The sequence below is a fragment of the Benincasa hispida genome, chromosome 2 (assembly GCF_027475165.1).
Source record: "Benincasa hispida cultivar pf3 chromosome 2, pf3_genome.v1.1, whole genome shotgun sequence".
Taxonomy (NCBI): Eukaryota; Viridiplantae; Streptophyta; class Magnoliopsida; order Cucurbitales; family Cucurbitaceae; genus Benincasa; species Benincasa hispida.
In genome coordinates this window covers 25,432,420-25,576,598 of record NC_143479.1, presented here as the reverse complement: position 1 = coordinate 25,576,598, position 144,179 = coordinate 25,432,420, and the positions used below count along the sequence as shown (strand labels likewise).

Here is a 144,179-nt window from a genome sequence, read left to right as displayed (position 1 = left end):
GTGGGCTTTGTAGGATTTGGAGAGGGTAGGAGGATTTTTCAGATCGTGTAGACAATCGAGTAAGTAGGATATGGTTTGTGTCTAACGTATAGATAGTGTACTCGATCGTTTAGAAGCTAAGTAATTATTGTATAGAAACCTTGTTACACAATCGTGTATGCTCTCAAGCTATCATATAACTTTTGCTTATGATCGCACGATTCACAAATTCGTAATGATCGCCTATCATAAAAATGAAAACAATTTTCATTTTAACCATCAGTTACCATAACTGATCACAACTTCCCACTAAGTTGGTTATGAGAGAAAAAATCGTAACTAATTATCATATAATTGATTTAATTACAAATATAATCAATATATTCATAACCTATAGTTTTAATATCACATCTCATGCAATATATAAACCATAGATATTTTTTCCCCTTATAGCATTTAATAATAATTCCTCCAATTAACGTATCTAATACACCAAGTCAATTATATCTCATATAATTGATACAATGTAATTATATCATATATAATCAAATTTCCTCTTGTTAACTTAAACATTTCAAACTATTCCAAACTAATCCAAAAATTGATTATTAATATGAATCCATTGAGCTACCAAGGGAACCTTATAGACCTATAGCTTGAAGCTCCAAAGGTACGTGAATAACTGATTAAACTCTTTAATCACGATATCCATCGTCCGTTAACTGTCGGGCATTCACTAAAGACCGACAACTGCACTATTCGCACTACAGATATATTTTTGTGTCCATTGGATATAACATATCAACAGTACTATGACTCTTCACAAATCGCTCGTAAGTACAATTGGGCCAATTTATCGTTTTGCCCATGTAATTATATCTAACTCTTTAAGTACAACTGATTCCTCTAATGAACAATATATCATAGTCCTACTATGATCAGCAAATCCTTCTCGTGCCAAGAAAAGGTGTGGCGCCACATTGTTCAAGTCCTAAAATCAGCCCTTAAGGGAGCAATTTATCTACTTACCCCTAAATTGAGGAATGAGTGAATTCCGTCTTGTGTAGCTGAGTTCCTAGCTTCTCAATTAGAAGAATCCCCAAAGTGGTAGGTTTGAGTCAGCGATTTGGCCACTCGCACCCATACAAACCAAATGACCGCCCTCATAGGCAGGAGTTCACAACTCATTCTAGATTAAGGTCATGTTACCTATGGTCATTCTAGTGAGATGAAAGTCTCTGTCATGAATGATGTTATATAATGAGACTAAACATTTTGTGGTCCGGTCTTATGCAGACTCTTTTGTATATAGCATCCCCACTCGCATGTCAGATACATGAATAGTCAGGATCATACAATTTGTAGTACATTACAACACTTGTAACATCTACAAAGCAGGCCACACTCGCAATGTCAATAGGAGGTTTCCCTTCTTTATCCATTTACTACGGACCATTTAGGTTATCATTTAAAGCACGATCCACTTGTATGTCATCGCATACATGCTTAAGTTACAACGATAACCATAGATCTTATTTTATTGGTTTGTGGATAAATGCAACAAAATATCTCATATAGCAAAGACTGTAGTGAAGAAAATATCATATATTATTACATCACAAAATGTTTGTTCATATACATGTCTACAAACTATTGGACCCAGCGAGATTTAGGGCATCAACCCCAACAGATCAGTGATATAACTTAGGTAAATATCGACAATATCAATGATATTAGTGATATTGGTGATACGACTTAGGTAAATATCAATGATGTAACTTACGTAGATATCAATGATATTCGTGTATCAACGATATCAGTAATAAAAGTTCGGTAGATATATGTGATATTCGTATATCAGTGATATCAACAATAAAACTTAGGTAGATAGTTTTCTCTCAAGGTTGATGATTGTTGATAGTTGCTGATGATGAAATATTCATATGATCAATCCTCACCACAAAAAGAAAAACCAATGTGAGATGAAGCATTAGTAATGAATGTTCTTTGAACCTCGTCAACTTAAGCGATAACCACTAATAGCTAATCAAAGTTGATAGTCACTAATAGTCCATTAATGATAACAATTAATATAATTTAAGTGTTAATCTTTTAAAATTAGTAGTCGATCGAAATCTATTGATGAATGTGTGATAACTTTTATTACTTTCCATCATCGATAACTTTAAGTATTAATCTTTTAGTTAACAGTTTTCTCTCAAATTTGATAACTACTTATAAAAACATTGGTGATGACCATGATAGAAGAATATCACCGATAGTCATTGAAAACCTTAAGTTCATTTCAAAATTCATACCAATTCAAGAAAGTTAATCCTCAGTAGATACTGGTAGAAAGTACAGTGATAGTCCATGATAGAAGCTATCAATGATCACTGATGATAAAAGTTATCAACGATAGTCGTGCGAAAACCAATGAGCGAAAAACATTGGACTTTTTAGTCTTTTCCAATATTTGAACTATTTTTGTACTATATTTACAATCTTTGTCTTGTTTGATATATATATTATTATTTTGGGTTTGATTGTCATTTATACACCAAACCATATTTTTAATATAAGTTCAGAATATAAACGGATATAAATATATAAAAATTTCGTTCCATTTAAAATAAAGTATTTAGAATTTAAATTAAAGTACAGACATTAAAAAAATGGCCGTTTTCGGTGGTAGCCCGACGATACAAACTGCGCGTATTGAAGTTGAATTCAAACAATCATTTTTATTTATTCCTGATATCAAATATATAATTCACTAATAATTTATTTAATAATCATTATAATTTGATGTGGACCTAGAATTAAGAATATATATATGAAATTACCAGCTTAGTTTATGAAAGAAATAACTCTATGTTGGTGTAGATTTGGTTCAACTTTAAAAATGTCTTATTAAATTAAATTTAATATCGTGTATTTTAGATTTCTGGATATTGAACTAAGATTCAATTTTATATTTAATAATCTTTTAAAATTTTAATTTTGTGTCAATAAATCATCAACTTATTAAACATTTTTTAATTGACAAATTTTATAAATCTATTTTAACGCAAAATGTAAAGTTACGTTTGGTAATTTCTTAGTCCCCATTTGATAACTATTTGATATTTGATTTTTGTTTTTTTAAATAAACATATTTTATCCATATTTATTATAATGATTTGTACAATGATTAAATTTTTAGCCAAATTTTAGAAACAAAAACAACTTTTTGAAAGCTACAATTTTTTAGTTATCAAATTTTGGCCTTATTTTTCAAGCTACTGATGAAAAATAGATAACAAAGGAAAAAATTTAGAGAAAGTAGTGTCCTTTAAAAAATAAAAAAAAATCCCAAACGGAGCCTTGGTTTTTTGTTTTTGAAAATTAAGTCTACCTTCACCCAATTTCTTACAATAATTTGTATTTTGAAGTATAATGATTGAATTTTTAGCCCAATTAAAAAAAAGTTTTCAAAAATTACTGTTTTTTAGTTTTCAAAATTTGGCTTCGTTTTTTAAACCTTCGTAAAAAGTAGAAAACAAATTTGAAGGTGATAGAATTATTTATAGGCTTAATTTTAAAAAACAAAAACAAAACTAAGACTCTGTTTGGTAACTAATTCGTTTTTTATTTTTAATTTTTAAAATTAAGCTTATTTTCTTATTTACATTTTTATTAAGTACAATGATTAAATTCTTGGTCTAATTCCGAAATCCAAAAATAATTTTTTAAAAGTTACTTTTTTTTAGTTTTCAAATTTTGACTTAGTTTTTTTAAATCAATGGTAAAAAGTAGACTACTAAAGAAGAAATTTGGAAAGTAATGTATATAGATTTAATTTTAAAAAATAATATAAAAATCTAAATGGTTATCAAATAAGACTTAAATGCTTATCAAACGAAGTCTTAATGATTCTAATACAAAATTGTGGATAAACATTTTCAATATTAGAATGGAGAATTGAAAATTAATTATAATTTAACTAGAAATATATTTTCGAAACGATGGGAAAACAAATACTATATAAAACAAAGCTTTGGGAAATGAGTCGTCTTTAGAAATTCAAATTTCGGATGGAGTATTTTTGTTTTAACCGATTGAATTATAATTAAATTAATACTACTTTATTTTTTTTTTAAAGAAAAAATCGATTTATTTTTATTTTTTTCCCGTGGTGTGAGAAAATAGTAAAACAGCGTTCAAAATTCAAAAAACTCAAAAAGATTCAATTCGAGGGAGAAAAGCAACGGTGGAGCGTGATTCTGACCTTAAATCCAACGGTCAAAAAAATAGCGTCAGTTGAAAGCCAGTAGAGCTTAGCCTATAAACCCTCGTTCTCAAAACTCTCGAACCATTTTTAACCTAAATTGCCGATTTCTTCCTCTTGCTTCGCATTTCCAATTCATTCGACGCATTCCAATGGTGAGTACTCTCTTTTACGCTCTCTTCTTGATCCTGTTTCCTGATTATTTGTTGATTCTATTTTGTGGTGAATTTCGTAGGCTTTGCCGGACCAGAAGACTGTTGATTATCCGAGTTTCAAGCTTGTGATTGTTGGTGATGGTGGCACTGGTATGTTCTTTTTTCTGATTTTTCTTTGAGTACAATAATCACTTGCGATCGCTGTATCATATCTTCTGCTCATAGCAATATAGCATTTCGGATGCAAAATGGTCTTTGCTTGCTAGTAGTACTGTAGTAGTTTAAGCTCGGATTGAGAAGAAAACAGCTTAAACCTTGAAACTATGTTATATGACGTATGATTTGAACAATGATTGACGGGAGATTGGATTCTTGTTCTGAGAAGAAAACTTGTTTTATGGTTTATTAGGGTTTTAATTTTTCGTCAGCACTCGATATTCAAAGGGTGCTAATTCTTTTAAGAGAATGTTTGATCCACAGTAACTTCTATCTTGTTGGCTGCGATAATTTAAACATGAAATCCATCCATTTTCTGTTGGTTACTATAAAAACTTGAAAATTCATGACATTGCCTTGCATATGAGTATTTTCAAACGGCTACAACAAAAGAAGAAAGAAAGAAAGAAAAGAGATTCACAAATTTTTAGAATATTGGATTTCTATTGTTTGTATTGCTTCAGTTTAAAGGCTGATTCCTCTAATACTTGACAAGACTTCAAATTCCGAGTATGACTGAACTGAATCATTTATGTTATGTTGCTCAGGAAAAACAACTTTTGTGAAAAGACATCTCACAGGGGAGTTCGAAAAGAAATATGAACGTAAGTAAGCATTTTTGCTATTTTTTCTTTCTCCATCTTATGGTTTATTAATTGTTAGGGTTTTATATAAAATAAACAAACAACTTATAAGTATGAATTTGTCCTTCTGTTGTTTCTTATGAACTTAGCAACAATTGGTGTGGAAGTGCACCCTCTGGACTTCTTCACAAACTGTGGAAAAATTAGATTTTACTGTTGGGACACTGCTGGGCAGGAGAAGTTTGGTGGTTTACGGGATGGCTACTAGTAAGTTAAAGAATTTGATCCTTTATTCTTTCGGATGTATTTTTATGCTCTCAAGAGCCAAGATTAGATATTCCCGGTTATACTTTGTTGCACTTGCACATTTCCCTCATTTCTGTGGGGAGTGTTTTTCGAAAATCATTTTCCCTGTTAAGTATGCATTAACTGTTTATTCCTAAACATGATTTGAAACTTGTCCCATATTCTCTTGTACGTTTATTTGTTCTGATAGATTATTTTATCTTTACTACCTTTTTGGGTCTGCGTTGAAATTTTGTGACGGCTTGGTATTATTTTTGTGATGGACTTTCATTTCTGTTCTGATTTCAATTTCCTCCCGCTGAAATTCCTTATTCTGTGTCTTAATCCATGACTGCAGCATCCATGGGCAATGTGCAATCATCATGTTTGATGTTACTGCCAGATTGACATATAAAAATGTTCCCACATGGCACCGTGATCTTTGCAGGTAATCTAAGATTTGTTTGTAGGAAACAAAACAGTTGTATTGAATATGATTGAATTGTTGTAATGTCAGGGCACTCTTCTGGAAGCTGCTTACCATCTGATTACTTATTAACCTGCAGGGTGTGTGAGAATATTCCCATTGTTCTTTGTGGAAACAAGGTTGATGTGAAAAACAGGCAGGTTAAGGCCAAGCAAGTCACATTTCACAGGAAGAAGAACCTTCAGTACTATGAAATATCTGCAAAGAGTAACTACAACTTTGAAAAACCATTCCTGTACTTAGCCAGAAAGTTAGCCGGGTAAATCCAGTTCCTGGTTTACTTGTATTACTTTTTTTTTTATGTGGAAACTTTCATGATAACGTCTTCCTTTTCTTATGGTGATCCAGGGATCCTAACATTCATTTCGTGGAGTCTCCAGCTCTTGCTCCTCCTGAAGTACACATTGACTTGGCTGCCCAGCAACAGTGAGACATTCTCATCCTGAAGTCTTTACTAATGAAACCATTCACATTCTTCGGAGTAATCTATACTTGTTTTCTGCAGGCATGAAGCTGAATTGGTAGCAGCTGCCAGTCAACCACTTCCCGATGATGACGACGATGCTTTTGACTAAAAATGGTCAATCATCTGGTGACAATGCCCTTTGCACATCTATTTTGAGTGAGATTTTTTTTTCTCCTTGCTAGGATTAACAGAAGGGCATAGGTGGGGCAGAGTATGGGCGAGGATTGGAACTTGAATTTTGAAAATGTTAGTTTTCTTCCCTCTAAATGAAAGAAATTTGATGTGGTGTAGATGGTGGGTTCTCTGTTGGTGAGATTCTCTATCGATTATAATAGAGCCACATGGCTTTCGATGAAAGTTTCATTATGCAGAATTTTTCTATGGAGTGTTTTACTTTTTGATTTGTGTTCATTGTTCTCTTATTTCCGTTGGACTTGATGGAATCCCATTATGGTGGTAACATCGTGTTCTCAAGAATAAGAATAGGATGTCAAAAGCAGACGATGAATTAGTAAGGTTTATTTTTGGGGGTCATTTATGCTTCTATACTTTCTGGATATTCTTCGACGAGTAAATTTAAAGTAACACTACAGAATCAGAATTTTATTAATATAAGCGATGAAATTCATTTTGTTGTTTTATGTCGAAATGGATTGAAACCAACATCAACCATCAAAACATTTACTTGAAGATTAAGTTTAAGTTTGACATATATTTCAATTTTCATTTCATTTTGTTTTATTTTTTTGGAGAATTAAGTTAATAAATAGCAATTTGTTCCTTTATTTCGATTATCCCATTTGATTTTTGAAGAGTTCTCTCTGACTTTGAGTTGAGTGGAGAGAAATGGCCAAAAGTTTCATAAGAGCTTGTAAGTGAACTCATTTTGTGTGTATCAACTACTTATGGACTTTTATTTCACAAAATATCGAGGTTTTATTTGTTTTTGGTTATCGTGATATAAACATTTCTTGACTTTGAAAATTCTTAAATTTTTATATTGTTAAAAGTGCCATGTGCTTGTGCTAAAATACTAGTTAATTTAATTAAATCTCCTACCCATTATCTTCTTGTTATCCTCGTAATAAAAATTGGGGCAAATATTGATTTATATCTTAAATTTTAGAAGTTGTTTCAATTAAAGTAACAAACTTATAGTTCAAGCAAAATTAGTTCAACTATATAACTAACGTGCACTCTCTCCGTGAAGGTTGTATATTGTGTAAATTTAAATCTTTAACTTTCATAGGTAAATCGATTGATACATCTATAAAATTTAATGGCATGAATTGACCTATGTCCTAAGTTTCTTATGAGCTAGATAATAGAACATGTTCTTTTAAAGAGAATTTAGAAATACCTTTCCTACTAAGTTTTGGAGGGAAAACATTTAAATTTCATTAATAGTCTCCATCTTTCCAAAAAAAAGTTTAAAAAAATATCTTTGCTGAAAAACATTTTTTTTTCTTCTTAGTCCTCTCTTTACAAATTTTTTCACGTATTTTTAGACTAGAGTAAATATTGAGTAACTAAAATAAATATTGAGTAGCTAGAATAAATATCGAGTATCTAAAGTGAATATCGAGTAATGAACATCGAACCATCACGGGTGCTTTTGAAGGTGGTTATAGTAATGAAATAAGTAGGCTTTTGTATAAAATTTATTATAAGCTTTTTTTTTCCCGTCGTCTTAGCCACTTTACATTTGGTTAAGGTTTTATAGTCCCAAGAATTAAAGATGCCTATGAATAATAAACCAGAAAACAAGATTGTTGGAAATCAAAGACGGATTATTATCTAGATTTGATATGAACAAATTATTTTTATATTTAATTTATAAAATTAAGTATGACAACTCTACAAAATTGTATAGGTTAATCGATAAACAATAAATTTAATTCAAAGTTTTGAGAAAAATAATTATTTAACAATCAAATAATAATATTAATTAAATTATTATTTACACATTTGTAAAATGGGTAACTTATAACTAAAGTTACTTGATTAATGAATAATTATAAAATATTAAATTAAACCAAATTTACCATCCAATTAATTAATTTACATTAGCTAATTTTGAGAAATTTTTTTAAATGGTAAAACCGTTGTAAATATTTTCAAATATAGAAAAAAAAAAACTTTTCCTATAAGCTAAGAAAACTTTGTCATTTTGCTCTATTTACAAATAAGTTACCCATTTTGCTATATATGAAAACAACCACAATTTTAAATAATTAATTGCAAGTTAATTTATTATTTTTAAGTCAATATTCTAAAATAATCTTAAATAATATAATTTAATTTTCACTCGTAGGAGAACCATGTCAATTGCAAGAGAAAATAAAATAAAATAAAATGATGAAAAAAGGAAGATGAATAATAGAAAGAAGAATAAAATAAATGTTGAGAAAAAAGTTGAAAGAAAAAACATGTAGAAAACACCAAAGAAACAAGAAAAATGATTAAAATTTTGAAATAATAAATAATAAAAGAAAGATAAAAGAAAATTAATGAATAGAAAAATAGTAAATAGAAAATAAAAGAGGGAGGAAAAAGGAACGGAAAACTGTAGAGAGAGGCAATTATAAAAAACAAAGAAAAAGAAAAAGAAAAAGTGGGAAGGTTTAATTAAAAACTCACTCATAGTCATTACCATGGATAAATTGAAAAAATTTAAAAATTTAGAAAAACCAGCAAGATTGTCCAAATTAGAGGTCAACATAAAGGTACTGAAAATTGATTCGATCAATCAGAATCAATCAAGTTGAGGTTAGTTGGTCGAGACAAGGACTCGATCGATTTTTCAGTATTCATATAAAGAAAAAGGTGGAAAGATATTTTCAAATTTTTTTTTTTCCAAAAAATAAGTATAACAAGTCTTTTTAAATATAAAAAAATATTTACACTTTATACCAAAAAGTTTCAAAAGTACAAACATTTTTGAAATCTTTTGCTATAAAGTATAAATATTTTTCGATTTTTCTATTTATAAAAATTTTCCTATAACCCACCCCAAGCCCATTGCCTTAGTATTGATTTATTGATTTATTTTTTTCTTTTTTATGTTGTCTAAATTCCAGGCCCACTACACGATTGTTTTTAAATTTTTTTATAAAAAATGATTGATTTAACACAAAAAAAAAAAGAGGACCGACCAAACCCTCGATCAAAATCCACGCATTTTTTGGGTTGATTTTCGGTGCTAGTTTTCTACCAAGACCAACCCGACCAATTGATGCACACTCCTCCCAATTTAACCCCCCCCCCCCGCCAAAAAAAAAAAAAGAAAGAAAAAAAAAAAACTCCAAATTTATATCCATAACCCTCCCTCGTAACTTCCTTCACCACCCATTGATCATAATTAAAAACCACAATAATCCTTACATGCCACTAACAAACACTAATCGAGAGAGCACGAAGAAAGTGGTGGTGGGGGGACTCTGTTTCAAACTCGGACTTTGTTCGCACTTTGCAGCAAAAGATAGACCCCGAAGATGAAAAAACAAGGAAAACGAACACAAATCAAACGGTGGAACAACAAGATAGAGAAAAATTCTTCATAATGAACTTTCAATCGGAGGCCATGCGGCTCTCTATTAATGATAGAGAATCTCACCAACAGAAACCAACCATCTACACCACAATTCTCTTTCATCCCGGGGGAAAACTAACATTTTCATAGTTCAAGTTTCAATCCTCAGCCACACCCTGCCCACCTAATTCCCTTCTGTTAATCCTAGCAAGGAAAAAATTATCTTACTCGGGGATAACAGTAGAAAATGGATATGCATAAAGCATCATCACCAGACGATTGACCATTTTCACTCGAAAGCATCGTCGTCATCGTCTGGAAGAGGTTGGCTGGCTGCTGCTGCCAATTCAGCTTCATGCCTGCAGAAATAAGCAACATATGGATATGGATTACTCATAATAATGTGAATGGTTTCATAAGTAATGACTGAGGATGATAGAGTCTCACTGTTGCTGGGCAACCAAGTCAATGTGTACTTCAGGAGGAGCAAGAGCTGGAGACTCCATGAAATGAATGTTAGGATCCCTGGATCGCCATACAAAAAGGAAGTCTGTTGTCATGAAAGTTCCCACATTAAATATAAAAAGTAATACAAGAAAACCGGAAACTGGATTTACCCAGTTAACTTTCTGGCCAAGTATAGGAATGGTTTTTCAAAGTTGTAGTTACTCTTTGCAGATATTTCATAGTACTGTAGGTTCTTCTTCCTGTGGAATGTGACTTTCTTGGCCTTAACCTGCCTGTTTTTCACATCGACCTTGTTTCCACAAAGAACAATTGGAATATTCTCACACACCCTGCAAGGTATTAAGTCTCCAAATGGTAAGCAACTTCAAGAAGTGTGCACTGACAATACAACAATTCATTCATATACGATCGTTTCATACAAACAAATGTTAGATTACCTGCAAAGATCACGGTGCCACGTAGGAACATTTTTATATGTTAATCTGGCAATAACGTCAAACATGATGATGGCACATTGCCCATGAATGCTGCAATCATGGATTAAAACACAAAATAAGGAACTTCATCGGTAGGAGAAAATTGAAATCAGAACAGAAATGAAAGTCCAAAAAAATAATACCAAAATAAAATAGTCTATCAGACCAAATAAATGTACAAGAGAATATAGAAAATTCAACAATGTTGCTAAAGGAATAGGTCATAATTAGTTTTGTAAGTTTCAGCTCATGTTCAGGATAAACAGTAAAGGCATACTTATGGGGGGAAACACACTCCCCACAGAAATGAGGAAAATGTGCAAGTGCAACAAAGTATAACCGGGAATATCGAAACTTGGGAGCATATAAATTCATCCAAAAGGATAAAAGACCTAATTCTATGACTTACTAGTAGCCATCCCGTAAACCACCAAATTTCTTCTGCCCAGCAGTAAAATCTATTTTTTCCACAGTTTGTGAAGAAGTCCAATGGGTGCACCTCCACGCCAATGGTTGCTAAAAGTTCAAGGAAACATAACACACACATAATTATACGTTGTTTGTTTATTTGAAATAAAATCCTAACAATGAATAAACCATAAAATGGGGAAAAAAATTGTAATAATTCTTACGTTCGTATTTCTTTTCGAACTCCCCTGTGAGATGTCTTTTCACAAAAGTTGTTTTTCCTGAGCAACAAAAACGTAATCAATTCAGTTATACTTGTAATTTTAAGTCTTATCGAGTATAATATGAATCCATCTTGACGAAGAAAGATCCTTCGAACTGAAGCAATACAAACAATCTACATCTACCTGGAATAACCAAACCCAATATCCTAATTCATGAACCTCTTTTCATTCGTTCTTCCTTTCTTATTACCGTTTTAGCATCCTCAACTACGAGGCAATGTCATGAATTTTCAAGTTTTTATAGAGAACCAACAAACAGTGATGAAGAGGGGAGGAATTTCATGTTCAAATGACCTCGGCCAAAAAGATAAAGAAGTTCAAGTGGATTATATACGAAGTTTTCTTTAATACCTTTGAACCAAAATTTAAAACTCTAATAAACCATAAGATATGATACAGCTATTCCCAAAGCAAAATCAGAAAAAGAACATACCAGTGCCACCATCACCAACAATCACAAGCTTGAAACTCGGATAATCAACAGTCTTCTGGTCCGGCAAAGCCTACGAAATTCACCACAAAATAGAATCAACAAATACTCAAAAAAGTAAGCACATCAAGAAATTAGAGTGGAAAAGAGAGTACCCACCATTGGTATGCGTCGAATTGGAAATGCAAAGCGAGAAGGAATTGAATCGGCGATTTAGGTTAAAAAGTGTTGAGATTTGAGGACAAGGGTTTATACGGTAAGCACCACGAAGTTTTCTTTCTCCTTTTCTCCTTCAAATTTATTTATTTATTAATATTTCAAAATTTAGTAATTTATTCGTTTAAATACTTTTTTTTTTTGTCCGGATATCAAATCACTATACACCGCAACATCGATCTATGGGGTGATCTTAAGTCTAACATAGAATTTGGTTCGTCGTGGATTACATGTAGGATGTGAGCAACAATGTTATTGATTCTTGGACAAAAAGATAAACCTGAGACAATGGCTCATCGATGAAAGATCCAATAATGTCATCAACAAATGCTTAGACTTCATTGTTAAAACAGTCTTAACCTTCAAGTAAGTTTCAAAGAATCATCCAATTTGTTTCGAGTTTCAAGTTTTCAACTCGTAAAGGATAAATCTCTGCTTCTTCAAATGAAATAATACAGTCTAGGAGAGCAGTAGATTCAGCAAACTCAATAGTAATGATGAACTTTAGAGATTCGATTCCCCACCCTAAACAACAACAATAAATATTTAATCATTTATAAATAATCAATTAAACAAATTTATCAAAATTAGATGTCATTTTTTATTATTTTATGATGTAGACTTTGTATTTTATAAAAACATTGAGTCTCTAATTAGTTTATTAGTTTATTGTGCAAAAAATCTAATTAAATTTTAACACACATCTTTAAAATATGGACTAAATTGTTACAAATTTCAAAGTACAAAAACGAAATGGTCACATAGTAAAGTTTAAGGACGAAATTGTTACAAAATTGAAAGTTGAATGACTAAATCATTATAATCCAAGGTTTATGAACTGAATTGCTACTTTTACAAAAGTTTAGGGACTAAAAATTATTTTTAACCTAAATAAATATGATAAATGATTTCAACCATTGCAATTAATTTCATGCAATGAAATATGATAACAAAAATTGATTACAAAAAGGAGAGGGATAAAGAATTGACACTGTGGTTTTATAATGATTCAGTACAATTGGACCTACATCCACTTTCCAAACTCCTATTGGATACTTCACTATAAGCTTTTAACTCATTCCATGGTTTAGAGTCGAACATGAGTTCTATTTTCGGGAGCAAGAACAAAGCAAAAACAAACATGATCCTTTCCACAGTTGATGATCAAATTGTTACACCCCACTTTCCACTGGGATAAAGAACAACTCTCATAATGAATTGAAGAAAATTAAAGAACAATCTTACAACTCTCAGTAGAGTGGATTTACAAATTTAAAGATTCAACAAATCAATTCTACCCTACAATAAATCTCTCTTGAGAAATAGATGAAAAGAAAAAAAAAATTGAAATTTGAAGAAAACAATACCGAAGACTTTGTGTTTTTCAGGAGGACTGAAAATTATAAAAACTGTTTTCCCCCCTATTTGAGGTAAATCATATGCAATACCAAACACCAAATCACACTACCTCATTATGGATAACAAGGAAAATACAATCTGAAAATCAACTTTCCATACCAACGAACAACTCTAAGAAGAAACTTAAGAGGTCAAGGAATGGGTCTTTTTATTCTCCTCACGAGGGATAAAACCAAGAGTAGAGGTATTAACGTAATTGTCCACAAAATAAATCTCTTCGATAAAAAAGACGAAGGGTTTAAAAAGAGAGAGAAATGAAAACTCTAAAATAAATATAAAATAATATATTGTTTTAGATAAGGTACAACCCAACGCTTAAATAGCATACTTTTCATTTTTTAATTTAAAAATTTTACCGTCAATCGTCGAATATATTATATATTATTTTTAATTCATTTTCTTTTTAAATCCAATCAAACTTCACTAAATGTCACTTCTCAATTCATACACGTCACCTTTTAAATGAGTCCAATTTTTGTTTTGTTATCGTCTAGGAAATACTGTTGCACACAGCTTCGCTCGAGTTGCAGCCGGGGTTAGGGATGAGCCAACTCGAAATGATTTTCATTCTGCAACTCGAAATGATTTTCATTCAACCATCTAAATTATAGAATATGCATACTTTATGCTCAAAAGACATTTAATAAAACTCTAGTTTATTTCAACCAAAGGATAAACAACATATTCCAAACTTTAATACTCTTTTGCTCAAATTTTGTCAAGAAAAGTAACAAGGACAAAAGCAAGTATCTCATTGACCGAAAAACCAAATAAATATGTCATATAGATAAATGCCAAGTCGGTAGACATTCAATCACTTTAAGAAATAATATAATTCAAGAAATCAAATCTAAACTTTTCAAAACCATTTAAGAGGTATACTTTTCATAAAAATATCAAAAGTATAGTTAATATTTCATATAGTCTAATACTCTTAAAAAGAATACAGTATATTTACCTCTTCTCATGGAAACATCACTTGAGATCTCTGAGTCGCGGTATTTCAGTATTGTGCACCAGTTTCTTAAAGGTTGCGGTTGGTAATGATTTTGTAAATAAGTCTGCTAGTTTATCTTACGAACAAATTTGTTGTACAGTAATGTCCTTATTTTCTTCAAAATCATGAGTTTAGAAAAACTTTGGTGAAATATGCATTGTTATGTCTCCTTTAATATACATCATTTGATTTGGGATACGCATGTTGTGTTGTCTTCATATAATATTGTTGGAAGATTTTTACTAGAAGACAAATCACATGTTCCACGAATGTGCTGAGTCATTGATCTTGGCTATACATATTCTCAACTAACCTCGTGAATTGCAAGAATTCCAGCATGATTTGAGGAAGTAGCCGGTCATGATATAAAAATTCTTCTCAATGTACTAAGTAACCTGTTTAAGATCTAGCTTGTATGGGTTAGATAACTAACTTTCGTCTTCACAATCAACTGGATCATAACTAGATTTATTATAATCAAATAAAGCAATGTAAACTATTTCTCAAATAAAACATACTATATGTTTAACTCTACTCCAATATCTTCATTTTGGAGGAATATCATCTATATGTAACAAAATTACTGAAAAATACTACAAAGTGCAGTGTATGAACTAGTCAAGCTATATAAGTACACTTATTATCGATTTTTATGATTATTCGGGACCTAACATCCTTCATCATATTTCTGAAATCAGATGACACATCCTTTACACATCAAGTTAATGAACCACCATAGGAGTATTCACTGATGTGCGTAATCCACGAAAGATCTTTAATGTATAAATTGATCCAATTTCATTTGCTCTATGTTTTATTTGCAAGATAGAGAAAAATTTATCATCTCAATTTCTTTCTTCATAAATTATATTGTCTTTGAAATCTCTTCAGGAGTTTCTGCTAAAATTATCAACATATAGTAAATCTCAAATTGTGATTTATTTATAAAAGGACATGGACAAATAAGGTTATTTTTGTACCCTCATACCAACAAATATTGAATAAGATGATTATATCACGGTCGTCAATATATTTTATGAGAATCTCTATGATATATAAATAATTCTCTAATATTTGAATTATAAGGTTATGGTACCTTTAATAATTCAGGAATTTTCATAAATAAATATCATTATTAAGATATTCATATGGTATGATTGCATCCATGAGACATATATTCAACTTTTCATATATAATTAAATAAATTGAATATCTCATGGTATTTATATCGACCATTAGAGAATATGATTTATCATAGTTAATATCAGTCTATTGCGATAATTATTGTGAGATCTATTTTGCTTTATATCTTGTGACTTCGCTCCATTTATTTTACAAATACTCCACTTGTATTTCACATGTTTGACATTCTCTAATGTATGGACAACTATTTCTCACGATTTGAAATATGAGTTTATTTATATTGAATTGTTTCTTTTCACGTAAGTCAATCATTTATATGTCAATATTTTTCATACTTCAATCCTTTTTATGTCAATATTTTTTATACTCACTTTCATAAATAATATCGTAAGTAACATTGTATACAAAAATGTTCTAAACTTATATGGTTTCATAAATTATCGGGATCTCATTATTATCCCCATTTACTTCAATATCCTTATGAGTACTCATATATAGGATTTTTTTCTAGAACATCCATATTCTTAATTGAGTCATTTATCGACTATTTTTCTCGAGGATTTTTATCTTTGGACCGAATGGTCTATCACGTTTCTGGCGTGTCCCAAACTCATTAGTGACAAACTGCTACATTTAATGGAGCATTTGCAGTTGGTATATGTGACTTAGTCACTTTTTAAACATTTATAAATGCATCTGATAGCTGATTTGTTATATTTGCAAATGAATTATTTTATGAACTTCAGGTTTGCATTGATTTGTACGGGGATCTAAATGAGACAATAACGATGCATTACATGTAATTTCTTTTTCCAACTTTTTAATTCTTCCATCTAATATTGAAAATTTTGTCCATTAAAATGACAATTATTAGCAGTAAATACATCACCCATAAGGGGTTTAAGTTATTTAACAATTGACGAGGAATCATATCCAACACATATTTCTAACATCCTTTGAGGACTCATCTTAGTACGTAGTGGCGGAGTAATTGAAACATATATTGCATAACAACAAATTCTCGGATGAGAAATATCTGGCTCATGACTATAAGCTACTTGTAATGACGAATACTTATAATAAACTACTGGTCTAATGCGTACAAGTGACATCGCATGCAAAATAACATATCCCTATACAGATGTAAGAAGCTTAGCTCTCGACATTCCTATTGCAGGAGCATATCCAAAATGTAGAAAAATGTATTGTCTAACATATTGATTTAAAATTGTTTTCTGATTATCACATTTTTATGGCATTCACGTGTATTTTGACATCAAGCATCTATGACAAATAATCATTACAATTAATATCAATCACTACAAATTCTAATTTTATAATATTTTCATAGTAATATTATTACGAAATATTATATTTAGATTATAAATTTAACATATATCAAATACGTAAAACAATATTTAATTTATTAATTATAACGAAGAGAGAAAAATCAACAACATCTAAAACCTACCTTTAGTGAGGAAAACTATAGAGCTCGTGCTGATAATGTGTCGTGAACTTGAGGAGTATAATGGAAACACGGATACCAATAAAATAAATAAATACTAAGATAAGTTAAACATAATATATAAATATATAAAATGAATAAACAAAATAAAATAAATGGATTCTTCCAATTTCTCCATTTTTTTTTGGATTTTGCCAAACGTGTGAATTCCAAAACTCACAAAATATCATTATTTATAGATAACTTGGTGAGTAGGGGTGTACATGGGTTGGGTTGAGGGCGTTTTTAGGATCAACCGAAAATTCGGGTTGGTTGGCTCAATCCAAATAACCCAAATAAAGTCTCCAACCCAACCCAACCCAATCCTTAAAATTTGGGTTGGGTTGGGTTGTCGGATTATAATTTTTTTTTTTAAAAAAATTAAAAATATGTAAATTTATATACAACACATGACATATAACTAAAATTTAATAAAATTCAAATGTTAAATACCAAATATTTATAATATGTGTTGCAAACTTTCAACAAAGACAAAGGTCATAACAATTTTTTAAAAAAGATAAATATATATTATAAATATGTATAAAATTCAGGTTGGATTGAGTCAACCCAATTTTTTAGCTTCTTGACAAGTAGGAAGTGGATTATATGAATAATAATAATATGTAATATTGAGACACATAGACTACTTTAAAAAATAAGGATACGAGACATGAATATGAACATTAGATGAATGAGCATCTATTATCTCAATATTTATAATATAAATTGATTTATTTTTATTTTCTCGGCGGGGTGAGAAAATAGTAAAAATGCGCCCCAAAATTTAAAAAACTCACGAGATTCAATTCGACGGAGAAAATCAACGGTGGAGCGTAATCCGACTTCAAATCCAACGGTCAAAAAGATAGCGTCAGTTGAAAGCCAGTAGAGCTCAGCCTATAAACCCTCGTTCTCAACTCTCAAACCATTTTTAACCTAAATCGCCGATTTCTTCTTCTTGCTTCGCATTTCCAATTCGACGCATTCCAATGGTGGGTACTCTCGTTTACTCTCTCTTCCCGACCCCCTCATTTTTCTTAGTATTTCTTGACTCTATTTCCTTGTGAATTTTGTAGGCTTTACCAGACCAGAAAACTGTTGATTATCCGAGTTTCAAGCTTGTGATTGTTGGTGATGGCGGCACTGGTATGTTATTTTTTCTCAGTTTTATTTTGAGAATAATAATCACTTGCCATCGCTGTATCATTTCTTATTGTCATAGCAATATATTATGGTCTTTGTTAGCTAGTAGTACTAGTTTGACCTTGGAATGAGAATACTAGGGCTTAAACTTTGAAACTATGCTAATGCAGTACGATTTGAACAAAGATCGATGGGGTATTGGATTCTTGATCTGAGAAGAAAATTTGTTTACGATGTTGTAGGGTTTTAATTTTTGGTCAGCTCTCGATAGTCGTAAGGCATCCAAGATTAGTTCTTTTAATAGCATGTATAATCCACAGTAACTTCTTTATCTTCTTTACTGCAATATTGTCCGTGAATCGTTGATTATCTATAAAAACTAGAAAATTCATGACATTGCTTTGTAAATGAGGATTTTGAAACGGTTACAACAAGGGAAGAAAGAAAGAAAAGAGCTTCACGAATTTTTAGAACATTAGATTTCAATTGTTGTATTGCTTCATTTTAGAGGCTCTTTCTTGGTCGAGATGGATTCATCTAATTTCTTACTAAGACTTGAAAGTACGAGTATGACTGAATTATTATGTTATGTTGCTCAGGAAAAACAACTTTTGTGAAAAGACATCTCACAGGGGAGTTTGAAAAGAAATACGAACGTAAGCATTTTTGCAATTTTTTCTTTCCATTTTTTTAGTTTATTCATTGTTAGGGTTTTGCTTAAAATAAACAAACAACTTATAAGTATGAATTTGCCGTTCTATTGTTTTTTTATGAACTTAGCAACAATTGGCGTGGAAGTGCACCCTTTGGACTTCTTCACAAACTGTGGAAAAATTAGATTTTACTGCTGGGACACTGCTGGGCAGGAGAAGTTCGGTGGTTTACGGGATGGCTACTAGTAAGTTACAGAATTGGATCTTTTATTCTTTTGGATGTAACTTTGTGCTCCCAAGTTTCGGCATTCCTGGTTATACTTTGTTACACATTTTCACCGCCTTTACTATTTATCCTGAACATGAACTGAAACTTACAAAATTAATTGTAACTTATTCCTCTAGCAACATTGTTGAATTTTCTATATTCTCTTCATTTATTTATTTTATCTTTACGAACTTCTTGGATCTGCTTTGAGATCTTGTTATGTCTTGGTATTATTTCTGTGATGGACTTTCATTTCTGTTAATCTCTGTTCTGATTTCAATTTCCCCTACTGATGAATTTCCTTATTTCGTCTTAATCCATGATTGCAGCATCCATGGGCAATGCGCTATCATCATGTTTGATGTTACTGCCAGATTGACATACAAAAATGTTCCTACATGGCATCGTGATCTTTGCAGGTAATCTAACATTTATTTGTAGGAAACAAAACATTTGTATATGAATGAATTGTTGCAATGTCTGGGTACTCTTCTTGAAGCTGCTTACAATCTGACGAATTGTTATTAACCTGCAGGGTGTGTGAGAATATCCCAATTGTTCTATGTGGAAACAAGGTCGATGTGAAAAACAGGCAGGTTAAGGCCAAGCAAGTCACATTCCACAGGAAGAAGAACCTACAGTACTATGAAATATCTGCCAAGAGTAACTACAACTTTGAAAAACCATTCCTGTACTTGGCCAGGAAGTTAGCTGGGTAAATCCAGTTGCCTGTTAGCTTTATACCGTTATCTTTAGAATGTGTGTTCGTTCATGACACATCGTTTCTTTTTCTCTTGGTGGCTACATCTCAGGGATGCCAACATTCATTTTGTGGAGTCTCCTGCCCTTGCTCCTCCAGAAGTACACATTGACTTGGCTGCCCAGCAACAGTAAGACTTTCTTTATCTCAATTCATAACCAATGAACCATTGACATTCTTTTAAGTAATTCAAATACTCATCTCGCTGGTATCCTGCAGGCATGAAGCTGAGTTGGCAGCAGCTGCCAGTCAACCTCTGCCAGATGACGACGACGATGCATTTGAGTAGAGACGTGGTTTGAACACCTGGTGATTTTCTTTATCAGATATCTTTATTTTCTCCTTTTCCTCCGAGTGATCTTGTTGCTAGGATTGTGACAGGAGGGAATAGGTGGGCTGGATTTGGATGTGGGTATTGGTAGAGATTTGAATTTTGAAAACGTCAAAGTTTTCCCGGAACAAACAGAATTTGGGTGTCAATGATTGGTTTTTTTGAGTGAGTTGTGTATTGATTAATGTAACTGTGTGGATTAGATGATACTATTTGAGATGAGTTGATTCTCCTTTCTTCAACCTTTCTTGGGATTTCTTCTGTTCTGTTGACATCTTCTATGCTGCACAACTATATTAAATTAGTGCCTATTCTTACGTATCAATTGAAACTTGGAAATTAGTCTTTGTTATAATTAGAAATTTCTATTGCATTCTGATTATTGTTTTAGAACGATTTTTTAAATTTTCGTTTTAGGATATTTATGTAACAATCATTTGGAATAAAGGTTGACGTTGAAGTTCCAAAAATTTAAATGCTTCCCCGATATTTGAATTATAATAGATGTGACAGGTATTTTTCTTTTACGATACAATTCGATATTTGATTATTATAATCTAATAGTTAAAATTTTGACGAGAATAAAATAGAGTTTGATGATCAAATGGCAAACTTTTCCAAGTTAAATTTATACTTTTTCAATCATCATTTGTTATGATCAATCAAATGGCTATATGATTAATGTTTTTCTTCTCTAATTGTAGTCCAGATAAAAAATTCTAGCTTTTATAAATTGAAATTAAAGGGACAAGCATTGATCTAAAATAGTGTATTATAATGTTTTTAATAGGACAGGTTAGCAACTGGTGGAGTGTCCAACTCATGTCCTGGAAATATGATATGATTGAAACAAAATATAATAATCTTCAAGATCTAATAATAATTTTTGGTTCTTATATGTTTGAAGTATATTATTCAATATGTTCACTGTTATTATTATTGTGTTATATTCTTGGACATTCCATTTTCTTGTTGTTTCTAATTTTAGAAGCAAAGTTAAGATGGACGTTTATGTTTTATGGCAAAAGCAATTTACGTATTTGTGGATTGTGAATGGATAATGATAACTCTAATTCATTTGAGCTATGTAGCCTTAAAAATATTTGTTCTTTCAGTTTAGAAAACGTAGTACGCAGTGTCATATTTTATAGCACATTGAGTGAATTTAAGTAAAAGCAAGATAAACATGTGTGTTTAGCCCCGATTTGTGAAATGGCTAATAAAGGTAAGCAAAGTCAAATTTTGAAATAAATGCAGCAAACTGTCGAAGTTGAGCTACAATTGCACCCACAGTTACAATAGATGATAGAAGGAAAAACAGATGGGAAGTGCAGGAATCGAGTTGATGATGCGGTAGCCTTGTAAGTATATTATACATTTACGAAAAATCTACCTTACTCTCTGTTGAACTGATAAGGAATGATTGGAAGACACCCTAGTCCTAGAAAGTCTATAAAATGTGGTCGCGATTCCTTCAATTCATCAAGATTCGATCCCCTTAAAAGAAACTCTCGAAAATACTTCTTTAGAACACTTCTTGTATTCTTTCAAGTTTCATTTGATATGGGTTCAAGTTAATAATCATTGTGTTCCTCCTTTTTTACATTGAGCTCTTGGATTCAAATGTGTGAATACTTTAAGAAAGGAATGATAGCCCCATTGCGTTCTAACTACTTGCTCAACACTTAGTTTTTTTTTTCCTTTTTTCTTTTATTGATTTAATATTTATTGTTAATCTAAACTGGCCACTTAGGTAAGCATACCAATGCCAAATTTGATGATTGGAAGAGTATGATAATATATGTTTGTCACAGAAAGCGATATAGGAGAAAAATGCTGGGCATAAGATTTCGTTTATACTTGGGAAATGTGACATTACCTATAGGATTATTAGAATTGCATGCTCGTTTATCTAAGTTTGAAATTAGTTATAGCAATGTGTTTAATTGCTTAGGCTTCTAAAGGTACCTCAAAGAGGAATGAATAAGTGTTGAGATTTATATAAGTATCGATTAGGATAGATTGTCGACGCAACTTGATTGGATATGACTTAACCCTCCATGCTTGAGAAATAAAGATGTGGGTGCATCTGGGTTACATGGTGTCCGATTCTTGTTGAACATGACAAATTGTAAACCTAAGGTGATCGCACAATTCTCTCTAAAGGACGAAACTGTTTTGAATCCCTTCTGTCTCGTATTATCTTTTACAGAATTTCTCTTAATGTTATTCTTCATCTTTGTAGCCCAATTTAACCTTTATCTTTTCTTTTTCAAAGCAAACCCCAAATCTAATCATTTTATCTCATTTACATTTTGGTCACAAATTTTGAGTAGGTCTTTATTTGCTTGATTGAAAGTACTTTGTTCCCTTGAAACTCGATAATTAAACTTCGTCCATTTTATGCTACTTGTCGGTAGTGTATATTTGCACCAGGAGATTACTAATATCAATGTGTCCATCAAATTAAATTATAGACATTTAATTACAATTAGAAAAAAAAATAAATTAAAAACTCAGATTTTGTTCTTTGTTCTTTGTTCATTTTGATCCAAGTCTTCTTAAAAAATAACCGTTTTGATCGTTGCTTAAAAGATCTAACATGAATTTTAGGGCAAATATCAATTTAATCTTAAACTAATAATAAAATTAATGTAAATCCTGATATTTCACAAGTATATAAATAATATTAATGTAAACCCTGATATTTCATAAGTATATAAATTAAACTTGAATTTTCATAAGTGTATCAAATTATACCTTTCTTTAGATTTAGTTGTGAAATATATAATGTAAACCATTTAGTTTTTCCAATTAAACTTATAAATTGTCATAAGTGAATCGATTTAGAACATTTATTAAGATTATATTTGAAAACAAATTCTTATACGTGTGTAGGTTTCTACAAATGTTGATTTAACAAAATTGATGGTTATAACTTGAATGGACAATTTTCAAATAAATCTCAATTGAGAGTTTAATTTATTCGTCTATATAAGTTTAGAAATTTAATGGATAGAATTACAAGTCTCATACGATGTTTATCCAAGTAAACCAGAGTTTAAATTAATACACTTATGAAAAGTAGAGTTTAAATTGATACAATTATTAGTTTAGAGTTTGAATCTGTACAACCCCAAGCTTAGGGTTTAAATTGATACAATAGGGTTTAAGTTGATTCAACTAAAAAAATTTCAGGGATATAAATTGCTATTTGTTCTAAATTTTATTCATAATAAAAGCGTTACATTAAAATAGTAAATGTGACATGCTAAAATATCGATAGAAAAAATAGATAAAAAGAAAATTAATGAATAAAAACAAATATTTTAAAAGTACAAAAACAAAAAATAAACTAAGAGTTAATAACACATAAGACCCTAATAAAGGCCATATATTATATTTATGTCAATTTTTTTCATTATTTATAAGAATGTCTAAGTGGGCGTTTTAGTTACACAGAAATTATGATCTAATTACTTTTTTGTCCTCAACGTTACACATATTTTAAAAAAGAAAAGTCAAAGTGAAAGGATACGCGAGTACCCGTTGCGGAAGTGATCACATCCTAATTCTAATTTTACAAACATACAAAAAAATATAAAAGATGGAAACAAGATACACAAGATATATTAAGCATATATTTGTGTAGAAATTAAATAGGAAAAAGAGATTTAAAAGTTACATATCCTTCAAGACTAATCTATTTTCAATTCTTCTTAGGAACTCGAACACAACAAATACTTTGATCGTAAAAACACAACAATCAATCAAACACTATTACGCGGAAACCTTGTTATTCTCAGGGTAGAAAATCGATGAGAGTTATGGGCTTGAACATTAATTTGGAGAAATGATTGGATAAATTTTTTTTTAGAGAATAAGACATCATAAGGACCCAAAAGCTACACTCCAGGTGTATTTATAAGTGGGCAAGAGGAAGATGAAAGAACAAATTCATTTTTTATTGTGTCAAGAGCTTGTGGGGAGCTATAAGGAGGGCAGAGGGAAGTCGCGTTGTGTGTTGAAGGTAGACCTTCAGAAGGCGTATGATTCGGTAAATAGGGATTTTCTGTTTGGTGTGTTGTTGGCTATAAGTACACCCCTTCAGTTTGTTAGTTGGGTGAGGGCTTGTGTTACTTCGCCTAAGTTCTCTGTGATGATTAATGGTTCCCTTGAAGGGTTTTTTCTTGGTAGGAAAGGGTTAAGGCAGGGGGATCCGTTGTTTCATTTTTTTTTGTGATGGTGATGGAGGTCGTCTAGGTTGTTAAATAAACCTCATATGTGGTTTAGGTTCCATGATCGGTGTGAGCGTGTGGGCCTGACTCATTTAGTTTTTGCAGATGATTTGATGATTTTTTGTGCAAATTCTTTGGAGTTTGTGAGGCAGGTCCTGACATATTTTATAGGGCTGTCTGGGTTAGTTGCAAATGTTGGGAAGAGTTCCATGTTTGTTGTGGGTGTGGAGTCTGGAGAGGTAGAGGAACTAGTTGCGTTTATGGGTTTCTCTCTTGGTTCGTTGCTTTTTAGGTATCTGGGTTTACCTTTATTGGCGGGTCGATTGAGGGCTGTGGATTGTGCGCCTTTGATACAGAGGATTACAGCTTGTATTAGAAGCTAGGCAGCGGCACAGCGCGGTCCCTCTCCTTTGCTGGGAGGTTGCGGCTTGTTAGGTCTGTTTTACAGTCCTTTCAGGTGTTTTGGTGTAGCATCTTCGTGTTGCTTGCATGTGTAACTCATGAGGTTGATCGTCTGTTACGTAGTTATTTATAGAAGGGTAGTGTGGTGAGTCGGGGTGGTGCACGGGTAGCGTGGGATGGGGTGTGGTTGTCGTTAGGAGAGGGAGGGTTGGGTGTGAAGCATGTGGCCTTTTGGAACCAAATTGCTATTATGAAGCTGCTTTGGCTTCTCTTAATTAAATCGGGATCATTATGGGTGGCGTGGGTGGAGGTGTATGTTTTGTGTGGGTAGTCTTTGTGGGTTGTTCGGAGTGAGATTGAGAGGTCTTGGTGCTTGAGAGTTATCTTGCGAAGTAGAGATAGATTCAAGCATCTGGTTCGTTTGATGATCAGCGATGGACGATCTTGTTTTGTTTGGTGGGATCCTTGGCTGTCGGGGGACGCAATTTTGGATTTATACGGGTCTACGGTGGTTTATGATGTAGAGAGTAGTTTGGAGGCGCGGTTGTCGGAGTTCATGGATGGTGATGGAGGTTTGAGGTGACTTACAATGTCTTGGGAATTGCTTGAGATATGGGGTCTTATTCAGGCAGTGGGGCCTAGAGTGATAGAGGAGAATTATTGGGTTTAGGTGCTGGATGCTAGTGGTTGATTTTTTATCACTAGTACGTGGGAGAGTTTGCGTCATCGTTGTCCTAGGGTGTCTTGGGCTGGTATTTTGTGGGTGGGGGGATGATATTTGCGTCACTCCTTCTTTGCGTGGTTAGCTATGAAGGACAGGTTGGGAATGCGGGATTGATTGAAGATTTGAGGTGTATTGTCAGAGGGGGGTGTCTTCTGTGTGGGGGAGGTGTAGAGTCACGGGATCATTTATTTTTTGAGTGTGGGTTTGGGAGAGAGGTGTGATCTGGTGTATTGCGTCAGTTGGGTTCGTTACATCGGGTGGTGGGTTGGGATGTAGAATTGAGTTGGTTGTGCCGAGTGGGGTCGGCGACTTCATGGCAGGAGCGTAATCGTTGACTTCATGGAGGTAGACCGAGGTTGATGTCTGCTCTGGTTCACCTTATAGTGTCTACGGTTCGTGCTCGTGCTGCTTCTTGGCGGGTTGATCTTCTTGGTCTTATCTAGTGTGTTTACTGATGTTTTTTCTTTTTGAACTTTACGTTGTTCTTTGTTTTGTTGTTATCCCTAGTTTGTGGGGTTTTGGGTTCTTTTCTTTAGCTTTCTCCCTGGTGGTTTGCGAGTTTGCGTTTATGTGTTGGTTTTGTTCTGGTCTTATTTTGTTGGCTTTGTTTTGGTTTTGTTGTCCTGTCTCTGGTTGTACTTTGTTGCTTTGATGCCTTGATCTTGGGCTGTGGGATCCCCTTATTGTATAATAATATCACCTATTCTAAAAAAAAAGAACAAATTCATTCATTTTCTACATGTCAATTAATGGGAGAATACGAAGAGAAAAGGTTATTTAAAACCAATTCTCTAATTAAAAAATATTTAATTTAAAAAACTAATAATTCTTTAATTAATAAATATATATAAATTAACATATTTATTCATCTTCTATATGCCAAATAATGAAAGAATATGAAGAGAAAATGTTATTTAAAACAAAATTTCTAATTAAAAAAAATTTAATTAAACAAAAAACTATTTTTTCTTTAATTAATATATATATATATATATATATATATATACATAAATTAACTAGGAGTGTTCAAAAAACCCGATGACCTGAAAAAACCGATCAATCCAACCCAATCTATGCGGTTTGGGTTGGGTTATCGACTCATTTGGGTTGGGTTGGGTTCAAATAAATGAAAATTTTATGGGTTGGGTTGGTTCATGGGTTCACCTAATATAACCCAAACCCACCCAAATTTATTATTAACTTTAAAATATATTCTTTTATTACTTATAATACAATTATTTTTATATATATTGATTTTAATTTTATTTAATTCCAATATTTTTTAAATAATTTATTCTTCAACAACTCTTAAAAGTAGTTTCTCTACACTTTAGAAAGAAAATTTTCACTATATAAATTGAAATTGAGTTGTTAATCTTAATTCAATATATGAAAATAATTAAATTAGATTTTTACATATTTATGTTTTACTTCTTTTTATAATAAAATTTTAAATAAATAACCCGATTAACTCGTACCAACCCAACCAAAATATTTCATGGTTGAGTTGGGTTGGGTTCATTTTTTAATAAGAGTTATTTAGGTTGAAAAAATTTATAACCCGAACAATTGGATTGGGTCTAACAATTCTTTCAACCCAACCCAACCCATGAACACCCCTAAAATTAACTAATTTAATATATATATATATTCTCATTTAATAAACAATATTTAATATGGATTAAATTCATATTAATATTTGACTCATATTCAAATAACTATTTTTCTCTCAAATAAATCTTTATATTATAATATATCATCTACATTATATTATATCTCATACAATTAATTCCCTTTATTAATTTGAACAATTCAAATTAATCCAAATTAATTCGATTCTTACTTATCCCAAATTAGCTAACTTGGGGACCTTATAGATCTACAGTAGCTCTAATGGTACTTGATGAATAAATCAAACTTTTTGATTAAATTAATAAACTTCCATTAACTGTCGATCACTCTACTAAAGATGATAACTGCACTTTTCGCACTATAGATATATTTCCGTGTCCATTGGATATAACCAATCAACAATGTATCGACTTTTCAGAAATTGCTCGTAAGTACAACTAGGTTAAAATTATCGTTTTGCCCCTATAGTTACATCTAACTCTTTAAGTACCACTAACCCCTTTAATGAACAATACGTTATAGTCCAACTATAACCTAACCCCTCTCGGACTAAGAAAGTGTGTGACGCCACATTGTTCAAGGTTCGAAATTAGCCCTCAAGGGAGCAATTTCTCTACTTTTTCTAACTATAGAGAATGAGTGAATTCTTTCTTGTGTAGCTATGTTCCCAGCTCTTCAATCAGACGAATACCCAAAATGATAGGCATACTGAGTCAATGAAACCGACACTCTCACCCATGCAAATCAACTGATCGCTTTCATAGGCAGGAGTTCATAATTCATTCAGGATTCACGCCAAGTCACTTATAGTCATCATGGTGAAATGTAAGTCTCTTCTAACAACGGTATTATATAGAGAGACTATTCATTTCATGGTCCGATCTTATACAAACTCTTTATATAAAATACCTCTACTCACATGTCTTCACATGGATGATTAGGTCAGATAATTTATAGCACTTTACAACAATTGTAACAACTAAAAGGCAGATCATATTCGTAATGTCACCAGGATAAGGTACCAAATCTTATCCATCTACTACAGGCCGTTTAAGTTATCACTTAAACATGATCCAACTATATGTTTATACATACATGTTAAGTTTCATAAGATAACTTTGGATCTTAGTTTATTGGTTTTTGTGGGTTAATGCAACTAAATGTCAAATAAAATACCTCTTATTTTATTAGATAAATTAAGTATTTGTACAAACCAATTACAAACTACAAGACCCACGAGATTTAGGACATCAACCTCAACAATTTCCCATTTGTCCTAAAGCTAGTGGGGTGTATAGAATGAAAGAACAAATAAGTACAATGTACACAAAAAACAAGAAACTAGGTATATAATACACACCTAGTAATATCTCCCACTTGTCCTAGACTAAATGAGGCATGTATCGTAGACCTAGACTTTCCAGGTGACCCTCAAACACCTTAGCCATCAAGGCCTTTGTAAACGGATCAAGAATATTGTGTGTCGAAGCTATCTGCGTGATGATCACGTCCCCTCAATGTACAATATCTCGAATCAAATGATACTTGCGCTTAATGTGTTTTCCACGCTTGTGGCTCTTGGGCTCTTTGGAATTATCCACAACACCAATATTATCACAATAAAGGGTGATAGGTTTTGACATGTCTAGAACTACTTCCGGTTGAGTCAAGAAATTCATCAGCCAAACAACCTTCTTGGCCGCTACACAAGCCGCTACATATTCTACCTCTATGGTGAAGTCAGTAATGCACCCCTACTTGGTGCTTCGCTAGAATATAGATATATTTCTGTGTCCATTGGATATAACTAATCAATAGTGCATCGACTCTTCACAAATTTCTCGTAAGTACAACTAGACAAAAATTACTGTTTTTTCCCCTGTCGTTACATCTAACTCCTTAAATACCACTGATTCCTCTAATGAACAATAAGTTACAGTCTAACTATAACCAAACCTCTCTTGAGATTATAGGTAAGGTAATAGGTTATCATTCAACAAATTGCCTGATTGCTAACCTTGATTTGGCAGGTCTGTTTCTTTTATTTCTTTTCAAATTAAGTTATATGAACCCTAATTGAATGTAATTTTGTACTAAGAATTTTGTATTTAAGACATGGAAATGTTCAATGTATCGTGTTGTTTCTCTCTTTTATAACTTTAATATTTATATAATGTATGTGTTTTCATGTTTTTTTTTTCTTTTGGGTTTTAGGTTTTTTCAAGGAATCTTACTTCTCATGACCATGAAGCTTTCATGTTCCATAAATTGAAGCATTTAAGGTTGAGTTGTTATATGAGTTGTTTATGTTCATGTACCATGCCCAATGAATTCAGTTACTATATTCTTTTCCCTTAGTTATTTGGTTACCATTGCCTTTTCTATTTGTTACAATTACTAATTTTCTCTTCACTTTGATAAGGTTAGTTGTTAGAATACATAAGTTTATTTTCCATTGAGTTTATGTTCATGAGTTTTGTTACTTCATTATCATGTACTTAGTTTACATATAGTTTAATGCCTCTATATTAACGTTTAACTCCCTCTTATTTAGCTAGTGAAAACACCCCCTAACAATTAACATACCAAAGTTTCTTAAAAGTAAGTTCTTACCATTTTTTGATACACTAGTGAAATTTATTTGTATCTAACAAAATTTTAATATTGCCATGTAACCCTTGTTGGCTTTATTCAAGTTTTATATAACTACAAGGAAGAGCTTTAGTAAATGTCACTATAGGTGTTAAACTCTTCTTGTAAACATGTATAAATAGAAGAGAGGAAACTTAAGAGAGTGAAAATTTGTATTTGAGAGTTTATAGCTTTACCTTTGAGTTCAATCAATAAGAATGTTCTCTATAAAAGCGTGGTTGAATTTAGCTATTGAAATCATTCATGGTGTTAAATGCATGGGAATTTGTGTGTGGCTTAGTTGATGATGAATTGCTGCTAATTTTTATGAAGTGGATTGTTGTCAATTATGATGGAATTCTAGAATGATTAAGTTCAATTTCTTGTGGCCTCTAACTTTTGGATTTTATTATTTCAATATTGATTTGAGTTATTAAGAAAACTAATTGTAGTTCGAAGTGGGTAATTGATTAATAATCTTTGAATTTATTAACTTATTGACAATTTCATACAAAAAGAAAAATGAAAGTACTTGATCCAAAATTTCAAGGATGTACCGACTAATTACATTTAATAGGAAAGATATAAGAAAACATCAAATGTATTGTGTAGCAATTGATAATCAAATAGAAAATTTTTATGTTTACTTTATGTAACAATTGGTTATAGTTGGTAATTAAATAAGAAAACAACAACTTTATGTGCCTTTGATATTAAAGTGATGTATGAGATGCAAATACTTTTATTAAAGTGTTTTTTTATATAGTTGTTAGGTTGATATATGTGGTATGAGTGTCGATATTTGAAGATATGAGTTGAACATTGGTATTACTTCGTTATTTTGGAGATATGGAATAACTAGCTTGTCCATATGAGATTGATAGCTGTAGCTTTTGGAATTGTTCATACGCGAGGGGAGGGGGGTTGATTGTAGATTTTGGAAATGTGTTATGAGGTTTGACAATAATGTTGAAATTCATTCTTTTCTGAATTATTCATTTGAGTTGATTGATGCTTCAATTGTTCATATATATGTGTTGTTTGTTTATTTGGTTAATAAATGATTATCCTCTTCAATTAAATTACATCATTGTTGGACTTTGAAACATGAGCCATTATAGGTAATTTTCTAATCGTAGGAGAGTTTCTTGGAGGCACGATTTAGACTTAAAGTCATTGGTTCTGATACTCTTCTCTTTTGTTTGTAGATTTCAAGGGCTTGAGAATAATATCTGATGAGGGTTTGACTTTGGAGTTACCTAAGAGTGTTGTAGTGCTTGAAAAAGGGTGAAGTCTCTCTTTCTTATTATTACATATGCTCTGTATTTTATGATTAAGAATCATAACTCGTTTTTTTGTTATTAAGTATATTGTGTCTAAATGAGTTTTATTCACATGTTGGGTGAGATAGTTTGTAACTTTTGTATTATTCATGAGGTTGTTAGTGTTGTAACATTGAAGGTATCAATATAGAATTGTAATTTTGGAATTATTCATATAAGTGTTAGTTTTGTAACGTTGTAGACATCAAATTGTGAATATATATTATCTGTTTATATGATTGATAAGATTGAAAATGTGTGTGTTGTTTATTTAGTTGATGAATATTGTTTGTCTTATATATATCAATGTGATTGTTGGATCTCAAAACAGGAGCAATTATATAGGTAATTTCTAAGTGTACAATTTTATTATAAAAAATAAATACACACAACTTGACAAGCAAAACGTATTTCTAAAAACTGTCAAGTTATGAAAATCTTGATTCATAATAAATGTCAAGGACTTAGATACTTGACACTTAAAATAAGTCAACATATCTCATATACTTGACAATTATAACATATTAAGTAAATTACAGCTTGACACTTTTAGCCAGTAAAAAAATTTCTCTTATTCTTGAGACGTGATTACTTGACGTTTTTATAAACATCAAGCAATATAGTTTTTATAGTAGTTTTTAATTAATAAACATACATAAATTAACAAATTCATTCATATCCCATATGCCAATTAATAAAAGAATATAAAGAGAAAAGGTTATTTGAAATCAATTCTCTAATTGAACAAATATTTAATTAAACAAAAAAACTAACTTTTCTTTAATTAATATATATACACATAAATATATATATACATAACTTTTATGTATATATATATTAATTAATATATATATACATAAATTAACTAATTTATATATATATAAACAAAACACAATCATTCATTTAATCAACAATATTTAATATGGATCAAATTCATATTAATATTTGAATCATATTTAAATAATTACTTTTTTCTCAAATAAATCTTTATATTATAATGTATCATATACATTATATTAATCTCATAATTATATCTTATATAATCATTTCCCTTCATTAATTTGAACAATTCAAATTAATCCAAATTAATTCGATTCTCACTTATCCAAAATGAACTAACGAGAGGACCTTATAGACCTATAGTTTGAAGCTCCAATGGTACTTGATTAATTAATCGAACTCTTTGATTAAACTAATCAACTTCCATTAATTTTCGGTCACTCCACTAAAGACGACAACGAAACTCTTGGCACTACAGATATATTTCTGTGTCCATTGGATATAACCAATTAACAGTGCGTCGATCCTTCACAAATTGTTTGTAAGTACAACTAAGCCAAAATTATCGTTTTGTCCATGTAGTTACATCTAACTCCTTAAGTACCACTTATCCCTCTAATGAACAATAAGTAATAGTCCAACTATAACCTAATCCCTCTCAAGCCAAAAGAGGGTGTGACGCCACATTGTTCAAGCCTCGTAATCAGCCCTTAAAAGAGCAATTTCTCTACTTTCTCTAACTATAGAGAATGAGTGAATTCCTTCTTGTGTAGTTGTGTTCTCAACTCTCTAATAAAATGAATCCCAAAATGAAAAGCATATTGGGTTAGTAAAACCGTCTACTCCCACTCATGCAAATCAAAGGATTGCCTTCATAGGCAAGAGTTCACAACTCATTCAGGATTCAGGTCAAGTCACGTATGGTCATCCTGAAATGTAAGTCTCTTCTAACAACGATGTTATAACTATTCATTTCGTGATCCGATTTTATACAAACTCTTTATATATAATACCCCTGCTCACATGTCTTCACATGAATGATCATGATTATATCATTTATAGTACTTTACAATAATTATAACAACTAGAAAGTAGGTTGTATTTGATGTCACCAGGACAGGGTACCTAGCCTTATCTATCTACTACAGATCGTTTAGATTATCACTCAAACATAATCCACTTGTATGTCTATGCATACATGTTTAAGTTTCAAAAGATAAGTTTGGATCTTAGTTTATTGGTTTTTGTGGGTTAATACAACTAAATGTCAAATAAAACATCTCTTATTTTATTAGATAAATAAAGTGTTTGTACAAAACAATTACAAACTACAAGACCTACAAGATTTAGGGCATGAACCCCCAACACAAAGATGCTTTGATTCACGTGCAATTTTTAATTAAACCAAAATTTCAAATCTTTCAATTAAACCAAATTCAAATCCCATGATTTTCTCCATCTTTCTTCTCTGTTTTTTCCCCCCATTTTCTCATATCTTCTCCAAACAACAAACCGGATCCAAGCTTGCTCCAATTTCACTACACACTAGGGATGGCAAAAAATCTGTGGGGGTGGGTCCCCACGGGTCGGGTTGAAAAATCCCTGATTTGAGCGGGGATAGAGATCAAATCAGGGACTCTTTTTGGGTCTCGATCGAGGGCGGGGAGGGGGGACCCTGATCCCCAACCCTACCCTGAAATTTATATTTTTCTAATTATACCCAACCCATATCTATTTTATCCAATATTTATTTGACCCACTTTTATTTTATACTTATTTAACCCATAACTAAAGCCCAAAACTTAATACATTGGTTGTGGTATAGGACATTTTAATTTATTTTACTTCCAACTTGTATTTGAACTTTATTTAATATGTGAACTTGTAGAATTTGACTTGTGGATTTGTGAATTTGTAGAATTTGTAGAATTGGACTTATGGATTTGTGAGCTTGTGAATTTGTAGAATTTGACACGTAGATTTGTGAGTTTGGAAATTTATAGATTTTGTTTATTTTTATTTCATGAATTTGTGTATATTAAATTTAGTTTATTTTTTATGACTCAATTTTTTTTTTTTTTTAAAAAAAATGAAACATATGAGATTTAAAAGAAAAAGATATAACAATTTAAACGAAGAATCTCTAAAGGAATTAACAGGGAAATCCTCGCGGAGATTAATAGGAAAAACAGGAAATGGTTCCTCGCGGGAACCTGTTTCCCCAACGAGGATCCCCCCTCCCCTACCCGCCTTCAAATGGTGGGGATGGAGGTAAATTCTCCCCGCGGGGAAGGGAAACCCTCCCTCGCCCCGCCTCGACCTCGTTGCCAACCCTACTGCATGTTCTGCCTTCCACTACACGTTGTTACCCAGATTTACCTGTCGCAGCTCTCTAGCTCATGTACGGCCAAGATCCAGCCGCTGCCTTCTTCAATCCACCCTGCCACCATCAACGCCACCCCCTACCCAACTCAGATATTCTTTATTCCCAAGACATCTTTAAAATCTTGAACCCAACGACACCTTATAATTTTGAAAATGAATTGAATTTTTAAATATCTCATAAACTAAACGTTAGAACTATAAAGTAAATTTAAAATTGGGGCCAAACTTGTGTGGGTGCTCCAACTTGGGCCAAATAGCCCAATGTATCAGCAGGAACTCCAAGTTCTACCACTCAAAGTTAAAATCATTTCATTCATGTCAATTTCTTCTCCCTCTCACGCATTATTTGTTTAATTGAGAATATACTTACCAATTAAACTATTCTTAAGTTGACATAAAAATAAGAGGATGACAATTGCACTGATACATGCAACACTGTCTCTTAGTCGACTTTAGTTGTTGTCAGTTGTCTCTATCGATGTCGGTCTCACTCAACTAAACATACCTCTCATGGACTAAACCTTCCCTCCTCATAACTTTTCATTTCCCTACGAAAGAATCCCACAATTATATTCCATGTTTTCCTTTTGTTTTCCTTATAACAAAACTCAAAGTCACAAAAAAAAAAAATAAAAAAAAATAAAAAAAAATGGGGGATTTAAATAAAACGACAGTGTCCATTTCAAGAGCATGTGAGAAGTGGCATCGGAGGCCGCCGGCATGACCGATATGTAGGCAGAGTTTTTAAACCACACTGTCCATTGCTCTAATTGTGGCCTATGGGGGTGCGGCGGGACCTGCTCTGTGTTGCTTAAAATCACCAACAAAACACACCATAACATCCAACTGCTTTTTCACTGTCGGTGGGTTGTTCACTGGGCCCAATTTACCTGACCCATTACCCTCTATAACCATCTTCCCTTTAAGTTTTATAGGTTCTGATATCATATTACGCAATAACTTAATGATTGGATCGACGAGAAGAATACAAAAATAAGAAGTTTCTGAAATCAACGACGGGTAAAAGGATTTCAAGGGTTACAAATATTTTTGATTAACCAACGAGATTTATTTTTAAAAAGTATAAATAAACATGAAAAATAGGTTAATTACAAAAACCACATTTGAAGTATAATGATAGTTGCAAATATACCCTTAAATTTTTAATTTTAAAATTGATTAAAATTGGACGTTTAAATTTATATAATTGTATAAATGGTAACACTTGTATAAGTTTATGAGTTCAAATTTTATCATTTGTAATGTTATGGGTCCATTTTTAACAATTATTGTAAGCTTGAGGGTCCAATTTTAACACTTGTAAAAGTTTAGGGGCCCAATTTTACAATTGAAAGTTTAATAGCATAATTGTATTTACCACCATACTTGAAAGGTGGTCTTTGCAATTTACCAAAGAAAAATAATAATTGAAATAGATTTTATCTCATTATTTTTTAAAATTTCAAATTAAGAAAATTTTGAGAAAATTTAAATTTTAAGTTCCAAAGGATATGAGTGGTTGGTCATTCACTTTTCAAATTATACTTTTTTAGTCTTCAAAATTTTATAATAGGTGCATTTGATCTCTAAGTTTTTAAAATATAATTTTATAATCTTGCCGAAATTTTAAACATGGGTTTAAAAGGTCATTACAATAATGTTTTAATTATTATTATTTTTTTAAAAATAGTACTTCATATACTTTTTAAACATATTCTTAAAAATTTAATAAAAAAATGTATATATTTTAAAAAACTTGAGGAATAAAAGAGTACTTTGAAAAACTTAAAGGCCAACCACATCTATTCTTTAAAGCTCGTACTAAAAAGATAGTTTTCCTTAAAAAATTCGTCAAAATTGAAACCAAGAGAATGAAATACCTCTACCCATAAATCTTCTAGAAACTTTGAGGAATTATTATTATTATTATTTTGCTATTATTCAAAATGAAAACTTAGAAAATGCAACTCGATCCAATTTTCTTAAGATAATTGCAAAGTTCCTTCATCTTTGTAGGATCCTCATCATGGTACTTCTTTAACTTCATCACCAACTTGAATTGATTTTTTTTTTTCACTGAATAACTATTGAGAATTCCATCTCAAAACTAAATAACAATTTAAAAGAGTAAAACCCATATATCATTTTCAATATGAGATATGTTATGGGTAGATTTATTGAGATGGGCCAATCCGACAATTTAGAGAGATAGAAGACCTATAGTCTCATAATGAGTTTAAGACACACGAGGAGAGCCTTAGAGAAGCCTAAACATGAGGAGCCTAGGAGCGCCTGAGCTTAGAGAAGTCTAAGTATAAGGAGCTTTAGCCTAGAAGAGCCTATGCAAGCATAAGGAGTTTGAGCCTTAGAGAAACCTAGACATAAGGAGCATAAGCCTAGGAAGGAAGCTCTAAAGGAGTCTCGAAGAGCCATAAGCATAGGCGTGATGAACTTAGGAGAGCCTAGAGATGAAGAGTATGAGCCTAGAGGAGCCTAGGAGGGTGGACTTGAGCTTAAAGAAGCCTAGACTACGTATTAGGAGAGTATAAGCCTAAAGAAGCCTAGGCTAGGTATAAAGAGAGCATAAACCTTAAACACTTTAGGAGAGCTTAGAGGGACCCATAGGGAGAGCCTTGTGGAGTTTAGAGGAACTAGGAGAGCTTAATGAGACCTATGGAAAGAGTCTAATGGAGCTTTGAGGACTCATGGGAAGAGCCTAAAGAGAGCTTAGAAGACCAACGAGGAAAGTTTAATGGAGCTCAGAGGATCCATGGGAAGCTTAGAGAACCTATAAGAGAGTCTAGTGGAGCTCGGAAAACCCATGGGAAGAACCTAGGAGAGCTTAGAGGATCTATGGGGAGTTTAGAGAGAGCTTAGAGGACCCATGGAGAGAGCCTAGTAGAGCTTAGAGAACCCATGAAAAGAGCGTAGGAGAGCTTAGAGAACCTACGAGAGACCGTGAAGCTGTTAGGTTTGAAACCACCCAAATACAACTAACAGATCATAAAGGAGATGACGAGTTTGAAATATCTCCTTTATGACTTGTTCGTTGAGAATCTAAGTGGGTGGTACACTTAAGCATTGGTTTCAGTGATGGTGTAACCGCCCAACGAGTATTAGCTCAACAGTTCCAAAAATTTATGAGTGGCAATCATGAACCCGAGTGATAGTTATGCTTGACTATTCTATATAAGTGCCAAAGCCATTGGTCGAAAGTATGCCTAAAACACCCTACTATTTTCTATTGTCAAGTTACTCACAAATCCAAGATTGACTTGAGCATTAGAGTTTGTACGGCTTGACACCATACTTGTGCTCAATCTCATTTATCTTACACGCACTTGGACTATTTTTTCGATAATACAAATCCACGGTGGATCCATTTTTTGGCATCAAAAGGATCTCAATATCGGTCTCTATCTCCATTTTTCTAGTTTCCCTCCTGTTTATGCAAAATTGATATTTGAAGTGATATATCTTCCCATCTCTTCTGTCAAACAGACAAACTCCCACCTTCTTGATAGAAACTAAACCCACAATCTGTTTGTTCCTCCATTTAATATGGAAAACCAAACCAAAACAAAAGGGATGTCAAATTTCCCCACAAGTTCTTTAATTTAAACCATAATTATTAATGGAGGGAAAAAAGAAAAAGAAAAAGAAAGAGTGGGGAATAGTTAGTAATTAAAAGACTAGGACTTTACATAATAACATTAAAACCCAAATGAATGAATATAGAAGGGAAACCAAATAACAATAGAATATGCAGGGCTGTATTTCATGTAAAACTACAAACAGGACATGTTCTGTCTCTAAGCATTATACTACAAGAAGCATTCAATTTGGAAGGCACCTGTTTTTGTCTCCCCCATTTTTCCCTTTATTTCTTTTTGGGTGTTTTTTTTTCCTTAGGAAATATCTATTTTTTTCTCCAAAATCAAAAATTAAAAAAAAATCTTCCTATTCCATTCAATTATCAATGACTTTGAAGGAAGATGATGATGATTATCTGGATTCTCATGCTTAAGAAAATAAAATAAAATAAAAAAGGTAAAAAGAGTACTTTTTCTTCTTTTCAGGTCTAAAACATGAAATTGGAAGGCTTTTGCCATTGTCCTGTTTTTTCCAACTTTGTACACAAACCAAGAGGATGAGATTATTATGTTTTGTTTTGTTTTGTTTATTTTCTGTTTCAAAACCTTCTCATTTTTCTAATGTCAACTCAATTCAATTTTGTGTTTGTTTTTAGCTTAAAATACAAGTTTGGTTATTGTACTTGGAGAATCATTTGGTTTTGGCGTCTCTATTTTGAGATGTCTTAAAATGTTTTACTATCCATAAATCTTAAATTTAGTTATCCAAAGTTATTTTTTATTAAAATTGGTTAAATAATAATATTATGTTATTAAAAATTTAGAGGGAAACACCAAACTCAAATTTTTTTTGGAGAAAAACTCAAATATGATCCTAAAAATTTATTAGATAATATATAATTAAATCTACCTTCACTAATTAGCTTAAGTTTTTTTGGTCAATTGATGATTTATTATGGTATCAGAGCATGTGGACCAAGAAGATTGTGTGTTTAAGTCCCTGTAATGTTGTTTTCTCAAATTGATGAATTTAAGAAACTTGATTAAGTGTTGCAATTTTTGTCCTAAATTTTTTCTTCGATAATTCACTCATTAATTTCAACCAAATGAAGCATTGCACAAAAATACACAAATTAACCAATAAATTTAAATTTCACAAAAAAAAAAAGAAGATCTTTAATGCTTTTTTCCTCTTAAATTATATTGATTTCATAGTATATATGTATTTTATAATTTATGAAACACATCAGAAAAAAGACCATTTTTCAACGATATTTGAATCATGGCTTATTAGAGAGTTAAAATTATAACACTTTTTAAAGTTTAAAATTTAAATTTCAATATTTATCTACATACAATTTGATGAAATTAAAAAGTTTATGGTTAAACATCGATACAAATTGACCGATTTATAGGTCAAAAATTCGTTCTTTTCTTTCACTTTTAAAGAAAACTAACAACAATAATTATATTTAAGATTTATCGAAAACTACATAAATTAATAGAGATTAAAATAAAGTATAGTTACCAGAATGACACTTTATGATTATTGTTTTAGGGTGGCAAAGGAGAGTGAGCGAGTAAAAAGTACAAATAATTAAGATAGACATAAATAATTTAAAAGGAATAATTCCATACGCTTATAGGAAAAAAAAAATTAGCACCATCTTCTGCTTCCTTTTCTTTCTCTCATACATTTTATTTCTCCAATGAAATTGATAAGAAACTATTTTCATGTATTTTTCATACCATAATATTACACAATCACTAATAATTTGATATGAAAATTACATTAAAAAAGGCCCCTTTTTTATGTTAAAGATTTAAAAAATGAATATTATTTATGGAGAAAGTTGAAAAAAGGAGAACCAGTGATGATGTTCATAGATGACAGTGAAAGCCTGAAATTGAGAGAGAGAGATTTTAACTGAAAAAGTGAAAAGAGAGAAAGGCTCCAATTGCAATGAAAGATGGTTGTAGGAATAGTACAAATTAATGCATTTGTTTTTTCTCTGTTTTTTTATTTCTAATAATTTAAGGGGAAAAAAAAAACATTATCATTGTCAGAGTTTGTTATATTTGGTACAAGAAGACAAGTTGTTTATTCATTCTTATATACATATTTTCTCTCCATCTCATTTTTTTCCCCTTTTTCTTTATTAAATTTTCTTTTTTTTTTTGTCAAATAATTGGAGCAAAAAGGGCTAAATGAAAGTAAAAGGATGGTTCCACGTCTCTCTCGGGAAAAAAAAATACGATTTAAGTCGTTAAATTTTGAATCTAGTTTCTGATACAATTTTACTTTTGAAATTATAGTTTATTTCAATTTGATCTATAGATTTCAATATTTACATTTTTAACCTCAATTTTTCATTAAATACTCATTTTTCATCTTTAATTTTAATGTCTATTAATTAATTTAAAATAATATAATTAATTTAAGTTTCACTATTTTTCATTACTATTAAAATTTGAGTTTATACTTATTTTAAATTAACAGTTATTGATGTCAAGAATGTGTGTATTCAATAAAAAAAAAATTAAAGTTAAAAGTGTAAATCTTAAAATTTAGGAGCCGAATTGTAACAAACCCTAAATATCAATTGTAAAATGATAATATTTTGAAATTTAGTGACTAAAACGAAACCAAACTTAAAAACACATTTTAAAATCTATAAACCAAATAGAAACTAAACTCAAAATCTAAGAAAAAAATATATATTTTTCTTATAATATCCTCCAAGCGAAGGTAATTTTTTTTTTTTTAAAAAAAAAATCACATGCTACAATCTTTTTCTTGTGAAGATTTGGTATGCTATTTCGAGCTTTGTAAAAAGTCTTGCTTGTTGCTAAATAAAAAATTAGAAAGGTTGAAATTGTCCTTAATCACTCTCAATCACAACATCATTCGGATTTTACTTTTATTAATAAAGATGGATCTTCGGGAAACATCTCAACTTATAAAATGATATTTATATGTCATTTCAATTACTTATTCTTTTTCTTTTTTTTATTTTAAACCCATCAAATTTTGATGAAGAGAATTATAAGATAATTAATGCATAATTAATGTTTAATTAGTTAATTTTCATATTTTTTTTCTAAGATTATAAACAACTAATTTAAGATTGAAATAGGAAACTTTTGATTATCCATTTCAATATTGAATTTTATGTTTAAAGTCTTTTTTATCTTTAAAGGATAGACTTTCTTTACTTGACCATAAATTTGACCTAATTATCTTTCGGTGTATCAAATTTTCAGTTCAGTTTTTCAAAACCTTTTAGTTTACCTTTTAAGATTTCATAAAGATATAAATTATCTAACTTTATTTTTTGGGTTTGAATAATTTTACATTTGTATATTTTAAATAATTTAGATTTTTTTTGGTTGAAGCCAGATTTTAGATTTCATTTTGGTGTAATTTTTTAAAATTACATCATTTTTTTAAAAAAAAAATTTGTTATGAGGGAGTATTTTTGTCAATTAAACTATTTTAAAATTTCTTTCTTTTATGCATTTGGTTATTTATACCAACAACCTCAAAAAATCCGATCACTCTAACCCAATTTATATAGTTTGGGTTAGGTTGTTAACTTATTTGGGTTAGATTGAGTTGGGTTCAAATAAATGAAAATTGTATGAATTGAATTGGTTCATCGGTTCACCTCAAATAACCAAAACAACCCGAACTTATTATTAATTATATTATGATACAATTATATATACATAAATTTGTTTTAATTTTATTTAATAATCATTATTTTTTGGACAATATATTCTCCAAAAACTCTTAAAAATGTTTTTTTAACCATTTAGAAAAACAATTTTCGTTAATATAAATTAAAATTGAATTGTTAATTTTAATTCAATATATGAAAATAATTAAATAAAATTTTCATATTAAATTTTCTTATTTTTAGAATAAAAATTTTAATGAATAACTAGAATAATCCAAACCAACTGTTAATGCTACATAGTTTTGGTTAAGTTTGGTTCATTATTTAATAAAAGTTGTTTAGGTTGAATAAATTTACAATCCGAACAATTGATGGGTCCAGAAGGTACTTCAACTCAATCCAATCTAACCCAACCTACGAACACCCCATGAACTAATAGTTTTCCAAACTATTATTCTCATTTAGCTATTTTGTCCAATTTACTCTGTCAACCATTGTTATTTTTTTGAGTTTAATATACCTTAAAAGTGTAATTAACAATTACATGAATTTCTGTTTAAAATGTTATTTATATCATATGTTAGCTTTAATTTAGGAAGTTAATATGACGATGATGTTATAAATTGACTACAATCTTGATTAATATTGACTCATTAAATAGATTATTTGGAAAATAAAAAGGGATAAACATTAAAGACAATATTTAGGGCTAAATATTTGTTTTAATTTGCTCTTTGTAGGTCTGCCACCTTTTCGAAACACAATTAAAAGAGGAATAGCTTTTTTTAAAAAAAATTAATTTATTATTATTTTAAATTTAATTAATGCAAATCTTTTTGGCCCACTTGCTTTTCTAGCTCCTTCATGCCTACCTTAGCTTAGATTAGCTTCCCCACAATTAATTACTTAATTAATTCTTTAATCTTTCATAATTAATTATTCGAAAATCTTTGTTATCTTTTTTAATCCCTCGTGCTTTCTAAAGCTAAAAAAAAAAGCCACCAACAACAATTTACTCTATCTTTGATTTGACCAAATAATGACATTGTCTTAGAGTAAGATTATGTTGTATTATTCTCTTAACTAAAATTTTGCTTTTTGTTCAGGTAGGGACAACGACATTTCAAATATTTTTAAAATGATATGATATTGTCAACTTTGAACATAAATCTTTAAGATTTTGATTTTAATTTCAACTAAAATATCTTATACTATTAGAGATAATTGTCTTCACTTATATACCACATTGATTTTCCTTTTATCATGCTCCCATCAAACGAGGACAACTAAAACCTCCTCTCAAATAGTCACCCATCCATGTTTATTCTCGAGCAATCACTTTTAACCAGTCAACTCATTTTTGTCATATCTCACTACCTGTCCGATTAGCTCAGCCACAGATCATTATGACTACGTCATCAAGACACACCAACACGACTAAGTGCAAGGGGCATGAGTCTGATACCACTTGTCATGGATAACAATCCTCCAAATATCTCAATAATGATATGGCATTGTTCACTTTGGACATAAGTCCTCATCTCAAATTTACTTTTGGTTTCATCTAAAAGGCCCACATCATTGGAGATACTTGTGTACACTTAATTATATATATACCATGAATATTTTCCTAACCAATATGGAACTTTGGTCACACTCCAACAACTCAAAATTCTCTTTTTAATAGTGTCATTTTTATTATTAAAAGTTTATTTGGATATTTACATTTTGATATCTCCAAAATCTAACAAACCAATAATAATTAAAAAAAATCATAAATGATAATTGAATTAGAAACTTTCGTGAATCATGATACTTATTTTAAGCAACAACTAGTTCATATATTTGATGTTTTACCATTGAGACATTATATCATGTATTATTATTTTGGTTAAGATAATTCTTTGAAATAGACCCAATATAATAGTATTAGTTTATCTTGTGAAAATTCGAACTTTTGACTTTTTAAAAAAAGTAAGATTATCTTAATTATTAAATTAATGATTATGTTGACAAATACATAGGTTTTAACTATAAAAAGAATAGGTATCGGTTTATATACTCATCACTATACAATTATATAAGTAAAAAAAAAAAAAAAAAAATTATGTTGATCAATTACACAAAGATTAATATTGATTAAATTTAAAAATTAATTCGAATAATTGTGACTTTTTATGACGAGGATTCAAACCTTCCACCTTTATTCTCAAACTACACATAATGAAGCAACATAGATTGTAATTGATTTATGATGAATTTGATCATTAAATTCTTTTATTATTATTATTTACATCATACCACAAAATTATTTTGGAAAATAGGACAATAATTTTTTTAAATATATATGTGTATATATATTTGTAGAATAATAATTGTTTGGAAAAAGAAAAAAAAACAATGATTGGGGATAGAAGGGTAGTTCAGTAATAAGAAGAAAGAGAACAAGGATCTGCTGCACCTGCCAAACCATTGAGTTGATGTAACTAAACACTTTCTGATTTCGACCTCCACACTCAATCATTAGATGACACGTGTCTTGACATGATTTGACATGGGCTCTTTCACTTCTTATTATTTCTACCATTATTTCCAAAATATATTTTTAAAAAACAAAAATCATATATAATATATCATAATTTCTCTAATCTTATCCCCTTTACCATTATTTTTTTTTTATAAAAAATGTGTATAATATTATTATTTGGATGATTAATTTTGATCATTTTACTACATTAGGAAGGGATATAAATATGAGGTAGTTTTCTTTTGACTTGTGAATTTTAATTTAGATTTTATAATGGGGAAAAATCTGAAAAAGTAGATGACAAAGAAATTTGGGCAAAAAACGACAATAAAAAATCATATCATTTAAAAGTTTACTTGCATATTTTTTTTTAAAAAAAAATAAAACATGAATGGATAATAAATATATATATAATTTAAAAAAGGTGAAGAAAAAAGAAAAGAAATTGGTTGAAAATGTGAATGGTAAAATCCAGAATTGATGTAACTACACAATATGGATTTTGTGGAGAAGTGGATATTTCCAAAGATGCCCTCAAAGTCACATTATTCTTACAGTGGTCAAACAAATATATATATATATATATATATAAAACTTGAAAAACAAAATATCTGAGCCAAAGAATCTCTTTTAATTATTTCCTTCTATCTCATTTATGTGGAGAGACAAATTAATCATAAAATAAATTTAAAAAATAATTAAAAAAGAACAATAAATTAATTTAATTTCTCAGCCTAAAGTTTTGTGGGCTTGAAAGTCTCTCTTTATAAAAACAAAAACAAACAGAAATCAGGAAGGATCCTTTTCTAGGTCTGGCAGTGGCAGGAAATTTGTTATTTAACTATACAAGATATGCTATTGAGTTGGCATTCCCATTTTCAACTTGCTATATATATATATATATATACACAACTATAATATTTAAGGATGTTATCCAAAGTCAAGGATGAAAATATTCGTTGAGTACATTTCTTGACATATTCATAAATTTAAAGTTTCAACATCGATATTAAATATCTATTTGTATTTATGATATCTTTAATAAATGATCTTAATATATAAAATTTATCATCTATTTAATCTAATATGAAAAGAAATACTCATAACAATATCCCCAACTTAGTTTAGAATATATAAAAAAAATTAATTATTAATCTATACAAATTTTTTAAATATTTTTTACTTACAAAAATATCTATAAATATTGATGTTATGAGATATATTTGTAAAAATGAAAGTTCAATATCGACATCAATATTTTAATCCTTTTCAAAATTACAATACTTAAGAAATGTTGGTATCTATTAATTTGTGTTATCTGCAACAAGGTTGTACATCACCTCGAATCAAGTTCCTCTCGAGCAAGTGAAAGGGTAAGGTTTCATTGTCCAAATCTCAGAGTTAGAAAGGAACTATTCGTCTACTTACCCTAGACGGGAAGGAGTGAATTCCATTTTGTGAAATTACATTCTCAACTTCCTATTCGATTAAGTCTTGAAAAATAGTAAGCTTATTGAGTCGGTGACTTGGTTCATTTCTCATCCATATAAATCAAAGTACGGTCTCTTATAAATCTCGAGATCTGAGGAAAGAAGAAAATCCACAAATCATTTTAAATCACTTAGAAGCAAAGGAAATTACATCATTGTGACAATGATAAGTGAGATGAAGAAGAGGAGGAAAATGAATAGAATGAAGGGTGGTATGAGGTGGCTGATTTGCGCATGCTAAGTAATGAAATTGAGCATTTTAATTAGTTGATGATTGACTATAAAGTAAATAATGCGCATTAATTGAGTATCCACTCTTTTGTTAATCTATGAAAAAAACGAAAAAGAAAAAGAAAAAGGATGATTAATATGCACATAATTACATGGATGAAAAATTAAATCATAAAGTCTCCTTCTTTTGAAATAATGGATTTGGCATTTGAGTATTTGCAGATCCTTAAAGTTTTTCTTATATATTTTGGAGAAGTCAAAGTGCTTCTTTTAAAGACTCTTATTTTTCTTTTGAAAAATAATGTCTCTCTTTTTTAATATAATTAAGTATTTCATACCTTCAATAACTCCATTTTTACATTTTTTAACCTTATCCTCAAACATAAATTATAAATACAATTTTCTTAATCTCAGATTACTTAACGTCCTAAACTCAACCTAATCCTTCAAAACTTAAGATACTGAACTTGCATATAAAACCACTAAAAAAAAATCATTTTGATCCCTAAACTTTATTGAAAGTAACAATTTAGTTTTTAAACTTTAGTATATAACAATTTAGTCCATGCACTTCTAACTTTATAACAATTTATTCCCTAAATTTTAGTATGTAATAATTTAATCCTTGATTTTTAGTATGTAATAATTTAGTCATTGTTACTTTCAAAATTGTAACAATTTTGTCCCTCACATAAAAAAAATTCATCAAAATTAGATGTCAATTTTTGATATTTTATGATATAGACTTTAATTTTGCACATATATTGAGTCTCTAATTACTTAGTAGTTTCTTTATGCATAAAATCTCATTAAACCTTATCATTATTTTCTACAATAGGGACTAAACTGTTACAAAATTTAAAATATCGGGACTAAATTGTTACAAACTAAAGTTTAGGGATCAAATCGTTAATTTTATGAAAGTTTAGGGACTAAAAGTGATTTTTAACCTATAAATCTAGTATAAAATTAAAATTTAAAATACGATGGAAAACTAGAATGTATATTTATATGGTTATTATCTCGACCAATATCTAAGTTGACCAATTATAATCGTTTGTTAAAATATAAGAAACAATTACTTGAACAAGTTGTTGAGAATTATATGACTTTAAATTTTATAAAATAGCTATTATACTCGACATTTATGATCCATTTAGATTGACTTGAGAAAAAAATGTTGTTAAAAAAACTCATTTTTATTTGAATACTTTTGATAAAAATGGAGTAAAGTACATCTGAAAAGCTATTTAGAGGGGTTGTCAAACACTCCAATTTCTTCCAAAATGACTTATTTTTTAAATTAAACACTTGAAAATGTATTCCAACTCGTGCATGCAGGTCACCGTTCAACTCGTGTAGATAAATGTATTTTCAAATCATATTAATTTGAATTCTAAATTTTTAATTTCATTTAAATGAACATTAAATTTAAATAAATGTTGCAATTTTTACCATCAATAAATTTCCTATCACTCACTCAATAATTTTGATATAAAACCATGTAAAATTCTTCCTAAATTTGTAAAAATTCATAAATTTACATTAAATATTTAACTCTAATGAAATTTTCCTTTAAAATTTTGTCAATTTTATCATATTGCTTATACGTTTTAAAATTCATTGAACACATAAGATATTTTTAAATGGTATTTGGAGAGTAAATTTATTAGAGAATTTAGTCGATATTTTTGGTCCATATATTTTGAGTTTGGTGTCATTTTTATAACATCATAGGCTTAGGATCCATACCAAAACTCAAAATCTAGGTCCGAATCCTGGGATTGAAGTGTTGCAAATGGTATCACAGTGGAACCTCTCCTAGTAAGATGTGGTTCGGGGATGAACGAAGCAGAAGTTAGTGAGCACGTAATGACTTAAGTTTAGGAGGGGGCATGAATGGACCGAGATCATATCCGAATGAAAACTAGTTTGAGGACATAAAAGTGTAGTTAAGAAAGGCTTAAAAGAATTGAAAGTTACTACATGTATCAACAAGGTGCACCTTTCTTTTCAGTGACTCAACTATAATAACTTCATAGTTAAGTGTGTTGGCTTGAAGCAATCCTATGTAATTGGATGACCACCTGAGAATTTTCCTAGGATGCATGTGAGTGAGAACAAAGCATGATAAAAAGACAAGTATTGGTTTGTGGGGCAACTTTCACTTCTAGAAACATTCAAGATAAGTAAGGATGACGTAGCCGGGTCACATGGGATGTAGGATTTTCTCGACGTATTTTCATGAAAAAAAAAACACAAGGTTATTATATTTTCACAATTTATAAAGGGATGCTCACATATACTATTTTTTGGGGGGAAAAAAAAGAAATCAACAATAATCTAACTTGCATGAACTAATTTTAACATATATGACAAGTACATAATTACAATTGAACAATTGAAAGTATATAGATCAAAATGGAACAAATTTCAAAATACAAATACTAGCAACTTGATATTTTTTTTCTTAAAAAACCTTTTTTAAGGTTAAAAATGGAGGGAAAGAGACAAGGTTTGGTGTAGAAAATCATATTAATTAGCAAATCCCATTTTTGGCTCCCCAAGTTTTTCTTTAACCCAAAATAATCAATCTTCACTAATGCATGAGAAGAAGAAAAAGAAAAAAAAATTGTCCCAAATAATTTTATAATACCATGTCTTCTCCAACATTTGCACTACCCAATTTATTTATTTCCTTTTTCTATTTTATTTTTTTTCCAATTCTAGCCAGCAAGGCATTTGAATAATTATAAAATTCAAAAACTAAAAAATTAAAAAAAAAAAAAAATTATGTGTGTGTTTGTGTGCATATAATATAAGGCAGGAAAATATGGCCAAAAAACACACTTATCAAATTGACTTTTAGAAAAAGGTGGAGTTGAATGGAAATTTCATATGGATGGCAATGCCTTAAACCAAATGCCAATAAATACAACTGTACCCCTTTTTTTTATAAACTAACAAAATTATTCCACTATTTACCCTTCTCTTCTCATTTTTATTTTTCTCAATGATAATATATTTGCAGCCCCAAAAAATTAATAATAATAATAATAATAAAAAAAAAGTTGGCAGCTTTTGATGGATCATCATTTAAATCGTTTTTATTAATAAATGGCTGCACCCAAAAAGAAAAAAGAAAAAAAAAAAAGGATTTCATTTAATTTGCATATTTTTACGAGTTGAGATTAGAGGGTAGTACGTACATTCATCAGCTGCAGGCTTTTGTTGGTTGGATTCTTTTGGTCATTTTCGATAACTCCATCACTTGTTATGTTCTCACGTTGTCCTTTTTCTTTTTTTTCAAGTGAAAATTAAATAAATAAATAAAAATGGTTATGATTTATGCAAATGGCAAAACCCTCTCTTCTAATTTCATAGACTCTCTATTTTTTACCCTTTTTAAAGTTTCCTCTCTTCTATCAACTCTCTTGTCTAACTATACTTGGACACTCTCCTGTGTTTGTAACCACTTTATCTCATATCTTCTTTCAACCCATCTCATAACTAAACAGACGACGTCCAACTACGTTAAACATCATTTCGATAGGCACCACGACCTTCTTTTCCAAAGAAAGAAATTTGAGGATTAAAAAAATTATGGATTTTGTGTGTGTGTGTGTGTTTGTGGGAGAGGATAATTTCACATAACAAAGGTCTTTGCATAAAGAAATAACATTTGTGTAAGAGTTGGGGAAACACCCATCAAATTGTAAAATTTATCCCACATGTCTTGTAATTTCACAATGCAAAAAAGAGACGGTCAAAGGTGTCATTTGCTTTATGACGGAGGAGGATGCTTCCAAAAATCTCTTTTTCAAACCTTGTGGAATGCCTTAAATTTGTTATCTAGTGTTTTGAATGTCGAGAGTGTGAGTTTCGTTGAGCCTCCAAAATCTAAGTTGCATTTATATTTACATTATTTACGATTTTAGCTCAAGGATCTTAGAGGAGTACATTATATATAAACTTTTTAACTCTATTAACGTCTCTAAATCTATAATCTTATACTTTCTCTCTAATAATAAACTATTTACTCTCCCTCTGCTCATGAATGTAGCAAAATGTGTTGTTAGTAAACCACGTAAATCTCTTTGCCAATGAAGTCTCTATTGTTTATGTTTTTTATTGTCAATTTCTTAACAAATCGGTACTAGTCACTAAGATCTTCTCTACTTCTAACCGAATGTAAAAAAAAAAAAAAAAAAACATTGAAGGTGTTAATAGAAAAACTTTGGTGGGTTATAGAGAAAAGTTAGTTTTAAAACTAGAGGAGACAAGAGATGACCCAAGTTGTCTGAGGTGTATTGGGACAAAGTTTAGGGGTGGATGGCTCCTTGTGGGCACCCATTGTTGGGTCAAGTAAAGCATATTTCCCCACTTAAACCTCACAAACAAACTCTTACATAGACACCATTGTTCCCATGTGCACAAATTTAAGAGCAACATTCCAAAACACCAACTTCCTTTCTGTTTCTCTCTTTCTCTCATTCTAATTTCTTCCCCCATGATCATGTTTTTGGAACAACAAAGAGGTTTATGAAAGATGAAGACACACACACATACATTCACAATTCTATGATTCCCTTCAATGTACAAACATGAGAAGGATATATAAGATATGTTTTAAACTCTAATTGGTCTTGTGTTTTTGAATCACAACTTCAAATATGTCGTTCCTATATTGGGGGACACTAATGTTATCCAATCGGTGTTCTCTTGTTTCTTTACTCGCAATTCAACTAAAAATCATCATATATCTTTATACTAATATGATATTGTCTAATTTTGAATAATTTCAACTCTAGCTAGTTTAATTTTATCTATGGTCTGACTAACACACCGGGTGTCATGAAAAACATCCTCACTACGAGCACAAACCACCACCAAAGACAATTGTTTGAATGGGTGTTTGACATATATCAACTTCAAACTTCAATAGTAAACACTATTGAAGTATGCATATTTGTCGAGAAACTCCATCTTACAACTCTGCACTCCGAACACAGGCTTTCTAATTTCAACATATTAATTTTAGATTTCATAACTCAATTTGATGTCGGACTCAATATAGTAGTACTATACACATAAGTATATTTGGTTGAATAAAAATAGTGAAGGTATTTTGAAGGATGGAGAGAGAAGGCTTTTTGTGAAAGGAAAAGAACATCTATACCTGTGAGGAAGTTGACTGGTAGAGAGGACTTTAGGTATGCCATAAAAATGATATAATTTTTGCAGATAAGTTGGGTCATTTGGCTTCTTTTGTGTGGCAGCTTGTGGCTGATGTGTGGTGGTTTGTCATTTGCCAGAAAACTCACCCCCCCAAAAAAAGTAACAATAATCCATCTTTTTTAATTCTTATAATTTTTCTCTTTTTTTTTTTCCTTTTGGTTGTTGACATCACTTGAAGGAATTGCTTTTTATTATTATTTGTTATTAAAATATCATTTTCATCTCAGTAGTTCGAGGTTGTTCAATTTTAATGTAAATTCAACTGTTCAATTTAATCTTCATGTTTTAATCCTTCAAAGTTAATTTTTATCAAATTGACTAAATAATAATACAAATTTTCATGCAGAAAAATATGTGTTTTCAGAATTTAGAATAAATAATAATAATAAAAAAAATCCAACTATAAACAAACAATAGAGACTAAATTTAAGATTTCTTGAAAACACAAGTACTAAAATTGGATATTGTAAAATATAGAGACTAAAATTGAATGAACTTCAAAATTAAAGGATCAAAATGATATTTTTAATTGTTTTTTTCCCATCTTTTTGAAAAGGGTATAAATGACCTGAGATATTAAAGATTAGATCTTCTGTGTGTGAAACTTTCAGGTTAATTGAATCATATGTCGAATTGAAATGTTAGGTCTAAAGTATATAATCTATTTTTAGAATTATAGAAGAGAAGGACAATAGAGATGAAAACTTGGACTTGTTTGCTAATTAGGTGCATAATTTGAAAATATCTTTTTATAATTATTTTTCAAACACACGTCCCTTAACTAGATGAAAAATAAAAGATACAGATATGTTGGCGATAAAATGTTTATAATTAGAATTTTCCTACCTTATTTATGAGTGGAAAAATAAAAGATAGTCCGAGAAATTAATTTTGTCTCCATTGTTTCAAATTTGAAAATAATTGTTTTATAAGTAATATACTTAAATGTGTGTAAAATAAATTAATAGAAAATTAGAGATGTTTGGAATATAGTTCATTCTTATCTTTACCTGATTTATTTTAAGAAGAAAATATGATGCAAAAGTGACAAAATATGAAATGTGACATTCTTTCTTGCCACTATCTAATTGTCTTCTTGCCTTCAAATACATGAACCATATTTTACTCAACTAACTTATTCCATAGATAGAGATAACCTATGCTTATATTTATCTTTCCATAGCCTAAAGGACTATATTAAAAAAGTATAATATTCTTGTTTCTATATATTATAAGACAAACAAATTAAAGCTTAATTTGATAATGGAAAGCATTGAAAATTGAAATTTTATTTTCTATATTTTTATTTTCATTTCATTGCGTCACCTTTATTTTCAAATTTTTAAAATTTCTTTACATTTCAATTCATTGTCATGACATGGCACCAATGTGACGATGATGTAATATTTTAATACCTATAAGTCTTTACATTTCAATTTTTTTTTATGCCATTGTCATGACACATTACTAATGTGACGATGATGTAATTTTTTAATAAACTCGTAATATCAAAATTAAAATTTGACAAATAGAGAAATAAATTTTGAATTAATATAGAAAATATAAGGAAATAAGTATAATTTGTAACGATCCAATTTCAGGAGAGGTATATAAATAAAACGATATCACATTCGAATGAGAGAAATCTTAAAGACATGAAAATATGGTTAAGAAAGTTTTAATAGAATTGAAAGTTACTATCTATATGAATAAGGTGTACCTTCTTATTCAATGGCTCAATCATAGAAACTCCAAATTTAAACGTGCTTAGCTTAGAGCAATTCTATATTGGATGACGTGTCAGGTTGTAGGGAATGCGAGAAAATGTTAGGACGAATAAAATGTCAAATCCTGATTCGAATCCTAGCCTGGGTTATTACATAATTTAACCTTCAAATTATTGTAAAATATTTCAAAACTAATTCACATCCTCCCCCTCCCCAACACCTACTGTCCAACCATATATTTTTCAATATAGGAAATCAATTATGGAGTATCCTAATGAGAAAGTTTATATAATTAAATGAATGTTTAAAAAAAAAAAAAAAAAAAAATTAAAAGTCACCAGATATATATGTATGTATATATATATAAATATAGCAAATAATTGGAGGAAAATGTTCCATCCAATATCCCATCATCTAGCCCTACTAAGAAATTTAGTTTTAATTAATTAGTGAATGTTAACTCATGAGCTTGCTAACATGTATCATACCCATTAAATTAATTTTTTTAATCTTCTTTTATATATATGCATGCTAGGCCTATTATATTCTAAATTAAAATTTAATTAATCACTATTTATGATTAATATGAATACATTGCTTTTGGAGAGATGCTTGTTTGATATTGACATGTATAAATGATGTATTTCTATGGTTATTTTCAAAAATAGAAAAATAAGATAAACTATTTACACAAAATAACAAAATTTAATCTTCTTGGATAGATATTGATAGAAGTCTATTTGTTTCTATCAACGATAGAAATTTATAGAAGATTTATACTATGTGATAACATTGATAGAAGTCTATCGATATTTATCACTATTTTTTACTATTTTTATAAATAGTTTGAATTTTCTTCTCTTCGTAAAAATATTGAATATATATAGAATAAGAAATTTAAAATATATATATATATATATATATATATATATATATATAAAAGAGGGTTTTGGAAGACTTATTTAGCTAATATACCGACTCAGTATATTTCTTTTTAATGAAAAAATGCACCGACACAAAATTATAATTTACGAATATGGTATGAAGTTGTTATCATTATTTACGTTACTCATTTTGGTTTTTTCTGCATGATGTTTTAATTTATATATTCATTATATCTAGGACCGTTTTGAAATTTAAATATTTTAACGTGCCATTTAACAACTTTCCATAATTTAATATCAAATTTAAATAGTTTTATTTGATCAATATAAAATTACCAATTTAAATTATTTGATTAATACATCTCATTGTTTTCATTGTTTTCATTGACGTGTATTTTATATTGGTAATGATATAAATCAAATGATATTCTCTAATTCGTATGTTATTTACATTTATTAGTTCATTAATTTAGAAGTTATAATATTCATAGATTTTACCATCATAGAAATAATATGAATATTAAAGATTCATACCAAGATTTCAATAACTATCGAAGTAATCATTCAACCATCCATATAAAATGATTCAACGTCGAGTAGTAACATGGCGATCCTCATGCCTTACATGATATTTTATGCTAAAATACGATCAAGACAAAAGGTTATGATTCTATAACCCCGAATTACACTCCAAAACCTCAATCCCTTTCAAACTTATAAAGTTAAAATCTTTAATAATTTTCATTTATTATTGTTATCACATCATCATTAATTTTTTAATTCAATAGTCACAAAGTGAGGGATTGAACGACCTCTAACCTCAAGAGAACAATATAAATTCAACAATCCATATAAAATGATTTAATGTTGAGTATAATATAATGACCATTAAACCTTATGCCTCAAGCGATATGAAATGCTAAAATATGATCGAGACAAAGGATTGTGATTGCATAACCACGAATAACACTCTAAAAGCTCATTTATTTTAGTTTTGTAACACATAACAACACACGTAAATCTATTACTTGAATATTACTTCATAGATATACCACTTATTATTAAGTCATATCATTTTTATAATTCAACAATTACCATAGTGATCTAATATTTAAAAAAAAAACAATAAATGCATGCCAATTATTTATTGAAGTATTTTGATTAGAGGCAGATTGTTATTAATAAACAAGTATATATATATGAATAAAAAGAAATGAAGTAAATATAGTTTAGTAAAAATCTTTGCATAAAAATCCAAAGTTTGGCATTATATTTTTTGCAGGTGGGGTCACTTATATTATATAATAGAATAATAAGAGAGGCCAACTTTTTTCCCCCCTTATAATAATGGAAGAAAAAGGACAAGAGTAGTATTCCCCTCCAAAACAAAAAGGATATATATATATATATAATACAATATATATATTAGTTTTATTATAAAAGAAAAGAAATCGTTGACCCTGAGATTTGCAATTGCGGCCCCTACGGCGTTGGGCGTTGGGCTTGTTGGTGTTTGTGGGTTTTGTTTATTTAAAAGCCAGAAGAGAAGCAGCGTTTTTAGTAATTACCCAAAACAAAGAATCCCATTTCAAAACAAAAGGAGAGGAAATGAAGATTGAATCAGTGTTATCGAAGGTGCCACCGGTATGGGCGGCGGCGGTGACGGCGGCGGTGGTGATGATTTTAAGTGCAAAAATGGTGTTGGTTTTATGGTGGAAACCACGAAGAATTGAAAAACACTTTGATAGACAAGGAATTCGAGGCCCTCCTTATCGTTTCTTCATTGGTAATTTTAAAGAAGTAGTTTCTATGATGCTTGCTGCTTCTTCTCATCCAATGCCCAATTTCTCCCATAATATTCTCCCTCGTGTCCTCTCTTTTTACCATCATTGGAAGAAAATTTACGGTACGTTTAATTTTTTTCATTATATTTCTAATTCAAGATCATTCCCATCCAATTCAAAAAGTCTGTTTGAATTGACTTTCTAGGTTCAACCTTTCTAATTTGGTTTGGACCAATTGTCCGAGTCGCCGTCTCCGACCCGGACATGATCCGAGAAATCTTCACCACTAATTCCCACTTCTACGAGAAGAATGAAGCTCATCCTCTTGTTAAACAGCTCGAAGGCGATGGCCTCCTCACTCTCAAGGGTCAAAAATGGGCTCTCCATCGCAAAATCATCTCCCCCACTTTCCATATGGATAATCTCAAAGTAAATTTCTGACTCGGTTTTTATTTTTTTATTTTTTAATATATATATCTTAACTAGTTGAGGTAAATTTATAATTGTTGTTAGTTGTTGATTCCATTGGTGGAGGAAAGTGTGGTGGAAATGGTGGAGAAATGGTCGTCTATGGCGGAGAGTACCGACTCTGACGAGGTCGAAATCGATGTTTTCGAGTGCTTTCAAACCCTAACGGAAGATGTTATTACAAAAACAGCATTTGGTAGTAGCTATGAAGATGGTAAAGCTATATTTAAGCTTCAAACTCAACAAATGATATTAGCTTCCCAAGCTTTTCACAAGGTCTTCATTCCTGGCTATAGGTAAAATTATAATTTCCTTTTTTTTTTTTAATTTCTTTCTAATTTTGGGTTTTTTTTTTTTTAAAAAAAATTAATATAAATGTTTGTTTTTCAGATTTCTACCGACAAGAACGAATATAAATTCGTGGAAATTAGACAAGGAAATAAAGAAATCATTGATGAAATTAATCGAGGGTCGAAAATGGAATTCAGAAAAGAATTGGGGAATGGATGAAAAAAGGCCAAAAGATTTGTTAGGGTTGATGATTCAAGCTTCTTCCTTAAAATATAATAATAATAATAATAATAATAATAATAATAATAATAATAATAATAATAATAATAATAATAATAATAATAATAATAATTCCATTACTGTCCACGACATCGTTGAAGAATGCAAAAGCTTCTTCTTTGCTGGCAAACAAACCACTTCAAATCTGCTGACGTGGACTACTGTCCTGCTGGCAATGCATCCACAGTGGCAAATTCAGGCACGTGATGAGGTCTTTAACGTCTGCGGTTCACGTGCCCTCCCTTCCAAACATGATGTCTCTAAATTCAAAATCGTAAGCCCTTTTTTTCTCTTTTCCTATTTCCATTTCATTATTTCAAAATTAAAATAAATATTAAAAATAATAACCCCTATATTCCATTTTAATTCTGGTACTTTCAATTGTTTAATTTTAGTTTTTCATATTTTTAATAAATCTTAAATTTAGTTTTTCAAAGTTAACTTATAGTGAGGTTGATTAAATAATAATATTAATAATTTTCAGGTAAGAAAATAGAACATTTGAATTTGTTGTCAAAATTTGTAATAAAACTATTATTAAATTTTTTTAAAAAATCAACAATAAACTAAATTTTAGATTTATTAAAATTACAAACACTAAAATTGCGCAATTGAAAATACATGAACTAAAAGTATAAAAACCAAAATATTGTTTTAACCTTGTAATAATAATAACTAATTTGTTTAAGAAATAAATTATTATTGAAAATAGAGGGTAAAAAAGAAAAGAAAAGAAAAAAGTTTTAGAAAATTAATTGTTTTGTCATTTTACTAATAAAAACTAATAAACTGCCAACTTTTTGGTTTACTTTGCTTGGTTTGTTTAATGGAGATCTTTTTTGTGTTGGTGGGGAAATGATTGGGTGTGGCAGCTGAGCATGATACTAAATGAATCCTTGCGATTATACCCACCCACGGTGGCAACAATCCGACGTGCTAAGGCTGACGTGGAACTAGGTGGACGAATGATCCCACGTGGCACGGAGTTTTTGATTCCAATCTTAGCTGTTCATCATGATCAAAGTATTTGGGGGAATGATGCGAGCGAATTCAACCCAGGGCGGTTCTCGGAAGGAGTGGGTCGAGCCGGAAACCACCCGGCCGGGTTTATTCCGTTTGGACTCGGGGCTCGTACTTGCATTGGCCAAAATCTGGCCATTTTGGAAGCAAAATTAACAATGGCAATTATACTTCAACGGTTCACGTTTCGTTTGGCTCCCACTTATCAGCATGCACCAACGGTTCTGATGCTTCTTTATCCACAATATGGGGCCCCCATTCTTTTTCAAAAGATACCCCTAGACTAAAAGTTATCTAAATTTTCCCTCCTCATTTATATAAATATTGCTAATTTAACCCACATAATTATTATTCTCGATTAGTATAAGATCCTTATCAAATTGCTAACATTATAGGTAGCTTCTTCAAATATTCTCTCTACAATTTGCAATTGATTAAGAGCAGATTTGAATTCAATCGGTGTTTAATTTATCTGTTTGTATACTTTTGAGGGAGATGTTACACAGTTTTGGTATATGTAATGTTAATTTGTTGTTTATAAACGTAATTCATTATGTTGTGCCATTTTTATCTCTATGGTTTTTGTTATGATATGGTTGTCATGCTTGGACTAATTTTAGCAAAGTTGAACTTAGATTTCCGACTCTTATACCATTCTAAACCAACAAAAAAACCAAAAAACTTGAATTGTAGAGTTGCAGTAAATTTAATTTCAATAAGTGAAAATTGATATTAATTACAAAGAAAATTATATTTATAGGAAATTAGACACAAAATTTTATGCTTTGATGCTACTTCAAAGGAAATATTGTCGGTAGGAAACAAAATCTCACACTAATTAACGGATAGATTACAATAAATTGAATTAAATCACCACTCTACCCTAACAAAAATTAAGATGAAAAAATTAGGCATAGAATCATAAAATGATGTTATTAAACAGGTTGATATGGAATCCAGTTAAGATTGAGGAACCCTATAGAAATAAAAGAGAGGTGGGAATTTGCATTGGAAAATCCAAAAGAAGAATGAAAAGTTTATTTATTTGGGAAAGAGACAGAGATTTTCATAATAATAATAAAAATAAATAAATAAAAATAAAAAGGGAGGAATTTCCTCCATGGCTGCGCTTGGTTTGTCACCTAAGTAGGTTGCAATCTGTATGGGAAAAGTAAACCTCATTTCCTTTAATTTACATTTTATAGGTCTTAGGATTTCATGGAAATTTGTTGTTAATTTAACTAATCTCTATTTTCAAGGAATTAATAATATATGAAACTAAAATTTCTTCTTTAATTAATCTAATCCCCTCCTTTTCTTTTAATCATTTCGAATTTCCCAAAAAAATCCCCATTTTTCCATTAACAAAATAAATGAGGGGAGACACATCTTTACGTTAAATTAATATAACTTTACTTATAAAAAGAAAAATAAAATTACATGACATCGAAATTCGTTCGTGTAAGATCTTGTTTACGCCATGCTAACTTAACTTTATTGTTAGATACATTGTAATCTAACTTTATTATTATTATTTGAATCTTTAGGGGTGTGGGGAGTGTTTGTTTAATCAAATACTTTAGGTTTTTGGTTAATTAAAGGAATTAAATAACAAAGCATGCTTCCAAGCATGTGGTGTAAGCTATGATTGCCTCATGTCTCTAAATCTCTAATCCCCAAATCTTCTTTTAATGCACTTAAAAATATATCATGCTCTCTCTCATTAATTAATTAATTAACCACCAATTAAAAAGTGATCAACTTAGTGTTAATATGTTAGAGAACTGTCTTGTGTCTTGTGTTTTATTGCACATAATCAAATAATAATAATAATTTTACACTTCTCAAGACAACTCAACTTTTCATCTGATAATTAATTACATTGGTACAAAGTAAAATAAGGCATGTCTTCTTCTATTTTGTTGCCTTCTCTATCTTAATAATTTGAACTCATATTTACAACCAAATATAACGATTAAAATTTATTTGATAACTATTTTATGTTTGGTTTTCTTTATAAATATTACTTTGATGTTAAGGCTTACAATTCATCTTGTGATTTATTTCTTAGGTTAACATTTTGAAAACCTATACCAAGTTTTGAAAATTACAAAAATTGGTTTTTAAAAAACTTGATTTGACTTTGAAATTTGACATAGCATTGAAATATATTTTCAAGAAAGAGAAGTTAGCGAAACAATTGTTAGAAGATAAGTAATATTTTTAAAAACGAAATGGTTATCAAACAAGATAAACAACTCTACACCTTAAACATAAAATTCTTAACTTCACTTCAAACTATATAATTCTGCATCTGAAGCACAAACTTCTTAACGTCTCAGGCTATACAATTTCAGGTTAAATAACCTTCGTAATGTTTTGGAGTAAGAAGTTATCAATGGAAATGGTAAAAAAGTTGAAAGAAGTGAGGAAAAAAAGGTAGGGGAAGGTGCCCCTCCTATTTGACAGGAAAACCAATTCATGTGTACTATTTACATATGATAAGTCTCTATCTCTCCACCATGCCATGATTGTGTGTGTTCAGATCAGACACAAAGAAACAGATAGAAAAGAGAGATTTGTTTATACAATTTAATGGAAAAATAAAAAAGGATCCCCTTGGGAATATCAACCATTAATCCCTAATCAATATAAGTAGTGGCTTATGATTCCCAAACTGGGCTCTTATGCCAAAGCAAAAGCAGCTGCCTAATAATATCTGCCAGTTGATTAATTACGGTTCTAGTTTTCTCTCTTTTCTGGTTTGGTATTTCTGAACAGAAAGATGAATCCACCATATCTCAGTAGTGTTGCAGTTACAGGCAGCTGATACCTTTTATTTTAACTGCCATATGATTACTGGTGTGTATATATATATATATATATATATATATATGCATTGCTGAGAAGACTTTAGTTGGGGTCTGCAATCTGCCACATGTACTTTCTACTTTGCTTTTCAAAGGAAGCACTGTATGATGAGATAAAGGTGACAACAACAAAAACAAAAACAACAACAACCATTTATTTTCTCTCTCTCCAAACAAAGAATCTATAACTGTTACTAAAATACAAGCACATATCAAAAGAGAGAGACAGAGATGCCAATAACTGATGGGACTTCCTGACCACTTCTTCCTTGCTTCAAAGAATCAAATTATGTTTTACAAAAAAAGATACAAACTTTGATTTGTTTGTCAATACCCAATTAAGGGATTTGCTTAATTTGGATATGGATGGAAAGAAGAGATTGTTAGTGGGGAAGATTATGGGTAATATGAGATGATTAGAAGAATGGGTGTTGGAATTGGAAGGAGACATTTTCTATTATGTATATCTCCATCTCTAAGTTTGTCAGTGTGAGAAAGGGAGCAAGATCACATGGGAATGCCAATCAGAAAGAGTTGCTAATGAGACAATAGCAGAGGATTTGGTGGAGCCCCATAAATGCTGGTGGCCTTTTCCTTGTAGGGTTCATGCCCATCAACTCCCCTCTTTCTTAAGATCTCAAAGACAAAATCAAAATCAATTCACTTTCCCATCAACAAACCCACTCTTTTTCTCTCTTTTTCAATTTTTGTTTGTTTTATTAAAATGCAGGGTATGTATGCAGAAACAATGACTGCTTGGCTACTTTTTAAGATGCCAATCTTCATACTCTCTCTCTCTCTCTCTCTGTCTCTGTCTCTGTCAACAATTTGTTCTTTTTTCTTATATTAAAAAGGGAAAAAGAAAAACAATAACATTTATCTCGAGCTGTGAGATTGTTTTCTTTGTCCTGATTTTTAGACCATGACATCTTCCTTGAAATTTTAAGAATAAAATATTTGGCAAAAAGGGGTTTGTGGGTTGTGGGTTGGTTTATTTTCTCCTGTTTAAGAGAGAGAAAAGCAAGTATGATAATGATGGAAAATTGAATTTTGATGAGGAATCATGAAATGGGCTACTTGGGTGTTGTGTGGAAAGAGCTCCTCTGTTTCATCTGGTACCATACTACTTGAACCTCAGCAGGCTGTTAGAGATGGGACCTCTAGTATGGCCACTGCCTGAACCTCTTTAAAAAGCTAAGGCCTTTTGTTTAGATGCTGTCTTCAGCAGGCAAAAACCATAAAACAAAGTACAGTCTAAGAACAAATCCCAGGTAATAACAATATCCAACAGTAAAAGAATTTGAAAAATAAATGGTTGAATACGATGTATCCCTGACATGGTTTAAGTGAATTACATTACCAAAAGTTTCACTATATGAAGCCAAATATCTGTTGTAGACTGTGGTGTAGCGGTGGTTATACAGTTGGTTTTGTATACCAAGTTGAATATACAAAGTAATAGAAAGGTTTAAAGTATAACCTCTCGAGCATTCGCCATCGCTTGGCATCGAGAAGACTCCAGTCTCGATCTTAACCAGCCTGAAATGGAGAAATGTAGTGAGGAACCATGTAATGAAAACAGTGGCTCATCAGTCATCACTAACAACCCTAAATAACATAGCTTGCAGTGTCAAATTGTTTTGAGATAACAAGCTCTCTCAACAAGATTATACTACATAATGAGTCTTATGTCAGTAAAGGTTTTCTCAAAACTCAGCAGAAGTCCACAAGCTTCTTTCATTCATATTATTAGAGAACATGATTCTAATGAATCTGATGGGCAAAGCTATTAACGTGATGTGTAACTCTATCATTGAATCAATAGCCCTACAACGGCATAAGTGCCTTCCAACAGTTTTAGATACAGAGTTTTCGAAACTAAGCGACAGAATGCAAAAAAATTTTCTTGTTCTTTTCAAATCTCAGTTTCCAAATGGATGAAGCAAACAACATACCTATAAGAACTTCATCATACGATTCTAGAGATAAATCCATGAACCATAAAACTCAACTGGACTAAGGAGCATAAACAAATTCAATTGTTGGCTAAGTTATACATTCAGTTTATATCAGAAATGCCTACTGTAGAAACATAAGAGAAGGAATTACTACGAGAATAGAGCTGAAGAATTATATATATGTAAGAAAAGCAAAAGAATATATTTCCCAATCATTTAATTGGTATACTGGTGTCTGCAGAAATTAGATATTTTAACTGCATTAAATGTTCATCATTTGATATGTTAAGCGAAAGTCGAAGATTTGTGATCAATACTTCTTGATCCCAACTCAAAGGTCCTGATGCATGCAATGCCTCGATAGTGCAACGGTAGGCATGTAACTCTAACCTATGAATTTCAGCTGCCAATTCTTCATTTGTAGGGAGACAATTTCCTTCGAATCCCGAATGATGAGGTGATCGATCATCACAGGAGTGACCAGTAATTTGATCAGTGACACCAGCAGACACATCAAAGGGCATCTCACTTGAGTTGTCACTGCTGATGCTGCAACTACCAACAGAGCACATAATGCTATCTGCATCGTTCAATTCTCGAACCGGACTAACTGGTTCCTTGCCCTTCATATCCATTTTCAAATGCCCACCAAGTCTGTGATTCAGTGATGCAGGCCTATGTCTTTCACCCAGAGAATCTCTAGGATAAGAAACAGGATCTATCTGCAGTTTATTAGGCAACTCTGTTGGATTTGCAGCAACCACCTTAACATATCTGCCCTCTTTCTCAATCAATCTAACTTTATGGCTAGCTCCATAAAATGCTTTAGATGAGCAATCGGTTGATCTCTTCAAAATTCTTACATTGTAGTCATCTTTATGATTTTGGTTCCTAATAGCAAAACAATCATCTTTTTTCCACGGAGTTGTCCTTGAGTTTGTCTTCTGAACTTGAGAGATTGAATTGTGACTGTGGTTCAAAAATAGATTGGCATCGAGCTTCCCTTCATTAGAATTTTTATTTCCCTGCATGCAAAAGATGCCGCTTCTTCACTTATAATTTTATCAATACATAAAAACTGCAAGAAAATATGATATATGATCGCTATTGTTTTTTCCCATTTCCCTCTGCATTTTCAAGTGGTTAGTGTTTTTCTGTATGTACTTTTATGCTATAATAATGAGGAGCTGAATAAATCACTAAATGCCACTAATTCCATAGATTAACGTGTACATAAAGCCTAATACAAGTGAGGTATAAATCTGAATGTTGCTGAAGACATTATTGCCTACTCATCAGGGAGACAAAAAAATCAACGATGACAGCACGGTAAGTTCCTCACCACACATGATAAATTTTCCAAATTATAACCCATAATAGAACAAAAAGAAATACAGTGGAACAGAAGTATATAAATAGCAATACCTTTCCAACCATAACCCATGCATCATCATCATCTTTCCACGATTGTCTAACCCGGATATCGGTTTTTCTGACTTTAAACTCCTGAGAGGATCCAAGTAATCTGACAAGAATGTGCATTTTCCCCAAAACCTCAGAGACTGTGGCCATTTTCCATGAGTTGTTATCAAACACCTCAACAACATCACCAGGAGCCCAAGCCTCTGAAAGGTCTAAATGAGTGTGGCAGGGCATAACGACCTTTTGAGACACCTGCTCCACCAGAGCATGGTTGTTGACACCCTTAGACTTAACATGTCCAGCCATATAGTTGGGGCCATTGCTTCTTAATGCTTCCAAAGAACATTGCGGTCCTAAAGCCACCTTCTTTTTGCTCATTATTTTCAGCTTACTCCCTTTTTTGAATTTCATGATGTGTAGGCCAAATTTACTGGAAATCTGTTATTTGGGGTTACAGAAAACATGAGTTGAAATTAAAGAGAGATGAAAATTTATAATATCTGAAAAGTTGCATACTGAAATGAATGGTTCAAATAAAACAAATCAATACAAACACTATCCACTACTAGAAAATTTCATTCATGAGGGTCCAAGACTTTAAGAATGAAAACTAAGAACTCTTCCTAGATTTTTAGTTTCTCTAAACAAATTTACTATGCAAAAAGTTAATGGAAAGAGAGAGGGAACAACAGATCAACACAAAAGATTTCAGGCTACATCTAAAATATTCTCATTGTAATGCACAACAAAAAGGAGAGTGCCCCAAATGTTTAAGCCATTTCACATACCTAAATTTGTTATTAGAATGTCAAAATCATGAATAGTTTAGTCTTTTCAGGCCTTGACCTAATCGAAAACAACACCAAACACCTCCAATCTCGATTTCTTTCTTTCCTTTTCTTTTTGGATTTGCTTATACTAATGCCTTTCTGTTATCTCTAAAAAATCAAACATCAAGCAGTACAATCACCACCACTGCTCATAGAATCATGCTGCAGAATAATATAAAAGCAAACAAAAGAAAATTTAAAATAAAAAATCCCCTCTGGGATTGATCAGAAAATGTAATGAAAGAACACAAACTAATTTCAGTTACATTGCTCCCCGTAAAGAAGGAAAGAGAAGGAAAAAGCAAATAAAATGTTTAATATATTTCTAAACATCTCGTAATGAACACAAAATCTTCATCAAAACAAGTTCATGGAACTAATTGGAAACGATATCATTTTCTTTCGTACCAAATTATACAAACTCATAATTTCTCTTACATTTTCCACTGTTTTCAGAGCAACCAAACATCAGCCAGACAAATTGAATAATCCCCGAACAAGAAAAATAAAGAAAGAAAGAAAAATCCCAGCAACAAATGGAAATTCAAACACAAAAACGCTTCAAAAACCGAATGAAATTCAGAAAAGAAAAAAAAAAGTAAGAAAAGAGCATCAAGAATTAAGCAACTGCTTGAAAATGCAAATATAGATAAAACCCAAAAGAAGATCGGTTTGAAGGAAGCAAAAAGGGAAAGAATTTCACTGACCCTTTTGAATTGCAGAGAGAAATTTGTTATCCCACGATCGTCACAAGGCTTTTCTTTTTTCTTTTTCTTTTTTCTCTCTATATAATTGTGCTTGTATTTTGTGTTAAGAGTTTGTGTCGGTCCTTATATTGGATAATTAAGCGTGATTTGCTTTTTAATTTTTAGGCCATACTAAGAAGGCCCAGAAAAGGAATGGAAATTTTGAACAAATTTCTTTGAAATTATTTAAAAAATTATTTTTTCTTTAAAAAAAAACTTAATAAATAAACAAAGAATAATGGTATGGTTTTTATGCCAAGTTGCCAACAAACAACCCAAGAATAGCTTGTTGAGTTGGGAATTACCTGTTACTCCTTGTTGAAAGCAAGCACTATGAAGGTTTTTTTAAAAAAAATTAAAAAAATTGACGATGTGATAAATTGTAAAAATCATTCCTAGCGTACAGTGGTAGTTGCAATTATACCCTCAAATTTTCGATTGTAAAAATTGAGCTCTCAAACTTATACATGTTTAAAATTGGATCCTCAAACTTATAATAGTTGTAGAAATTGTAACAATTGTATAAGTTTGAGAGTTCAACTTTTATCATTTGTGATCCAATTTTTACTACTAATTGTAACTTTGAGGGTCTAATTTCAACACTCTTAAATTTGAGGTCTAATTTTTACAATTGAAAGTTTGGGGGTGTAATTTTAAATATCACCATACTTCAAAGGTAGTTTCTGCAATTTACCCTTTTATTTATTTTTTAATTTTTATTTTGGGTTTTAATTAAGTTATTAATGAAGGTGGATTAAGTTAAAATTGGAGAGAAAATTGAAAATTATATACGATTGAGATGTGGGGGAAAATGGAACCTTGAGATAATTGTTGTATAATCAAATCCATTAGGCAAATCATATACCAAACATTTAGGCAAATATTTAATAGTTTGGTGGATTTGGTCACCATTTCATTACCCCACTTCTAAAAATGATTAATATATAGGCAATTTTTTTTTTCTATTCACAAGAGAGAGTTCTTTCAAATTATTTTCCTTTTAGATTTTAATTTTCACAATTAAAACCAAACAAATAAGAAAACCACCCACCATAATTAATGATGATAAGGGTTGTGCAAAATTCATCTCAAGTAATTGTTATCATTTAGATGCTCATAAATTAACATAAAAGGATAAATTAGACTAATTCAAATTTACAAATTCTTGTTCCCAAGATTTTCCTATAAGGAATGAACAATCTAGTTGAATTTTAATTTAGGACACTTCTTAAATAAAGATTTTATTTTATTTTTATTTCTGTTTTATCTATAAATGAAGATATTATCATCATCTTAGATCAGGGCTATAAATATGCTTAATATCAATTTTGGTTGCACTTTATTGCTTTTATTTACGTTTCAAGTTCTAATCTTAATTGATAAAATATATCTTAACCACTTGAATTATGTTCAAATTGACAATTATAAATAAATTTAATTTTTGTATAAACAACTCAATCGATAAAAAAACTAATTTAAATATTGTTCAATTGGTAAAAGCATATACCTTTGACCAAATGGTCAAAAGTTTAAATAAAATTTAATTAAAAAGAAAACTCAATAGATGAAAATTAGTAAGTGATTAAAGTACTCAACAATGTTAATGTTGGATGATGTGATATTAAATTTGTTTCACCGTATTAGTTTAAGTTTTTGGGTCAAATCAACAATCTTAAATGGTATTCAAATAGGTGATTAAGTGAGATTTTGTATTCAAATCTCTGCAATGTTATTTCTTCTCCAATTAATATTGATTTCGACTTGTTGAGTCCTCTTCATACTTCAAGCCCATAAGTGAGGAGGAGTGTTGGATGAAATGATATTAAATTTGTATTCACCCACTCGCTTAAGTTTTTAAGTCAATAAGTGATATTAGATACTATCGCCAAAAAATATAAAGTATGCATTTGTCGAGACATATTGTCAGCAATTGACCTCTAAGACAGGATTTTAACATATCTTCTCTCGATGCTACATAACTTCTCATAACACTATAAAAAAAATTAAACTTTGTTCCAACATGACAAAATTTATCATCGAAAAAACTTAGAAGTGCATTTCTCTCGACATATTAAAATCTCTATAACATTGTATTTGGTTATGTAAAAGACACACCTCTAAATTAAATCTAAATAGTTGCTTATAAGAGAGTAATATATGATCCAAAATTGGAATATTCTTAGACTTCAATCACAAGGCTTAACATGTTGGCTCTTCTGAATGACTCCCTAACTTTCATGCTCACATCATTAACTTTGATGTCCAAAACTAGAAAGAGAAACAAGAGAAAGCTTTTACAGAGAGAATATTATAGTTAGATAGTTACAAGTTCTCTTATCTTTTTTTTCCCTTTTTCTATATTCTTAAAAGATTTGTCTTTGTCTTTCTCTGAGAAGATTATGTCTAAAATATGCACACTGTATGACAGTAAGTGAAGAACTTTTACTGTTCAATTGCTTTATTTTATTCTTCCTTTTTTCAAAAAAATTATGTCCATAGATCCTTCAATAAAAGAGCCAGGAACTGTTCTCTAAATTTATTTAATATGTGCTTGTATTGTATAGATGAATAGATAGATTAGAATATATTTGATCTTCGTGGAGCTATTTTTAAAAGCTAGTATGAATTAGATTTTAAGAACAATGTGAAGAAATGTACGATATGAATCGTTTAGAGCATCAAATTATTATTTATATTTTATTTAATAATTTTAATGTAATTTTAGTATTTTTCAATTTTATCATTTTTATGACGTATGAAGTAAGGGTATTTAAGGGTATTTTTGTCATTTTGCTATGTTACGTTGGAGTTTTTATTGGGAGGCGATTTAAAGCCTTGCTATTAGGTTGTTTGATAGTGTATGGTGAATTGAATTCTGACCTTAGTGCTTTCTCTTTCAAGCTGAGCTTCTTGAATTTTGTAATTCAAGTACTGAGTTGCATACAAGAACATTCAAGTGAGATTGATCATCTTATTTTGTGGAGTGTTTGCATCTTGGGTCAAAAAAACTCATTCTTTGTCTCAAGATATTTGATTTTTAAGGCAATCCTTGTCTAGCCCCGTTTTCGTATCAATGTGTACTTTAAAACGTGATTGTACTTGATTCATTCACAATCAGATTTATTGCATTCTTCTACGATCACTTTTTTTGCGTCCTATCTTTTTATACATTTTTTTTAATCAAGAATTTGTTAATGAAAAGATGAAGCGTCTAAATACAAGAAAAAAAAAAGAAGAAGAAATTGAGTGAAGCAAGTGGTTGTGTGATGTAGAGGTTGAGTAGGGTGAAAGGTTTGGGAGGTTCAATGGAAAGAAAAGAAAAAGGCAAAATAAGGGTTGTTGAGAGGAGAAGGCAAAGTTTGGAGATTTGGCTTTAAAGCTTCAAATAACCTTAGAATACAAGTTAAATAATATTTCTCTCCCTCTACCAATTCATAATCCATATTTAATCCACATTTTTCCTCTTTTACTGACAAATATTCTCCTAGTTCTGTTATAAATATTCCCATCAATTTCCTTTATATGCCTTTTAACACCTTTCTTTTTTTGTGGTTGTAAATAATAAGATGTGTACAATTTATTATCATTTCATTTTTAAGAAATGACAAAGTACATTATAGTGAATAAAGGCTTAAAATGTTTGGAGACAGGTTTGTAAGCTCTTAAATTCTCGTCTCTGAATGAAAAGTGTTAGGAAGTTACTTAGTCTTTAGAAAACCATTCCAAACATGCTTGTGACTAAGAAATCAAAAAACTATGTTTTTTTCATCTTTATAAAGCAGACTTTGTTGCTTTGCGGAAACCGCAGAATCGAACACAGGTTCAAAGGTACAAAATTGAAAAGTACAATTTTATTTCAACTACCATTTACTTTGTTGAGTGAAGAAAGCAGCATTGAGTTACATTATAGAAATTTGCTCAAAATTTACCTGGTTGAACAAACCCAAAGGATTAAAGCACAAAGAAAAAGAGTAAGAGGGATTATGTGAACAGCATTTTCTCCTGGAGATTTAAAGCGTGACCCCATTTCTTTCTTGGAGGCATTATTACTCTTAAACATTGGCAAAACACCAGAAGCTTCATTCTTCAATGGTGGGGAGCTTATAGAATCTGGCAGCAAGTCAACTGAGAATTCGTCGAAGCTCCGAGAAGTGCTTGAAGACCTATGCATTCTGAAGGAGAAGCACTCTCATGGGGTAAAAGAAAGAAGAAAGGAACGGCAGATCTTATACACAAAAGATGGTATGTATGAAATGAAAGCCTGAAATTAAGGAGAATCAGGCTTTGCTTTAGCAGTAAAAAATGGTTTGGGATAAGAGATTTCAAATCCCAAGAGTTGACAAATCTGAGGATTTAAGAATTCTGAATGATGAATAATGCTAGGTGGGTTGGGATAGCTTCATTAAAAAAAGAAACTTAAAGAGCAACTAAAGGCAAGACCATGGGCTTTTTCATGTGACGGGAAAATGTATGTAAAAGGAGTAACAAATTTGTTTAATCCAGTGCATGAAGAATGCTTACTCAGACGGATATTCTCTCTAGATTATCTTGTTTATAGAATCAGAATAATTCAACAAGGATTTGGACAACTTCAAGAAGCATCCTCGGCCACGACTTGAAGTTCCTGCACATTACATACAATCAATCCAATTAAAGGAGTTTAAAGTTGCTTGAGGTCTTCATTTCAAAGAACCAATATAATCTGAAATCAATAATGGAGAAGGACAAGAAAACCAGCAACCATGGACACCCTGTTTTTGGACTGGCAAAATCCATGAGATAACCCGAGAGTGAGACCGACCTACGTCGAGGATGAAACTAGGAACAAATTGTTCCTTGAAGAACAAAATAATATAATTCAAAATTACACTAATTTTCATCAAAGAATTGCATGGACAACAGTTACCCTTCTATCTTCATATCCCCCCATTAACAGGCACATCAATGCCTTGTGTATAAGAATGTTTTACACACCAAATATTATAATTTCAAGACGCAACCCTTGCCATTTCCATGTGCAAATGATCAAGTCTTATAGCAGAAAAGTACAATACTAGTTGTCCAAAAGAAAAGTCTTCTCGGAGTCGCTAGTAATCTGATCAGAGTCAAAATTCAAGTGCTGCCTCCTTTGTCTACTTCCCACCCTCTTCCAAAAAAGCAGCCGGCAGCTTGCCACCTATAAATCGGAACCTGTACACAATTAGCAACATGGCAACCGAATAAATCACAATAATATTTATCGATGGACCGAGTTTTGAGATCATACACGCTAGATAGCATTATAAGTAGTGGTGAATATCAGCATGGTATTGGAAATTAAATCAAGATATAAGCGAGAGACATTATCTTAGTTCATCCATTCAGATGATTTACAAAAAAGGGAAAAGGGAATACCATTGAAACCAGATGTCCACAACTCCATACATGGTCAACAACATTTTTTTTATGTGCCAATCTTTTAAGTTTTAATTAGTAAAAAGTGAATCGATCTTGAAGTAAGGGGAAAATTACTATCTAGAATTTCTAGATACTATAATTCACAATGAAAGGAAATATAGTAGAATAGGTTAAAAAACAAACAAACAAACCAGCCACCAAATAGAATAGCATAACTAAAACGAACCCAATTGGAGTCTTCATTTCCTACTTGAATTTTAATTTAATATGAATTTAATCTAAGAAGCACAAACACTTTAGTTTAACTAGTATGTCTATGTCCAACACTTGTTAGTGCAATAAATGTTATAGACAATAATTGTACTAAGTACGTCCAGCATTTGTTTAACATACACCAAACATTGATCAAGTATATTAGTAAATAGACACATATAAAATAAAAAATAATAAATTTGAGAGCAAAATACATCAACCTAATTTTTTAAGCAAATAAATGCATAATTCATTGTCTTTGAATTTCCTTCTACCTTCTGATATGAAAATGAGGTAAATTTTAATGAACGTGTCTTTGTCATGTCCATGTTCTAGATTTTTTTAAAAAAATGAAATATCGCGGTGTCAGTGTTGTATCCATTCTTAGATTTTTTATGTAGGGGCATTTCAGGCAATTTGGGAATATTTTGTAATTTCCATTTGTACTAATTTGCAATTTTAATTTGTTTTCTTTTTAGTTGAGGTATGAAAAGACCCTTCCCCTTTGGGTCTATTTAAAGGGGTTTTAGGATTAGAATTAGCTAGGTAGTTAGGTGTGAAACAACCTTCTTTTTGGGTCTATTTAAAGGGATCATTGCCTATACTTCAAGATTTTCTCCAAGATTTGAGTCTACACCAAAACCAGTATTAGAGCAGCCACGAAGTTGGGCCTGATGACTGGAAAAATTCCAGCAAAAACATTGATTCTTCCCTTCCCATTGATGCGGAAGCATCCAATCCCCAACCCATGGACCACCATGTGAACCAAGTTGAAGACGCCATAGGAACCCTGATCAACAACTTCAATGTGATGCAGACTTCCATGGCCAAGATACAGCAGACCTTAAACTCTCTTATAAAGGAAAACAGCAAATCAAACAAGGCCAAAGCCAAGATTCAAGAAGTCAAGAAAGCAGAGCAGTTCTACACCAAACTGAGACTAGGGGACCTCAATTGCACAAAAAATTCAGAGGTAACCACCAAAAAAGAACTTTCTGTGGACAAAACTGTGTTTCTCAAAATTTCGGCCCTCCAAGAATTCAAGAACATCCAAGAATCCTTCCAAGATTCATGCCACTAAGAGGGATCGGCCAAAGGAGACCACAACATAGGCCTCATCAACAACCCATACTAACGCCACAGAGCCTTTTAGGGTTTAATACTAATTCCTCGGAAGATGACACACAAAATAGGGAGAACATGCCAGTCGGTCAGCCTAGCCTTATAGACAGAGGTTCAACTACAACAACCAAGACCTCTAAGATTTCCCCAGGAGGAATCTATTGGCCTGAGTATAGGGGAATGCAAAGGAGACAAGATTCTGAATACAAAATGAAGATTGACCTCCCTATTTATAATGGATGAATGAATATTGAAGTTTTTCTTGATTGGGTGAAGGAAGTAGAAAGTTTTTTTTACTACATAGGCAACCCCGATGATCAAAAGGTAAAACTTGTGTCCTTTAAACTAAAAAGTGGGGCACAAGCAAGTAGGAAAATGTATGGAAAACCTCCAATCCAAAGCTGGCCAAAAATGCTTAAACTCATGAAGAAGAGATTCCTTCCACTTAACTATGAAAGATTGTTGTACAGCCAATTCCAACATTGCAAACATGGGTCAAGAAGCATTGAAGAGTATACAGAAGAATTCCAAACAAATGGTGGTCAAAAAAACCAACCTTGCATTCAAACACAAGTCCCGTCACAACAAACTTTCCTTCAAGCAAAGCAAATGACAACCTTCCACAACAAGACAGGGATGCAAAGAGGAGTATTTCTAATCTTCCAAATAAGAATTCCAATCCCTATAACAGACCTAAGCTTGATAAATGTTTTAGGTGTGGACAAATGGGACAACTATCAAATGACTGTCCAAAAAGAAGCCTGACAATCCAAGAAATACATTCGGAGGAAGAATATGAGCTAGAAGAAGAAGAGGATGTCGTAGCTCGAACAAACCCGAATGTTGGAGATGAACTCTCTTGTGTTATCCAAAGAATACTTCTAACCTCAACAACCCCGAGCAACCCTCAAAGACACTCATTATTTCGAACAAAGTGCACCATACGAGGTAAAGTGTGCACAGTTTTCGTCGATAATGGCAGCAGTGAGAACATGGTTTCAAAAGAGCTAGTTCATGCTTTGCAACTTAAGATTGATCCACATCCACATTCATATTAGGTTGGATGGATTAAAAGATGCGGTGAAAGAGTGATTAATGAAATATGCACAATGGCTTTGTCCATTGGTGCCCACTACAAAGATCAAATCATATGTGATGTTATAGAAATGGATGCTTGTCATCTAGTTCTTGGCCAACCATGGCAATACGACATAAAGGCCATCCACATATGCCATGAAAATTGTTGGAAGTAGGGGTTTTTTACCCTAGGGGTATTTTTGTCTTTTTACAATACCTTAGGGTTCTCTACTTTTCTATTTATATGTGTAGCCTCCTTATATCATTTCTATCAATTCTAATAAGAAATCTCTATATCGTGGTTTTTTCTCCCTGTTCTACGGTTTTCCACATAAACCTATGCGTACCTTTTTTCCCATTTCTCTCTCTTTTAATCAAAAATACATATGAGTTTGATTGGTTAGGCAAGAAGGTTATTCTATTACCCCTCCAAGATCTTACAACAACCTCCTCTTCCACTTTAGGAAGAGGGCAGCCTATTTTCCATTTTGTCCACAAAAAAGCCTCTAGAAATAGCACCCATTTTACTTTAGCCTTAATGGTTAAAGACCTCTCCATTGCCCCCCTTTTACCAAATCCTATAGGCTGCCGGGTTGAAAATCTCCTTACCAATTTTCCAAACCTCATCAAAATTTCAAAGGGCTTACCTCCATTAAGGGACATTCAACACATCATTGATTTTATACCCGGTGCCTCACTTCCACATCTTCCCCATTACAAAATGAACCCATTCGAGTACAAAGCACGTCATGAAATTATCGAAGACCTCCTCAAAAAACAACATATCTAACCTAGCCTAAGCTCCTGTGCTGTCCCTCTCTATTAGCCCCAAAAAAGGATGGTAGTTGGAGCCTATGTATTGATAGTCGAGCTATAAATAAAATCACTATCAAATACAGATTTCCCCTCCACATAATAGGTGATCTCCTAGACCAATTAGCAGGTGCTCAAATCTTTATCAAAATAGATCTCCATAGTGGCTATCACCAAATTCGAATTAAGCCTGGGGTGAATGAAAAACTGCATTCAAAACCAACGAAGGCCTCTTTGAATGGTTAGTTATGCCATTTGGGTTATCAAACGCACCTAACACATTCATGAGACTCATGAATCAAATATTCCTACCATTCTTAAATAAGTTTCTAGTTATTTACTTTCACGACATCTTAATTTACAACAAGAGCTCAGAGGATCACTTATCACACTTACAAGATGTCTTCTATACTCTTGACACTCATCAATTAGTCATTAATCTAAAGAAATGTGCTTTTTCTTAACTAAAAAAATTATTTCCATGGTTTTCTCATTAGCTCAAAAGGATTTCAAGCCGATCCTTTCAAGGTTGAAGCTATAAAGAATTGGCCAATACCATCCACAGTCGAGGAGCAACCTAGAGATAGATTACATAATGGAAAGAATTCAAAAGATACATAAAGAAGTTTTGAAGAACCTAACAACTGCCAATACAAGATATAAGGACAAAGCTAATATTCACTGAAGGAAACAAACTTTTCAACCTGGAGATCTAGTCATGGTGTACATCAAAAAATCAAGACTACCAACTGGAAGTTTTTCCAAATTAACCAACAAAAAGTTCAGCCCATTCACAATACTAGAAAAATTTGGAGAAAATGCCTTCCAAATAGATCTACCTACATCTATGAACATTAGCAACACATTCCACGTTGCTGATATTTTTCCCTGCTACGCACCTAATGAGTTTCAACTTTCATCTTAAACTAGAGGACGAGTTTAATTCTCAGGGGGTCGAATTGATGTAGGGGCATTTCGGACAATTTGGAAATATTCTGTAATTTCCATTTGTATTAATTTGCAATATTAATTTGTTTTCTTTTTAGTTTAGGTGTGAAAACACCCTTCCCCTTTGGGTCTATTTAAAGGGGTTTTAAGATTAGAATTAGTTAGGTAGCTAGGTGTAAAACAAACTCTTTCCCTTTAGGTCTATTTGAAGGGATCATTGACTACATTTCTCAAAAATCAATGATACTCTACTTCAAGATTTTCTGCCAGATTTGAGTCTACACCAATTTTAGCCTTCTAAACCACAAAAATGGAACCCGAAAATGTACTAAAAAAATGAAGTCCAAATGCTAGTCAAAACCTGGTTAAATTGACACCACGCACAATTTACAGAAAAGCAGGTTTATAATTTATCCGAAAGCATTGTTAGGTCAAATGGAATCAGAAAATTGATCAAATCACAAATGGCTTATACCGACCCATGTATTTACCACAAGAAAATAGTTTGTGTACATACCTCATCTACTACGTGTATATATATTCTTCCAGTTGCTGTAACTATTTCCATCTTCACTCGATGTAGAACTTATTTGTGAATGGTTGTTGATGCAGCTTGCCAGAAGGTTGGTTGATTTCACAGCCAAACTCAACCTCCATTAGCCGATGATTTTCTTTAGAGCGCTTCATAAAGAAGGAAACCTTCAATTCATCTCCTTCACTGACCCAAATGGGAGGATGCAAGAGGAAGACCTGCACAGTGAAGAAAACATAAAAGTGGAATAACAAAATTTCTTGGTGCAATCAAAAAAGCAATCAATCAATGGTGGATAAATAAAGTACTGGTTTACAGAGAATTTGCCATAGGCAGCGTAAATTATAAAAAGATAATGGCCCAAGGCAAGGATTCAATACTACAAATTCGTTGATTTTTTATACAGACCTGTTGACCCCAGTGTGTACCATTACCAACGCTGGGAGCAGTTGTCAGCTCAATCTCCAATTGAGCTGGATCCTCGTTTCTTCCCTAGTACACCCAAATTCAAAAAGTTATACAAACAATAGTAAAAGCCTCGAGCAAGCCAAAATTTTATGTTTCAAAAGGGAAATGGAAGTTCAACTTACTCGAAAATGGACATCAAACCATCCACCATATCCACAAAACCGCGTGTTCTCTGAGTTGATTGATGACAAAAAGCTTGATTTGACTTCAAGAATGTCATCAACAGTAGCAGTCAAACAATCAATATCCTTTATGATGGCTGCTGTCCCAATAACTTGTTGTGGATGAAGGTTGTTCCACAACGACGTCTATAAATATGAATAACACAATTTGTTAAAGAGTTACGAAAGCAAATCCCAAATCTATCAAAGTAATTAACGTATGTGATCGAGGGATAGCCCATTAACATTCAAATAGGAGAGAAAATAGAAGAAATTGTAGGCACCGATAGACGCAAACTACTGGGAAATCAAAGCAGCTTGCCTGGAAGGTGACACAGATACACTTAATGTGAGAGAAGGTTCTCAAGAAATTCAAACAGGGGCATAGGAACATCTTGCCAACATACAAAGAAGCCACAATTCAAAATAATAGATAAATGCACCCAAGGAACTTGTTGATAACCATTAAAAGATAAATTGCACATTCTCTTGGCACATGAAAATGAAAATAAACAGAAGTACTGTTGGAAAAACAATGAGGATCTGTCGATGATACATTTTACTAACCTATGTAAAATTTCTTGTCCTGTAAATCTAGACGAGCTTGATTATGAAACATAGTTTAATATCAACAGACCTATTTGTCTAAGAGACAAAATGAATCCTAGCAATTAGAAAAGTGTAAGGCAAAAAAAAAACAAAACAAAAAACAAAACAAAACCAAATCCAAGACTCACCTGAAGATAGTATTTTCTTTGCTCTTCAGAGAATGGTTTCGTTAAAACAGACATGTCAACTCCATAATCCATTTTGGTATCGGCAACAAAATTATACCAATCATCCATAGCTCCTTCATAATCATTCATTTTTTGATCTCCCAATTTAGACCTAATTGGTGCCACCCACATGCGTGCATGACTAGGATACCTGGATAGACCAATCTTTAATTTAGATGGTTTGTACAGTATGACAGACAAATCCTGTAATTCCCAAAGTCAATTTTTTTTTTTTTTAATCACAGAAACAGCTCATCCAATCTATCGATACATATGAATCAATGCATGCAACTATGTAATTTTACCATCAATTCATCTAAACTAGTCAGGAATGTGCTGCTATCTTGATCCATCATCAATGAGCAATAAATAATAAACCGTGTTACCAGGCTTCATATAATCTCCCAGCATGTATGCCCAGAATGGAAAGGGCCACTCAGCTGGCTAAGCACATTCCTATAGGTTATGAACTGCGTGACACCAAAAAAACCATGCAAATTTTTCTAGTAACGATATTCATCAAAAAGTTTCAGAAAGCATCCATTGGTTTAAACTTGCCTACACATCACTACAGTTATCTTCCACCAAAACCAACAGGGGGGAACCAATATCCATCTCTAATAGCAAGAACAACAACTTTTCAAATTTTTGCATGGATTTATAAATTCTACTGGCTGAGAATAATGGGAAGAAGATGATTATTTTAACCAACAAAAAAAAAATCTTCCTTGATGAACAAACAAAAAAAAAACAACAAAACAAAAGGATATCGAGGGGGGGAAATAATTACAAATTACTATAGGAAATAAAATCATCATATTTCCATCACTTACATCACCCCGGATGGCTTCAACCAGTGGTCACGTGCATAAATCACAGAGTCGAACATAGATTCCCGCAAGAGAAAATATCCCATCCACTCAGAGATAATGACATCAACTGATAATCAAAGAATAACCGAAGTTAGACACAAACCAAAGTACAGTACTTTGTTGCTCAAAGATTACTAGATTAGTACACTTGATAATAAAAGCTTCAAACGCACATCAGCATACTTCATTTTTACTATGTTTCACTGAAGAGAACAAAAAGTATCAAGTTTTATCCAACGCATTTTCGTTTTTTAGAAAAAGGAGGGAAAAAAACGATGTTGCTAACCTTTCTCTGGAAGGACAACATCCTCCATAGAACCCTCGATTACATCAATTACGTCCTGAAGGTTGTTAGCTTTAATGAGTGTACGGGCATGTTCCGACATCTTAGTTGCTTCCACTGCGTATACCTTCCTTGCACCCGCTTGTGCTGACCAAATAGCTAGGATCCCACTCCCGGTTCCCACATCTAATACGGTCTGCTCCAAGAAAAATAAGTAAAATCAATGAGAACAGAATTAGCTGAAGTTAAGCAACGTAAAGCAACTGAAGAATCGATTCTTTCTAGGGGTCCCATTGTTCCAGCAGTAGAAATAGGAAAAGAAAAGAGACGAACCTTTCCTTCAAAGTGATGCTTGTTCTTAAAGATGGCATTGAAGTAAGCGTCCATGCGAACTCGGTCACAGAGCATTTCCTTCTGGTGATAGAGAAAGGCGTAGGTGCAGAAATACTGAGCAAAATCGACGCCCTTATCGACCTGCAAGCCGCCATTGCTGCCGGCGCTCCGGTCCCCCACGACGCCGTTTGAGGAGCTTCCCATAGTACGGCGATCCGTTAACAAGCAGAAACCGAGGGAAAAGCGAGGACGAGATACCACAACGAAGAGGTTTCGAATTTAGGGCAGCGGACTACTTGGAGTTTCGATACTCTGTACTCGATAGTATATATGTCACCTCCTGGTTGCTAATAGAAATTTGCCACGTAAGCACTAGCTGATGTCATCAATATTTTGACTTCAGTTTCTAAACAAAAGAAAAGGTTCAAAGCTTACGCTTCGAAGTTGGAATTTTTTAAATTTGTATCTATTTTGTCTTGATTTTACAGAGTGTTTAAAGAATTTTTCACTTTATGACCTTCCCAAAAAACTATAATTACTATTTTAACCTATATACTTTATTAATTATTCTATTTTAATCTATGTATTTAAGAGAAAAATAAGAAAATTCTTATCGATAGAAAAATCTCAAAAATATTTATACTTTATAGTAAAAGTTTTAAAAACGCTTTGTATTTTTAGAAATTTTTGTTATAAAGTGAATATTTTTAGATATTTTTTATTTTTAAAAAGACCTCTTTGAAATATTTAATTTTAATCTATATATTTTTAAATATACAAAATTTTAATGAATCTACTTTCAATAGATTTTAAATTTAGTCTTAATTTGTTGTTGATTTTTTAAATAAAATTATTATCTATGAGAAATTTCATGTAAATTTTGTAGAAATTATTATAATTGTTAATCAACTTCGATAAAAATAATAATATTTTTTAGGGACAAAGTTTAATATTTGATTGAGATTTTGTATATTAAAATGGAAAGAAAAACAAACTACATGTATTAAAAATTTAAAATAGTAATTTATTATGATTTTAGCCCTTCCACATGTTATTGATCAAAGTGTTGTTATGAAAGTCAGCTCTCATTCGTTTAATGAATTATAAAAAAACACGTGAAATTAATAAAGTGATAATTTATTTTAGAGAAAAACAGACGTTAAGCTTTTTTTTTTTTTTTTTTTTTTGGGATTTATGGGTTTTGAGAATTATGGTTAATTATGCATGGGTCAAATTTTGTGTTATTGCAAAATTTTATTGAAATTAGTTGTTTTACGAAGATTTTTATTTATTTATTTGTTTGTTAAAATTAGTAAGTGAAATAGCATAAATTGGGTAATAATTAAACCTATTAACCTAGTGTAAGTTAACCTTGTGTAAGTTTATGGTAAAAGTTTATGATCCAAATTGATATGATTGAACAAATTTAGAATTAAAATTTGTTTTTTTTCCCTTAAAAATTTCATTTTCTAATAAATAATTTTTAAATTTGTGTCTAATGAATTGATGAATTATTGACCTATTTGATTTTTTTAATATAGACATAAAATTTAAAGTTTACGATCTTTTTATATGCCAAACTAAATTTTATATCTAATAAATCTTTTTTTTTTTTTTTTGTAAGAGGTAGAATATGTCATACATTAATTAAACAAAAAATTAAGTCCCTATTTGGTAATCATTTTGTTTTTTATTTTTTTTTAAATTAAACCATTTTTCTTCTCATTTCTTACGATGATATGCATTTTTATCAAGAACAATGGTTGAATTATTAACCAAATTCAAAAAATAAAACAAGTTTTTAAAATCCATAATCTCATTTGGTAACCATTTTATTTTTTATTTTTTATTTTTTAAAATTAAGTCTATGTCTTCCTTATTTCTTACGTTGATTTGCATATTTTTTAAGTAAAATAGTTGAATTCTTAGCTAAATTCCAAAAACAAACATAACTTTTGAAAAACTACTTGTTTTAATTTCCAAAACTTAGTTTCGATGACAAGGTAATAAATTTAAAGGTAGAAGTAGTTCTATAACTTAATTTTTAAAAACAAAAACAAAAAATAAAATAGTTACCAAACATGGTCTACTTTTATTTAGTTTTCCAATTTTGGATTGATTTTTAAATCATTGATAAAAAAAAATAGGTAACTATGGAAGAAACTTGTAGGTGAAAGTAATATTTATAAGTTTAATTTTTAATTTGTTAGATATTTTTTTAATTTCAAAAATTATATGACTAATATTTTTTTATACGTTTTTTAAATTTATATTCATGTGCAATGACAGATCAAGAAATTTTGTTGACGAAAAGTTTTATATAATTTAGTAAAAATAAATGTAATAAATGAGACTTGAACTTGGATCTAAAAAGGGTTAAAAGATAATTATATATATATATATATAATTATAAAAAAACATAAAATTGAAGGGAACTCGGACCTTGACCTATACTAAATCTACCTTTGCTACTGTGACCATAAATAGGACTTTATGAAACATTCAAAAGACATACATAACTCGACAAAGTTGAATGAAGATTACACTTGTTTCATGCTCCCTAATTTATTTTCTCCATTTTTATTGTTACTTTTTCTCATTCCATAACAATTTGGTCTCATACTTCCATTTAAATAACAATTTATTTGTAACAATTTAAATCAGGTAAGTTTAAAAAAAATGTTTCTTTGGATAATTATTTGATTTTTTGAAATTGAGTTTATAAACCCTACTTCGTTCGCTAGTTTATATGTTTTGTTATTCACTTTTCTATTTTATTTTTAAAATATTGAAAAATAAAAATAGTTATTTTTATACATTTGTTTTTTCTTTTAGGATTGAGCTAAAAAAATCGGATGTTTAGTTAAGAAATATGAAAATCATGGTAGATACATTGTTAAAAAAACAAACACAATTTTCAAAAACTAAATATTTATTAAACGAAGCATTAACCATTTAGGAGTGCTTGATACACTAACACGAGTTGAGTTGGTAAAAATTGCCGACTCAATGTTTGCCCCACTAACTTATCCCAACTCTCCATCCACCTCACCCCAACTTTCCCTCCTAATATTTCAATGGCTCCTCCCATCGACCACCGTCGACGACTACCACTACCACACTCCGGCGACACATTCCGATGACCACCTTTGATAGTCAACTCTGACGACCAATTTCGGGGTCCAACAACCACCTCCAACGACACTCTGGCGACCAACTCCAACGACCATCTTTGCACGAAAGTAACTCCAACAACCACTTTCGCTTGGTCAACTTTGATGATCAACTCCGGACTCCGACAACCACCTTCGATGACAAAATCCAATAAAGACCATATTTGATGATCAACTCCAGTGCACACGATTTTTGTCAACCAACATTAACATCCACCTTGTACGACCAACTCCAATGAATACCACCTCTAACGAGACTCTCGTGTAAAACTATTTTAGTCCATCAACTTCTTCGTCACGTAAAACTGTAAAGCTACAATATTTCAGTATCAAAAAACAATTATAACTTTTTATTTCCATCTGTATAAGGGAGGTAAAGATAGAGGATACAAGATAATTTAAATATTTAATTAGTTTAAAATTTACCATATCTTTCGTATTTCATATTTAGAGGATATGATTTACATCTTTATAATAGTTTTTCGGAATATTTCTTACCTTTTTTCACTTTTAACTAATCTTATTTTTTTTAATAAAATAAAAACCATACCACTAGGGATCGATAGAAACTAAACTCACACAAAATAAACTAAATTGAAACTCTTAAAATTCAGAATATCGAACCCCGACTGAATTAGGGGCAAACGTCTACAAAAAGATCTTCCAAATTGAAACGGTCTAAATTTCCAAAAGGATGAATACCACATTTTTTTTTATATATAAACATTATGGATATTTAGGGGGAAGAGATGAGTTGAGACTCATCATTTGAGAGGCCAATTTCGTATGTCGCCGACATTTCATATCATATCGGCAAACAGTGCACTCAGCTCTTATCACCACTGATGCCTTGTTGCTCAACTCCGACAACCAATTTCGACGACCACCTTCGACAACTGTCTCTGGCAACCACCTTTGACAGCCAACTTTGGCGACCACCGCCTGCAACCAACTCAGGCAACATCCAACCATGTCTATTGACGACCAACTTCGACGACCTTTGACTGTGGCTACACTACCAACTCTAACGACCATTATTTTAAATTACGACTACTACAAATTTGGGTTTTATAGACACGCGAGTTTTTTTTAGTTTGTGATGCTCGTGACTTAAAACCGTCAATAGAACCTTATATATATATATATATATATATATATATACACACACACACACAAAATTGTCAATAAATATACATTTGTCAACACAAAACTATGTAAATTCCATCAAAACATCGAATTCAAGATATTTTTATTAGTTCATAGTATTTTCGGTCGTTATTTATAGTAATTTAACATTAGTAAAATCATTTTTATCATGTAACAAATCAAACAAACTAGTACGTAAAAACACTAATTTTGAGAAAAATTGTCAAAAGTTTTTATGAAAAGTATTAACATAAAAGTGACTTGACTAGAAACGTCACATGCACAAATTTATAAAATGATTGCTTAAATAAAAAGAAAAAACAAAAATTAAAATACAAGATCCAAAAGTAAACCCTAAAACTCATTTCCTAAAACTCCCAACAATATATGTATGCTTAAAAAACAATAAAATAAAGTGCAACCTATAATTTTTTAATATATATTCAATAAAAAAGTTTCTAAACAAAAATAATCATCATAAAAACAAATTATTTATGTTTTTTTTTAAAAAAATTGCATAAGATACCATGACATATAAACTTATCACCCAAAACACTCAAAACATAAACATATGAACTCCACAGATATATAAACTCTGTATTCATATGAACTCAACTCAGCTCGCCAGACAGGTCCTATGTTTTATTTTATCTTTTGTTTGCTAAAATTTAAAATATTAATTTAATATACTACATCGCATATGGTCGAAGATTCGAGGTTAAAAAATATTAAACTTTCATAAAAATAACAATTTAGTCCACTAATTTTGATTTGTAAGTCTATATATTTTCAAGTTTGTAACAATATAGTCTTTAAACTATATGTAACAATCGAATCTATGTATTTTAAATATGTAACAATTTAGTCCTCAACACTGAAAAGATATCAAAATTAGATGTCAATTTTTATAATTGTATGATGTAGACTTTATATTTTATATAAAAAAAATATTGAGTTTGTAATTAGCTTATCCATTTATCTATGCTAGAAATTTTAACAATAATCTTTACAATAGATACTAAATTATTATAGAATTTAAAGTATAATGGTTAAATTGTTACACGATAAGATTCATAAACTAAATTGTCATAGAATTAAAAATACATAGATTAATCTAAATTTTTGAAATACTTTTCAAGTTTATTTTAAATAAAAGAGTTAATAAAAATGACTTTTCTGAAAAAATATTTTTTCCCCTAATCAATTTAAATAAGTCTAGACCGACAAGCTGAGTTTAAATAATTAACTAAAATTTATCACCCACGAACATATTAAATAATTAAAAATTGATAATCAAGTTTCTCAAAATAATAATAATAATAAAAAGTGGATGAATGCGAGCAGTGAAGTCTCCTCTCCCGTCGTTTTATCTATAGTTTTTTAAATCACATATTTTTGGACTTTTTCTTGTTAAGTTAAAAATTCTTCACGTGTTCTTAACCATTTTTTTTCTTATTTTATTTTGATCATTACATTAGTACTTTCAAAATAATCTCTATTATTACTTATTAGTTTATTATTGGGTTTTCCAATATATATATTCACATTTCTTTAGAACTTTAGTATTGCATTAAATTATTTTTTATGATCTAATAAATTAAAATTGACCCAATAAGTTTATGATTTATTAAAAGTACATCGACTAACTTTAAATAATTGAAAGTATATGAACAGAATTATATTTTAAATAAATTTTAAAGGAAATCTCGATCTTGATTTTTTTGTTAGTTCAGTAAAGAAGGAGGATTCTAAAAGAACTTTTATAATGTATTTGAGAGTAATTCAAAAATAGTCAAATTCATTTTTTTTTATTTTTAAAATCATAATTAAATATGCTTTTAATGATTCAAAATCCATTTTGAAGAAATGAAACTTGCATTTGCATTTAGAAGTGTCAAATTAAATATCAAATTTATTTTGAGTGATAAGAAACATATTTCATAATAATTTTGAACGTGACAAAAGTGATTTTAACAATTTCAAAATCACTCATAAATATAGATTTATTTACTAAGATATAATATATGTCAATTAAGCTATATCCGTTTTGGATTAAGGAGACTGTCAATATCAATAGTAATTTCTGAGGTTTTTCTTTTTCTCTTCTCTTTTCTTTTCTTTTTTTTTTTTTGTTTGTTGCAATTGAAGTTTAATTTGTTGGTATTTGCTTCTTAATTTGTGTTAATTGAACAAGTCAGCTTCCATTTTTATATAAATATTTGTGGGTATATATGTAGCTTTTAATCTCAGCATCCAAATATTAGTCATTTTTTCTTCTCCTTATTTATTTTCCTGTTCTTCCCCCTTCAGCAAAGAATGCTTCAATCTTGAATTTTAAAAAGGGAAAAAGGAGACCTTTGAAAAAATGTGCAAAATATTAATTGTTTTTAAGGAAATTTTCATTGTGAACCTCAATGGAGTCCATCCAGGGTTAAGGATTTGTTTGGTTCTGCTCTATGTTTTCTCTATTTTGTCAAATTAGTTAAAATGTATATAATAAACATGTTACATGTTACATATACGAAGAAAATGTGAATATAAAATGTGAAGAAAATGTATATAAAAACATGTTACAGGAAAATGTGAATAATATGTTGTCAAATTTATTGGTTATCTATACGATATAACTCAACTAGTTAAGAGATATTGTTTACCAGGAGGTTAGGGTTTTTAAATTATGTATCCGAATTTCTCATGTCTTTAATTTTTTTTTTTTTTTTTTTTTTTTTTTTTAAAAAAAAACCAACTGTCTATCAATGTTATGATAACTTAACTAGTTAGAGTATATGCCCTCATCAAAGTGGTCAAAGGCTCACATTTGGTCAAAAGACAATAGGTCCTTGAACTGCAAAAAGTGTTTAATAAGCCCCTCAATTTTTAATTTTGTATTTAATAGGTCATTCAACTTTCAATTTTAAAAAATAAAGAGTCATTAGATATTTAATTAAACAATATGTTCAATCAGTTTCTGAGCCTTTAATTTTATGTCTAATAGGTTCATGAATTAATAAAGAATTTTGAAGAGGTCAATGACCTTTAAACACAAACTAGAAATTTTGTAAACCTATTGGGCATGAAATTAAGAATTTGAGGATTTTTTTTTTTTTAAACGTTAAGGGCCCATTTGATACAAAATTAAAATATTATAGTCATGTTTGGTAACCATTTGGTTTTTGTTTTAATTTTTTTTTTGAAAATTCAACCTATAGACACTTGAAGGGAATTGAATTCCCACAGCGGAAGCAAACACCTTGTGTCTAAGAATTCATTTTATAATCTTAATGAAAAATAGAAAAATATAGATAACTAAGAGGATAAACAATATACACCCTTAAGCATGCTTTTCTACGAATTATATATAGAGAGGAAAGGGAAATTGAAAACATATCCTTAAAGAACTTTTCTTCACGAATTCTTTTCTAATGGTCACAATCTTTCTCCTCTATTCGAATAGCTCAAACACGAACACAACCACAATCCTTCTTGGACACCACCATAAGAAGTCTTCATTATTATCCTCAAGGAGAGAATCAAAGCAGAGTGTGTAGGCTTGCCTATGATTTTGGTAAGGGAAGAAGGGAGAGATCTTAAGAGAAGAGTACAGAGGAAGAAGATGAGAGAGCAAACTCTTCTACGCAAATTCAATTTCACGTATCAAATTGAATCAACCCCTTAACTCCTCTATTATACCTTTTTATATGAGAGATATAACTCCCTCTATTTTTTATATTAATTATGTTACATTGGTGTAATTAAATACAACTATATTTTATATCCCATATAATATATAACCTATAGTTTGTATTATACCACATATAATATAATCTATAGTTTATGTTCTCTCATATAACCTATAGCATAAATATGAATCATATTCGTATTAATATTAACTTATAGTTTTAATATGAATCATATTCACATTAAACTTTATTTGATAGTTTTATATGAATCATATTTATATAGTTAATATTTGAATTAACCTCTCTCATCAAACTATATAGTTTTAACATGAATCATATTCATATTAATTTTATTACGTATGATGTGATATTAAAACTTTAGGTTATAAATATAATATGATAAATTATTTATTATATTTATTTATATTTAAAAATAATTATGAGATAATTGTTTATTTGGTTATTTAATTTCTCCTTTAACCGTGCAAGTGGTAAGTTATTTTCAGTTTTGAATAACTAAAGGATAAAATGAAAAGAGTTCTCATGTTACAAAGAGATCACTTCATTTAATGCATTACTAATCGTTTACTCATGAGAGACTACACGATAGGCCTCTAACGATAAATTAAACGATTGTGTATAGCGAAAGACTAAATGATCGTGTAAAGCGAGAGACTAAACGATCATGTATAGTGAGAGACTAAACGATCGCCTAGACGATTCTCACGAGAGCGAGATTAGTATTCCCAGTCTATGCGATAGACAAAACCGTTCTCCCACTTACTTGATCATGTAGTTCGATCGTTTATTCCTCCTTCCATCTACCAAATTCACACAGAGCCCACACCTTCTGGATTCTCATTCCGAGAATACCAAAGTTGCCGAGTGGTAGTGTCGAAGGGTTCTTGTTGAAGGAGCAAACTGTTCGTGATCTGAATGACAACGAGAGATTGACTAGATGATTGTGACGACAGTGAGAGGTTGCTATTCAATTGTTCACGAGAGCGAGAGATTTACAGAATAAGAGTTCTTCAAAGGTATATCTCTCCATTCCTTTTGTATTTGATTACTTAAGCATGCTGTAATTTTGTATAAGTTGCATAATTGTTCTGTATGTTTGTGAATGCCTTTATTCTTTCATAATGGACTTGGAAAGATCTTGCTTCCACTCGCTGGTTCTCTTGAATAAGAGTTCCTTCAATTGGTATCAGAGCCAGGTTCTGATATTCCAAATCCATTGTTGTATAAAATTGCATTTACTTTCTTGGTGGATGTTTAAGCATGTTTACATTATGTTTAAGTGTTAAATGTATCTGTGGATGTGGATTAATGGAGTTTTTGGGATGATTTCTTCTGGTTAATGAACTTTTTACATTTCAAAGTTAGTTGTAAGGGCCCCTGTGTTTTTGGGCATATTAACTTGCTATCGAGTTTGTAATTCAAAGAGTTTGAGTATGTTCGAGTCGCTCGTGATGAAGCTTCAAGGCATGGAGATGCAAATTACTTTGAGCAAGAAGAAGACCAAGAGTTGGTTAGATCGTGTAAACGATGGGGGTAAACGATCGTTGAGTATGGGATACTTGGTTGTATGGTACACGCGTGCATTAAACAATCGTGTAGGCCATCATACTTAATCGCATAATCACTAGCTACACGATCACTTGATAAGTGTTACTTAGCACTTGCTCTTCAATCGTCTAGACGATCATGCTTCATAGCATAATAGTCGTCTACACGATCGTTTAGACTTGCGTTTAAACTTGGTGCACTGCACGATCAAGTGGCCTTCATGCTTCATCGCATAGTTAAAGGTACTCAATTGTTGCTACACGATCGTGGTTACTCGATCAATTTTACTAGGCGATTAGAAAGCGTGGCTTCGCCCGAGCAGTTCAAGACCTGGTTCGCTTGTTGAACCGGTTTACTCCATGGTTTAATGTAATAGATAGATTTATTTCCGATTTTTTTAGGCTAATCATCCCGATCCATTAATTTTTGTGAATGTACATGAGATGTATGTTTTTATTATATGTTATATAGTTTAAATCCCACCATAGGTTATGCATTTGTCATGCATTATCTCTATATTGTAAGAGTTATAATATAGTAGTTTGCATGATTAAATTACTCAAAGAGCATGCTCATGCATCATATAATATGAGAGTTATATTTATGCATGCATTAAGCATATTCATGCATCATCTTTATATTATAAATATTATAGTATAAAGGTGTATGAAAGCATGCATGCTAAATTCATTACTTCTTTATATAAGAGTTATATATAGTAATGAATGGACATTGCATGAAGTATGACACATAGGTTAAATTTATAAGAGTTATAAATACCTAGTTAGCTTAGCAATGTGAATGATTTTGGTTGTTTCCTTTTATAACTATTATAATGGAAGTTAGAACTAAAATCAATAAGAAAGACATACATGCAAACTTAGACTTGAATCTTGTTTTAAAAGAGTTTTAAAATTTGATGGAGATGGACCTAAGATCACGGTTCTAATGAGATTAGAACCTAAGGTTTAATCTTTTAATCAGTTTAATAGGATTAAATTGACTAATAAAAGATAAAAGTGTACCAAATCTATCTATAAGGGACCTTTTGTCTAAGGCGGGTTCTGTCTAGGCTGGGGTACTTAAGCTGACGGAAATGAAACACCCCTACCTGGGAACCTACCTGGAAAGGTGAATTAGATCGTTTTGTTGCAAGCATGCAAATTTGATGATAGTCCGTTAAAGAGTTTAATGGGACTTGATTCGAACTTGTTTAATTATCAAAAGCAAGAGTTGTTTTTTAGCAAATTAAACTCACACTTAGATAAAATCAGTAGCCGGATTGTTTAAGTTAATGAATCCCTAGGTAGAACATTCAGTGGGAGGTACTTGGGGTATATGATACTTCACTTAAACCTCTTCACCTTTCTCCCTAATGTTCACACCATGAGATCTATCCTTGACCTCAAGGCACCCTGGAAGTGTCCCCTTAAAGGATGGTGTTTGGGTAAGTCAATACTAAGGTGAATGGAGAGAATGTTCATAGTAAGTGGGAGTGGGACGTGTAACAACATATCTCACTGTCTCTTTCGTTAGGTTGGATAACGTTTTGTGCATCGCCTTGAGGCACCCTGGAAGTGTCCCCCTTAAAGGATGGCAATTTTGCACGACTCTTTATCTGATCTCCTGTATAGGATAATGTCGCTTTTGTCTCTTATCCTAATCTGCTTTTTCCCTATGGTGGGCACATTAGGGTGGGACTCTAGGGCCTAAAATGAGGGGTTCCACTTACGTGGAATTGTTAAAGGTTAACAGTTCTGGATTGAGAAATGGTGACTATTAGAGTCAATTACAAGAGTTTTTTTTTTCTGTCCAATGGTTGAGAATGTCTCATCCCAGTGAAGAGGCACTTGATCACCCCACCAGTGACTTTTTTCCTGCCTCGCTAGGGTATCATTGCAAAATAGATTTCTTTTCACTTAGGGTACATAGGAACTATTTTTGCTAAAACTAAAATTGGTGTTAAAAGTGGTAATGCATAGACTTATTAAGTTTGTTCATGTTTTTCAGCAACTTTAAAATGGCTACAACCACATTAGCTCTATTAGGTGCTGACAAATTGACTGGCAAAAACTATGATAGTTGAAAAAACACAATAAATACCATACTAATCATAATGACCTTAGGCTCATCCTTATGGAGGAATGTCCTCCTATTCCGACTCAGACTACCACTCGAAATGTTCGGGAAGCATATGAGAGATGGACACGGACGAACGAGAAGGCCTGAGCTTACATTTTGGCCAGTCTAAACGATGTTTTGGCTAAGAAGCATGAGCCTATGGTCTCTGTGCGTGAGATCATGGAGTCCCTGTGAGGGATGTTCGGACAACCGTCTGGATAGCTCAAGCCTGAAGCTCTGAAATGAATTTTCAACTCCAAAATGGAGAAGGGTATATCTGTTCGAGAACACATTCTGAAAATGATGGTCCACTTCAATATGGCGGAGATGAACGAGGCCCGCATCGATGAGGGCAAACAGGTTAGCATAATTCTGCACACGTTGCCAGAAAGCTTCCTGCACTTTGTTAGCAATGTTGTGCTGAACAAAATTGATTATTCCCTTATAACTCTCCTCAACGAGTTACAAACATTCCAATCCTTGCTGAAAAGCAAGGAGAAGAAGGTTGTTGAGGCAAATGTTATTTCATCTTCAAAGAAGTTCCATCGAGGTTCGACCTCAGGAACTAAGTCTGTACCTTCTACTTCTAACACTACCAAGTGGAATAAGAAGAAGGGTGGTAAGAAGAAAGGGAAGGCACCTATTAACCCACAACCTGTCGCACAACGGGGTAGGCGACTAGTACCGATTGAAAAAGGAAAATGTTTCCATTGCAACTAGGATGGGCACTGGAAGCGGAACTGTCCTTGCTGGTTAAAGAAGAAGAAAAAGGCTAAGACTAACGTAAAACAAGGTAAATATGATTTACTAGTTTTGGAAACTTGTTTAGTGGAGAATGATGATTCTGCCTGAATTATAAATTATGGGGCCACTAATCATGTTTGTTCTTTTTTTCAGGGGATTAGATCCTGGCTGTAGCTTGAGGTTGGTGAGGTGACGATGTGAGTAGGCACCAGGCACGTCGTCTCAGCTGTGGGAAGGACTCCAATTGACTTTACAGAATAAATTTATCATTTTGAATGATGTTTATGTTGTTCCCGAGTTAAAGCAGAACTTAATTTCTATAAAGTGTCTGATTGAATGTAAATATACTCTCAACTTTTCGGTGAATAAAGTGTTTATTCTAAAAGATGGTGTTGAGATTTATTCAGCAAAACTGGATAATAATTTGTATATGTTAAGACCGTTAGCAACAAATTCCTTCCATAACATAGAGATGTTGAAAACTGCCGCAAAACGACTTAAGGTTTCTCCTAATGAAAATGCCCAACTTTGGCACCTTCGATTAGGGCACATCAATCTCAATAGGATTGAGAGGTTGGTGAAGAATGGACTTCTAAGCGAGTTAGATGAAAATTCTTTATCTATGTGCGAGTCATGCCCTTGAAGGCAAGATGACTAAAAGACCTTTTACTGGAAAAGGTTATCAAGCCAAAGAGCCTTTAGAGTTGATGAATTCAGACCTTTATGGTCCGATGACTGTGGAGCCAGGGGAGGCTACGAGTATTTCATCACTTTTACTAATGATTACTCACGATATGGGTATATTCATTTAATGCAACGAAAGTCCGAATCCTTTGAAAAGTTAAAAGAGTTCAAGGCTGAAGTTGAAAACGCATTGGATAAATGAATTAAAACACTTCGATCAGATCGAGGTGGAGAGTTTTTGGATTCTGAGGTTCAGAACTATAAGATAAAACATGGAATCGTTTCCCAACTCTCAACACCTAGTACAACTCAGCAGAATGGTGTATCGAAGAGGAGAAATAGAACCTTGTTGAACATGGTTCGATCAATGATGAGTTACACTTCCTTACTTGACTCGTTTTGGGGTTTTGCAGTGGAGACTGCAACTTATATCCTCAACTATGTTCCTTCCAAGAGTGTTGCCAGAACACCTTTGGAGTTGTGGAATGGGCGTAAAGCTAGTTTGCGTCACTTCCACATTTGGGGTTGCCCAACACATGTGCTTGAGGCTAATCCTAATAAACTAGAACCACATTCGAGGCTATGCCTATTTGTAGGCTACCCTAAAGGTACACGAGAGAGTTACTTTTATGATCCTAAGAAAAACAAGGTATTTATGTCGACAAACGCTACCTTCCTAGAGGATAATCATATGAGGGAGCACAGTCCACATAATAAAATCGTGTTGCATGAACTTTCCAACGAAACTACTGAAGTTTCAACAAGAGTTGTTGAAAGGCCTGCTCCATTAACAAAAGTTGTTGATGGAAGTTCATTTGGTTGGTTAAATCCACTGTAAGAGTTGAGGGAACCTCGACGTAGTAGGAGGGTTGCGAACCCACCTGTTCGCTATATGGATTTCACTGAAATCCTAGCTGATGTAACCAATGGCGAGGTTGAGGATCTGTTGTCTTATCATAAGGCAATGAAGGATGTTGACTGGGATGAATGGGTCAAAGCCATGGATCTTGAGATGAAGTCTATGTACTTCAACTCAGTATAGGATCTTGTAGATCAACCTGATGGGGTTAAACCTATAGGTTGTAAATGGATCTACAAGAGGAAATGGGGTGCTGATGGGAAGGTGCAAACCTTCATGGCTAGACTTGTGACAAAGAGTTATACCCAGGTGGAGGAAGTTGACTATGAGGAGACTTTCTTGCCTGTTGCCATGTTGAAGTCTATCCGCATCCTTCTATCCATTGCCTCATATTATGACTATGAGATATGGAAAATGGATGTCAAGACAGCATTTCGAATGGTAATCTCGAGGAGACTATTTATATGGTGCAACCTGAGGGATTCATAGCCCAAGGTCAAGAGCAAAAGGTTTGCAAACTAAATCGGTCCACTTATGGGCTGAAACAGACGTCTCGATCTTGGAACATAAGGTTTGACACTGCGATTAAATCTTACGACTTTGACCAAAACGTTGATAAGCCTCGTGTCTAGAAGAAAATCATCAACAATTCAGTAGTTTTCCTAGTGTTGTATGTAGACGATATCCTACTCATTAGGAATGATATAGGTTTACTAACTTCTGTTAAGAACTGGCTAGCGACCTAATTCCAAATGAAAGGTTTGGGAGAGGCTCAGTTTGTTCTTAGTATTCAAATCTTTCAGGATCAAAAGAACAAAGTGCTAGCACTGTCTCAGGCATCATACATTGAAAATATGTTGATCAAGTACTCGATGCAGAACTCCAAAAGGGGCCTACTATCTTTTCGGCATGAAGTTACATTGTCTAAGGAACAGTGTCCTAAGACACCTCAAGAGGTTGAGGAAATGAGATGGGTCCCCTATGCATCTGTCGTTGGCAGTTTGATGTATCATATATTCGATGTTATGTACTAGACTTGACATCTGCTATGCTTTGAGGGTAGTCAGTATATATCAGTCTAATCCAGGACAAGGTCACTGGATTGCCATCAAGAACATCCTCAAGTATCTTCGGAGAATGAGTGACTACATGCTCGTGTATGGATCTAAGGATTTGATCCTTACTGAATACATGAACTCTAACTTTCATACTGATAAGGATTCTCGGAAATCCACTTCAGGATCAGTGTTCACTTTTAATGGAGGGGTTGTAGTATGACAAAGCACTAAGTAGAGGTACATCGTTGACTCCACGATGGAGGTCGAGTATGTAGCGGCTTGTGAAGCTGCTAAGAAGGCCGTTTGGCTCAAGAAGTTCCTGACTCACCTGGAAGTTGTTCCAGACATGTCTAGGTCAATCACCTTTTATTGTGATAACATTAGTGCTGTGGCGAACTCCAGGGATCCTAGAAGTCACAAGTGCGACAAACATATAGAGTGGAAGTATCATCTCATCCGCGAGATTGTGCATCGAGGGGATGTGATAGTCACGAAGATTGCTTCGGAGCACAACGTTGTTGACCTGTTTACGAAGGCTCTCACGGCTACAGTTTTTAAGGGTCACCTATAAAGCATGGGTCTACGGGACCGTCCACGGCTGGACTAGGGCAAGTGAGAGATTTTGTACTGGGCCTTAGTGCCCTAGTTTATTGTTTTGTACTTGTTTTATCTTGTACACCCACTCGCTTTAGGACAAGTGGGAGATTATTGGGGTTGATGCCCTAAATCTTGTAGGGTCATGTAGTTGTAAATACCTATATTAACAAACGCTTGTGATGTAATAATATGAGATATTTTCTTCACTGTTGAGATATTTTAGTTACATTAACCATAAACCAATAAATTAAGATCCCTAATTATCGTTGTAACTTAAGCATGTATGTGGAGACATACAAGTGGATCATGCCTTAAGTGATAGCCTGAATGGTCTGTAGTATATGGATAAAGAAGGAAAACCTTATCCTGGTGCCACTACGGATACGACCCGCTTTGTAGATGTTACAAATGTTGTAAAGTGATATCGATTGTCTGATCCTGATCATTCATGTGGAGACATGGGAGCAGGGGTGTCCTATACAAAGGAGTTTGTATAAGATTGGACCATGAAATATTTAGTCTCGTTATATAATGCCGTTCATGACAGAGACTTTCATTTCACTAGGATGACCATAGATAACATGATCTTAATCCTGATTGAGTTGGCAACCCCTGCCTAGGAGGGCGATCCTTTTATTTGCATGGGTGCGAGTGGTCAGATTGCTGACTCAAACCTACAACTTTGGGAATTCGTCTGATTGGGGACCTGGGAACTCAGCCACACAAGATAGAATTCACTCCTTCCCGAAGAAGGGGTAAGTAGATAGATTGCTCCCTTAAGGGCTGGTTCCAGGGCTTGAGCGATGTGACACCACACATTTTCTCATGGCCTGAGAGGTGTTCACTCATAGTAGGACTATGATGTATCATTCATTAGAAAAATCAGTGGTACTTAAAAAGTTAGATGTAACTACAAGGGCAAAACCATAAATTGGCCCAGGTGTACTTACGAGCGATCTGTGAAGGTTATTGTACTGTTTATTGGTTATATCCAATAGACACAGAAATATATTTGTAATGAGAAGAGTGCAGTTGTCGGGCTTTAGTGGTGTACCCGACAGTTAACAGATGGTGGATTTTGTGATTAAAGAGTTTAGTCAGTTATTCACGTATAGTTGGAGCTTCAAGCTACAAATCCATAAGGTCCCTTTGTAGCTCAATGGATTCAAGTTGAGAATCAGTTTTTCGGTTAGTTTGAAGTGTTCAAATTAACAAAAGAAAATTTGATTATATATGATATAATTAAATTGGTTCAATTATATGTGATATAATCGTTTTAATGTATAAGATACATTAATTGGAGGAAATTGATATAAATATGATTTATATTAAATAAAGGAGAAAAGAAATATGGTTTAAATATTACATATGATGTGATATTAAAACTTTAGGTTATAAATATAATATGATAAGTTGGTTATTATATTTATTTATATTTAAAAACAATTATGAGATAATTGTTTAGTTGGTTATTTAATTTCTCCTTTAACCGTGCAAGTGGGAGGTTATTTTTAGTTCTGAATAACTGAAAAGAGTTTTCATTTTACAAAGTGATTGCTTCATTTAGTGCATTACTAATCGTTTACTCACGAGAGACTACATGATAGGCCTCTAGCGAGAGATTAAAGGATCGTGTATAGAGAGAGACTAAACGATCGTGTAAAGCGAGAGATTAAAGGATCGTGTATAGCGAGAGACTAAACAATCGGCTAGAAGATTCTCACAAGAATAAGATTTACTAAACGATTAAGTACTCTCAGTTTATGCGATAGAAAAAACCATTCTCCCACTTACTTGATTGTGTAGTTCGATTGTTTCTTCCTCCTTCCCTCTACCAAATTCACACAGAGCTCACACCTCCTGGATTCTCACTCCGAGAATAACAAGGTTGCCGAGTGGTAGTGTCGAAGGGTTTTTGTTCGAGGAGTAAACTGTTCATGATCTAAACGACAGTGAGAGATTGGCTAGACGATTGTGACGACAACAAAGGGTTGCTATTCAATTGTTCAAGAAAGCGGGAGATTTATAGAAGAAGAGTTCTTCAAAGGTACGTCTCTCAATTCCTTCTGTATTTGATTAATTAAGCATGCTGTAATTTTGTATAAGTTGCATAATTGTTCTGTATGTTTGTAAATGTCTTTATTCTTTCACAATGGACTTGGAAAGATCTTGCTTCCGGTCACTAGTTCTCTTGAATAAGAGTTCCTTCACAAACCCCTCTCGAGCCGAGAGAGGGTGTGACACAACATTGTTCAAGCCCCAGAATCAGCCCTTAACAAAGCAATTTATCTACTTACCTCGACCTCGTAGAAGGTGTGAATTCTTTCTTGTGTAGCTGTGTTCCTAGCTCCCCAATCCGACGAATCCCCAAAATGGTAGGCTTATTGAGTCGGTGATCTGACCATTCTCACCCATACAAATTAAAGGACCGCCCTCATAGACAGGAGTTCACAACTGACTAAGGATTCAAGTCATATTACCTATAGTCATCCTGGTGAAATGTAAGTCTCTATTATGAACGACGTTTTATAATGAGACTAAACATTTCGTGGTCCGATCTTATACAAACTCCTTTGTATAGAATATCACCACACACATGTCTATACATGAATGATCAGGTTCAGATTATTTGTAGCATCTTACAACAATTGTAATACCTATAAAGTGGGCCATACTCGTAGTGTCACCAAGATAAGGTATCCAACCTTATCCATCTATTACAGACCATTTAGGTTATCATTTAAACATGATCCACTCGTATATCTCTACATACATGTTTAAGCTACAAGATAACCTTAGATATTAGTTTATTGGTTTGTGGTTAATGCAACAATTTTGAAATAAAACATCAAATATTTTATTACATAAATAAAATGTTTGTACATTACAATTACAAACTATAGGACCCTACGAGATTTAGCACATCAACCCCTGCACATTGGATATAACCAATCAATGGTGTGTTGACCCTTATAAATTGCTCGTAAGTACAACTAGATCAAAGTTACCGTTTTACCCATGTAGTTACATCTAACTTCTTAAGTACCACTGAGCCTTCTAATGAACAATTAGTCATAGTCCAACTGTAACTGAATCTCTCTTAGGCTAGAGAGAGAGTATAGTGTCACATTGTTCAAGATCTGGAATCAACCCTTAAGGGAGCAATTTATCTACTTACCCTAATTATCAGGAAGGAGCGAATTCCTTCTTGTGTAGTTGTGTTCTCAGCTCCCCAATCAGATGAATCCCTAAAATTGTAGGCATATTGAGTCAGCAAATTTGGCTACTCTCACCCATACAGATCAAAGGATTGCCTTCATGAACAGAAGTCTCATGCAGATCAAACCGCACTTAGGATTAAAGTCAAGTAATCTATGGTCATCTTGGTGAAATGTAGGTCTCTTCTAGCAACGGTGTTATAAAGAGAGACTATTTATTTTGTGGTCCGATCTTATACAAACTCTTTCTATAGAATACCCCTACTCACATGTTTTCACATGAATGATCAGGATCATGACATTTGTAACACTTTACAACAATTATAACAATTACAAAGTTGGCCGTATCCGTAGTGTGACCAAGATAAGATACTCAACCTTATCCATCTACTACAAACCTTCTAGTTTATTACTTAAACATGATCCATCTATATGTCTCCACATACATGTTTAAGCTTCATTAAATAACCTCGGATCTTAATTTATTGGTTTTGGGTTAATGCAACTAAATGTAAAATAAAATAACACTTGTTTTATTAAATAAATAATCTGTTTGTACAAAAACAGTTTACAAACTACAAGACCACGAGATTTAGGGCATCAACCTCAACATTCACAAGCAGCTACGTATTCAGCTTCCATTGTGGAGTACACAGTGCATCCTTGCTTGATGCTCAGCTAGACTATAGCTCCTCCGTTAAGAGTGAACATTGATCCTGATGTAAATTCCTTAGAATCTTTATCAGTCTAAAAATCTGAGTCCATGTATCCTATAAGGATCAAGTTCTTAGCTTCATACACAAGCATGTAGTCCCTTGTTCTCCATAGATACTTAAAGATTGTTTTGATCGTTATCCAGCGATCTAATCTTGGATTGAATTGATATATACTAACAATCTCTATTGCATAGCAAATGCCAGGTCTAGTACATAAGATTGCATACATAAGGCTGTCAACAACTTATGCATAAGAAATTTATCTCATTTACTCAACCTCTTGAGGAGTCTTAGGACACTGTTCCTTAGACGAGACAATTCCATGCCTTAAAGGTAATAAACTCCTCTTGGAGACTGACAAGCATTTTGTCAATATACAATGTCTAAGACAAGACCAACATTTTGTTCTTACGATCCCTGATGATTTGGATTCCTAGAGCAAACTGCGCCTCACCCAAAATTTTCATTTAGAACTAGGTGGCTCGCCATTTCTTTACATTTGTCAGTAATGAAGAAACCAATGAAGGTCTTTGAGTGGAAACGGGGATCAGATCCAAATCCCAATTTTACAAAACTCATAATTTTACAGAATCAAACATAACAATATGCATTTAAAAGTACAACATACTAAATGTAAAATTAAAAGAGAATTTGGTTTCAAGAAACCCCTATGAAGAATCTTTTTTTCATGCTTTTCCTCTCCAAGAAAGGTCACGAACAAGATGATCTCCAAATGGTCACCACCACTCAGAACCTCTTGTATTCTCTGGGATGAGAATCGAAGGAGATTATGGGCTCTTGATTTTTGGAAGAATAAGAGAATTGAGAAGAGAATAGAGATTGGAAAAAAAAACTTGGTTTTTTTTTTTTTTTTTTGGCAGAACTGTTTTTATGATTCTCCCTTTGTCAAATGAAGAAGAAGAAAAATATCCCAAAATACAACCACTCATACAATATGTGGATTGAGAGAGAATAAATGAGGAAAGTATTTCTCTCCCTTAATTTCAAAAATTAAAAAATTAAATAAATGTAATTTTAATTAATATATATATGTATATAACTATATGTTATATCATATATAACATATAACTTATGGTTTAATATTGTATCACATACAATATAACCTATAGTTTTAATTCTCTCATAAACGATATTTAATATAAATCTTATTTATATTAAATTTAATTATATAAATCCAATTCGCATAATTAATATTTGAATCATATTCAAATATTTATTTCCTCTCAAATAAACTTTATATTATAATGTATCAAATACATTATAGTAATTATATCATGTATAATTAAATCAAATTAATTATATCGATTGAAAATAAGGGGCTGTAATGTATCAGCCCTAAGGGCGTTTTAGTCTTTTTACTTTGCCCTTTTTTCCCGTTTCTGTATTAAGGTTTTATATTGCCTATTTATATCTTAGGTCTTTGATGTACGAGGTAGGTTGAATAATAATAAAAGGAGAGCTCTTCTACAATGATTTTTCCTCCCTGTTCTAGGGTTTTCCACGTAAAACTTTGTGTCATCTTCTTCTTTTTTTTAATATGGTATTAGAGCATGGTGATGAAACCTTAGCCGCTGTCGACGAAAACATGGTTGAAATAGTTGACGCCACCATGACCATTCCATCTGCCACCATTTAAGACGCTGTCGACAGGTACCTCCAGACGCTCCATTTTAGCCCAATTTTCCAGCAAATGACACTGCCCATCTCAGCCCAATCACACGATGACCAGGGCGTCCGCGCGTCACCATTTGAGCAACGACTGATGCAGCCGTTTTCTTTCGAGCAAGAATCGACATCGAATCCATTGACGCATCCGACTTAATTTATTTTGAGCCACGACTAGCATCGACAAGCTAACTTCTTTCGTTGACCTAATGTGCGACTGCCCAACCTCTTCTGTTGAACCAGCTTCAAGAATTGTCGGATGCAAACCTAATCCCACAGTGGGTGCTGTCTAATGCACCGTACACCATTCTTGTTCTCCCCAGCGTCGATCACTCAATCGGCACGAGTATTAACAATAAAAAATTCTTGTTTGAAATGGGAGAATCCTTGTCGTCTCCTGGTGGATGACAACCGAACCCATTAGCCACCTTTCTTCCTAAAATGTGTTGGTTAGTCATGGTAATTCAGGTTCGACAAGTTTCCCTCCAATGGTGGTTCAACAACAGTTAATTAGCCTTCAACAATAGATTGCTGCCCATGGAGCAACCCTTAGGACTGCCATAAACCCCTAATCAAGCCCCGTAAATTCAACTCTGCTTCTAGTCTACCGATGTATTAAAAAAATTCGGTAACTGCTTTCCCTACTTTACCTACAACAATTTTTTTGTCTGGATCTGTGAGAAATTCTACAAGGTTTATTACAAGGGAGAAGTTGAATGGCCAAGATTATTTCTCCTAGTCCTAGTCCATCAAAATGGCTCTTGAAGGGGCATCACAAGTTTGGGTATCTAGCTGGTGAGATTCCGAGACCTCGACCTAGATATCCCCAAGAGCGTGTTTGGAAGAGCGAAGACTCCTTGTTCCATTCTTTGTTAGTTAACAGCATGGAACACAGATAGGGAAACCCTTACTATATGCTGCAACTGCTCGGGGTATTTGGGATGTAGTATAGAAATTGTATTCTAAGAGGCAGAATGCATCACAGGTCTACACCTTGCTTAAACAGGTTCATGAGTGCAAACAAGGAACCATGAATGTTACCTCTTATTTCAACAAGCTATCTTTAATCTGGTAGGAGATGGATCTATGTGGGGAAACTGTATGGGATTGTCTATGTGGTAGAGTTTAACATTCAAAACTTGAGGAAGTTGATTGTGTTTATGATTTTCTTGCTGGTCTGAACTCCAAATTTGATATGGTTTGTAGTCGGATACTAGAACAGCGAACGATATCCTCCCTTATGGAAGTTTGTTCTGAAGTTCAGTTAGAGGAAGATAGATCAAGTGCAATGAACAATCCTATTATCAACTCTATTGAGTCTATTGGAGTTTGGTGCCATATCGTTCGAGTTTGTTGGTGACAAGCAGAGTGGTAAGTCTCCTTCAGTATGTGAACATTGCAAGAAATCGTGGCACACTAAGGATTAGTGCTGGAAGTTATATGGTAGACCCTGGAATGGCAGACGTCACCCTCCAAATGATAAGTCGAATCCGAATCGAGCACTATTGAGTGATTCAATGAATGGTGTTTCACAGTTTCAATCTTAGGTGACCACCTAGAATGACCTTGGTAATGTTGGGGTCGGTGCGATTGTTTAGTCAGGTACTCCTTAGTCCTTTAGTCTTCTTCATATTGAGGGTAAGAAACCTTATTAAGAAGCAACAGACCATTTAACTGGCTCGTTTGACCAATTTCTCTCATATTTCCTGTGTGCTGGTAATGAGAGAACTCAGATTGCAGATGGGTCCTTCACTTCTGTTGTAGGAAAGAGTCATCTTTCTCCATTTTAGGGTTTAACCTTATAGATTGTGTTGCATGTCCTGAAAATATCTTACAATTTGTTGTCTATGGGTAAGATAACTAGAGATTTGGATTGTTGAGTTGTTTTTTCACATGATATTGTTTTATTTTAAGACTTGAGCTTAGGGACGACGATTGACACTGCCCGACACGATAGAAGACTTTATTTCCTTTTTGATGATGCTACCTCTAAGAGTTTTGATAGGACTAGTTTATTGTCTACTTGTTTTTCAACTTCTAAAATAGATTATATGTTATGGCATTTTCGTCTTGGTCATTTGAACTTTCAGTATATGAAGCATTTACTTCCCCATTTATTTCATAATGTGGAGGTTTCTTCTTTATCTTGTGATGTATGTATATGTGCTAAAGAACACCGGGTCACCTTCACGTTACAATCTTATAAACCTTCCCAACCATTCCATCTTATTCACAGTGATGTTTGAGGTCCCTCAAATATCACCACTTTGTCCCGAAAACGTTGGTTTGTAACTTTTATTGATGATCACACCCGTCTTACATGGGTGTTTCTTCTCATTGATAAGTCAGAAGTAACGTCTGTATTCCAATAGTTGTATACTACAGTCGAGACTCAATTTCACACCAAAATTGCCATTCTTTGTAGTGACAATGGCCATGAGTTCGTTAATAACACCCTTCATGATTTTTTGGCTTCCAAAGGTATTGTCCATCAAAGTTCTTATGCTTATACCCCTAACAAAATAGGGCGGCTGAATGGAAAAATTTTCACCTCTTTGAGGTTGCTCGATCCCTTATGCTTTCTGCTTCTCTTCCCTCTTATTTATGGGGCGATGTCAATCTAACTACAACCCATCTAATTAATCGGATGCCCTCCCATGTTCTCAAATTCGAAACACCTCTCGAATGTTTTATAGAGTATTACCTAACCATGTGTCTTATTCCTGATGTGCCTCTTTGGGTGTTTGGCTGTACTGTTTTTGTCTAAAGTCATAGCCCTTACCAAATAAAATTTTCCCTTCGTGCTCAGAAGTGTGTTTTTGTTGGGTATCCTCTTCATTAGCGAGGTTATAAGTGTTTCCATCCTTCTTCATGGAAGTACTTTGTCTCTATGGATGTAACATTCCTTGAGATAAACCTTTCTTCCCTGTTAGTCCTCTTCAGGGGAATGAAGAGACTAACTGGTCCATATATTCGGTCCCTACGAATTTTCTTCCTGAGCCTATCGTAGGTACAAATGACACTGTCCTTCCTACTAAATAGGTATCATGGATAACATACTACAGGAAGAATATTAGAAAAGAAATAGTGCCTCATGTTGCTCCATCGGCTACAATCCATGAATCGGAACCGATACCAGCTCAAGTTCAAGGTACTTCTGTTCTTGATAATACTGATGTGTGTGATGTGGTTGACAGTGACGACACTGAGGTGATAGTTCCAAAAAATGACAAAGTTGCAAGTAGTGACGAGTCATCAAGAGAAACATAAAGGGGGGGGGGGGGGGGAGAACCATAAGCTATTAAGTGTGACCACCATTCTCTTACTGATGAGGGGTCAGGCAAAATAGGAGGTTACGATGCCTCCCTTGATATACCCATTACTTTGTGAAAGGGGGCTAGGACATGTAATAAGTATTCCATACATAGTTTTCTATCTTACAGTAATTTGTCTTTTGAGTTAAGGGCATTCACTACTAACTTGGATACAGTAACAATACCAACCAATGTGCATATGGCCATGGAAGTTCCCGAATGGAAGGCTACAATTATGGAAGAGATGAAAGCTCTCGAAAAGAATAATACGTGGGATTGTGTAGTCCTTCCTAAAGGGCATAAAACAGTTGGGTGCTAATGGGTGTTCACTTTGAAGTATAAGTTTGATGGAACTCTTGATAGATACAAGGTCCGATTGGTTGCTAAAGGGTTTACTCAAACATATGGAATTGACTACTCATAAACTTTCTCATCTGAAGCAAAGCTGAACACAGTACGCACCCTTCTTTTAGTAGCGGTTAATAAAGTCTGGCCTCTCCACCAACATGATGTGAAAATGCATTCCTAAATGGTAAGTTAGTGGAAGATGTCTATATGAATTCACTTCCTGGGTTTGAAGCTCAATTTGATCATCATGACTAAGAAAGTCCCCGTATGGTTTGAAACAATCTCCAAGAGCCTGGTTTGATAGGTTCACCCCTTTTGTTAAGTCCCATGGTTTTGCTCAGGGGCATTCTAATCACAACTTGTTCACAAAGAAATAAGTATCAGGGAAAATAGCTATTTTAATTGTTTATGTAGATGATATCGTTCTATCAGGTGATGATACTACTAAGATTACCAGGCTAAAAAAGAAAATGGCTGATGAATTTGAGATTAAGAATCTAGGAAGCTTAAGATATTTCCTTAGGATGGAAGTGGCGAGTCCAAGAGAGGGGATTTCTGTTTCTCAACGAAAGTACACACTCGATTTGTTGAGGGAGACAGGGATGATTAGATGTAAACCTATTGATATCCCTATTGAATTCAATGCTAAGTTGGGAGATTCTATTGACGGAGTTCCTGTTAATAAGGAGAGATACCAACGTCTAGTAGAAAAATTGATTTACTTATCTCATACTAGATTGGATGTTTTCTATGTTATTAGTGTAGTTAGTCAGTTTATGCATGTTGGGTTGTATGTCCTAAAACTAGTAGTTTGTAGAGTTAAAACATTTTCTATTATCAATAAAGAAGTTATTGAACATTTCTTCAATAAAGTTGTTATTGAATTTGTAAATTACACTTGTAAAGACTAAATCCAATAAACTAAGATCTATGACTATTATATGAATATTTGAAACTTTATGTGGAGATAAAAGTGGACCGGGTTCGAGTAAATAGTCAAAATGATCTATAATATACGAGTAAGGTTGGGTGCCTTATTCTGGTAACACTATTGGATGCGACTCACTATGTAGTTGTTACAATTTGTTGTAAGATGCTACAAACGAAATGATCCTGATTCGTTCATGTATTGACATGAGGAGTGAGGGCCCCCTATGCAATGAGTTTGCGTAAGATCAAACCAAGAAATAAGTCACTCTTACTTGATAACGTTGTTTATTGTTTAAGACTGACTATTTCGCTTAGATGGCCTAGGTAACTCGATCTTAATCTTGAGCTAACTATGAACTCCTGCTTATTCGGGATTATCCTTTGATCTGCATAGGTGAGAGTAGTCCAACATCACTGCTCAATGTTGGGTTTTATGTCCTAAAACTCGTGGTATGTAAACAATGGAACTTCTTCTGATAATTCAATAAAGGTGTTATTGAATAGATTTATTGCTTGAATGAAATCCAATAAACTTAAAAGTCCCTTGACTATTGGATGAGTATTTGAACTTTATGTGGAGACATAGAGGTGGATCAGGGTTGAGTAAATAGTCAAAATGATCTATAGTATATGGATAAGGTTGGGTACCTTATTCTGGTAACACTATTGGATACGACCTGCTCTGTAGTTGTTACAAGGAGTTGTAAAGTGCTACAAACAAAGTGATCCTAATTCGTTCATGTTGGACATGAGGAGTGGGGGTGTCCTTGTGCAAAAGAATTTATACAAGATCGGACCACAAAATGAATCACTCTTATTTTATAACATTGTTTACTGTTTAAGACTAACTATTTCAAAGCGATGACCTAGGTAACTTGACTTTAATCCTGAGCTAACTATGAACTCCTGTTTATTCGGGATTGCCCTTAGATTTGCGTAGGTGAGGGTAGCTCAACAACACCGACTCAATATGACTTCCATTTCAGGGGTAAGATTGGATAGATAGCTGGGGACATAGGGTGCAAGAGGGAATTCACTCCTACCTCTTTAGGGATAGTAGAGAGGTTGTTCCCTTAAGTGCTGATTTTGGGGCTTGAACAAGAGATCTCGCCTCTTATTTGGCATGAGAGGGACTCGATTTTGTGATTGAATCACAAAACAATTGTTCATTAGGGGATCAATGGGGATTAAGGAACAAGAGGTAATTTCGGGGGTAAAATAGAGATTTTACCCAACCGTTATTGCGAACAACCTGTGAAGGGTTAACTTACTAATCATGGTTATATCAAGTGGATATAATATATCTATAGTGGGGAGTTCAACTATGAGCTTTAGTGGAGTGACCCATTAGTTAACGAATGGGGGTTAGATCGGTCTAATGAGTTTAGTCGATTAATCTCGGATTGTTGGAGCCCATGATCTGTAGGTCCATAAGGTCCTCCTACTAGCTCGGAAATGGATTAGCTCTAGAGTAGCGTGATAAGTTAATTTGAAACGTTCAAATTAGAATCAAACGAAATTGGAGAAAATATATTTAAATATGATTTAAATATATGAAGATGATTCTGTGTAAAAATTAATTTAATATTGGATATTAAATTAATTAGAATTATTTAAATTGTTTAAATAATTATTTATTAATTTTATTAGAAAATTAATTTTTGAAATTAATTTGAAAAATTAATAAATTTTGATTTTAGAAATAAAATATCTTTTTAAAATCAAAATGGATTTTGGAAATTGAAAATTACACAAAAACTTAAAAAAATGGGTTTTTCAATTCATCTTCAACTAGCTTATAAAGAACCCACCACCTCCTCCTTTGCTTTACTCCAAGCATAAGCTGCATCCCATGCAACACATCTCTTTGCATGATAGTCTTCAATATATTGAAAAGATTGGAGTGAAGAAAGGCTAAAGAACTGACTGAATTTTTGCTAAAAAATTCGGATGAAAAAGGTGTTCTTCAATGGGTTCTGTTCAATGAGTTTTCTCCATATTTCCTTTGATTCCAGCTTATTTTGAGTCCCACAACTCAATCTAGAGAACCAAGAGGATAGTAGGGAAGATCTTGTGGTGATCTACATAAGGATTCAGAGGATTGTGCAGTTAGAAATGGAGATTTTGTTGGTTCGGCCAAGGTATGTTCATGAAACCCATTATATTCTATTTTTACCATGTTTCTTTTCAACCAAAATTAATGAATTAGAATACTTATGGATCTTGATTTCTTCCACTGTGTGTTGGTGTAGATCTAACACTCAATAAGTCTCCCATTTTGGGGATAAAATCAGATAGATAGCTGGGGACATAATTCTGCAAAATGGAATTCATACCTACTCAATTTAGGGATAGAAGGAAAGTTGTTCTCTTAAGTGCTGAATCCAGGTCTTGAACAAGGGGCACCTCCCTCTCATTAGCCCGAGAAGGATCCGGTTTAGTGATTCGATCATAAACTGATTGTTCATTAGATGATTAGTGGAACTTAAGAAGCAATACATAATTTTGGGGGTAAAACAACATTTGACCCAGACATTATTACGAACAACTTGTGAAGGGTCGACTTACTGATTATGGTTAATCAAGTGGACACAAATATATCTACATAGAGGAGAGTGCAACTATCGAGTTATAGTGGTGTGACTGGATAGTTAACGAATATTGATTAATTCGGTCTAAAGAGTTTTAAACAATTAATCTCAAATCCTTGGAGCTCATTATCTGTAGGGCCATAAAGTCCCTCTACTAGCTCGTAAAACATGAATACTTTGAATTAGTTAATTGAACGGATTTGGAATAATATCAGTTTGAAGTGTTCAAATTGAATTTAGGGTTTGAATTTGAATAGTTCAAATTCAAATTAGGGTTAATATAATTATATTTGATATATTAATTAACGTTTAATTTATCGAAATTAAACGAAATTGGAGAGTTTATAATATTTAAATATTAATTACATGAATAGGATTCATGTTTAAAATTAGGTGCGTGATTAATTTAATATTTGATATTAAATTATTATTTAATTAAATAAATTTGTTTAATTAATTAAAATCAAACTAATTTTCAAATATAATTCAATCTGAGAAATTGAATTCTGAAATTTTAATTAATTATTGAATTAATTGAAATTAACTTTCAAGTTGTATTTGAAAATTAGAATTTTCCATTTAGTGGAAAAATCCAATTTTTCACCACTAAGTAGGAAGAACTCTACAATTCACACATCTATCCCACTCAATCTTCAAGTTGGAGGTGTCTTTGACTGAATTCAATCATGCCTGCATGTAGTTGAAGAATTAAAACACTCCAATTTGACAGAATTAAGGGCTGAAGTTGCTAGAAAATTTTGTTCCTGCCGAGTTCTTCTTCCTCATCTAAAACCCATTCTATTTCCTTCACAAATTCACTCCATTTGTGAGTTCCACCACTCAAATTCAAGGTTAAGAATAGTAGAGAAGATCTCTTGGTGGTTCACTGAAGATTTGGAGTTGAGGATTCGTGAGGAACAACTTGCATTGGAGGATCTTCAAAGGTATTTGTTGACACCTTCTTAATTACTGAACATGCTTATTTTGATGTCAAAATTATGGAATTGTAATGCTTAATGATCCTGTTTTCTTTCGCTATCTGTTTCATTATTCCAGAAATGCATGTACCTTACGAGAAACATATGGAGGCTATAAATCAGATTATGAGATACTGAAGTTCAGGAATCCAACGAGAGATGCATTGAGGCTTACACTAACTCTGATTGGGCAGGATCTGTTACAGCCAGAAAATCGACTTCAGGTTACTATACCTTTGTGTGGGGTAATCTTGTTACTTGGAGAGGTAAGAAGAAATGTGTGGTTGCTAGAAGCAGTGCTGAAACTGAATATAGAGCTATGGGTGTGGAAATATGTGAAAAGATATGGTTGAGCAAAGTTTTGTCAGATCTTTCTCAAGATAGTGATACTTCTATGAAACTCTATTGTGATAACAAGGCAGCTATAAGTATAGCCAACAACCCCGTGCAACATGATAGAACAAAGCATGTGGAGATCAATAGACGTTTCATCAAAGAAAAACTGGACAGTGACAGTATTTGTATTCCTTACATCCCTTCTAATCAACAAGTTGCTAACATTCTCACTAAAGGATTACTCAGACAAAGCTTTGATGCTTGTATTAGCAAGTTGGGTCTTATTGACATCTACACCCCGACTTGAGGGGGAGTGTTGAAAATAAGGGGTTGTAATGTATCAGCCCTAAGGGCGTTTTAGTCTTTTTACATTGCCCTATTTTCTCCTTTTTTGTATTAGGGTTTTATACTGCCTATTTATATCTTGGGTCTTTGATGAGGTAGGTTAAATAATAATAAAAAGAGAGCTCTTCTACCGTGGTTTTTCCTCCTTGTTTTAAGGTTTTCCACGTAAAACTTTATGTCATTTTCTTTTTTTTTTTTCAATAATATCACATATAATTAATTTCCTCAATTAATTTGAACAATTCAAACTAATCCAAAATTGATTCTCATTTAATCCTTGTTGAGCTACAGAGGGGACCTCATGGATCTGTAGATTGAAGTTCCAATGGTACTTAAATAATTAATTAAATCCTTTTAATTAATTTATTCAACGTCCATTAACTATTGTGCTCTCCACTAAAGACCGACAGCTGCACTCTTTGCACTAAAGATATATTTCTGTGTCCATTGAATATAACCAGTCAACAGTGTGATGACTCTTCACAAATTGCTCGTAAGTACAACTAGACCAAAATGACCATTTAGCCCCTGTAGTTACATTTAACTTCTTAAGTACCACCGATCCCTTCAATGAACAATAAATCATAGTCCAACTATCTTCTCAGGCTAAGAGAAGGTGTGGTGCCACATTGTTCAAGACCCAAAATTAGCCTTTAGGGGAGTAATTTATCTACTTACCTTGATGTTGGGGAAGGAGTGAATTCTGTCTTGTGTATCTGTCTTCTCAACTCCCCAATCAGACGAATCCTCAAAATTGTAGGCTTGTTGAGTTGGCGATCTGGCTACTCTCACCATACAAATCAAAAGATCGCTTTCATAGGCAGGAGTTCATAACTCACTCAAGATTGAAGTCATGTCACCTATAGTCATTCTGGTGAAATCTAAGTCTCTATTATGAGCTACGTTATATAATGAGACTAATCAATTCGTGGTCCGGTCTTATACAAACTCTTTTGTATAAAATACCCCCGCTCACATATTTCCACATGAATGATTAGAATTAGATCATTTGTAGTACTTTGCAACAATTGTAATATCTACAAAATAGGTTGTACTCGTAGTGTCACAAAGATAAGGTATCTAGCCTTATCCATCTACTACAAGCCATTTAGGTTATCACTTAAACATGATCCACCAATATGTCTCTACATACATGTTTAAGCTACAGAAGATAACATTCGATGTTAGTTTATTAGTTTGTGGTTTAATGCTACTAAATGTCAAATAAAATATCTCATATTTTATTAAATAAATAGAATATTTGTACAATACAATTACAAACTATAGAATCCTACAAGATTTAGGGCATCAACCTCATCAAGTAAACCTACATCATTCCCAATGAGTAGGATATCATCCACATACAATACAACAAAAGCTACTGAACTGTTTACGATTTTCTTGTAAACACAAGGTTTATCAACATTCCAATTAAAGCCATAAGATTTGATTGCAGTATCAAATTTTATATTCCAAGATCGAGATGCATGTTTCAATCCATAAATGGATCGATTAAGCTTGCAAACTTTTTTGCTCTTTACCTTTCTCAATGAATTCTCTTGATTAATTCACGTAGATGCTCTCTTCAAGATTACCATTAAAAAAGGCAGTCTTTACGGCCATTTGCCAAGTCTCATAGTCATAATATGTGGCAATGGATAGGAGAATCCGAATAGACTTTAGCATGACAATAGGTGAGAAAGTTTCTTCATAGTCCACTCCCTCAACCTGGGTATAACTCTTTGCCACTAGTCTAGTTTTAAAGGTCTGTACCTTTTCATTTACACCATTTTTTCTCTTGTAGATCTATTTACAACCTATAGATTTTATCCCATCAGGTTGATCTACAAGATCCAAGATAGAATTGAAGTACATAGACTTCATTTCTTGATTCATGGTTTTAATCCATTCATCCTTGTCAACATCTTCCATTGCTTGCTTGTAAGACAATAGATCCTCAACCCTATCATCAGATATGATGTCTTTGTCACAACCTGCCCCGAGCCCGCCTCTTGAGCCTGAGGAGAGGCGTGAGGGACTGCAAATACCACCCCTTTTATGATACCTACTGCCCATCTATACCTTACTACACTAAGTAAACTTTAAGTCAAGGAGATAAACAACAATTGATTGAGTAGGCCCATTTTATTAGAACAATGTAATGTTTATACAACTCCAAGACTTAACTATAAAGTTTACAACAAAAACTCTAAAATCCCAGAAGTATGACTGGGCTGTGGCAGACCTTGACCTTAGCAGCACCCTGGAACTTCTCACCTTTCGCTACCTAGGAAGAAAAAACATGAAAGAAAAAGGATAAGCTTCACAAAATCCAGTGAGTGGTAAGTAACTTCTAGAGTCTATTTCAACTCATAAAACAAGCATATCATATATATGAGGTTAGTACTCAAACCTTAGCCTTGAATGAGTCTGATCTGAACTCTATCTACACACATGGTAAATAGTTAAACTGATAATTTATAAATGCTTACTCTCTTGCGTTCCTCTTTGTTCCTTATGTACATATAGCTCCTCATTTATGGGCTCAGAAGCTAGGCCTGCCAGCCCTTTGACCATTCCATACGAGGTTCCTCCCACAGGCTTAGGAACTAGACCTCTCAGTCCCCTGACCACCCCGTGAGGTTCCACTCGGGGCTCAGAAACTAGGTCTATTGACCCCCTGACCATCCCGATCGAATAATCTTCTACTTATGCTAATTTACTCATTCATAACATAAGTACATACATATACTCTAAAAGATATGCTTAAGACTTAAAAGAAAGTACCACTCACCTTGGTAAGGTAGGAATCTTCCTCTCTAGAAGTTCCTTAGTCTTCTCAGGCTCCCTTTTGGACCCTAAATTCCAGATTCAACTTAAAACTTAAATTACTCATAGTTCTAAGTCTTATTTCGAGATACTTACTTCAACAAAAATGTTCTAAAACGTCTCAAGAAGATTACCTTAAAACCGTAGCTTATAAATACCTTAAAACCGTAGCTTATAAATTCTCGTTTTTTGGCCGAAATCTTCAAAATATCAAGACTACCCCAAGCTTATCCGACAGCTCGACCCTTTGGTCTTTTCCTCACTCTCCAGCCCGATTCCTTGTTGCTTCTTCTCCAAAATCCCTACCTGAAAACTAGACTCTCAGAGCTTTTAGGTGACTTTGAAATCACTCTAAACTCACGAGTATTCTAGGAGAAATCCTCGTCCCAATTTAATTCTACTTCCAGATTTCACCGTCCGACAGCATCTCTTCATCTTGGAACTTTATGACCGACGCATACCCTTCATGATCAACGCTTGGTCTCCTTCAAATCTACATTATAACATTCTTTCTACGTTCTTTGAAGAGGATTTGGCTTGTGAATGGAAGATACATCTTGTAGAGGTATTTATAGGTTAAAGGAAATGATCATTCTCATCTCTTAAGTCTACCAATGCATGACACCTCCTACTCTTGAAGTGTTTGCACCATGCTTTGCCACCACCTACTTCCATGCCATTCACCTACTCTCATACCACACACCTACTTGAGTTGTCTTCCTCATGCATAAGACTTCCTTTGAAAGAAACTTTATTTTTCCAGATCCTACTAACTCAAGTTCAACCTTCTTTCGGTATAGCTATTTGTCTAGATGAGCTCATCAGCCTTTCGTAACACAAGCCTCAGCATCGCTCCATCGTTTAATGAATCTCTCGCTGTAATCATCTAGTGCCTATGTCCATCGTTTAGTACTAACGCCCCATCGTGTAGCTCAATCGTTTAGTAAACATCTCGCTCTCAACGATATCGCACATAGCCGCTGCCCCTATCATTTAGCTCCATTGTATAGCGCTGATGCCTTATCGTTTAACGTATCCGCTCATCGCATAGCGTTATTGCCCAGGGTCTACGTATATCGAGCAACGCCCATCATCTAGCATTTGGCCTATCGTGTAGCCATCGTGTAGTCTATCACCCAATGCCCGCGCAACGTCTAGCGTCTAAGCTCATCGTCTATCGCCCGCCCAACGCTTAATGCTATCGTGTAGTGCATCTCATAGTGCTATTGTTTAGCTTCCTCGTTTATTGTCTAGCGCTTACACTGGTCGTGTAGTGCTTAACGTCTATCCTATAGCTCGATCGTGTAGCGCATCTCTTCACATCACTTAGCACCGCGTGCAGTAAAACGACCGACTAGCGCATCGCTCAGTGCCGCCCAAAGCTATATGATCGTCTGCCTAGCGCCTTGTGCTCAACATCTCGCTCTCTCTGCTCTCGCTCACGCAGCCTCAATGCATGAGCAACTCTTGGTAACACCTCTTGCCAATGCTTCGGCCAGCACGCGTCCAACCTTACAAACGCATGGTTGCCTTTGGCTTAATATCTTTTAAACCTCTACTAACTCAGCCTCATCTCATGCGTTAACACCAAACACATGGTTCCTTTTGACTTTATACTTAGCCAAATTCCACTATTAAAGGCTTACCTCCAAACTACTCAAGGAAAATCTATTCAATACTTAGAAATTTCCTTCTCTTCAACATAGAATTTAACTTTCACTTAGTTAATTCCCTTAATCACCTGCTTAAGTAGGGAAATTAAGATCTAGGTTTCACAGTCTTGGGCTTCTGTTAAACACATGTAGCAAATAGGTGGTTTCATAACCCTCCCACTACATCGAGGCAATCTCAACTCTTGAGATGGATATGCTTGATTAGATGAATCAACACCAACAACTCTTGTTGATGTACTAGCCACTTCAACAACCTTTCTTGAAGTCTCAATAGTTTTATTAGAAATTTCACTTAATACTATTTTAGTTTGTGGTTTGTGGTCCCTCATGTGGTCTTCTTCCAAAAATGAGCATTTATCGATAAAGATACTTTATTATTTTTAGGATCAAAGAGGTACCCACCTCACGTTTCCTTGGGGTAGCCTACAAATAGACATATTCTCAAATAAGGTTCCAACTATTTGAGATTTATCATTAGCACATGTCGGGCATCCCCAAATTTTGAAGTGGTGTAAACTATCTTTACGACCTCTTCATAGCTCAAAAAATGTTTCAAAAACATTTTTTGACGAAAGTTTGTTCAAAATATAAACTGCAATCTCTACTGCATATCCTCAAAATGAGTTAAGAAGTTGAGCATAACTTATCATATACTGAACCATGTCCAACAAAGTTCTAGTTCTCGTTTTTGATACACCATTCTGCTGAGGTGTACAAGGGACTAAGAGTTGGGGCATTATTCCATGTTCTATCATATAATCCTAAAACCTTAGATCTATATACTCTCCACCACGTTCAGACCAAAGTATTTTTTTTATCTTTTTACCTAACAAGTTTTCAACCTCAATTTTATACTCTTTGAACTTTTCAAGAGCTTCAGACTTATGTCGTATTAGGTAAGATACCCATATCTTATATAATAATCTATGAAAGAGATGGAATATTCAAACCCTCCTCTTGCTTTTACATTCATTGGACCATAAGGATCTGAATGTATAAGCTCCAAGGTCTCCTAGACTTTATAATATTTTCCACTAAAAGGTCGTTTTGTCATTTTGTCTTTAAGGCATGACTCACATACAGGTAAAGACTTTTCTTCTAAACCATTTAGAAGTTCACTTTTAACCAATATCTCAATTCTATTGAGAATGTGACCTAACCTTAGATGCCAGAGGTGGACATTTTCTTTAGAAGAAATCTGTCTCTTAGTAGTTATTTCCATTCTGAACATTTCAGTATTTAGAACAACCTTAGTACGTACAAGTTACTTTCCATTGAAACAAAGCCTAACTCCATTTCATTCTTAAAAATAACATTTTATTTTCAGAGAAGGAAAGAGAATACTTTTGCTTGATCAAACAAGAAATAGAAATTAAATTCCTTTTAATATTAGGAACAACATATACATTATCTAATAACATATATTGTTTATTGTTCAAAATAACTTGAGTCTACCTACGACAACTGCTCCAGTACCAACTCGAAGAGTCATCTCTTTATCTTCCAATTGTCTCTAGAAATTAATTCCCTAAGAAGAAGAACAAACGTAGTTAGTGGCCCTTGAATCAATTATTCAGGCAGAATCATCATTCTCTACTAAACATATTTCAAAGAAAAGCAAATCAGATTTAATGTCATTGGATTTTTTCTTTTATTGAGAGTAGTGGGATCGACTTCAAACCTCTTACTATAAACTCCAAGTTTTATCTCAGAGGTCGAACCACTTTGATAAACTTCACGAGAGTTGGCAACACTTGCCTCCCCTATTAATCCTTTGACATTCAATAAGGACTGGAGTTCATTTAGAGAGTTGACATTATTGGCTTCCTCAAAATCAACCCCATCTGGCTTGAATTGTGAGAACTCTCGCTCAAACAATTCTTGCAATGATTACATGATCTGAAGTGCAGTGACTATGCTCTCATATATTTTGGCTAAGATATCAGGTATGCTCGCCAAAATGTAAACTCGAGCCTTAGTATTAGCCTTTGTCCACCTTTCATATGCATCACGAACATTTTGTGTTGCATCATGGGTTGGGACTGGAGGACATTCCTCAATTAAGACGGAATTAAGGTCATCAACCACGAAAATAGTTTCAAGCATATTTTTCCATGTTGTATATTTAACTTTGGTCAAATTTATAAAGGCTAACATTGAAAGAATTGTACTTGACATATTGCTGAAATAAAAAAATTGATCTACATTAGGTTTTAGCATAACTCTTATAAATCCAATCAAGTTTAGCAAAATTTTAATGAACCCCATTTTACATCTAATTTTGCAATAATGCTTTAGTGACATAGGATAAAAGCCAACAAAGGGTGGTCAGGCACTCCTTCACTGACCTGAGACCCTCTCAACTAATCATTATACCAGAATAACTCTTATTTTTATAATAATTAATCACCATTGATTTGGTCGATAAATCATTAACATGCTTAACAATTTCCTGTAAGTGTGACCCACCATTTTAGACCCTAGAATTTTGCCCTAATGAACCAATCGAAGGGAAAAACCAACTGGGGTAAAAACTAAAGCAATCATATATATTTCTAGAGTTTGCCCTAATATTGACCTAATACACAAATCATCCAAAGGGAGACACTTCGAAGGCGACTCAAGGCCATGCAAGAAGATCTCACAATGCAAATCAGCGAAGGAGACCGTAGGACATATTGACACACATTCTTCTCTCACTTATTATAAATACTTTCTCCATTCACCTTTATATTGACCCATGTAAACACCATCTGAAGCATGAGGCTCTCGGGGCACTTCAAGACCAAGCATGAGTCTCACGGTGTGAATTGTAAGGGAGAACGTGAGTGAAAAAATGACATATCATATACATCTTATACATCTTTTTTCTCCCACTAAATATTTTAAAACCTAGGGTTTATTACTTAGGTAAATCTAGCTAATAAATTTATCTAAGTGTATTGTTAAATTGGCCCAATATAACACTTATATTGGATAGTTTAACTGTTGGGATTGATGTTCTAAATCTTGTGGGTCCTATAGTTTGTAATTGAAATGTATAAACAATTTATTTATTTAATAAAATATGAGATGTTTTATTCGACATTTAATAGCATTAAACCCACAAACCAATAACCTAATATCCAAGGTTATCTTCTATAGCTTAAACATGTATGTAGTGATATACAGGTGGATCAAGTTTAAGTAATAACCTAAATGGTCTATAGTAGTGGATAAGGCTGGGTACCTTATCCTGGTGACACTACGAATATGACCCCCTCTGTAAACTGCTACAAATGATTTGATCATGATCATTCTTGTGGAGATATGTGAGCGTGGATATACTATAAAAGGAGTTTGTATAAGACCAGACTACGCAATGACTATTCTTATTATATAACACCGTTAATAATAGAGATTTACATTTCATAAGGATGACCATAGGTGACATGACCTGAATCTTGAGTGAGTTATGAACTCTTGCCAGTGAAGGCGATCATTTGATTTGAATGGGTGAGAGTGGACAGATTATCAACTCAATAAGCCTACCATTTTGGGGATTCTTCTGATTAGGGAGCTGGGAACACAACTACATAAGACGGAATTCACTTCATCCTAACGTTTAAGTAAATAGATAAATTGCTCCCTTAAGGGCTAAGTTAAGGCCCGAACAATGTGTCACCACACCTCTTCTTGGCCCGAGAGAGACCTAGTCATAGTTGGATTATGATTTATTATTTATTAGAGGGATTAGTAGTATTTAAGGAGTTAGATGTAACTAAAGAGGCAAAAGAGTAATTTTGGCCTAGCTGTACTTATGAGTAATTTGTGAAGGGTCATCACACTGTTGACTAGTTATATCCCATGGACATAGAAATATATCTGTAGTACAAAGAGTGCAGCTGTCAGTCTTTAGTGAAGTGGTCGACAGTTAATGGATGTTGAATAATTTAATTAAAGAAGTTTAATTAATTATTCAAGTACCATTGGAGCTTCAATCTATCGGTCCATAAGGTCCCCTCCATAGCTCAACAAGGATTATTGAGAATCAATTTTGGATTAATTTGAATTGTTTAAATTAATTAAGGGAATTAATTGTATGTGATATAATTAATTTAACTTAATTATATATGATATAATTAATATAATGTACTTGGTACATTATAATATAAAGTTTATTTTGAGAAGAAATGCATAATTGAATATGATAAAAAAATTATATGGATGAAATTCATATAATTAAATTTAGTATAAATGTAATTTAATATTAAATACTATGCACATATGAGAGAAATAAAAACTGTAGGTTATATTATATTTGATATAATATAAAAACTATAGGTTATGTGTTATATACGATATAACATGTGGTTTAATATATATATATATACATATATTATGATGAATTAGTTATCATATAAATATATATTATATTTGTTTAAAATTAAATTTTGAATTTAATTTTTGGGGGAGTTATAACTCCCTCTCCTCTTTTCACTCGTTTGACAGACGTGCTGGTGGATAGTTTGAGGGTAGAATTATTTTGATCGTCTTCTTCTTCACAGAGAAGATAGGTGTGGGTGAATCTACTTTTCCCCTAGGAAAATTCTCTCTTAAAATTGCAATCCCTCTTCCTAAAATTTGTAGAGCCCACACACTCCTAATATTCTCACCCTACCCTAAGGAGAATACAGAGGAAACAATTGTGGTGGTGTTCTCTTAATCAGTTCTTGGTTTGAGGGTTTGAGATTGTTCAGGAGGAGAGAAATTTTGTGAAGCTTGTAAATTCTTCAAGGGTAAGTCTTTCTTGAAACCCTAATTTCTTTTTCCCCTCTCAAGCATATTGTAAATTTCCTTAATTTGCATAATTACGTTATGTAAAATTTGTTATGTGAAAATTAAAATTGGGAACGATCCTCGTTTCTATAATTGAACTTCACCGTTCCTTCATTAACAATATATGATTTTCGTTTATTAAACACTTTAATAAACCTAATCATGTATTGCATGCTTATAAAATATTTGTCTAATTCACCTTCCAGGTCGATTCCTAGGTAGGGGTGTTCCGTTTTTGTCAGCTTGAATACCTCAGCTTTAGATAGAACCTTCCTTAGATAAAGATCCTTTGTAGGCAATGATTTTATAAATTTAATTTTTTATTAATCCAATTTAATCCTATTAAAAAGGAAAAAAAATTAAAATTAACTTATTTTTAGAAATATTTTAACATAGGTCTAGGTGAAATTAATTTTAAACTATTTAAAATTAATTTCAACATATGTTCGCATGGAATTCTTGATTATAGATTTTAAGTCTAATTCATTACACTTATAACACTTATAAAATTAATAAAATAATTAAAACCTAATCACGCATCTAGATGACATTAAACAAATATAATATTTACAATTTATAAGTAATGTCAGGCTTCATGCAATTCCATTTTCATTGTGTAATATAACACTTATATTATAAACTAATGAAAACAAATAACACATCCACCATATGATATAACACTTATACTACAAACTATATAGTATAACGTTTATATAAAAGTATGATGCATGAACATGTTACTATGCATGCAATCATATAATATAATATTTATATTTAATATAATGCATGAGCATGCTTAATATATCATGCAACTATATAATATAACACTTATATTAAAAAAATGATGCATGTTATTATGTTTATACTATAGTGAGATTTTAAGCTCTATGGTATACAATATGTAATATATTAAATTAAACCATACATCACGTGTATAAATTAATAAACAACAACAGTGGACAAAAAATTGGCATTCTTATGCAACTAATTAAATTAATATAACTCTTATATTAATTTAATTAATTAAAAATAATTAAATTACAATATAAGTAAAATAAAACAAAAAAATCGCTTTAGCCTCCCTACGACCTTCAACTACCTGGGACACATGCAAGGAACTGTCAGAGCGTAACGACGCTCGTCGGTAGCGTAGTTACGTTGGTCTCTAACTTGCCACAACGTAATGTTACCCTTAAGACAAAGTAATAACGCTGATCATTTTGTGTAATAGTGTAAAGGATAGCATGATTACGCTGCCCGTTACGCTCTAATACATAAGCAAAATTCTGCTTCGATCAAAGGTTGAAATTGCTCCAATTTGCACCGTTCTCCTTAGCAACTCTTGTATCATGATCGATACATACTTACAGATTGAATAGCAGTAATTTAAATGCCCAAGACACTGAGCATTTACAACTTTAAACACTTTAAAGCAGTAAAGCTAATGCCAATTTTTGAAACATCCAAATGCAAACCATTCACAATACAGTGAAGAACACCACCACTTCTTTGCATTTTAAGTTACAAAATGTAATTCAGAGATATGGTTTAACTCTGAAACCAATTGAAAGGAATCGAATTCCCACGTTGGAAGCAAACGATCACCTTGTGTCTAAGAATTCGTTTCGTAAACTTAATGAAAAATAGAGAAATATAGAGAACTAAGAGGATAAACAACATAAACTTCTAAGCATGCTTTTCTACGAATTATATACAGAGAAGAAAGGAAAATTGAGAACATACTCTTGAAGAACTTTTCTTCATGAGTTTCTCCTCAGTGATCACAATCTCTTCTGCTCAGTTCGAACACCTCAAGCACGGATGCAGCCACAATCATTCTTAAACACCACCACAAGAAGTCTTCCTTGCTATCCTCAAGGAGAGAATCAAAGGTGGAGTGTGTGGGATTGCGTATGATTTTGATAAGGGAAGAGGGGAGAAATCTTAAGAGAAAGGTGAAGGATAGGTAAAGATCCACAGCAGAAGGGCATCGTCCTAATTTTACAATTTTCACAAAATCACAAATTTACAAAACAAGAAAAACATTTATGCATTAATTAGGAAAATTACAGCATGCTAATTGAGGAGGAATTAGGAGGGAAGAACTAAAACTTACCCTTAAAGCCAAAAGGTCTTCATATAATTCTTTTTTGGTCACAAACTCTTTATTTGGAAGTCGGCCTCCAAAATTGAAATCCCAAATGACCACCACCGCAATTGAACCTCCTATATTTTCCTTAGGGATTGAGAATTAGCATGAGGTATGGACTCTGTTAAGATCTTTGGGAAAGGGGAAAGAAATTTGAGAGAGAGAAGAAAACCTAATTTTTCTGTGTTCTGGGAGTTTATTTTGAGAAAAACACAGAGAGTATTTTATCTATTCCAAAACTCATGGAAGAAGAGAATGTCACATAACTTCCCACCACACACGCTTTTCTAAGTGTAAATTAAGGGGAAGGAAGTTTTAACTCCCTCCCTTTAATTGTTAATAAATTAAAATTAATTTAATTTAATAAATATATATATATATATAACTATATATTATATCAAATACAACACATAACCTATAGTCATTATATTGTATCAAATACAATATAACCTATAGTTTTATTACTCTCAATAATATATGGTATTTAGTATAAATCACATTTATACTAAATTTTGTTCTATGAATCTCATCCATATAATTAATATTTGAATCATATTCAAATATTTAATTCCTCTTAAAATAAGCTTTATGTTATAAAGTATCGAATACATTATATTACTTGTATCACATACAATTACTTTAATTAATTATATTATAATATAATTAATTTGAACAATTAATTTGAACAATTCAAATTAATCTAAAATTAATTCTCAATAATCTCTGTTGAGCTACAACCTGTAGATTGAAGCTCCAATGACACTTGAATAAATAATTAAAATTTTTAATTATATTACCTAATATTCATTAACTGTCGATCACTTCACTATAGACCGATAGCTACACTCTTCGCACTACAGATATATTTCTATGTTTATTGGATATAACCAGTCCACAGTGCGATGACTTTTCACAAATTGCTCGTAAGTATAGTTGGGCCAAAATTATCGTTTTTCCCCTATAATTACATCTAACTCCTTAAGTATCACTGATCCCTCTAATGAACAATAAGTCATAGTCCAACTATGACCAAATCCCTCTCGGGTCAAGAGAGGGTGTGGCCACATTGTTCAAGCCCCGAAATCAACCCTTGGCAACATTAAGGAATGAGTGAATTTCTTTTTGTGTAGCTGTATTCCCAGCTCCCCAATCAGAAGAATCCCCAAAATGGTAGGTATATTAAATCGGCGATCTAGCCACGCTCACCCATAAAAATCAAATGACCGCCTTCATAGGTAGGAGTTCACAACTCACTTAGGAATCCGATGGAGTAAATATGCATAATGCGGAATCTAATAGAATCATTAAGCACTCTAATTACATTTAATTTGAGTATAAAGCATGCTGAAAAACAGATTTTTAACAAAAAGGGTTTCAACTTGAATACCTTTGACGATTTCCTCTTAATCCTTTATTATCTCCACGAATTAGATCTTCAAATCTCCAGTAGACCACCATGAGAATCTTCTCTACTATTCTTAGCCTTGGATTTGAGTGGTGGAACTCTGAATTGAAAGGGATTGAAATGGGTTTTGAGGGAGCTAGAGAGAAAAATGGTTTTTTTGCAAAAATATCACAAATTTCAGCTTGCATGCCATTCAATACTCTAAAAATGGAGTATCTAATGAGTTGATTCATGCAAGCACTTACCAATTCAGCTAATTACACTTCAATCAACACTTAGATAATGGACAAGGTGTTAAAATGTGGATTAATCCACTAATATTTAGTGAATTTGGGGTAAATCCACTTACACATTTTAAAAAACAATTTTAATTTGATTTTCAATCTAATTAATTTTACTTTAAAATTAAATTAGATAAAATCTAGAATTCAATTATGAAATTGAATTTTATAAATTAAAAAATATTTTATTTAAATAATTAATTCATTAAACATAATTAATTAATTAATTAATAATTTAATATTAAGTAATTAATAAAACACTTAATTCAAACATGAATCCTGTTCATTTAATCAATATTTAAATATTTTGAACTCTCCATTACATTTAATTACGAAAAAACAAGCATTTAATTATATCAAATATAAATATCCAAACCTTAAGTTGAAATTGAACATTTCAAATTCAAACCTAAGTTGAAATTTGAACATTTCAATTTCACTCAATCTTCTAACCCAAGGTTTAATCTTTTACAAGCTAGTAGATGAACTTTATGGACCTACAGATCATGTGAAACCCGAACCCCACTTTTCTTACTTAAATATATTTATTGATGAGATTAGTAAAATGAGGGGTTAAATATTTAAGTTAATGTGGAATTGTAGAAAAATGGGTAAAGAATAAGGAAATGAAGAAGGAAAAATGCTTAAGTATTGGAGACTTGGTTTAGAAGATTGAGTGAAATTGAAGTGTTCTTTTCTGTGTGATGATGAATGATGCACACATAAACAAGGTGACCGCATACTATTATATCCTATCTCTAGAGTGCATGCGATGCGTAATAGCAAATAGAACTTATGTCTAAATTTCTATCTCTTTCTTATGCGGTTCTAATCTGGCTCTCTTAAGCCTAGGTTCTAATCTTACTCTCTCAAGTCTAGATTCTTTCTTTAGACTACTCTCTCAAGTATCTCTAAAAGGTGAATGATGCATACATAAGACAAGATGATCGCATAAAGGGAAGATCTTAGGTCATGCTAGCTAAGTACTTCTCAACCCATTTGGAAAGTTAGCTACTCATGTGAAGTACGGAGAGATTGAACATAAGTTGAAATGAGATTTTCATTGTCTATAGATTAAATGCAGAATACAAAATAACAATAGAATGTAGAGATAAGAAGCCTGGTAGCTATGTCTTGCTTCCCGTGGCCTTTTACACTGTCTTTTCACTCCAACTCTGCCTAGAAGAATATCCTTGCTCTTGCAAGTGCTGGCCCTCTCTCCTTTTGTAGCACTTCCCGACAGTCTTTTGAGCTATCCAGGAATGATCTCTCGACGTCTTCTTCTCTTCGTCCGTCTCCGTCTTCTAAGTATAAGAATGAACAAACTAACGGCTATCTATATTCTATATATGGTGATATGGCTTGTTGACCCTTTTACAATGGTGGCCCCCGGTGTTTATAGAGCTCAAGGTGAAGAAACTTTTCTCTCTAATGATTACAATGATGGGCGGTTATTAAATCTCTTGCTCTGAGGCGCCGAATAATGGTCACCGAAAGTTGAGTGTACTTTGCTCTAGTGTGGCGTTAACAACTTGTCAACTAAATTCAGATTCGACTGTCATCAGCTTTTCGTCCCATCACGATTTATTATGCTTTCACCTTGATACGTCGTCTTTATGCGGCCACCTTCTTGAGCAACTTCTCACGACTGCATACGATAGTATGACTTTACGATTGCAATCTTTCAATGCGCATGGATGCCTAATTCCTTGGATCACAATTTCCTTTGTGGCAACACATTTTTCTTGCATAAAATAAGTAAATTAGCTACTTTTATGCGATGGGCGCATGCGATCGCAATTTTCTTAATTTTGCGTTTTTGGACATGATTTTGTATATTTTTACCGTCGCATTCTCTCATTGTTTTACTTATTTACACTGTAATAACGTGTATTTCTACCCGTTATCATACCCCCAAATTTAAAACAATGCTTGTCCTCAAGCATAAACTAAAGATTTCTTTAGAGAGTCATTCGCCTTTTCCCTACCTAGATTTCTCGAGGTGCCTTATTTAAATTTTATGAATCAAAATCTTCTTAATTTCTATCCTGGTCTTTTCCTAAAATATTTCTAATACTTAGGGACCGCAAGTTTAACCTTAAAAAAGACTGTACTTGTTTCCAGGACATCACATGATTTATTTCAAAACTTTTTCCAATCGGAATGTTTCCAAATGATTTTTATCCTTACGTGGTTTAGATATTCTTTTTATGATCTTGCGCTGATCCAAGTGCCTAGCCTTCGTTTTGGCTTGCCCCAACAGGTGTCATATGAGCATCCAACTACGAGCAAGGCGCTTTTTCTCAGTCTAAACTTATGCCCATTTTACTTGGTAGTGGAGTTGCAATCACTTGATTACGATTCCCACCTTCGTTTTGGCTTGCCCCCATGGGTGTCATGCAGACATCCAACTACGAGTAGGATCCGATCGCAACGTTATGATTTTTTCTTTCAAAGTCTAAAAGTAGCAAGGTTGAAAATAAATACTGGCACCCTCAAATTTATACGCAGCAATGTCCTCGTTGCTGATAGACTGAAATCACTCATGCGATACTCTTAGAAAATTTCATAAAAATCATTTTAAAAGAAAGCTAGTGAACCACTAACTTCTAGAAATGTTTCATGAATTGACCGGCCTTAAATTAAGTTGATTCTAGTACATGCGATGAGAAATAAAGGCATGAGTTTCTTCATTGAAATCATAATTAGTACGAGAAAAAATTGCGGTGACTAAATAAAGTAATCAACATTCAATGATTGCGCTAAACTAAAGAGGATGCGATGATAAAATTAGCAATGTTAAAATGAGATGCGAGAGTGCAAAATTTGAAAAAAAAGTCAAAGAAAGATACAACCCCCAAATTTGCTCCATTGCACGCATCATCTATGATCGCATCCTTCTTTGCCGCGAGTTGACTTCTCGATTGCGATGGGTTGAACAAACTGGTTGCATTCTTGATGTTATCGCGTAGCTCCACCGCAATCGTTTACTACGATCATTGCTAAATATTAAGAGGGTAAAAAAAGTTGTGAAAGACAGAGTTGGAAATTAAAGAATGTGTTTGTTAAAAAAGATAAAGTAAGTAAGTTCATAAAAAGAAAGATATCAAAAGGATAGTTCATAAAAAGAAAGATATCAAAAGGATAGTTCATAAAAAGAAAGATATCAAAAAGTTCATAAAAAGAAAGATATCAAAAGGATAGTTCATAAAAAGAAAGATATCAAAAGGATAGTTCATAAAAATAAAGATATCAAAAGGATACTCCAAAAAATGCATCCCTGATGAGTTTGTGTCGTATATCAACATAGGGACTGCTTATTTCTTCTTCAATCTGGATTTTTCAAGTCCACTGAGGGTTCCTCTCCTTTTCTTGATCCTCTAGGATCTTGATCACCTCAATCTGTAGCTTCTTCCTATTAATGCTCATCACGATTTCTCCCTAGTGCATATCAATTCGGGTACGACCTGGCGATAGAAATGGTCGTCCCAATATGATGGGCGCATCTTCGTCCGCTTCATGATCCAGAATGATGAAGTTTGCCGATAGACTGAATTTATCAATTGAGATCAGGACATCTTTCAACTCTCCCGTAGGATGTACTCAGGACCTGTCCGGAGGCTGGAGAGTCTCCATCGTAGTTTTCCCACATTCAATTGTTTGAAAATTAAAAGTGGCATCAAATTTATACTCGCCTCAAGATCGCATAGTGCTTGACCAATGTAGACCCCTTTAATTGAGCAGGGCATCATGAAGCTTCCTGAGTCGCACATCTTCGGTGGGATTATAGTGTTTGATCTTTGCGTTACTGCCACCATAGCGATCTTTCCTTCATCATTCTGTTTCTTTTTCAATCTTGGCGGGAATGGTGGTCGCTGTACTTCTTCTGTTTCTTGTTCTAGAGGCTTGGAGGTGGACGCAACTTCCGGTTTCATCGTCTCGGGCTTTTCTGATTCTTGTGTCAACGGGTTCTTGGATTCTATCGCATTCAGATTGATTTGGCTGGGCTCTTTCCCTTCTTTCGCTGTTGTCTTTTCACTTAACAAGGAGACTTCTAGGCATTGTTCTTTCCCTGTATTCCCCGGGTTGCGAGGGAGCTTAGTTGAGCTCGGTAACGTCCCTTGCGGTCTATTTTTTAGCTCTTTCGCAATCTGTCCTAATTGGATTTCGAGATTGCAGATGGAAGTCGCCTGACTCTAGAGGACCATCTCGTTCTTTTCAATGTATTGCTTTAATAGGTTCTCCAGAGAGGATGATAGCGGTGTTTGCGAGCTGTTGGCTTGATGTTACGGTTGACCATTTGTTCACTGGAATAACCCTAGCGGTCCTTCTCTTTGCGCCATCGGTTGATAATTGTTGATTTTTCCAAGCGAAATTGGAGTGATTTCTCCATCCGGGGTTATATATATTAGAGAAAGGATTGTCCTTTATAAAATAGACTGACTGCAGGTTCCTTGGGCATTCTTCAATTGGGTGAGGTTCTCCACAAGTAGCACAACTCGTGCTCGTTTGTTCGATTACGTTGACCTGCCCTTTTTGCGTTCCAGGGCTGTTGATTGCGATGCCCTGTAACAGGTTAATCATCGCATTCATTTGAGTCTATAGAGATGTGATGGCCCCTTTGTTTGCATCACCTTCTCAAATTTTTAGTCATTGATCGCTTTCTTGCCAATATTCGTGATTCTTTAATATGCGATCAAGGATACTCTTCGCCTCATCATAAGTTTTATCAAGCAGACCACTAGTTGCTGTTGCATTGGCAGCCGTCTGCGATGCAGGGTTCAAACCGTGATAAAATATCTCCACCTGGAGACAGTCAGGTAGTCCATTGTGCGGAAATCTCATACCAATCTCTTAAACCTCGCCCGGGCATCACTGAGTGATTCGTCAACTTCCTGTCAAAAATTTGTAATCAACTTCCTCCTTCTAGCATTCTCTGTAGGAGAGAAGTATTTCTTCATGAACTTCTCTACAACTTGTTCCCACGAGGTTATCTCCCCTAGTTCGAGAGAATAGGCCCATTTCCTTGCTTGATTGCATAACGAAAATGGGAACAATATTAGTCGAACTTCTTTGGCTGAGATATTTGGGAACATAAAAGTGTTACAAATTTCAATGAAACTCCAGAGATGGGCGTGCGGGTCCTCACCACACCTTCTGCCAAACTGTCCAGTTTTCTGAATCATCTGCAATATAACCGACTTCATCTCAAAGCTCGATCTGTCCAAAGCTGGCCTCATGATTCCTAGGGAGAAATCATAGAGGTTAGGTGACGCATAGTCCCGGATGGGTCTATTGCGGTCGTTCGCTAGAAGAATGGGGTTTGCCAATATGTTATTTGCGTTCACGGCTCTTTCTTTCGGTTGTTTCGCCATTCTGGGATATCTCTCTTGTTGTCGGTGGTTGTCTCTCTGTCTTCTTCGGAACGTTCTTTCGATCTCTGGGTCGTAGTTGGGCTCAGGCACGTGTCCTTCGCTCATGCAACACCTGCTTCTTCCCTTGTAAGGAATAGCAATGCACAAAGCTGCAAAGAAAATCAAAATAATTTACTGTTAGCGCAATATGTACTGCCGTAGTCCCTGCCAACGGTGCCAAAAACTTGATGCGTTGTAAATGTGATGTAATTATGGTGAATATTTGCGGTGATTTGTTATGCGTTGCACATGCAAGTTTTCCTAATAAGACCCAAGTATAAATCTCACTAGGTTTCCTGGTAAGTCTAGGGTCGAATACAGGGACTACTGAGTTAATATGCGACAGTAAATTTGATTCCTTTGCGGTGGTGAAAACAAATAAGTTGGATGGTGTTTTGACTAAGTATATTTCCTATCCGACAGAGTCTGAATAAAGAGTTGATGAAATCGAGAATTACAATGAGTATGCAATGAACAGGTTGAGAAGGGATTTAGCTAACACTTCCTAAGGTTGCGTTCAAGTTATGCGATCATGTTACACACAAACAACAGCATGTCATCTCTCAATGCAAATGCCATAATTCCTATTTCTAGGACGCATGCGATGTATACGAAAATGTCGATAGGACTTATGTCTAAGCCTCTATTCTAGTCTATGCGATGATGAATGATGCACACATACACAAGATGATCGCATACTATCATATCCTATCTCTAGGGTGCATGCGATGCATAATAGCAAATAGAACTTATGTCTAAGATTCTATCTCTTGCTTATGCGGTTCTAATCTGGCTCTCTCAAGCCTAGGTTCTAATTTGACTCTCTCAAGTCTAGATTCTTTCTTTATACTACTCTCTCAAGTATCTTTAAAGAGTGAATGACGCATACATAAGACAAGATGATCACATAAAGTGAAGATCTTAGGTCATGCTAGCTAAGTACTTCTCAACCCATTCGGAAAGTTAGCTACTCATGCGAAGTACGGAGAGATTGAACATAAGTTGAAATGAGATTTCCATTATCTATAGATTAAATGCAGAATACAGAATAACAATAGAATATAGAGATAAGAAGCCCGGTAGCAATGTCTTGCTTCCCGTGGTCTTTTACACTATCTTTTCACTCCAACTCTGCCCAGAAGAATATCCTTACTCTCGCAAGTGCAGGCCCTCTCTCCTTTTGTAGCGCTTCCCGGCTGTCTTTCGAGCTGTCCAAGAATGATCTCTCGGCGTCTTCTTCTCTTGACTCGTCTCCGTCTTCTAAGTATAAGAATGAACAAACTAACGACTATCTATATTCTATATATGGCGATATGGCTTGTTGACTCTTTTACAATGGTGGCCTCCGATATTTATAAAGCTCAAGGTGAAGAAGCTTTTCTCTCTAATGATTGCAATGATGGGTGGTTATTAAATCTCCTGCTCTAATGCGCCAAATAATGGTCACCGAAAGTTGAGTGTACTTTGCTCCATTGTGGCGTTAACGACTTGTCAACTAAATTCGGATTCGACCGTCATCAGCTTTCTGTCCCATCATGATTTATTATGCTTTCACCTTGATGCGCCGTCTTTATGCGACCACCTTCTTGAGCAACTTCTCATGACCGCATGACTTTGCGATCGCAATCTTTCAATGTGCGCGGACGCTTAATTCCTTGTATCGCAATTTCCTTTGTGCCAATGCATTTTTCCTGCATAAAATAAATAAATTAGCTACTTTTATGTGATTGGCACATGCGATCACAATTTTCTCAGTTTAGCGCTTTTGGACATGATTTTGTATATTTTTACCGTTGCATTCCCTCATTGTTTTACTTATTTGCACTGTAATAACGTGTATTTCTACCCATTATCAGCCGACTATTCGTTCCCAACCGTCGTCGTCTTCCTCTTTGCTTCTCTTCCTCGCTGTCCGTTCACTGCTAATCCCAACTGCCGTCGTCTCCTCCCATCCATGGTAAGTCCGAATTCCATTAATTATTTTGGAAGTTGACCATTATTGTAGTAGCTTCCATTAATTGGATAAATTATTCTAAAGACTTAAATAGAGTAACAATTTTCAACTTAATCATACCAAAATTATTTAATGTGATCTGTCACATTAGTTATCGTTGCCTTATTGATAAAGTGCACTAAGTTTAAATGTATATCGAAAGAAAATTTATTTTGGCAATGGAATTTAAATCTATATCAAAAGAAAATTTATTTGATATGATTATCACATTATGACAACATTTTATCCGATCTTCGAGTGTATAATGAAGTTATAAATTTTAGTTTCTCTTGATCCCATTTGTTTCACCAAATAATTTCTTGTAATAAGAATGGTAATTACATTGATTATTTTTTTTAATTACAATGATACGTAATTGTTACTATTTGACTATTTATAGGTGAAAATAACTTTATTGAATAATAATGAGTTAGATCAAAGTGGTCCAACTCCAACATCTATGAAAGTGAATCAACCCCAATAAATAGTGTTTCAAGTAATAAGAATCAATCTACACCTATTACATTAGATAGTGATGATAATGAGGATTTACTAAAACGTAATAGGTTGAAATCGACAATATGGAATCATTATAAAAGTAAAAAAATAAATGATACCATGAAAGCAATAGGTAACTATCGTGGAAAAAATTTGGGAAGAGAATCTAAAAATAGGACAAAGCATTTATATGATGATTTCAAAATTTGTCCCTAAGAGACGTTGAGTAATCATGCTTGAGACCCGCTAAAACCAATGAGGGAAAAGTAGTGCTAAATCCAACCCTCTTTGATTATGAAACTTCATGAAGAGACCATGCTTGTGCTATAATTTTACATGAATATCCTATTAACATGGTTGAACACAAAGGATTTATAAAGTTTTTTTAGTGGTGTGCAATCGATGTTTAAGATGATTTCAAGAACCATGATGAAAAGAGATATAACAAAATTTATGAAGAAGAGATAATTAAAACAATGAAGTTTTTGGAAAACAAAAGAAGTATGGTTGTCCTTACTACGGATAATTGGACTGCAACTAGCCAGAAGAAGGGATACATGACAATCACTACACATTTATTGATGATTCTTAGGTCCTACAAAGCAGACTTTTGAGGTAATTTAAATCCTTTATGTTATTATGTATTTTTGGTTCATCAGATAATTTTCATTTTAACATATTATTACATATTACCAGGTTTGTACATGTGCCACATCCACATACCAGACAGTTACTTTCTGAAGCATTAATGAAGTGTGTATTCGATTGGAACATAGATTGTAAATTATCAACTTTAACAGATAATTGTTCAACAAATGATGCAATGGTTGACATTTTATTATGAAAATTAGATTCAAGGACACTATGGTTGCATGGAAGTTTGTTCCACATTTGTTGTTGTACACATATTTTGAATTTGATTGTAAACAATGGTTTGGCTGTAATTTCTTATGGTATAATAGAAGATTAAAGGTACTGTTCATTTTTGGACTCTTTCTCTAAAAATGAAGGAAAATTTTGAAGAATAAGCTCGTCAATTACAAATTTTATGCACTAAAAAACTAAGTCTTGATTGTGTTACAAGATGAAATTTAACATTTGTGATGCTCAAAACTGCTATGGAATACAAGAATGTTTTTCCTTGTCTAAAACGTGAACCACTATACACTTGTTTTTCTTCAGAGACTGATTGGAATTTTGCAAAAGAAATGTGTGATAGATTAGAACCCTTTTACTTGATGACTAAGTTATTTTATGGGTCAAGTTATCCAACCTCCAATGTTTTTTTTTTTTTCCTGAAGTTTGTGACATTAGGTTGGAACTTTCTAAGTGGCTTAGTTTTGATGTTGCGGAGATACAAGTAATGGCATCAATAATGATTGCTAAGTTTGAAAAATATTGGAGTGTGATTCATGGTGTGTTGGCAATAGCTACAATATTAAATCCTAGGTTTAAGATGGGATTGATCCAGTTTTATTTTCCTCAAATCTATGGATCTTATCATACTGTTGAAATTAAAAATGTAGATATTTGTGTTGTGATTTGATGAAGTTTTATAGTTCAAATTAAAGTATAGTAGAAGAACCTCAACGCTCTACATCTACAATTAGTACTTCTCGACTTCAAAGCAAGATGGAAGTAGTAGTTCAAGTTCTCTTGTTAATAGGAAAGATTGATATCTCTATTGGGGTTGATGCCCTAAATCTCATAGGGTCCTATAGTTTGTAAACATTGTTGAACAAACTCATTATGTATTTAATAAAATATTTGATATTTTATTCATTGTCATATAAAATATATGATATTTTAGTTGCATTAATCACAAACCAATAAAACTAACATCCAAGGTTATCTTTGTACCTTAAACATGTATGTGGAGACATACGAGTAGATCATGTTTAAGTGATAACCTAAATGGTCTGTAGTAGTTAGATAAGGCTGGGTACCTTATCTTGGTGACACTACGAGTATGACCCACTTTGTAGGTGTTACAATTATTATAAAGTGCTACAAATGATCTGATCCTGATCATTTATGTATTAGACATGTGAGAGAGGATATTCTATACAAATGAGTTTGTATAAGATCGGACCACAAAATGTTTAGTCTCATTATATAACACCGTTCATAATAGAGACTTACAATTCACTAGGATGACCATAGGTAACATGACCTGAATCCTGAGTGAATTGTGAACTCCTGCCTATGAGGGCGGTCCTTTGATTTGTATGGGTGAGAGTGGCCAGATTGCCGACTCAACAAGTCTACCATTTTGGGGATTCGTTTGATAAGGGACCTAAGGAACACAACTATACAAGATGGAATTCACTCATTCCCCGAAGCAGGGGTAAGTAGATAAATTGCTCCCTTAAGGGCTGATTTCAGGTCTTGAACAATATGGCACCACACCCTTTCCTGGCCCAGGAGGTGTTTAGTCATAATTGGACTATGATCTATTGTTCATTAGAGGGATCAGTGTCACTTAAGAAATTAGATGTAACTATAGGGGCAAAACGGTAATTTGGCCTAGCTATACTTACGAGCAATTTGTGAAGAGTCATCGTACTGTTGATTGGTTATATCTAATGGACACATAAATATATCTGTAGTGAGTGCGTGCAGTTGTCGGTCTTTAGTGGAGTGCCTGACAGTTAATGAATGATGAATAATGTAATTAAAGAGTTTAATTAATTGTTCATGTACCATTGAAGCTTCAAGCTATAGGTCCATGAGGTCCCATCGATAGCTCAATAGGATTTAGTTGAGAATCAGTTTTTGGATTAATTTGAATTGTTCAAATTAATAGAAGGATTTAATTATATATGATATAATTAAATTGATTCAATTATATGTGATATAATTGTCTTAATGTATTTGATACATTATAGCTTAATGGGAGGAAATAAATATTTGAATGAGATTCAAATATTTTTTTTATGAATGAGATTCACAATTGTTAAATTTAATATAAATGAGATTTATATTAACTGTTATATAATAGAGAAAAAAACTATAGTTTATATTGGTATGTGATATAATATTAAAACTATAGGTTATATGTTATATTTGATATAACATATAATTTAATATATATATATAATATGATAAATTAGTTATCATATTTATTTATATTATATTATTATTATTTGAATTATAAGGAAGGGAGTTACAACTCCCTTCCCATCTTTTTTCTCCACCCACATTAGTGGGGGTGGTTATGTTTTATGGTAAGGACAATAAAAGAAAAGTTTTCTTCTTCTTCCCCTGAACGATTGAGAAAGAGTTTTACAAAAGTGTTTTGTGGTGTTTGAGTTTTGTGAGAAAGTTCTCAATCTTCTTCCTCCACATTAAAGCTTTCCCTCTTAACCAAAATAGTTAGAGCCCACCACTCATGGGTTCTCACCCAGAGAATACTAAGGTTTCCATTGTGGTAGTGTTCGGGTTTTGTTCAAGGTTATCTTGAAGAAAGTCTTCAAGTTGTTTGTGATCCGTTTGAGGGAAAATCGTGAAGAAAAGATCTTCAAATGTGAGGTTTCTTGAAACCCTTTTCTTGTAAAGCATGTTGTAATTTAGTTTTAAATGTATATCTTATTGCTTGTTTACTGTAAAACTTTGTATTCAATAATTATAGAATTTGGTCGATCCACTTCCGCTCAAGATTCTCCCTCATTAGAGATCCTTCAATCTCAAGTTTGAAGAGTTTGTTAATAATGTGGAAATGATGTTGACAATGTTAAATCAGAGCTGAAACATTATTTGGATGAGTCTCTTCTACCGCGCTCGAACAACTTCAACATTTTGCAATGGTGGAAGTTGGAGTAAAATATCCTATTTTGTATCAAATTAAAAGATATTCTAGTTGTTCCTTCCACTACTGTTGCTTTTGAATATGCATTAGTATTGGTGGTAGACATATAGATCCATATCGTTCCCAAATTCATGAAAACTTGTTAAAAGCTTTGATGTGTACTCAAGATTGGCTATGGGTTGAATGTATGAGTTAATATTATTGTTCAATTTATTCAATAAACTTTTATTTTTATAATTTGAGATCTAATTTTCTTTGTACATGTCTTAAATAGATAAGCATATTCCTATAGATGCAAGTTTTGAAAAATGTTATTGAGGATCGAGATCCGGATGAAGTTATAAGTTTGTGTATTATTATTATTATTTTAATATTGATTTATATTAACTTGTACAATATTTTTTTTTTTTTTTTTTTTTTTTTTCAGGAATCGTGTTTTACAAAGTTGGATGAAATTCGTTGATGGCTTAGTTTGACTGGTAACTTTTCTTAAAAAAATATGTTGTTGTGTCTTGACTTGTGATTTGTGAACCTTTGATGTAATTGAAAACTTTGTTAGGATAATTATGGATGAATGTTTTAATTATTTAAATTTAAGTTGAATTTTAATAGAGAATTATGGATAATTAAGGATAATTATGGATGGATGTGTTAGACATATTTAAATAATATGTTTAATTAAAGTATGGGTTATGTATGTGGATTAATAATTTATTATTTTATTAGATTGATCCATATTATATGATCTGATTAATTAAGGCCCTAGATTTCTAATTGAGTATGGACTTAATGGGTAGAAGCCTATTATTAGTTAATTAGAGTTTAATGAGAAATTTGAAGGGTTTAATGAGAACCTTGAACTAGTATATAAAGAGACCTTAGGGCTATGGTCTCCAATATACCAAAACAACAAGCATTCAATCTTGAATCCCATCTAGAGAGAGATCCCATTAAGAGCATTCAGAGTTTTGGTTGAAGAAGACTATAGTCATCTTAAAGCTATTATCAGTCACAATAGAATCAATCACAATGGAATCCAATATAGATATAGAGTATTTATACTAACAAGCGGTATCAGAGCATAAATTTCATGTTGGATTGTTGGTTAATATTTTTCATCGGATATGTGTTTCAACCACTGGTTATGGTAGTGTTTAAAAAAAATTAAAAAAAGGGAGAGTGTTGAAACCATCGGTGAGCATAAAGTTCACGCCGGTGTGGGATTTCGTTCAGTTATTGCCGTCGCAAGTAAGGTTATGATTTTCATTGAATTTTTAGAGGACTATTGGAATATATTAAAAATATTTATATTGAACACCATATGATTCCATTGATTAAAAAAAAAAAAAAAAAGCAGCAGATTATTTGATTAATTCCTAAAGGTAAATTTAGAAATATAGTTTTCAATCCCAATTTAATTTCGCACTTCAATTTTTTTTTTAAGCTCTGAATTAGATGCACCATCCGTGCAGTCTGGGTGTTCTTTAGGCAATCAGAGTTCTTACCTAGCATTAATTCAATAAATGGAGTTAAGTGGTTTTAATTTGATGAATTTGATGGATTTAAAGTTAAAATTGATTGTTGATATTGTATTGGTCAATAATTAATTAATCTCATTTTTCCAATTTAACGGAATAAATCGATCTATTTGATCTTGCTGGTGGCTCTTGATATCTATTGTTGATAATTAAGCGAATTTAAATCTATTTTTTAATTAATAAATCTGTGAATTTGAATCTAAGGTTTTCTTGATAATTCAAGATTAAATTAAATTAAATATATTATGAATCCGGTTTAATTTTGATTAATCATTTGTGGATTTAAGTTAAATTTGATTAATCATGTTGTGGATTAAGTTTAAATTTGATTGATATTTTGTGAATTTAAATTTAAATTTAAATTTGATTGATGATATTTGGCGATATTCACATGTTTATGTTGCTTTAATTGTATTATGTGTATGCAATTATTAAGTGAATTTTGGTAAAGATTATTTGGTGTTCTTCCTCTATTTTTGTACAATAATATTGTTATATTATTGTATCTTATATTTTAGATTGGATTGATCAAAATAATATGTTACCAAAGTAGGCTTTGTTATCTATATTAATTTAATTCTAAAATATAAGATGTGCATATTCATGAATTTATGTGGATATTTGGCCAAATTGTGTGTATGCATGTGGTAATGAGTATGTGACAATTATAAGGATTGTTCATGTGAAAAATAGTGGGCCCAAAGAAAGGTAGTTAATTGTACGTTGGTATTTTTTGCTTAAAGGTTGTACATCAATGTTATGCTAGGTATCTTGTTAAAGGGGCCCACCACATATGTGAAATTATTTTGTTATATTTTAATTGTGAGCATATGTTTTGTTGTTTATTATTCTAGTTGGTCTTACTCAAATATCTGGAAATCTGAGTTCAATCCCTAAGTTGAATGGATCGAACTTCAAGATTTGGAAAGAAATTCTAGAGATACTTCTTGGGTGTATGGATTTAGACCCTACATTAAGGACCGATAAACCTACTTCTACTGAGGAATAGCCAAATACGGCTAATATTAAAAAGTGGAAACGGTCAAATCGCATGTGTTTGATGATCATTAAGCACTCTATTTCGGAGTCTTTTCGAGACTCTATCATGAAAAGTTAAAATGCCAATAAGTTCCTTGCTCAAATTGAGAAATATTTTGCTAAAAATGAAAAAGGGAAAATAAGTAGTCTTTTGACTTCTTTAACTTCTATGAGGTATAAGGGCAATGGAAATGTAAGGGAGTACATTATGGAAATGTCCAACCTCGCAGGTAAATTAAAGGCACTTAATATCGAGATAAATGAAAATTTACTTGTGTTTCTGGTACTTATCTCTCCTCCTGCACAATTCATTCAGTTTAAGATAAGCTATAATATTTAGAAGGATAAATGGAGTATTAATAAGCTTATCTCACAATGTGTGCAAGAATAAGATAGGATTAAGAGAGAAAGGATAGAAAATGTTCATTTGGCAACAGGCTCTCGTGATAAGAAGAAAAGAAAATTTGTGGATGTTGCAGATGGGACATCTCAGCAGAATAAAAACAAGAAACAAGCTACTGAAAATCTTTTTTCTTTTTTTTTTTTTGCAAAATGAAAGGTCACTTCAAGAAAGATTGTCCCAAGTATGCCAAGTGGCGTGCAAAGAAGGGTAAACTTCTTACTTTGGTTTGTTTTGAAGTTAATTTAGCTTTTGTACCTACAGATACTTGGTGGCTAGATTCTGGTGCTACTACTCACATAAGTATATCAATGCAGGGTTGCCTATGGAGCCAACCGCCAAGTGATGCTGAAAGATTCATCTATGTGAGCGATGGCAATGCAATTCTAGTTGAAGTTATTAGGAATCTTAGATTACTTTTAAAAACTGGTTGTTATTTGGATCTAAATGAGACTTTTGTTGTACCGTCATTTAGACAGAATTTATTTTCTATTTCTAGTTTGGACAAATTTGGTTTTTCTTGTTCTTTTGGAAATAATAAAGTTAGTCTTTTCAAGATTCTAAACTTATTGGTACCGGTTCTTTAATTGATAGTCTATATGCTTGATTCTTTTGCTTCATTTAACAAGATTCTATTATCTAATTCATATGGTACAAAACGTAAATTAAATGAGAATTCTGCTATGTTATGGCACAAGCCTTTAGGTCACATCTCTAAACAGAGAATTCAAAGACTTGTGTCAGATGGAATTCTTGATTCCATTGATTTAACTAACTTCAACGTTTGTGTGAAATGTATTAAGGAAAAACAGACAAATATAAGAAAATTAGGTACCAATAGATGCTCAGACGTCTTAGAACTAATACATATAAACATTGTGGTCCATTCCCTACGACCTCTTGGAATGGACAATAATATTTTATTACGTTCATGGACGACTATTCAAGATATGAATACCTATATTTAATTCATGAGAAGTCTCAATCTTTGGACATTTTGAAGTCTTTCAAAGCTGAAGTTGAACTTCAACTTAGAAAGAAAATTAAGGTTGTCAAATCTGATCGTGGTGGTGAATATTACAGTAGATATGATGGATCAGGTGAACAACATCCAGGACCCTTTGCCAAATACCTAAAGAAATGTGGAATTGTCCCGTAATACACTATGCCGGACAAACCCTACATGAATGGTGTAGCAGAAAAGAAAAATAGAACACTTAAGGATATCGTAAGAAGTATAATTAGTCATTCTTCTCTACCAGAATCTCTCTGGGGTGAGACACTAAAGACTGCAATATATATCCTTAATAGGGTACCTAGTAAAGCAATAGCTAAAACCCCTTATGAGTTGTGGACAGGAAAGAAGCCTAGTATCAAGCATCTTCACATCTAGGATTGTCTAGTTGAGGCTAGGCCTTACAGGCCTAATGAAAGAAAATTGGACTCAAGAACTATTAGATGCTATTTTGTTGGGTATTCTGAGCGCTCTTGGGGTTTCAAGTTTTATGATCCCACTTCTAGATCATTGTTTGATACAGAAAATGCTAGATTCCTTGAGAATGTTGAGTTTGGTGGGGAAGATAACATAAGGAAAGTTGTCTTTGAAGAGGAATTAATTTCTTTTCCTTATGTGGTTATAAATGATGTTCTGGTTCCAATTCCTGACTTCACTATTGAACCAATTATAGAACAAGGCAACATTGAAGTTCATGTTGTTGAACTTGAAGTTCAAACTCAATAACCTTAAGAAGTGCCACTAAGAAGATCTACTAGAGATAGAAGAAGTACAATTACAGATGATTATATTGTGTTTCTTTAAGAACATCAGGATGATGTGAGTGTAATGGATGATGATCCGATCAACTTTCAAAAAGCTTTACAAAGTTCTAACTCTCAAAAGTGGATAAGTGCTATGGAAGAGGAAATAAAATCCATGCAAGACAATGACGTTTGGGAACTTGTCGAACTGCCATCAGAAGTAAAACCCATAGGTTGTAAATGGATATTTAAAATAAAAAGGATTCACATGACAATATCGAAAGATATAAGGCTCGTCTTGTTGCAAAGGGTTTTACTCAAAAGGAAGCCATTGATTACAAAGAGACTTTCTCCCCGGTTTTATCGAAAGACTCTTTTAGGGTAATCATGGCACTAGTAGCTCATTTTGATTTAGAGTTACACCAGATGGATGTAAAAACTGTGTTTCTCAAAGGGAACATTCATGAGACGATTTATATCGTACAACCAGAAAACTTTGTGTCTAGTAATTCAAAGTCTTTAGTGTGCAAATTGAAGAAATCCATCTACGGTCTCAAGCAAGCTTCTCATCAATGGTATCACAAATTCCATGAAGTGATAACCTCCTTTGGTTTTGAGGTGAATATAGTGGAAGATTGTGTATATCACAAGTTCAGTGGGAGTAAATCAATCTTTCTGGTGTTATATGTTGATGACATACTCATAGTAAGTAATGCTGTAGGTTTATTGCATGACACTAAGAGATTTCTCAAAAAGGAATTTTTAGATGAAGGATTTTGGTGATGCTTCTTTTGTACAGGAATTGAAATACTACTAGATCGTTCTCAAGGTATTTTGAGATTGTCACAAAAGAACTACATTGAAAAGATTTTGAATAACTTTGTCATGAAAGATTGTGCACCAAGAGATATCTCGATCACTAAAGGTGATAAGTTTAATTTAGGTCAATGCCCCAAGACAACACTCGAGACTAAGGAGATGCAGAAGGTTCCCTATGCATCGGTTGTTGGAAGTCTAATGTACACTCAAGTATGTATACGTCCAAATATTGTATTCATAGTTGGAGTGTTAGGCAAATATTTGAGTAACCCGAGGAAGGATCATTGGAAAGCAGCTAAACGGGTTATGGGGTATTTACAGAGAACAAAAAATTATATGCTCACTATCGGAGATCGGAAGTTTTAGAGATCATTGGGTATTCTGATTCTGATTATACTGGATGTCAAGACACTTGCGATCCACTTCAGGCTATATCTTCATGTTGGCTGGAGGAGCTATATCCTGGAAAAATGTTAAACAAACACTTATGGCTTCTTCTACCATAGTTGCGGAGTTTATAGCATGTTATGAGGCATCCAATCATGGAATATGGTTGCAAAAATTTTGTCACCGAACTGCGGATAGTGGTTGGCATAGAAAGACCACTAAAATTATTTGTGACAATAAGTCAGTAATGCTATATTCCAACAACAACATAAGCAATACGAAGTCAAAGCATGTAGACGTGATGTTTCTGATTGTTAAAGAAAGAGTTCAGAATGGTCAAATTTTGATAGAACATATAGGTATACCACCTAAAGTTTTTTATGAGCATGTTGCTCACATGGGTGTTAGTCACTTTTCTGATTCCATGGTTTAGTGGGAGTTTGTTATTAAGGATGCTCTTTGACCTTATTTTGTTTATTTTCTATATAGAATAAAGTTGATGGTTTATGTTTTATTATCTAAACTCGTTTATCATGCATGTAATTTAGCATAAAGTTTTTAAGAATGATCTCATTAAGGAATTTGGACCAGTTGGAAACAGACATGATCTAAGATCACTTTGCATATAGTTTTCATGTTATCCATCCATATTTGATCCATGTCATTGAATATATTGGAATTGGTGATCAAGGAAGGTTTAATTACAAGGGTAGTGACAAAAGTTGCCTTGATTTCGTACTAATATAGGAGATGGACTAAATTGAACTAAAGGGAAATTCTATTATTGAAATAACCTGTTTATGCGCGCTTAAGTGAGAGATTGTTAAACATATTCAAATAATAATATGTTTAATTAAAGTATGGGCTATGTATGTGGATTAATAATTTATCACATTGAGTTATTTTATTAGATTGGGCTCTATTATTGATCTAATTAATTAAGGTTCTAGATTTCTAGTGTAGATTTAATGGGTAAAAGCTCACTACTAGTTAATTAGGGTTTAATGGGAACCCTAATTGAACTTAATATAAAGAGATCTTAGGGTTATGGTCCCCAATATACCAAAATAATAAATCACTCAGTCTTTCTTAAATCCCATATAGAGAGAGATCCCACTAAGGGCATTCAGAGTTTTGGTTGAGGAAGACTATAGCCATCTTAAAGCCATCGTTATCTTGAAACTATTATCAATCACAATGGAATTTGATATGTTATTTATTCTTGACAATTTAGCATGACTGATCCTAGGGCTTATCTATTCAATATAAATATAGAGTATTTATGCTAACAGGATGTTCTAATAATTGAATTTTAATTTTTATAAATAATGAGAATTTAGCATTCTAATTATATCTTTTCAAATTGTCTATGCATGTTTTTAATAGAAAAATTAATAATATTTCATTGAAATGAAAATTGCATTGGAAATGCTTCAATTAAAATTGCATTGAAAAAAATATTTTTGATAAAAATTTTTAAAAATTGAAAAAAAAAAACAAAAGCGAGGGATTTTTCCTCGCAGCCCGAAGGAATCCCCGCCATACTCCCCGTAGGAAAATTTGAGTGGATAGGAAATAGTATATAGGGGCAGGGATGGGGATGGGGATGACTTCCATGTCCCCACTCCACCCCGTGTAAATCTTTAATCAACATACATTATATTAATTGTATCTCATACAATTAATTTTCTTTAATTAATTTGGACAATTTAAATAAATCAAAATTTAATTAATTCTCATTAAACCCTTATTGAGCTAGCAAGGGGACCTTATAAACTTATAAATTAGAAGCTCTAATGATAGAGATTAATTAATTAACTCTTTAATTAAATTAATCAACATTCATCAATTGTCGATCACTCCACTAAAGTTTGACAACTGCACTCTTCGCACTATAAATATATTTCTGTGTCCATTGGATATAACCAATCAATGGTGCTTTGACCCTTCACAAGTTGCTCATAAGTACAGCTGGATCAATATTATTGTTTTACCCCTGTAGTTACTGAAGGAACTCGTTTTAAAGAGATCCATGAACGAAAGTGGATCGTCCAAATTTCATTATGATTGAAAAACTAATTTACAACAACATAAAGATTATGCATTCTAAGAAAAATTACAACATGCTCATTAAGAAAGAAACAGGTTCAAGAGATTATACCTTTGAAGAACCCAAGAGTGGTGGGCTGTGACTATTTTGGTAAGGAGGGTGTTGAGTTTGGATGAGAAAGAAGAATGAAGACTTTCTTTCCTATAGAAAAGTTCTCAATCATATAATGAATAATCTCTATCATAAATGTTCTCACTTGTCGTGTAGATTCTGTAAAGAAGAAAAGAAACTAATTTCTTTTTATTCCATTTGCCATAAAAAAAAACCAATTAACTATCTACTAAGGTGTTTAGAGAGAAAATATGATTTATTATTCAAAATAATAAAATAATATAAATAAATATGATAACCAACTTATCATATTATATTTATAACCTATAATTTTAATATTGTATCATATACAATATAAACTATAGTTTTTTTTCTCTATTTTATGGCATTTAATATAAATCATATTTATATTAAAATTAACAACTATTTGAATCTCGTTCAAATATTTATTTTCTCCAACTAAACTATAATGTATCAAATACATTATAATAATTATATCATATATAATTGAATCAATTTAATTATATCATATAGAATTAAATTCCCTCTTATTAATTTGAAGAATTCAAATTAACCAAAAAATTGATTCTCAAATCCTTTTTAGCTACCAAGGAGACCTTATGGACCTGTAGCTTGAAGCTCTAACGATACGTGAATAATTAATTAAACTCTATAATTACATTATCCACCATCAGTTAACTGTCGGGCACTCCTTAAAGACAGACAACTACACTCTTCGCACTATAGATACATTTTTGTGTCCATTGGATATAATCAATCAACAGTACGATGGCCCTTCACAAATTGCTCGTAAGTACAGTTGGGCCAAATTACCGTTTTGCCCTTGTAGTTACATCTAACTCCTTAAATACCACTGATCCCTCTAATGAACAATAGATCATAGTCCTACTATGACTAAACCCCTCTCGGACTAGGAGAGGGTGTGGCGCCACATTGTTCAAGACCTGAAATCAGCCCTTAAGAGAGCAATTTATCTACTTACCCCTGCTTTGGGGAAGGAGTGAATTTCATTTTGTGTAGTTGAGTTCCCAGCTCCCCATCAGACGAATCCCCAAAATGGTAGGCTTGTTGAGTCGACAATCTGGTTACTCTCACCCATACAAATCATAGGACCGCCCTCATAGGCTTGAGTTCACAACTCCCTCAGGATTAAGGTCATGTTACCTATGGTCATCCTGGTGAAATGAAAGTCTCTATTATGAACGACGTTATATAATGAGACTAATCATTTCGTGGTCCGGTCTTATATAAGCTCCTTTGTATAGAATATCCCCACTCATATGTTTAATACATGAATGATCAGGATCAGATCATTTGTAGCATTTTACAACATTTATAACACCTACAAAGCGGGTCATTCTCGTAGTGTCACCAGGATAAGGTACCTGTTGGGTTATGTGTCCTAAAACTTGCAGTTTGTAAAGTTAAAGACATCCTATAAAGATGTTATTCAACATTTCTTTAATGAAGTTGTTATTGAATCTTTAAATTGCATTCATACAGTTTAAATCCAATAAACTAAAATCTATGGCTATTGCATGAATACTTGAACTTTATGTAGAGACATAAAGATGGATCAAGTTCAAGTAAATAGCCAAAATGGTCTATAGTATACGAATAAGATTGGATCCCTTGTTTTGGTAACATTATTGGATGTGGCTTACTCTATAGTGGTTAAAAGTTATTATAAAGGTGCTACAAATGAAATGATCTTTATTTGTTCATGTATTGACATGAGGAGTAGAGGCATCTTATGCAATGAGTTTGCATAAGATCGGACCAAGAAATAAGTCACTCTTACTTTATAATATTTTTTACTATTTAAGACTGACTATTTCGTTTAGATGACCTAGGTAACTCGATCTTAATCCTTAGCTAACTATGAGCTCCTGTTTATTCGGGATTATCCTTAGATTTGCATAGGTGAGGGTTGGCTTAACAACGCCGGCTCAATAAGCTTCCCATTTCAGGGGTAAGACCGGGTAGATAGCTAGGGACATAGGGTGTAAGACGGAATTCACGCCTACCCAATTTAAGGATAGAAGAGAGGTTGTTCTCTTAAGTACTGAACCCAGGTCTTGAACAAGGGGCCCGACCTTCTCATTGGTCCGAGAGGGATTCAATTTAGTGATTGGATCATAAATCAATTGTTCATTAGAGAATCGGTAGGAACTTAAGGAACAAGACGTAATATTGGGGGTAAAATAGCATATTGACCCAGCCGCTATTACGAACAACCTGTGAAGGGTCGACTTACTGGTTATGGTTAAATCATGTGGAAACAAATATATCTACATTGAGAAAAGTGTAACTATCGACCTATAGTGGTGTGATTTGATAGTTAACAAATATTGATTAAGTTGGACTAAAGAGTTTTAGCCAATTAATCTCAAATCATTGGAGCTCATGATTTGTAGGTCTGCGAGGTCCT

The 144,179-nt window shown here is 32.6% G+C and overlaps 6 protein-coding genes across 13 annotated transcripts; 3 read left to right on the top strand and 3 right to left on the bottom strand.

Annotated features, from left to right (window-relative positions):
- The first annotated feature begins 4,284 nt into the window (after positions 1-4,284).
- Positions 4,285-6,799, top strand: LOC120071170 (GTP-binding nuclear protein Ran1B). The gene is made up of 8 exons (XM_039023277.2): positions 4,285-4,404; positions 4,485-4,554; positions 5,169-5,225; positions 5,354-5,471; positions 5,848-5,937; positions 6,056-6,235; positions 6,325-6,402; positions 6,482-6,799. The coding sequence occupies exons 1-8, from the start codon at positions 4,402-4,404 to the stop codon at positions 6,549-6,551; spliced, it is 666 nt and encodes a 221-aa protein (XP_038879205.1). The 5' UTR covers positions 4,285-4,401; the 3' UTR covers positions 6,552-6,799.
- Positions 6,800-10,263: 3,464 nt separating this feature from the next.
- Positions 10,264-11,293, bottom strand: LOC120072010 (GTP-binding nuclear protein Ran1B-like). Its single transcript, XM_090311020.1, has 5 exons — positions 11,196-11,293; positions 10,880-10,969; positions 10,644-10,771; positions 10,422-10,524; positions 10,264-10,333 (listed from the first exon to the last, which is right to left on the bottom strand). Exons 1-5 carry the CDS (start codon positions 11,291-11,293, stop codon positions 10,264-10,266), a joined length of 489 nt encoding a protein of 162 aa, XP_090167146.1.
- A 6,782-nt stretch (positions 11,294-18,075) lies between these two features.
- Positions 18,076-20,722, top strand: LOC120071169 (GTP-binding nuclear protein Ran-3). Its single transcript, XM_039023276.2, has 8 exons — positions 18,076-18,317; positions 18,402-18,471; positions 19,068-19,124; positions 19,249-19,366; positions 19,719-19,808; positions 19,925-20,104; positions 20,202-20,279; positions 20,369-20,722. The coding sequence occupies exons 1-8, from the start codon at positions 18,315-18,317 to the stop codon at positions 20,436-20,438; spliced, it is 666 nt and encodes a 221-aa protein (XP_038879204.1). The 5' UTR covers positions 18,076-18,314; the 3' UTR covers positions 20,439-20,722.
- A 34,618-nt stretch (positions 20,723-55,340) lies between these two features.
- LOC120071881 (cytochrome P450 734A1-like) lies at positions 55,341-58,370 on the top strand. The gene is made up of 5 exons (XM_090310706.1): positions 55,341-55,870; positions 55,954-56,177; positions 56,262-56,512; positions 56,607-57,060; positions 57,659-58,370. The coding sequence occupies exons 1-5, from the start codon at positions 55,573-55,575 to the stop codon at positions 58,091-58,093; spliced, it is 1,662 nt and encodes a 553-aa protein (XP_090166832.1). The 5' UTR covers positions 55,341-55,572; the 3' UTR covers positions 58,094-58,370.
- A 1,867-nt stretch (positions 58,371-60,237) lies between these two features.
- Positions 60,238-65,749, bottom strand: LOC120071880 (uncharacterized). Of its 7 annotated transcripts, none has more exons than XM_039024289.2 (5): positions 65,594-65,749; positions 64,060-64,494; positions 63,025-63,659; positions 62,157-62,215; positions 60,238-60,777 (listed from the first exon to the last, which is right to left on the bottom strand). In XM_039024289.2, the coding sequence occupies exons 2-5, from the start codon at positions 64,465-64,467 to the stop codon at positions 60,623-60,625; spliced, it is 1,257 nt and encodes a 418-aa protein (XP_038880217.1). In that variant the 5' UTR covers positions 64,468-64,494; positions 65,594-65,749; the 3' UTR covers positions 60,238-60,622. The 7 variants fall into 7 exon arrangements, with proteins under 7 accessions (XP_038880217.1, XP_090166833.1, XP_038880220.1 ...); XM_090310707.1 differs by lacking the exon at positions 60,238-60,777 and adding an exon at positions 60,787-61,895 and having other exon boundaries at positions 62,037-62,215; XM_039024292.2 differs by lacking the exon at positions 60,238-60,777 and adding an exon at positions 60,787-61,895.
- Positions 65,750-70,445: 4,696 nt separating this feature from the next.
- On the bottom strand, positions 70,446-78,964 carry PRMT10 (protein arginine methyltransferase 10). Of its 2 annotated transcripts, none has more exons than XM_039024138.2 (8): positions 78,667-78,964; positions 78,337-78,529; positions 78,012-78,117; positions 77,140-77,329; positions 76,364-76,549; positions 76,182-76,265; positions 75,759-75,991; positions 70,446-70,822 (listed from the first exon to the last, which is right to left on the bottom strand). In XM_039024138.2, the coding sequence occupies exons 1-7, from the start codon at positions 78,868-78,870 to the stop codon at positions 75,812-75,814; spliced, it is 1,143 nt and encodes a 380-aa protein (XP_038880066.1). In that variant the 5' UTR covers positions 78,871-78,964; the 3' UTR covers positions 70,446-70,822; positions 75,759-75,811. The 2 variants fall into 2 exon arrangements, with proteins under 2 accessions (XP_038880066.1, XP_038880065.1); XM_039024137.2 differs by having other exon boundaries at positions 70,446-70,808; positions 78,667-78,950.
- Positions 78,965-144,179: the final 65,215 nt, after the last annotated feature.

Excerpts from the sequence above, each read along its gene's own strand:
- LOC120071170 (XM_039023277.2), top strand. Across the intron at positions 5,938-6,055 it reads TGGCACCGTGATCTTTGCAG|GGTGTGTGAGAATATTCCCA; the intron begins GTAATCTAAGAT and ends ATTAACCTGCAG. Across the intron at positions 6,236-6,324 it reads TTAGCCAGAAAGTTAGCCGG|GGATCCTAACATTCATTTCG; the intron begins GTAAATCCAGTT and ends ATGGTGATCCAG.
- LOC120072010 (XM_090311020.1), bottom strand. The coding sequence starts at position 11,293 with ATGAATTTATATGCTCCCAAGTTTCGATATTCCCGGTTATACTTTGTT. Across the intron at positions 10,525-10,643 it reads CTATGAAATATCTGCAAAGA|ACTTCCTTTTTGTATGGCGA; the intron begins GTAACTACAACT and ends TCATGACAACAG. Across the intron at positions 10,334-10,421 it reads GACTTGGTTGCCCAGCAACA|GCATGAAGCTGAATTGGCAG; the intron begins GTGAGACTCTAT and ends TTATTTCTGCAG.
- LOC120071169 (XM_039023276.2), top strand. Across the intron at positions 19,125-19,248 it reads GTTTGAAAAGAAATACGAAC|CAACAATTGGCGTGGAAGTG; the intron begins GTAAGCATTTTT and ends TTATGAACTTAG. Across the intron at positions 19,809-19,924 it reads TGGCATCGTGATCTTTGCAG|GGTGTGTGAGAATATCCCAA; the intron begins GTAATCTAACAT and ends ATTAACCTGCAG.
- LOC120071881 (XM_090310706.1), top strand. The coding sequence starts at position 55,573 with ATGAAGATTGAATCAGTGTTATCGAAGGTGCCACCGGTATGGGCGGCG. Across the intron at positions 56,513-56,606 it reads GTCTTCATTCCTGGCTATAG|ATTTCTACCGACAAGAACGA; the intron begins GTAAAATTATAA and ends TTTGTTTTTCAG. Across the intron at positions 57,061-57,658 it reads ATGTCTCTAAATTCAAAATC|CTGAGCATGATACTAAATGA; the intron begins GTAAGCCCTTTT and ends TGGGTGTGGCAG.
- LOC120071880 (XM_039024287.2), bottom strand. The coding sequence starts at position 64,467 with ATGAAATTCAAAAAAGGGAGTAAGCTGAAAATAATGAGCAAAAAGAAG. Across the intron at positions 63,660-64,059 it reads CATGGGTTATGGTTGGAAAG|GGAAATAAAAATTCTAATGA; the intron begins GTATTGCTATTT and ends TTTTGCATGCAG. Across the intron at positions 62,216-63,024 it reads TTGGCAGCTGAAATTCATAG|GCTGGTTAAGATCGAGACTG; the intron begins GTTAGAGTTACA and ends TCTCCATTTCAG.
- PRMT10 (XM_039024138.2), bottom strand. The coding sequence starts at position 78,870 with ATGGGAAGCTCCTCAAACGGCGTCGTGGGGGACCGGAGCGCCGGCAGC. Across the intron at positions 76,266-76,363 it reads GGTTTGATGTCCATTTTCGA|GGAAGAAACGAGGATCCAGC; the intron begins GTAAGTTGAACT and ends TGGGTGTACTAG. Across the intron at positions 75,992-76,181 it reads GTACACACTGGGGTCAACAG|GTCTTCCTCTTGCATCCTCC; the intron begins GTCTGTATAAAA and ends TTCACTGTGCAG.